Genomic DNA, 140,595 nt, shown 5'->3' with positions numbered 1-140,595 from the left:
GCAACTCTGGCCTGGTGTCCTCAGGCCTGCAAAGCCAGGCTTGGCCTCTGGAGGGCGCTGGTACTGCCTGGGGAAAGAACAGCGACGTCCGCTGATCCTACTGAAAGGGCAGGGGCTGGAAAGGAAGATTGATGGCCCAGAATTCCTTCTCTTCACATTAAGTTAGACAGGATCTGTTCCCCCTGAAGTCCTCCCCATCCCTCAAGGCCAGCCAACGCCCCCTCCTCCATGCAGCTTTTCTGGATTCCCTCTGCTGGCAGGACCCATCTGTCCTCTAATTCCTTGGAATTCCACTGGGCCATGGCATCGCCTCCCTGTCAGTCCCTAAGCCAGCTCTGGAGGGAAGTCATCTGTGTCACAGCTTCTCTTCACCTGCACCTTGGGGCAGCCAACATTTGTTGAGTTCATGACACTTGACCAGCTGCTCTTCATAGATCATCTCGTTTAATCCCCAGAGCAATGCCCCTTTAGCGGCTGTGGTGATGTTGTCACCCTTCAGCCCCGGCTTTGAAATTAGCCTTAGGTTAAACCTCAGGTCCGGGGCTCCTAGGGCACATGGCCTCGGGCTGGTCCTTGAGCCCCTTGGAGCCTGGGTCTCCTCAGCTGCGGCCGGGACATCACGCCTGACCCTCGTGGTAACTATTATTGTTACAGGAACTGGGCTCAGAAGAGGTGGTAATAAATGTGTGCTGAATGAGTGGACTTAGGAGCGTGCAACTGTACCTTGGCCTTGAGCAAAGTTTTCGCAACTGGAAGGAGGCGGGTGTCAGGGGAAACTTGATGATGCAAATTGGAATTCAGATGGTGCTAAGCTGCTAAACTGCGGGGAGGTGGCTGTGAACTCATCCTCCTTCTCATTTGAAAGTGAGTTATAATTCTCCAGGGAACAGGGGATAGGGCACTTCTCTCCAGCAAAGAAAATGAAACGGGTTGGCCAAGCAGGGCCAGCAGAGCACCCCAACCTCTTGTGCCCTGACTGTCCCCAGGGTTGTCAATACCACATGTTGTGGGTCAGCAGAAATTGCCCACTGGGAGAGGAAGCCTGGGGGTGCCCAGCTGTGAAATTCCTGCGAGCAGGCCCACCAGGCCAGGACAAATCACTGGGAGTCAGTGAGGGAGGGGGCATCTGTGATGGCCCCCCCATACTGGGAGACTGTGAGAAACCTCCGTTCCCAGTGTCTGGTCCAGACCCGCCCGCCAGAGTCGCAGGGGACCCAGGAGAGCTCCCAGGGCTTCTGAGGCCCCTGCCCAGGACACACCTGTCTAATTCCTTCTCCCCTTTTCTTCAGGAGCCTCTGAGAAGGTGATGCCCACAGGGCAGTGGAGAAGGGGCCTCTGTGGGCTGGTGACTAGGTTCAGGTCATAGCAGCATGTTTCGAGCACCTCCGGTGCGCCAGACCCTGGGAGAGGACAAGACTTTGCTGTGGTTGGAACTCAGAGGGGACCCTAATGTGGGTTGGTGGGGCGGGGGAATGTTGCGGGGAGGAGAGTCAGGATGGAGGCGGGACCTGAGCCGCAGGAGGGACCCAATCCAACCAGGCCCCAGCAGGTGCTGTTGCCAGGGCAGCTGAGAACGCTGGCCCCCTTCCCCTGGGTCACCGGTCCCCAGCACAGACTCAGCGGACGTTTGCTGCGCGAGTCCCTTCTGTAGAAGGAGCTGCCCTGTCTGTGCTTCCAGGGCGACTTGTTGGAATCGGGCAGCAGCCTCAGAACAACAGGACAGAGTCTTAGTGGAGTTTCCCCAAGTCTGGCCTTAAATAGTGGAATTAGATGTGCCCAACTCAAGCCTTTAAAATAAAAAAAAAGTGCGTCTCTACAATAGCCAAGACATGGAAATAACCTAAATGTCCATCGACAGATGACTGGATAAAGAAGCTGTATTTTATTTTGTCAACTGAAATAAACGCGCAGCCTAAAAGTTAAAAGCTGTGTTTTATTTGGCGGGAGGGCTCGACCCGGGATGACAGCCTCTCAGATGGCTCTGAGGGACTGCTCCGAAGAGGTAGGGGAGGAGCTAGGATATATAGGAGCTTTACAACAAAGACCAGGTAGTTGGAACAATAAAAGATTACTTGTTATCTAAAGAAAACCAGGCATCTCAAGTTAAAGAATTTAGTGCTTTTCTGTGTATGGGAGGAAGCAAACATTTGGACTCACTGAATTCATTCCTTTGACAAGCACCTAGCTATCTAGGGCCAGTGTCCTGTCCTTTCTTATTCTGAGTCCGCTCAGAGGGCACCATTGTGGGTGGCTGCAGAGGCTGGGCTGCAGCCCTGTCCCCACTCAGGGGTGGCGGCAGCCGCTGATGACTTGATTTCAGCATTCTTTGTTTACTGATATGTTTGCAGTATTTTCACTCACACTGCAGTATTTTTGTTCACAATTTATACAATGGAATACTACTCAGCTGTAAAAAGAATAAAATAATGCCATTTGCAGCAAAATGGATGGACCTGGAGATAGTCACTCTAAGTAAAGTAAGCCAGAAAGAGAAAGAAAAATACCATATAATATTGCTTATATGTGGAATAAAAAAAAAGACACAAATAAACTTATTTACAAAACAAACAGACTCACAGACATAGAAAACAAATTTATGGCTACCAGAGGGGAAAGGGGGTGGGAAAGGATAAACTGGGCGTTCATGATTTGCAGATACTGACTACTATGTATAAAATAGGTAAAGAACAAGGTCCTACTATATACCTCAGGGAACTAATATTCAATACCTTGTAGTCACCTATAATGAAAAAGAATATGAAAACAAACATTTGTATGTATATGTAGACCTGAAACATCACGCTGTCCACCAGAAATTGACACAACATTGTAAACTGACTATACTTCAATAAAAAAAAAAATTCAAAAAACAAAAAATCCTTCTGGGTCAGGGCATTTTTGCCTCTTCCAGGCCCCTCAGGGATTCATTTGCATTCTTAGAATAAAAATGTTGACTCTACTTCATGCTCAGCCGCACATTTAAATGCTTATTCGAGGTTTATTTTGGAGAAGTAACTCTCAGCCGGGCTGGCAGGGCTGGCGCCACCGCCTCCCCTGGGAGAGGCAATCAGCCCCTTGCCGAGGCTGGAGCTGACAAGGGGCTGAGCCTCTGGACCTGGGAGGGAGGTGCTGTCCAATGAGAGCCTCACCCTAGGGGCTGTCGCGAGGCTGTTGGGAAATGTCTCATTTTTATATGTAAATAAATCACTTCCAGAGATTGCTCTGATCGCAGCAGGCTGCTGCTAAAATGTTTTAAGTGGGTCTTTGCCACTGTAAACTTTGTTAAGCGTTATTATCAAGTTCAGTTGTTTTCCTCTGCTGATTTCACAGAAATCGCCCACTCCAGAGGCTCTGACCTGTTCTGTCTTTGGAGCCTAGTGTACACCTCTGGGGATGGGTAGCTCATCTCCAGACCATCCACTCCGTAGTAGGATACCCTTGACTGATGGAAAAGTGAGCTGGAATGGAAATGCCCTTTCTCTCACTGTCATTTCAGCACCCTGAGCCACGCCTTGCTCCGGCCTCTCAGAACCAACCTACCTCCCTGGTCCCCAGGGCTCTGACCTCCTTCCAAGGCCTGTACCATCCTCCATCACCTGGCCCTGGCCCCTTCCTCACCCTCGCCTGCTCCCCTCCTCACTTACTATGATCCAGAGACTTTGGCCATTGGTCCCCCAAGTACACAAACACCCACCTTGGGCTTTCGCACATGCTCTTCCCTCTGCCAGGATACTCTTTGCAGGTTTCCTTCTCAAGGATCCCAGCTCAAATGTCATCTCCTCAGGCCCTCCCTGGCCATCCTAGGTAAAGTGTCCCCTAGCCCCGTCCCTCTTTATCACCTTGTCCTATGTCATTTCCTTCAGGGCAGGTAGCATCATTACTAGGTCACGTGTTGCTGTCTGCCTAATTAGAATGTGAGCGCCCAGGGATGGGCCTTTATCTTGCTCCTGCTGTAATCCCAGGTTTGGCACACAATAGATGCCTAGTAAACGCTTGGTCTAGGAGTGTGGTGCTCATGTCCTCAGAGTTTCCTTGGCGCCAGTTCCTCAATGGCCACTTGCAAAAAGTGGGTTCAGGGCCCTCATGTCCACAAATCCCTCTCTGGACATGCTTCCCTTTGACCACATCACGAATGTCCAAACTCACTTAGCAGCAGCAGCTATTTCCCAAATCAAATCTTACAGGGACTCACCATGTAAAAGGGAAAAACAGGAAGGTAATCTGGCTGATGTGGGGGAGGAAAGTAGGGTTCCCATACCCCTTGGCCCCCCAGCTCCCAGTATTGCCCCTGGCAGCTGCGGAGATGCCCAGTTTCTGCCTTCCCATACTCTTTGGTAACAGCACCTGATTTTCCTCTGAGGACTCACCCTCACTCATTCTCAGGAAAGAATTCCACGCACCAGACCTGGCCAATCAGCCAGTGCCACACACTGGCTGCAGTGATTGGCTCGGGAAAGACACGTGACCTGGGTTCATCCTGACTCTAGCGCTGGAACTTTTCCTAGAAGGACTGAATAAGAAGTCTCCTCTTCGTGCTGGGGTTGCTGGGCTGGTTGAGTGGAAGCCAGGATCTGCGGGCATCCACAGGAGAGCGCTTTCCCAATAACAAAGCCATGTCAGAGGACAGCAGACTCAAGAGATGGAGAGAAAGTAAGCAAGTGCTAGTGACAGTGTTTGGACTCCTGGATCTGGCTGTACCTGCAACCCTGTATTTCAGTTACCAAAGCCTGTAGATTTCCTACTTTGCTTAAGCCTGTTTGAACTGGACTTTCACTTATAACTGAAAGAATCCTGACTACACTACGGTTCATGGAACACAGTTTAAAAACCACTGTTCTATCTTATCCTTCAAGTCTGGCAGAATGCATTGGATGCTTTAATATCTGCTAGCTTGTTTTCTTTCACAAATAATAATAACACCAATAATAACTCTCATTTCTTTAGTAGTTTTCAGCTTTCATCAAGGTTTCAAAGGAAAACCATGTGAAAAATAATTTCTGCCAGTAGATGAGGAAACTGAAGCTCAGTGAGGTTGAGGGAATTGCACAGTCACTTGACAAGTAAATGACTAATGCCCGGCAAGGATTTTTCAGGATTTATGACAAGACAGAAACAGATGAATATTTTAATTACATTAAGAGCTTACATAAGTTGGCAAACCAAACAAATTTAAAGAAAGCAATCCTCAGGAGATAAATGAGAAATAGAGAATTCACTAAAGAAGTGATTCAGGAAATAAATTTAAAAAATGAAAAAAATATTCAGGCTCACTAGTAAATAAGAAATTCAAATGGAAACAAAAGATACTATGTTTCTCATTTTTAAAGTATGCAAAGATTAAAACTAACAAAAAACACTGAATGCTGTCCTGGATGGCAAAAGATCGATGTTCTTCCATGACAGTCTTCTTGAAAAGAATTTGACAAAGCATGTTTAAAACAGGGATTGGTACTTTTTTTCTGAAAAAGGCCAGACAGTAAATATCTTCAGCTATTGGACCATATGATGTCTGTTGCAACTACTCAATCTGCCACTGTAGTGCAAAAGCAGTCATAGACTTGGGCAATGCTGTGTTCCAATAAAACTTTATTTATAAAAATAGGTGATAGACTGGATTTGTCCTGGGCCACGGTCTGCCAACCCCTAGTTTTAAACATTTATTATTGAATTGTTATTAAAATGATGATTATAAAAAACACGTACTTACATAGAAACCTACTTTGGATATAAAGTTAAGTAGAAATAGCAGGCTATCCAGTCATATATAATCATAACCATGCAAAGAAAACCCAAAGACAAATCTGAGACAAAGCAAATATACGTGAATTAGTTAGCTGTGGCTGCATAAAACCCCAAATTTTAGGAGCTTAAAACAACCATTATTATTTCTCCCAAGTCTGCTGGGCTATTTTGTTAGCTGCTTTCTGGAGAACTGGCTGGGACTGGCGGGTCTGAACTGGCCTCAGCAGGGTGGCTCATCTCTGCCGCATGTGGTCACCTGTCCTCCATCAGGCCAGCCCAGGTGCTCTCACCTGGGGGTGCTGGCAGTGGTCAGAGAGCAGAAGCACCCAAGGCTTATAGCTCATTGCTTTTTATTATTGAATAATATGTCATTTTTTGGATGTATTACAGTTTATCTATTTATTCACCTTTTGAAAGACATCTTGGTTGATTCCAGTTTTGATGAATTAGGAATGAAGTTACTGTAGACATCTGTGTGTGGGTTTTTGTGTGAACATACATTTTCAACTCTTTTGAGTAAATAACAAGGAGTGTGAAAGCTGAATCGTATGGTAAGAGTACTTTTAGTTTTGTAAGAAACCTCCACACTGTCTTCGAAAGTGGCTGCACCATTTTGCATTCCCACCAGCAAGGAACGAGAGTTCCTGTTGCTCCACATCCTCATCAACATTTGATGTCAGTGGTCTGGATTCTGATCATTCTAATAGGTGTGTAGCAGCATCTCATTGCTGTTTCAATTTGCATTTCCCTAATGACATATGATGTTGAACATCTTTTCATGTGTCTATTTGCTATTTGTTTATCTACTTTGGAGAGATGTCTGTTCAGATCCTTTGCCCATTTTAAAATTTCTGTTTTGGTTTTTAAAATTTGAGGGAGTAATTAGGTTTGTTTATTTATTCATTCATTCATTCATTTGTTTGTTTGCTTGTTTGGTTGGTTGTTTTTAATCGAGGTGCTGGGGATTGCACTCCGGATCTCCTGTATGCTAAGTATGCACTCTACCCTTGAGCCATACCCTCCCTGCATTTTGCCCATTTTTAAATTGGGTTGTTTTGTTTTCTTATTGTTAAGTTCTAAGGGTTCTTTGTGTATTGTATACATGAGCCCTTTATCAGATACATGTTTTGCAGATATTTTCTCCCAGTCTGTAGTTTGTCTTTTCACTCTCTTGACAGTGTTTTTTCACAAAGCGAAAGTTTTTAAATGAAGTCCAACTTACCAATTTTTTCTTTCATGGATTATACTTTTGGTAGTGTATCTAAAACCTCATCTCCAAACCCAAGATCACCTACGTCACTTTCTAGAAGTTTTATAGCTTTGTGTTTTACATTAAGCCTGTGATCCCATTTTTATGAAAAGTATAAGGTCCATATCTAGATCCTTTTCTGGTTTGTTTGTTTGTATTTCGCATTTGGATGTCTGGTCGTCCCAGCACCATCTGTTAAAGAGATGGTGTTTTCTCCATTGTATCACCTTTGCTTCTTGGTCCAAGATCAGCTGACTATACAGGTTTGGGTCTATTCCTGGGCTCTTTATTTTGTTCCTTTGATCTACTCGTCTATCTTTTCATCAATACGACACTGTCTTGATTGCTATAGGTTTATAGGAAGTCTGGAAGTTGGGCAGCGTCAGTCCTCTGACTTTGTCCCTCTTCTTCAGTGTTGTTTTGGCTGTTCTGGATCTTTTATCTTTGCAAATAAATGTTAGGATTAGTTTGCTGATATCCACAAAAATAACTTGCTGGGATTTTTGACTGAGGTTGCATTGAATCTATAGATCAAGCTGGCTAAATATACCTTCTTACAAATGAAACCATGAAGGCCCAGAAAGGCAAATTGTCTTGCCCAGCGTCAACATAATTATAACTCACATTTCATTGATTCTGACACACACATTTTACCATCTCTGAAAGGGGCATCTTATACTTGATACTGATGGGTGACCGTCAGAATACAGATACCATTGGCCACGAAAATTTGCAGAATGTGGGCAGTGGCTTGAACAAAAATCCTAGGGACAACAGTGGAGAACTCCTTTAAGAAATGCTGCCTCAGTGCCCATAATGGCCCAGAGCTGATTCCATGTGGACAGACATGGACATGATGACTCCGAGACAGAGGTAGGCTCTGAGGGTGGAGAAATTTTGGGAATACTTTAATTGACTTATTTTGCTTATATTTTCCTTTTAATGTGTGCACAAGGATGATACATGATTAAAAAAAAACACTCTAGGTTGAAACAAGTCTAAAGCAGTTATTTCAATAAATATGAAATAAAAAAATTTTAAGTGACAGTAAATGTCATCATTTATGGATCTCCTTAGTATCATTGTTATGATAAAGGTTTATTCTTTCTTAGTGGACATAGAAATAACAGTGCATCTTTATTTTCCTCCTTTGTCAGTTTTATTAGGGAGAATTACTGCAGTTTGACTGCACATACACATTATATTGCATGTAAATACATATACACAGTATACAGCACATTTTTTTAGTTTACGTATATGTACTAATTATTGTTTCTAAGAACAGATTAGATCTTTAGCTTTTTAAACTGACATAGTTATCGAAGGAATAAAGCCAACTACAAAATAGGAATCAACAGAATGCCGTAATCCAATCATAAAGGACAGTCAGATGTGCTCACACATATTCAAGAAATCAAAATAATAATTAGTTCATTTGTGTCCTTATTATTATTGTTATTATTTTTTAGATTCCTCATATAAATGATGTCATATGGTGCAGCTTAACATTGCTGTCCCTAGTTTCTATGACATACAGTAAACAGTCTTACCTGTCAGCATCCCGGGAGAAACCTGCGGCGTAAGTAAAAGCGGAGGCAGGTTTCACGGAGGGGATATGGACAAAGCTGTGGGCAGGGGCGGTGCCGCGTTCCAGGGCTGCCAACCCCTGGGAGCCTGCGGGGCAAGGGGAGGGAGCCGTCATCAAAACCCGGGGAGAAGCTGTAGGAAAAGCTGGCCTGCCTGACCTATGGGGGTCTTTGGGGGAAAGAACCAGGGGAAAAAATTACCCCAACCTCACTCTCTGGTACCCCCTGATCCTGTGCCAACCATTGTGGAGCCCCACTGAGAAGCTGAAGCAAAAGATTTTTTGAAGTGCACCCAGCGATCCCCCTGCTGGACACAGAACAGCGTGGAGAGTGCGTGTGGCTCTGGAGGCGCCGAGGGAACCAGCCTGCTGAGCGTGGGCCAGCGTCCTGTGGGCTGCTTCTGACTCCACCACTTGGCTCCCACCTTGGCGCCCTGTGCCGAGGCCCCGTGGGTAGACGGTTGACCAGATGCACAGGAGCCTTGAGCTCCACTGCTGTTGAGGAAGCCCACTAGTTCTCCTCCACCCTCCGTGGCTGAGCCGCCCCCACCCTGTGCCCAGCATGGCCAGTTCTGGCCATCGGCAGCCTCCTCTCCCCTCTCCCAGCCCAGCACCTGATTTACAATGTGGGACTCTGTGGGGAGAAATCAAACATCTGTTTCGGGGCTGGAACTTGGCTCAAGGCCGGCGGACGTCAGCTCACAGGGCCGGTGATGGACAGCTGGAACACAGATTGCGGGATGTTTATAGTTTATAAGGTGAGTTGTGCATATTTCAGTCTTGGCCGGAACACCTGCTTGCTTGGATTGGCTTGTCAGGCAGAGCCTGTTCTGATTTAGAGCTCTGGATCTGCCAACTTGGTCTTTAAAGCTAACTTTTTCACTTGCCAGATCTGCCGCAGATATGGGATCAAAGGATCTGTGTGCGTCAGAGCTGTGTCATCACTCCAGGGCTCCCTGTCACTGTACAGATGAGGAAACTGAGGCCCCAAAAGGAAGGTGCTGGCCCCAGGCCACAGCACCTGGGGTGGAACAGAGAACCAGGGGGTTGGAGTCTGCTGCCTGCATTCAAGTCTTAGCTTGGCTTTTAGCTGTGTGAGCTTAGATAAGTCACCTAATCTTCCTGCCCTCAGTTTCTTACTCTGCAAAATGGGGTGAGAATAATACCTATCTGATTGGTGTGAGACTCAAATGAGCTCTGAGCCAGGTGCCTGGAGCTAGTTCATGTCCATGCATGAGCTAGCCCAGAGTAGGCCCTCAGTGTTTGTCAAATGACTTAACGAGTGTAGAAAGGGCTTCATAGACTGTGAAGTGTGGAGGACATGCTACTTGGTATATTAGTTATTTCTCTGTAATGGGGCCAAGTTTCCACTATGCGGTGAATCTCACCAACCCTGTCTGTGGGCTGGAGGGTCCCCAAGAGGAACGTCCTGTTTGATATCCTTAGCAGTGAGTACAGATGCTTTGCTCATGGGATTTAAAGGAGATAGTGATGGTTTGAACAATAACCATCCAGCTGTCAGATGCTCCAGTGCGAGACTGCTCATCCTGGAAATTTAATGCTGGCCTGGCAGCCGAGGCAATTGTGAAGCTCTGGGTCACGGCCACAACCAGGAAGATGCGGCTGATGCAGGGACTGATTCCCTGGGAGCTCCTGAGAGCACGGAGGTTGGACTAAGGCCAGCAGAGGGTCTGCTCTGCAGCATGTAGACCCATGAAAAAGTGTCAGCTCCCAGGACTGGCAGGGAGGGGCCCGGAGAGGCCTCTCAATACTGGAGTCTGTCAAGGACCCTGGCAGTGGTCATGACCTCTGTATCAGCCATGTCGGGGCTGATGCAAGTTCCATGGAGAAAAGTGAATTCTGGCAATGAGAACACAGAAGCTGGACAAGGCCTCAGAAACCAGCTTGTCCCTGTAACTTTATGGAGAAAGGGACAGAGACCCAGAAAGGGGGAGGTCTTACCATGTAACCCAGCAGCCTCAACTCAGGTCCTCAGTTCCCTGATTCAGAGCTTTTCCTGTTTTCTCCAATCACATTAGGGAAGTTTCCAGACACCCAGAGGAGGCACTCCAGGGGCTCTGCATGGGGCATGTCCTTGGGACAGCCAGGATGCTCTCAGCAGGACAGCTGTATTGCATGTCTCCATCATACTCTAGTCCAAAGAGATGGCAGTGCCTGGAGTTGTATAGTGCGTAGCCTGTGCAACTGTACAAAGCAGCCCTGGATGGACTCACATGAAACTGACTTCCTGACAATGTCGAGGGTGTGTCCAGCAGTGGCCCATAACAATGTAGATGTCCCCATTATTCATGCCAGCTTGTGTTTTCCATACAGAATAGGGATATACCCTAGTTAGACAACTCTGGAAGGTCCACACCGTAAGGGCCTTTAAGGCCATCTCATCCACCCACTTTTTCACTACATAAATAAGGAAACTAAGGCTGAGAGGAGAGAAGGGACTTTTGTCCACAATCACAGAGTGAGTTGGCCCTAGTTACTCTTCACTGACTGCTCTGCGCACCCCTCATGGCCCTGGAAGTCCCCGTGAACCTGTCCTTGGTTTCACTCCCTTGAAGTCCACCTGTGTGCCCTGCATCCTGGCCGTGTGCCCACCTCCGCATCCTCTCCTCTTCCACCTGCTCTGTGCACCCCAGTGGGGGGACTCTTCGCTGAACGCTGACGTCCTATCATTTCTCCTGCTCCTCTCGTCAACCCTGCCTCCTCTCTGCCGCTCCAGGTGCATCTTCCTAAGGGGTGGTCGTGGAGCTGGGCTCACCAAGGCACAAGCCCTCAGGGCCTCTCACACCCGGAGGCCCTCAGCTGTCAGACACCCTGCCCCCTGCCTCCTCCTCCTCCCCTCTGGCCAATCTCGTTGCCCTCTGGTCTTTGGCCCATCTGTTCCTGCTGTGAACTCGTGTCCTGTAGACCAATAACCTAAATATCTCAGGCATCTGGCATTGCCTCCCATGTCTGCTGTCACTTCTGCTCTGGCCCCCAGCTGCTCCCACTATCTGGCCTCCTTGCCCCCCAGTCCCTGTCCTCAGGGAGGTGAAAAGCCTTCAGAGGTCCTTATGGGTTTCTGTGTAAAATCTGAACAGCCCAGCATGGCTTAGAGCCCTGTGGAACTCTCCCAGCCCATCACCCATTCTCTGTTCCCTTCTCTCCAGCCTTCTCCAAATCTTGGTGGTTCTCAGCAGGCTTTTGCAGGTCTCTGTCCCTTTTCACACACGCTTTCACTTCCTGGAGCATCCTCTCACCTCCTTGAAGACCCAGCTCAAGTGCCCCCTCCTCCAAGAGTCATTCCTTAACCCTCTTCTGTGTGATTTTAATGCCCAAAGCATAAACACTCTTAATCTTTTCCACTGCCTGGAGGCAGTCCCAGCAGGACACATGCCCGTGGGTTGGACCCAGTTCTCTGAAGGGTTGTGCTAAATCTACCCCAGAACATTCTGGAAAGCCTGTCATGTGCATAAAAGTTGATGTTTGAATCTGCTTTCATTGGTTAAGTCGGTCCTGGAGAAGCCATAGGTTTTTGACAGTGGTTGGTAACAGCTGCCTTGCCCAGCACCTCCCAGTGGCGCACAGCACCCCAAGTGTCATGGTAACTTTTCTTCTGCCCTTGGAGGAAGACAGGTCTGATGCAGCAGAGAGAGCTCTGGTTAGGACACCACCCTCAGGCGCATGTTTTCTGCGTTGAGACACACTCACCTCTGCCTGCTTGCCTGCGAGGAGGGAGGCGCCTCACTGAAGGTTTGCCTGCTCCAGGCCTTCTGCATCTGACTCGAGGAGTTGGTCCTGGGCTGTGCTTATTAACAAGCTCCCAGGGCATCTGACTCTGGTCTGGCATTTGAGAACTTCTGGGCTGCCATCCCCACACAGCTTCACATCCATTATTGCCATAATAGTCCTGTGAGGCAGGTGATTAGCACATCTGTTCCCAGGTGCATAAGGGAGACTCAGAGATAGGAGGCAATATACTCAGGATATATGCCCTTCCAGCCCCCGCGATTCTGGATCATCTGAAAATTTAAGATCTGAACTTTCAGTGCTCAGCTGATTGAATTTACAATAAGGGTAGAGAGTGGGGGACCAACACTGAGCACTCTGCCCTCTCTTACAGTCCCAGGGGGGTGGAAACTGAACCCTGAAGCGATGGTTGGCAATGCCTGGGGCCACCTGGTGGCAACTCTGGGAACTGCAAGTAGGTACTCAGGACAGAAGTGGGGGCACCAGACCCAGGACCCCCAGTCTGTGCACTACTGGGTGGCAAAAGCCCCTCCATTTATGATGGTGACAGGATGGCTCCACAGAGGCACCAACATCCATTCGAGGTGTTTGCGCCTTTCGATTCTGGTTTAGGAATCTAGTCTTTGAGTTAGGTCTGGCTCTCAGCAAGTCAGAGCTATTTGGGGTCTCAGTTTCCCCGCTTGTGAAAAGGCTGGATTGGATCCCTGGGGAATGATCATGGGTCTAAAACTTTTCTATGTCATGACTAAGGACAGAAGGACAGCCAATGGCACTTTGATAGGACTGAAATAGTTCTTTTCAAGTCTGAGGTTCAGGATTTGGGGAGAGGTCCGAGACTCCCATGCTGGCAACTGTGTTGGCCTGCTTCACGGGGAGGGGAAAGACGGGCTGAATTGCGTCCAGCTCTCCTCCTGGGCTCCTGTGTTCGCCAGGCGTTTTTCCAAAGATGTTCAAATTAAAGCATAATGGAAAAATGAGGCTGTAACTCCAGGATAAGGGGTGGCCGGGCCCAGGGCTGCTGACTTAATCAAGCGGCCTAATGGCATTAGAGCTGTATTAATAACAGAGCTCACCGGGGCTGGGACACTTCGCAGCTGACAGGGCTTCTCTTCTGCTGCTTTTCACTGCAAACAAATGCCACCTGGGCCCTTCCTTCATCCCAGAGAATTCCCTGGAGTGGGATGAACAGATGGGCGTAGATGGACTTCTATGTCGCTCTAAAAGCTTTAGCAGGAAAGCCACACAGTCTGTAACTTGGGAGGACAGGATGCTTTATTCTTAAGGAGACTCTTCTCAGGGGGCCCAAGCCCAGCCCTTCCGGCCCCAGTCCTGGAGAAGGGGCCGCACCTGTGGGGAGGCACCCGTTTCCCTTGCTCCCTCCTCTCTCCCACTCTCTGACTCTCTCTCATATACTCTCTGCCCACCTTTCCTTTTCCTTGACACTCCCTCTCTCTGTCCCCTCCCCTTTGCCAACATGCACAGCAGTGGCCCCATCAGGACCCAGACAAACAAAGGCTGGCGGCTGCTCTGGGCTCTGCCATGTCTCAAATGCTGGGGTCCTCTGGGCTGAGCCCTGGGCTCTGGGCCTCATTTTAATTTGGGGAAATTTGACAAGCAGAGAAAAGCCCTCACAGGAAAATGACATCACATGCCCCACCCTAGTCTGAATCAACCACTGTTAGTATGTGACAGTCTGGCATTTTTACCTATAGATTTTTTTTTTTTAAAGAAAAATCACTCTCTTCTTTTTTATTACACATGATACATGCTCGTTTAAGAGTAACGTTTAAGCAACCACCACCCCTACTCCCATCGCCCAGAATTGGCCATTGCTAATATTTTGGCATATTTGCTCTCAGTCTCTTTCCTCTGTGTATTAAAGAAGTGAAAGAAAGCAGCATACAAAGACATCATCTTTTAAAAGTCAAAACATTACAGATACAGTTAGAATCCCCCTTGTCCTCTGGCGACAACCCCTCCATGAAACCATGGTGGTCAGTTTGTGGTGTATCATTAGAGCCCATTTAAAATGCCTTTCCATGCAATTATGAATTAAGAGAAAAAGCACGGATCATTTTGCATTTTCTTTATATCATGCTGCACAAAAAGAAGATGTGATGGAGAACTACAAAGCCTAAAATATTTACCATCTGGCTCTTTGCAGAAAACGTTTGTAGATTCTTGCCCTGGATGACGGTGGAACCACAAGTTACAAAGAGTCAGAATTCTTGAACAACCGCATGGAACAAAGGCCAGGAATATCCACCATGGATAGTACACCAGAGTGAGATACAATTTAATAGTTTGAGCTTTTGTCACACAATTCTGGGGTCTACTTGTCAAATTTAGCTTTGTCTAACCAATACAGAGACACAGTAAGAGTCTCCCTTAGAATTCTGGGAAAGAGATTTTTATTCTTATCTCCTAGACCTAGAAACTGAGATGAGGTAGGGACAGCACTTGTGGCCATCCTGCTAACGGTGAATCCTGGGGCTTAAGCCTACAGAGGGGAGGCTGTGGAAGAGTTAGAGAACAACCTGGTCCTAATGACATACATTGCCTGAATCCTGGATCCAGCCATACCTGCAGCTGACACTCCTTTGAACTTCTGAGCTTAACGAGAGTAAATAAATTTTCCCTCTTATTTAAGATAGCTTGGGACTGTTTCTATTATATGCAACCAAAAGATTTCTAACCTATTTTGGTAATATTAGAGCAATAACTTGAAATCTGCTGTCATTCATTCAGAAAAAGAATTAAATCATTCACAAAACTTCCAGTGCTTTACGTACTAGTAGTTATAATTAATTGGCAACACACCTCCCAATAAACAGAATTTAACGGAGGTGTTTAAAGACCGCGGCTTGGAGCAGCTGCTTTGGAAACATAATTCTGGCTTCAGGAAGGGAAGACCAGACTCACACCAGTAAAGAGCCTGTCATTAGGCAGCTGTTAAAAAGAATGAACTCATTTACATACTGCTGTGGACTGATCACTAACATAGAAAAAGTTAGCACAGACCCGTGGTCGCCCGGAGCACGCTGCCGCTTGTGTATAAACGCACAGAGATGGAAGGAATCGGAGAGCATGTGTGTCTGTACTGGCCGCTTTGCGTTGCCTAGACCATCTCTGGAAAGCTACTCCAGGAACTGGAAACGGTGGCTGCCTCCAGGGAGGGACCCTGGGTGGCTGGGCCAGGGAAGGGAGTGAAAGTCACTTTTGACTCTCTGTCCTTCTGCATCTTGGGGGAGAATGCGTGTTTCACTCTCCTTGGCCATGGGTGCTGATGGGGGCTCCTGAGGCAGGGCAGGCTTAGGTCTGGGAACTGAGGCTCAGCCTTTGGACCACGTGCACCATGAATGATCCACCCAGAAGTGGACCTGCGCTGCCTTCCTTTCTCTTGCATCTTTGCTCGCGGTGACATCCTCCCTGCAGGGTTAGGCTTCTCACCAAATTAGAGACAACCCAAGAAGAACAAGGTCTTTGATGAAGAAGCTGAAAATCACTGCTGTGACTCCTAACCTAACGGACATGCCCTGCAGCCCCAGCGGGGGCTCTGCGATGTGTCCCCAGCTTACTAGTGACCCCTGCTCGGAAGACTGAGGAGCACCAGGAGGAGGCAGGCAGGCCAGGCCGTCCTCGGCTTTCGCCTCCTGCTCTGTCTCTGGCGGCATACCCTGCTCTGAAGCTGCTGTAAAACAGGTGTCTGCACACCAAAGCTGTTCACGTCTTCCCTGCCATTCAGCTTTCAAGGGTGTATGAGAAACCTACTGCAAAGCCTCCTGGGTCCACACCTCCAACTACCCTCCATAACTACCCTCCCACACCACACCAACACACACCATCCCGATACACTACCCGGCAATCAGAGGCCTCCCCTGGGCCCCAAGCCCCCCACCCCCCAGCCCGAATTACTCAAGCTGTTTAGTCCTAAACTGCTTCTGACGCTCGGCCTTGACTTTTCTACAGAAACACCAATAAAATCTGTGCCCTATGCTTATTTCTGCCTCTGATCGACCAGCCCTGGTGCTTCCCCTGTGGCCCTCCTGTGCCTCCCATTTCTAGGGGAGCTGTGAATATGTTAAACTTTCTTTCAATGGCATTGACCACTGTGGTGTCACACCGTCACTTTTACAAATACTGTAATTTATAAGATCTGGGCACAACTCAACAATCTCACACCATCCCCAAGGCTTAGACACCTGGCTACCATGGACTCCCACATTTGAGCTCTCCCCAAGGATCTAAACTCATTTTTCTAACTTCCCATATGACATTCCAAATCCACGTCTGATTGGCATTCAGATTTCCTGTGGCCAGACCTGAACTCTTGGCTTCCTCCCACGAACTCACTCCTCCCCCTGCCTCTCTTTTTTTCAGAAAAGAGCCCTCCCGCCTCGTTCACCTAGTTGCTCAGGTCAAAGGTCTAGGGGTCACTCTCCCTTTCTCCTGAAAGCCCCACACGCATTCCCGCCTCAGGGGTTCCCTCTGGGAGACTCCTACTCTCACTTTGACACATTCAAGTCCCAGCTTAGATGTCCCCTCCCCGGAAAGGCCTTTCCCAATGTCTTGTGGCCCTGTTTAATTCCTTGTGTGGAACCCATCACTGACTGAAGCTCTGGTGTGTTCAGGGTCTGCATCTCCCACACGATGGAAAGGGCTGGGGCCCTCCTGGTTCCTGCTATGTCCCAGTGTCCCGGGGGAGCCTGGGCACAGAGTGGCACTGCAGGTTGATCTGCTGGGTGTCAGGCGGAATGACCAGGCAGTGCTCAGGACCGGGAGCTCAGGCCCCTGGAGCGTGTACTTGGGAGGCGCTGAGAAGAAGCTTTGAGAGAATGGGGAAGGAGTGGTGGCCAAGGTGGCAGCAGAGCAGGCGAGAGAGGCAGCTGACGTCTGTGCTGACGCTGGCCCAGCCCTCGGAGCACCCCGTCTGCACCATTGGCTCGCAGACTTCCAAGCCCACTCTCCTTTTAAGATCAGACCCCCACATTTGGAAAGAAAAGCAACCAGCATCCGTGACATCACTGTGTGCTGGGCTGTCCTGTGCTGAGGGAGTCAGGGCTGGAGATGCCCCTGTACCATCTGGCTTGTGGCCTGGTGGCCCCTCTGGCACCTCTCCCCTACAGGCTGCTCCTTCATCATCTGTGTCAGGGTCCAACTCGCCCCACGACCCATGTCCTCCCACTAGCCTTCAGCACCCAGCGCAGGCCCTGAGAGCCCAGCTTCTGCGACCCCAGGCCAGCACAGGCCATCTGACCAGCTCCTCCAGCGGGAGTTAGGGGAAGTTCAAGTGCCCTCTGCTGGCCGCTGGCTAAGTCCCTGCTGGTCAGAGCAACAACTAGGAGTTGAAAGAAGCGCTCTGCCTCTGCCCTGGTCCCTGCCCTGTCTCCTGCCCCATCGCCCAAAACTACCCCCTGCCGTCCCTCAAACATGCAAGACATTCATACTTCCCTTCTTGGAATGCGTCTCCCACAGGACTCTTCCACTCCCACTGGTCCATCTGATACTCCTCCAGTCACCTCTAAGACTCTACTCACTTCTTCCAGGAAGCCTCCCTTGATTTCACCCAGGGGAACTGACCTCATGTACTTGCTGTCCCCGCTGTCTCTGAGAAAATATCTGTGACCGTTTCTGTCATGCTGTAAGGTTCTTGTCCGTTCACACAACTTTCCCTGCAAGGATCTTGTCCCTCGTGTCCTCAGCACCCAGCCCAGAGCTCACGTGGGCAGGGGCTCCTGCAGGAAATATTTGTTGAACGAATGATGTCAGTACCAATCTACTTCAGAGGTTCTGAGCAGGGCTACTCTGGGGTGGATGTCTTGGAGCAAAACCAAATGTATTAGATATGGGACAAAACATTATCTATAAATACATGCTCAGTGAGAAAAAATTCAAACGATATAAATGTTTATGCACCGAAGAGTGAAATCCACTTCAGGCCTTTTCCGTCTCTCATCCTGCATGATCTTTCATACATCAGCATCGTTATGTTAGTTTGGGGTATGCGCTTCCCAGACATTTCCCTAGCATTCGCTTTCACTTCAGTTTACTTTTTCTTTCTTTTTATTTTTTTTTGACACTAATGGGTTCATGCACATAATTCTGTCCTCTCTTTTTTTTTTCATGAAATGATCCACCTTGAGATCCTTCTCAGTCAGCACCTGTATGTTTCTGCCATTCTTTTCAGTGGCCACTGAACATTCCCTGCTCCCCCGCGACTGCATTGTATAAATTCCAAGGGTTTGGGTTATCTGTCTTTGTTTTCGTTGGTTTGTTCAGTTGCAAACATTTCCAGAAACATTCTCCTGCACTACTCTTTGTGACCATGTGCATGTACTTCTGTAGAGCTGACTGTTGGAAGTGGGATTGCTGAGTCCAAGGGCAACATCGCTTCATGTTTTAATAGACACTGCCAAAGGACCTTCCAAAGAGAGGATACCAAGTTCTACTCACAGCAACGATGCTTGAGTGTATCTCTTTTCTTGGCATCCTTGACAGCACTGGGTGTTATTAGACTTTTTAAAAGTTCTGACCTACCCGATCATCTCAATCTTCAAATCCAACTGAAGTCTGGTTAAAATGGTTATTTAGGGTGACTTCCACAGACAGAGGTTTGAAAAGGTGCATGGTAGGTGTATGAGTCTCTAGCCTCTCACAGCAGTAGCTGGCAGCCCCCCTCCTCCTTGGCCAGAGAGAGAAAGGCCGTCCCCATACCCTGCTGAGCCCTCTATCCTGGACCCAGAGCCCAGGACCCTCAGCAGGCTCCCCACCCAGGGGCAGAGGTGTTCCCAGGCCAACCAGAGCCCCCAGAGAGGCGATGTGGATTCTGGCAGTGCTTCCCCACCCTGCGTGGGATCCCAGGCGATTTTTAAGGACAGGGTTCCATTCTACTCTCTGGGAGGGAGAATGCATTTGTAGCAAGTGGAGAGTAACAGACTTGGTTGTGCACAGCTAGGCAGGAGAGAATCTGGAAGAACTACAGGCTTCAGAACGTAAATGTGCTTTCTGTGATGCTTAAAGCGGTCCACTGGGCCCGTGGCCGAGGCGGCTGCAGCATCTGGGGGCTCACCTCTGATTCCACCCCTACGCCAGACCCAGAGGACTCTGTTTAGAGAATGAAACTTGGAACTAGCCTGTCATTTGTGCTGTCTAAAAAGATGGAAAGGGGCGAGGGGGCAATGCCAACATTCAATCAGTGCTCCTCACCCCAGGCTGGGATGTCCCTGGCCAGCACCCTTGGAGTGCAGGGGGCAGGGTGCCCAGAGCCACCTGGGCTCCTTTCCACAGACTTTAATCTTCTAAGAGCTCCAGGATGGCCTCCAGGGTAGCCTGGCTTGACTTCCGTCCTGCTTTTATTCTAATAGACCTGATACAAGGACTTTAAAATGACTCAGGGGAAAGACAAGGTAGGGAAAGGGAAGGGTGGCCTTGAGAGGGTCAGCAGCAGGACCCCCGGGAACGGTCATTAGTGTCCCAGGAAATACATCCACAAGCAGGTCAAGGGAGGGAGAGTGTGTGCTGGAGACTGTGAGCTGGAGGCTGACGGGACAGAGTCCTGGGAAAGACGGACGTACTGGTGCTGAAATATACATCCCCCATGCTGGTGTGGGTTTTTAGAGTTTCCAACCTGCTTCCATTTTTAGTCACTGTATGTTCTTTCATCCTACAAGGAGGCAGAACTGGAATTAATTATTATTCCCATTTACAAATGGGGAGATGTGTCCAGAGCGGGTTCTCACTCAGAGGCATGGGTCTCCCCTCATGGCTTCTTTGGAACTGTAGGCCTTCTCTACGTGGCCAATTCCTTTGCTTCCTTTAGGACTCAAATAGGCAACGGCCTCCAGAAGCCCACCCCAGGGCTCCCCACCTCAGCCCCTCTGCTTGCTTCCCAGTAACACCCTGCAGGGCATCCTGTCATTAGTGTTGTAACTAAGTCTGCCTCCCCTCCTGGAATGCTCCCTCTGTGAGGCAGGGGCCCCATGTCCCATTGACTGACTCCCCTCGGCCCTCCTCCATCTCCCAGGTGCTGAGCAGATGTGGATGAGCAGAGGGATGGGGCGTAGGTGTAAACAACGACCAAACAACATCACTGAGATCCTGAACCCCCTGCTCGACAAAAACAGCACGCAGCTTCTGAGGACCCAAGCCTACCCAGGAGATGAATAGATCACCATGGGATGAGGGGTGTAGGGTGGAGGCAGGGGAGGAGAAAGATCAGGGGCTCTGGAATACCTTCAAGGTGCCGGGGTGGGGTGGGAGGTGGAGGGCTCCAGCAGAATCCTGACGGGGCAGGAGCGTGGGCTGCGGGCTGGGAGGCCTTGAACCCTGGGGCAGACGGCAAGGCGCCCACACCCCAAACTCAGGAGACCTGGAGCAATTCCAAGGGCGCCCTCTCGTGGCCATTTGAGGCCAAGGCCGAGCGCCTGGAGGAGAATCCTACCTTTGCAGAAAACGGGCTGCGAAGAGGAAGTGGACGCTGGTCTTGGGGTCAGGATGCTAGTCCTGACCATGCCACTAATTCACCAGGGTGCTTTGGGCAAGCCATTTTGCCTCTTAGCTTCAGTTTCCTCATCTGACTAATAAGGGGGTCGGATTAAATGAACAGCCCTCACCAAGGGAAATGCTGATCGTCGGCCAGCCCTGGGCTAAGCATGCACCTCTGTTACCAGGACCTCCATCAAGGGCAAGGCAGGTAGGTGACAGAGGAGGAAACTGAGGCTCAGATTAGGTGAGTAGGCTTTCCTTTGGTCACCCAGCTGGAAAGTTGCAGAAATGGGGCTGTGATTCCAAATCCCCCTCTCTCTGCCTCCATGGGGTTTCTCGTGGTCCCCAAGGTGCTTGCCATCTCTGCTGTGGTTCATGCTGTCTGCTGGGGAGAAGGAGATTCGCAGGAGCCCTCAGGGTCCCGGCAGGCAGCCACAACAGGAGACAAATGCCAGTCGACTGCGCTTCCAGGCAGAGAGTAACCTCTTATGCAAAATACATGGTCTGTGCAGAAGAAACTATGGCCACCACTCAACTAGGCATCAAATCTATGTTCTTGGGGCTAACTGCTTACCCAGGAGCAGAGCTGGCTGTCCCCAGAGCTCAGCTCTTATCATTCGTGCTGCCTCAGCTTACCTGGGACACCTACATTTCAAATGGGCTGGGTAGGACCCTTGCTGGGTGGTTTGGGCGCACCTGAGAAGTTCATAAACCACACTCTCTCACACGTGTTAGGGTTAGATGGCCCCAGTTCAGATCTCGGGTCTGCCAGTGCCTAGCTGCATGAACCTGGGCAGATCACTCTGTGCCTCAGTTTCCTCCTCTGTGAAATGGGCTTACTCTGGGGTATACTGTAGGGCAGTTGGAGGATTTGGTGAGTGAACTTGAGCTCCTGTGTGTCTCCTTACAGTGGATGTAAAGCTCTGGCCAGTGCTTACTGGTCCCAAAAAGCATCAGCTCCTGACAGGGGGAGTTTGATGGGCACTCACAGGTACCCAGGGGCAGGCGGGGGTGGGGGGAGGGGGGGAGTGGAGATGAAACCGATATGGGGGCAGAGGTTCTCCTGCTCTGCTCCAGGTGCTCTCAGTGGGAGTTAAAAGCTCCCTGGCATTGAGGTTTTTGACTTTTTTCTTCGGTCCAGACTTTGGACATTCCCTCTAATGAGATGACCATTTGGCGGAACTGAAGAAAAAATAGAGAGAGTGACTCCCTAGCATTCACCTGTGGCCTCGTGGGCACTGCTAAGTAATATTTAAGTTAACATTTATTTTACTTTTTCAAAATTAACTACTTTAGTTTATTTTAATTAGCAATTAATATTTTAACTGAACTTAATTAATTAAAATGGAAAATAACCCCTGTAACTACCTTGTGAATCACACCATTATATCGCAGGGCTTCTATGTGTTAGGAACATATTATTCTGACACATGTCAACATTTAAAAGACCATCATTTCTGCACCACCACCTCTTGCTGTAGAGTATCTTTAAAATTTTTTTTAATATGATGAGAACTTCATGCAATGAAAGTGGTGCAGGACCTTCCTGAACCCAGTCTGGGTGTTCCTGGGGACTGCGTCCATTCACGACAGGACTCCAGCCTCCCTGAGGAAAGACCCGGTAAGAGGAACTGAGGCAGAGATCCAGCGCTGTGGACCAGATCAACGCCCATGAGTGGGGGAAACATGCAATCATGGAGAACTTATTATTCGAGCACCCAGTATATATGAGATGCTGTTCTAGGCACTGGGACACAGCTGTGGGCTAGAATCCAAGTTCCTAACAACTCCACTGCTCCTCAAGAGGTGCAAATTTCGAACTCCCAATTTATCCCTTCCACCCTCTTTCCCCCCGATAACCGTAAGTTTGTTCTCTATGTCTATGAATCTGTTTCTATTTTGTAAATAAGTTCATTTGTGTCTTTTTTTTTTTTCGGATTCCACATATAAGTGATATTGTATGATATTTTTCTTTCTCTTTCTGGCTTACTCCACTTAGAATGACAATCTCCATCTTGATTGTGGTAGTGGATTCGTAGGTGTATACATCTATCAAAATTCATCAAATTGTAAGTCTGAAAATGTGTAGTTCACTGTACAGAAACTGTACCACATAAAGTTGTTTTTAAAAAATTAAGTGGAGATAATTAAAAAAAAAAAAAAGAATGCAAGTTCCTGCCTTCCATGCAACGGACATCTAGGGGCAGCAGAGAGACAATGAAGCAGGTAAGTGAGAAAATAGCCGGAGCGCTTCCTGGTGGTGAGTGTGATGGAGAAGGTTAAAGCAGAGGAGGAGGATAGGATGGAGGGTGAGGAGGACGCACCAGGAGGATAGTGGGGTAAAGACATAAGGAGGTGAAGGCGTGAGCCCTGCGAAGATCAAGCGCAGGGTTGGTGAACTTTTCTGTAAAGGACCAGAGAGTAAATACTTCAGGCTTTGCACGCCCTCTGCTGTCTGTTGCAGCCCTTCCATCCTGCCACTGTAGCGCAAAAGCAGCATAGATAACACGTCAATGGATGTGCATGGCTGTGTCCCAATAAAACTTTATTTACATGAACAGGTGGCGGGCTGTGGCTTACCAACCAGTGATCTAGGGGAAGAAAGCTCCAGGAAGAGGGAACAGCAAGTGCAAAGGCCGAGAGCCTGGTATTTGAGGAACAGCAAGGAGAACGGTGGGCCTGGAGCAGGTGATTGAGGAGACAGGGTGGGAGAAGTACCTGGGAGGGGTGCAGACCTCCTGGGATCTTGTGGTCACTGGGGGGCTTCTGCTCTGAGTAAGATGGGAGCCGATGGGAAGGGAGAGCAGAGGATCCCTCTGAACTGGATTATCTTTCTATAAGGAGCAGAAGCTTCTGTGTGGAGGGGGTTGGGCAGACCCAAGGGCCCAATTAGGACAGTGAAACAACCCAGGTGAGGTAAGAGATGGAGGGAGACTGGTCCAGGGTGGATACTGAGTTGCTTGGTTGGTCTTACAACCTGGACAGACCCAAACCATTCTTGAGATCCATCTTTCTCTATGGTCCCAGCAAGACAGCAGAGCGAATGGAATCACTCCCATCTTACAGATGAGAAAAGCAAGGCCCAGAGAGATGAAATCACCTGCCCAGATTAGCAGAATGTGCATTGTGTCTACCTCTAGGTGGCCAGCATGCTCTGAGGGGAGACTACCACATACCAAGCATGGGAACACCGTACACAATGCAAGGGGGTGATGTTTGCCCGGAAAGCGCAGGCTCGGCACTGGGATGGAGGTGAGGGGCTACTGAATTCACCAAGGTAACTCTTTCCCCTCCCCTTCTACTTGTTGAGGGCCTGCCAGGAACCCCAGGAAGGGTATGTACAAGGCAGGCTCAAATGGCCACTTGCTGATTCTGTAAATATTCCTCTCCTGTGGCAAGACAGTTCAGAGAATTTTTTAAAGGTGTATTTTGGATTGGATTTGGGCTACAGACAGAGTTGTAATCAGAGGTCAGGAAATGAAAGTTGGATGACAGAAATGAGCCCCCTGAGTATGACCAAAGGGGGACAGACTCTCTAGGTAAGAGGCAGAGGGCTTGGAATCCACAAGGCCGGAGACAGACAAGAGGGGACGGTGCCCCACCGCCTTCTCTGAGGGGGTCCTGTGGTGTAGATGCAGACCGAGGCCAAGCAGGGGAAAGTTCCTCTACCTCTTCAAGCCTCAGTTCCCTACCCTGTCGGATGGAAAGGACAATGCCCACCTCAGAAAGCTTCATTCATTCATTCAATCATTCATGGAGGCTGAAACAAGATGGCGGGTATAGAACTCTCGGCACACCGTGGTGTTCAAGGGGAGTCAGACCCCTGCCCCAGCATCTTTCTCTGGGAGGTCCCGTTACTGGGGGGCAGGGGCTCCTCTCTGATGATGAGAGTGTGCTGTTCGTGCAGAGCAGCCAAGAGGAAGAGCTGTTTACACTGAGGAGGCACCTGCTGTTCACAGGTTTTTATGTGACTGTCTGTTGGAGTTCTCAAGATGGCTCAAAAGCCAACGAATCATTTTGCTTCATGTTCAAGTTTGTTCATTCAATCATTCATTCCACAGCCTTTAGTATGTGACTACTGCATGCAAATATACACGGAGGACAACCTTCCTTTCTAGCCTTCTCCTTTCCCACTCCACGTGGCCAGCTCTCTTCTCCATCACGCTCAACTTCTCACTGTCTCCATCCTCCAACATGCATAACACCCTGGTCTCTGTTTGTTGAACTGAATCCATGAACTCTGGCTGGAGAAGTGGGAGCACCTGAGTCTTAAGGAGTCACTTCCCTTTTCTGGGGTCCTGCCCCTTGACTAAAACCCCAGAGGTTGAGTTACCAGAATGCCAAGCTTTGAACCCCTAGCTTTGCACTCGGTGATATTGAACTGGATTCAGGGATACCTAGCCTGTCTCCATCCACACCTATGGAAAGACATCACTAGTTGATCAGGGCATTCTCATTGCTGAGCCCTGAGGGGTCCTCAGAATCTTTCCAGGTGGCTCCTGCCAGCCATCACCAATCAAATCCGAGTTGTCAGTTGAGATTAAACGGACTTTTCATTTCTGACCGGTACCCTGGGTGAGGTGAAGAGACACATCAGAAAGGCACCAGAGGATACAGTCAAGGTGACGGGCATGTGGTGGGCGGCAGGGATCAGTACAGGGCAGTGGCGAGAAGGTGGGGAGTGGTCCATTGGGGACCCCCAACTGAGGGACAAAGGCACTACTTCTGTGTCATTCCTATTGCAGCATCTCCTCTTTATGGATGAGATGCGTCCAAGTTGGGCTTCACCTGGGCAACTTTTGGACCCAGCCCAGGGAAGAAGAGAAGGTGAGGGAAGGGCATTGACTATGAGCCAGGCACCGCGTTAGTCTTTTTCAAAGATGGTCTTTCTTAATTCTCTTTATCCACCCTGCCAGGGAACTACTATTAACTCCTGAGGAATCTGAGGCTCAGAGCTTATTGAGCATGATGATTAATCATAAAATCATAATAATCTGCTGGAGTTGGACCCTTCTGGCCATGGGGTCAGGGACAAGTTGCCTAGTCAGCCTGTGCCTCAGTCTCCTCATCTGTAGAGTGGGGATGATAGCAACAGCCAGCTCATTATGGAGTTAATACAGATGATGTTTTTGGAACATTATCTAGCACAGGGTAAAAGGTTGATAAGCTATCTGCTAAGCTGTTTGCATAGGTGTCTTATTCATTTAGATATCTCCAGCACCTCATAGAATGTCTTGCACATAGTAGGTGCTCATTAAATGCTTTGGAACCAAACCATTGAGCTTTGACTGTCCTTAGAAGAGTCCTGCATAGCTCTCTTTGCCCCCATTTCACAGAGAGAAAAACTGAAGCTCAGTGTGATTAGGTGACCTGCCCAAAGTTCCAAAGCTAGGAAGTGATGGAACCAGCTTCCACCCCAGGTGTGTCTGAGCCCAGAGTGCCTCCCTCAGCTGCTTCATCCTTCACATTTTCCTTACTGTCCCAAGGTCTCACCTGCTGCTCAGCCACGGAATAGAGGGTATGCAATCACATGACATGGGAGAATGCAAGAGGAGACAGTGATTTTGACCAGAAGGAATTAACTAACCAATAAAATGATAAAAGGCTGGTTCCTTGGGTGGGAACTGCCCTAGGCATGGTGGCAAAAGGATCCTGAGCCTTTCCCCAATCTCCTGATGCTCACTCAGTGACTTAGGTCTCAGCAGGTGTTTCGTGAATGGCTTGCTTCTAGAACAATCAGGAGCATTGACTTTGAAAGAAACCGGCCAAAAGCAGAGCCCTCCTGTGAGGTGGTCACTTCTGTCTCATTCTACCTAACTTCATTGGCAGGCTTGCTTTACTGTACTAAAGTGACTTCTAGTTTTGAAATTATAGTGAGGTTTCAGACCTGGACATGTTTCAAGGTTCTGGAAATCCACATCTGCCCAATTTATCTCTGCTAGGAGGAGTCTCAGATCATCCAGGCAGTGGACTTCCATCCTGGCTGTACATTAGAATCATCTTGGGGGCTTTTAAAAATATCAGGCCTGACTCACCTCCCCCCAAAACAAAACAAAAAAAGATTCTGAGTTTGTTAGTCTGGGGAGGGGCCTTGCATCATGTAGGGAAGCACTGGTCTAGGACAAGAGTAAATGATGGCAATATGTTGAAACTAATATACTGTGACAAGTTATGTATGTTTACTGAAATAAGTAGAACAGCCACTTACAAAAAACTGTACAAAGATATATGCTCAAAGAAATGGAAGACAGATGACCAAATGGCAGACTTCAGCCCTAACTTATCAACAGTTAGTCCAACCTAAATGGTACAAAAATTAAAAGAGACTGGCAGAGTGGATTAAAAAAATGACCCAACCGCATAATGTCTGCAAGACACTCACTTCAAATATACTATATAGGCAGGCTGAAGGGCAAAAGATAAATAAAGATATATCATACAAATATTAATTTTTAAAAAGCAGGAGTGGCCATCTTATTAGGTAAAGTACAAGTTAGAGCAAAGAAAATTGCCAGGGGTCTCAAGAAGCATTACATAATGTTAAAAGTGTCAATCAACCAAGAAAATATAGCAATCCTAAATGCTTGTGCATCAAACAATAGAGCTGCAAATATATGAAGCAAAACTGATAAAAATGAAAGAAGTAGACAAATCCACAATTATAGCTGAATACTTAAATGCCCCTCTCTCAGCAACTGATAGAACTACAAGACAAAATCAACAAAGATAGAGAACTGAACACCACCATCAGCCAGCAGGATCTAACTGACATCTATAGAACACTCAAGCCAAAAGCAGCAGCAGAATATAGATTCTTTTCAAGTGCTTCTGGAACTTTTGCCAAGACAGTATCCTGGGTGACTAAATAAATGTCAACAAATTTAAAAGAATTTAAAGTATACTGTGTAAGTTCTCTGACCATAATGAAATCAAACTAGAAATCAATAGCAGAAAGGTTACTCCCCCAGTTCTCTAGGCACTGGAAATTATACCACCTACTTCTATGCTTCTAAATAACCAGTATGTCTGTAATTATCTGTAATTAGAGTTCCCCAGAGAACTTTCTCATATATATACACATATGAGATTTATTATGAAGAATGGGCTCATGTGACTATGGGGCTAAGAAGCCCTACAATCTGCTGTATGCAAGCTAGGGACCTTGGAAAGCTGGTGGTGTACTCCCAATCTGAATCCAAAGGTCTGAGGACCAAGTGAGCTAAATATGTAAATCCCAGTTCCGTCCAAGGGCAGGAGAAAACCGAAGTCCCGGCTCAAGCAGGGAGGCAGAAAGAGAATAAATCCTCTCTTTCTCTGTTTGTTTGTTTGTTTTATTCAGGCCCTCAACAAATTGGATGGTGCCCACATGCACAGGGAAGGGCAATACCTTCTTCTCAGCCCACTAATTCAAATGCTCATCTCTTTCAGAAACACCCTCACAGACACATCCAGAACTAATGACTAACTAGACTTCTGGGCATCCCATGATCCAGTCAAGTTGACACATAAAATTAACCATCACAAGGTCAAAGAGGATGTCTCAGGGGAAATACCAAAAACACACTGAACTGACTGAAAATGAAAATACATGTCAAAAATTTGTGAAGTACAGCTAAAGCAGCAATGAGAGGAAATTTTATAGCACTAACTTCTTACATTAGAAAAGGAAATCCCAATAATCTAAGCTCAAGCAACTAGAAAAAGAGAAGTAAAACAAACCTAAAGAAGGAAGAAGAAAGGAAATAATAAAGAGTAGAAATCCATGAAATTGAAAACAGAAAAACAACAGAGAAAATAAATTAATTGCTTATTCTTTGAAAAGATCAATAAAATTGATAAATATGTAGCAAAGGTGACAAAAAAAAAAAAAAGTAGATACAAATCACCAGTATCAGGGAAGAAATGGGAGAGCAGTACAGATTCAACAGATATCAAAAGGATAATAAGAGAATATCATTTTTAAAAAAACCTCTATGCACATAAATTCAACAACTTAGATGAAATGGATCAATCCCTCTCAGATTACAAACTACCAAAGCTAATTCAATATGAAGTAGATAATTGGAGTAATTCTATAACTATTAAAGAACTCTAGTTTATAGCTTAAAAACCTCCCCCAAAAGAAAACCCCAGGTGCAGATGTTTTCATGGGAGAATCCTACCAAACATTTAAAGAATTAGCATCAACTTTACACTCTTCCAGGAAAAAAAAAGAAGCAGAGGAAACACTTCCTAATTCATTTTATGAGGCCACTATTGCCATGAAGACAAAATCAGACAAAAACAGTACCAAAAAACATAACTATACACTAATATACCTGATGAACATAGAGAACAGCAAAAAAATCCTCAACAAAATATTAGCAAGTTAAATCCAGCAACATATAAAAAGAATTATACACTAACTGAATGGGGTGTTTCTCCCAGGAATGCAAGGCTGGTTCGATATTTGAAAATCAATCAATGTAATCCACCGTATCAATAGACTAAACAAGGAAAACCACATGATCATATAAACTGATGAAAAAAACCATTTGACAGAATTCAACACTCATTCATGTTAAAAACTATTTTTAAAAAATCTCTCAGCAAATTAGGAATAAAGGAGAACTTCCTCAACTTGATAAAGGGCCTCTGCAAAAATCTGACAGCCAACATCATACTTAATGGTGAAAGGCTGAATGCTTTCCTCCTAAGACCAAGAACAAGGCACAGATACCTGCTCTCACCTCATTCAACTTAAAATATTTTGGTTGAAACCTGCCCCTCCTGAGACCCCATATAATGAATGAAAACCCAATGCTCTATCCTCTCTTCCTGGAGAGTTACATCCTCAGCCTCACCAGCTTATTCATATCACTTTCAAGAAAGCACAGGGAAATACAAGGGAGTTCATCTAACTTTGTGTTGAATCTGTTCTACTTCGTGTTAGGAAAAAGCACATTTGCTAAGTTTGAAACCTTTGTAAGTGACACTGACTTATGACACACCAAAGTCCATGTGTGCAACATGGAGACTGAGAACTGCTGATGTAATCCAACCAGAAAACTGAGGCCCAGAGAGGGTGAGTGACTGGTCCAAGGTCACATAGCCAGGTGTGGGCAGAGTTCAGAGATCTTATCTCCAAAGACAGTCTCCTTTCTGTGATACAATGATGTGGTGAAATCACTACCAGTATGGGACTTGATCACGCTGACATTTGTCTCTGTCACTGTGGTCAGGCTGTGGCCAGGAGCATAGGGACTGTCTGAGCTGGGCTGTGACTTCTCCAGGTCATCATGAGGTCTCTAGCTGCTCTGAGGGCACAGCCACACTGGTGTTCAGCCTCAGTTGTGAGGCAAGGTCACCAAAGCAGGAAGCCCTCGGCCCGGCAGCCAGATTTCAACCCGACATCTCCCATTACGAGGAAGCAGGAAGCCTGTCTGCTCTGATTACAGTTGACAGCAAACCCCGGGCTAGTCTTTGATAGAAATACTTCCATTACGTAAGGGGTTACATAAATCATCTTGTGATGTCTGCGTCATGCATCCACGGAGGCACTGGTCGGGCCGCTGTCCCCCCATCACCCTGCCCCCGTGTAGCCTATGTGTTTCCTGAGTTGGAGTCATTGAGTCTAACTCTCCAGAGAGGGGAGGGCTGGGGCATATCAGTGGCACTGAACTAGCAAAGCCCCTGGGAAGGAGTTAGGGCCTATTATGGTCAAGCCCAAGGGTCTGGATCTGCCTGCCAGCATCCTAATCCCTGCTCTGCCATCTATGGACCAAGGGACCTCAGGCAATTTCCTAGCTGATGTGGGCCTCAATTTGCTAAGCCGTTAAAGACAGTAATCATGGCACCTGGGAAAACAAGTGGTTTAATACATGCTACGTACTTCGACCAAGTGGTGTGTGCTGGGTAGAGCTGAGCTCAGAACTGTCCATCACTATGAACAGGTGCAGCACGAACACAGGGTGGCCCACAGCACGGAGCTGCCATCTTGGTCCCAAGAAGCTGCCCTCTACCTGGCTCTGCCCCCTCGGGTGGACCACATCCCTGTCTGGGCCTCATTTGCTTCATCTCTAAAATGAGAAGGTAGCCTATTTTTTGGAACTGAATTTTCTAAAGAGATGCAGAAACGTAAAATTTTCCTTTAAATTTTATTTTTGGCAGTTTGGGTTCTAAAAATCATAGCAACAAGGCGGGGGGTATAGCTCAGTGGTAGAGTGCATGCTTAGCATGCATGAGGTCCTGGGTTCAATCCCCAGTACTCCTGTTAAAAATAAACAAACAAACAAACAAACCTAATTACAACCCCCTCAAAATCATAGCAACAAACAAGAACACACTTGAATACTTTTTAACTCCCAAGTTGACACACTAGGCTGCCGACTGGTTAACTCCTCCAGGGAACAGATAATAAAGCTCCAGAGATTCTTTTGATGACTATCCTAGATTGCAAGATAGCCTTTGAAAAAAATACCATTTCAGTGGCTGATCTCTCTAAATCAGGATTTTCTAAATATTCTGCAACCAAAACAAAGTCTGGTTGATATCAGACTATAATGTATAAGCCTTTATTTCAACATTCCCTGTCATCAAAACAGCCTCCTTGTTCTAATCCACTGTTTGCAAAATAAGTAGTAAGTAAGCATTTGTGTGTGCAGAAGAAATCTGTGCTCATGGCAGCCTGCTGTCACTGTGTTCCATATTGAACTCCCACATCATATTTTTTAATGGGCTCTTCTGCATAAAAGCAGTTTGGAAAAGGCCCACTGCCCAGATCACCACCCCCCCCCAGAACCTGTCTGGCTTGGCTGGCACAAGACATGGCCAACTGCCTCCTTTAGTTTTCAGTTTCAGGCTATACCTGTGTCAGCTAAATTCTAGAAGGGGGCTACGTCATATGAGATATAGAGATTCTGGATGGGTGGCTCCTAGTAGCTTGGGAAATGAAGGAAACTTAGGGTGTTGTTTGTCTCACTGGTGAGTGGGCAGAAAATGGGTGTTTCGTCATCAAGACAGAGGTGGTCTCCCCTCCAGTAAGTTGCCTCCAGAACAGAGGAGCACGCCAAGCGAGCCCACCCTGCACCTCTGGTCCCTGGCACACAGTAGGTGCTGAATGGGGTCCCTGATGATGAATGTTGGCAGATAAACTTGAGGTGGAGTGAGCACAGCTGGAATGTCAAAGATCCACAGCAGTAAGAGCCGATGATTGGGAAGGGACCCTCAAGTTCAGGGCAGCACAGCTCACTTGCCTTCAACAGAGCTTTCCAGAGCCACTGCGAAACAGTGCTTCCTGCTTGCGAGGCGCACGGGGTCCCGCAGAAGCACAGGCAGTTCCTCATCATGTACCCACCACGGCAGCCGAAAGAGGTGCTTCTTGAAGGCCTGCTCTGTCCCAAGGCCATTTTCTAGGCACTGGAGATACAGAGATGAACCAGCAGAAAAGCTCCCTGCTCTCACAGACCTCACCCAGGTGAGGCTGGGTGGGCAGGGCAAGCAATAAACAAAAAAATCTAGACAGGAAGCAGTTGTTTCTAGTCCACAGGACTAATTCTATGCAATGGAATGGCCAAAGTATTTAATTCATGAAACAGTAAGTGAGAAGCTACTCTGTGCCAGGCCCCAGCAGGGGTCAGATTACAAAGGGCCTTCTGTGTTAAGCCAAGGAGGTTAGATTTCATCTTTGAATCTGTAAACATACGGATGGGAGACGGTGTCATATATAATGCTGGTAGTTAGTGGAGGTCTTCCTGGATGTTTGAGTTGGGCCTTGAAGAACACTGAGAGGACAGAGTTGCCTGAGTTGGGCCAAAAAGCAGAAGTTTGGGTCGTGTCTTTGGATGTGTCACCAATTATAAAGAGAACAATTCCCTCCCTGCCCAGACCCAGGACCGTAATGACAGAATGATGGTGGAAGGGCTCTCTAGAGTGAAGCGTGACTATTGTGAGCGATGTTTTTCCATCTATCTCTATGGCCCCGCCAGAAAAACGTGGAAAAACCTTCCCCAGCAAGGGTCACAGACAGCCCCAGAGGCCTGGCCTAAGGCCTGGGGTGTGGCCGGGTCAGTGCATGGCTGTGGGTGGCGTTCTCGGGTGACAGTTTTTCAAGCCACAGCGACCTCCTGTTCCCTTGCCTGCACCTCTAGCTGCAGCTCCCACGTTCCTGAGTCAGAAGTTGAGAGTCATGTTCTGATGCTATTATAGAAGAGCTAAACCCAGGACTTAACGTAGAAAATCTGGTCTGCAAGGTCCTCAAACCTGGCAGCTCAGGGAAGCAGTGTGGCCTAGTGGGACCAACAATGGGTATTATATGCAGACAGTCCTCACTCCAAGTTCAAGTTCTGCCAGTGAGTAGCTGTGAGGCCTTGGGAAAGTAGATGCGCCTCTCGCTCCTCATTTGTGATGACCACTCCCTGAGAGCGGCCTCAGGGCCACGTGAGATCATCCACATGAAATCGTCCCCGTGCGATCTTCAGCGGGACCAGGTGCCGAGCAAGCATCAGTTGCTTTCACTCCATTTTTCTCTCCCTACTTCCTCTCTTCTTCTTTTCTTCCTTCCCTCTTTCCTCAAAAAGTGTTTGGTAGAAGAACAGCCTGTGTTAAGAGCTATGGAGATTTTATAAGATGCAGAAGCTCAGAGATGTGTTGGGGGTGAGGGTCCATTGCTGGCTGAGAAGCGAGGGATGATGTCATAGGCAGGCAGCATGGTGGGCTAGAATGACTGCAGTGCCCTGGAGTCTCAGAGGGAGCTGAGATTGGAGCAGAGTAGTCCGAGAGTGTCTTGATGCTCTTCGAAGGGAAAAGGCGGTCCAGAGAGAGGGTCCGGCAGGAGCAGACACAGAGCGGGCAGGAGGCCAGGTGGGAATGGGGCTGGGTGGCTTGAGGCCAGTCTCCCAGCAGAGAATAATGGAGAACGTGGTTTGTGGGCTGGCACCAGGAACGCATGCCAGGCTGGGGACCCCTGCCCCTAGGCAGTAGGCAACAGGATGCCGTGTGATGAGAGCTGTTTGGGAGCCTGACCTGGTGACCCCAGGCATGTGTGCAGGGCAGTCAGGAGCAGAAAGGATGTTTCCTGCTTGTATCAGTCAGGGTGGGCTGGGTTATGCTGCAGAAACAAATAACCCCTGAATCTCAGGGGCATAAAATGACAGTGGTTTAGCCCTCAGCCAGGCAGGGGTCAATAGTCCAGGATGCTCTAGTCCAAGGTCACCTTCATCTCAGCAGCAGAGGAAGGTGGCATGGAGAACACTGCACCTGCTCCTAAATGCCTAAATTGAATTCTTGCTTGTCTGCGCCAGGTCATCTCCTCCAAACCCTTCACTCAGCCTGTAGGGACACTTAGGCCAGAGGGGAAGTGGCTTGGAGCCTGGCACTGTGGGCAGGCGCCTGGCGCTGGCAGCAGCTGCCTATTGGCCAGCAGGAGGGGGTGGGACCATCACTCCCTGGTGTCCTCCTGCCCTGCCAGAACTCCCATCTGAGCGGCGGGGACACTTCAGACAGGAGTCCATGGTGTTTAAGTTGTGCTGCAAAGGTGTGGGTTGGTGTTGGCTGGCTAGGGGACGGGAGGAGAAGGCCGCCGAGGAAAGGGGAAAAAGAAAGGAAGAAGAAGGAGAGGAGGAAGGGAAAGAAGAGGCAGAGCGTGAGGCCGAGGGCAGGAGGCAGAGGGGGCCCACCCTGCTGGCTGGCACGAAGGCCTCGCCCATCAGCATTTCCCAGGCAGCCAGCCTCTGCCTGCGGCCTCACCTTCCCTCTGGCCAGTGGGTGGGCAGGGCCAGCGGCTGGCCCTGGGCTCCCTTGCTCGTTCAGAGCGGCCCTGCTTGCAGCCCCGCCGGCGTTGGCACGGTGACAGTAGCCAAGTGTGCAAACTTGTGCCATTGTCCCCAGGCCAGGGGGAGCCATGGAGACTGGCTAATACGACACAGGAAAATGTTTGCTGATGGCAATTCTATGGGCTTTGTCCACCTCTTTCTCCATCATGACGACTCGATTTAAGTCCCTAACTGTTTGACTACAAATGCTAGGGGACCGTGCAACGCCAACCTTTTGTCCGGCCGCACTGAATGGGCAATTCAGGCTTTGTGCAGCTCAATTGAGGAAGCAAACATAAAGACAAGATTCCTGAGAGCTCCGGCTCCCTTCCCATGGATATCCCAGCACCTCGTTAGAGAGTCCGTCCCCGGCTACCTTTCCAACATCAGTGTGCCGCCCGCCCTCACAGGCCTGCCAGTGCCCGATGCCTTGAGAAGGGGGTGGGGAGAGAGGGGAGAGAAAGAGAGGGAGGGAGAGAGACAGAGAGACAGAGAGAGAGCCACTCAACACTCAAGGACAGCGGGGAAGGCAGCCCTCCCTGGCTTACCCCGTCTGATTGTCTGTCTGCACTGGAGCATGGCAGCTGTAGGCCTGGAGTCTTTGGGGGAGGTTTGCAAGCCCATCTCTTCTGGGCCCAGCCCCTCTTCAGTCCTGGACTTTTTAAACACACACACACACACACACACACACGCTCGCACGAGCACGCACACATGCACACACATGCACACACCCCGCCCCCTCGAGAAACCAGGGAACCGAGGTCAAGGGGAGGAGGGGCGTGGACGCCGAGGGGGAGAGTGGGCTGAGGGTAGAAATTTACCGGGAAATGATTGCATTTGGGAGCTGTCTTTTTTGTGATGGTCCCCATGGTGACAATTTGTGACGGCAAAGAATGTGGGAACGGGGCGCTGCCGCCTGATTGGGATGCTTTGTATCTGGAGAGGCGCTCCTGATTGGCCTGAGGGGCCCCCCAGCTCCGGGGACTCGTCCTCCATTCAGCCCACTCGAGGGCTGCACAACTGCCTGCAGCCGGACCATGGAGCTCGCCGGCCACGCGGGGCCTGGCCCAGGTCTGCGGCGGGGAACCGGCGGGGCCACCTTGGCGGGGCCCGGGGCCCCGCACCCTCGGTCAGTGTGGAGGCCCAGGCGGCTCAGGCCCGACTGGGTGGGGGCGTGGGGCAGGCTGCGGCCTGGGGGAGGGGCGAGGTGCCTTGGGTGGTGGCCGAGGAGGCATGAAATTGCTGCAGATGCTTCTACGGGGGAGTCCCTGCTGCCCACAGCCTGCGATCAGCCCGCCAGGCAGGCCTCGGCTTGAGTGCCAGACAGGGGTCCTGCCTGTCCTGCGTGAGAGCTGTGGGTGGAGCGTGGGGACTAAGGAGGGGGGTTGATGCTAGCAGGGCTGGGGGCGGGGGTGGGAGGAGGAGGGCACCTCCAGGGAGAAAGGGGGCTTGGCCTTGCCTTAAAGTGAAGCAGTCGCCTCGGCTCAGAAAATAAAAACCTTGCTGGCAAGTTGTGCACGCCGACAGCATGGTGTGTGGAAGACCCAGTGGGCTGGGGGCACGGAGACCTGGCCTCCAGCCGCAGCAATGCGACTTGTGGCTGGGTTTCCTTGGGCAAGTTGCCTGACCTCTCTGAGCCTCAGCTTCAAGCAAAGGGCAACAGTCCCAGGAAGACAGAATGCATTTGCACCTGTTCCATCACAGATGCTCTGGGAATGCTTAGGGGTTTGAACGGGTATCCCACAACCCATAGCTCTGTTCTAGGGTGCAGGGGTGCTGGGATGGGAGCCACAGTCTGCAGCCATGTGGCCTTTGTCAGGGGCTGAGTGTGGTTGCTCGAAGAGACTCCAACGGCTGGTGTGTCCCTCCAGGTCAGCTCTGTGCCTTTCCCTGGAGCTGCCAGCCACCTGCAGAACCCTCTCTCTTCATGGAAAGCTCTATGCAGTGTCCCCCTGGTGATGGCATCTGACAGTGACGTGAAGATGCTGCTGAACTTCGTGAACCTGGCATCTAGCGACATCAAGGCGGCCCTGGACAAGTCTGCGCCGTGCCGCCGCTCGGTGGACCACCGCAAGTACCTGCAGAAGCAGCTCAAACGTTTCTCCCAGAAGTATTCCCGGCTTCCGCGGGGACTCCCCAGCAGAGGGGCCGAGCCTCACTTGAAAAGGGTGCCCGAGGACCGGCCTGGGAGGCTGCCCCGTGATTCTGGCCACAATTCCAGCCCCAGTGGGGGTGGGGGCTACAAGGAGAAGGCCTTGGGGAACCCTTACAGGGAGGAATGTCTCCCTAAGGAGCAGACCCTACAGGGGCAGGATCCAGAAGCTGCCAGACCTGGCCAGGTGCCCATGAGGAAAAGACAGCTGCCCGCTTCCTTCTGGGAAGAGCCACGGCCCACCCACAGCTACCCCATGGGGCTGGAGGGGGGACTGGGCCCCAGGGAGGGCCTGCCCTATGAGGGTAAGAAACATTGCAAGGGTTTGGAGCCCCTGGGGCCTGAGACAGCCCCGCTGCCCACTGAAAAGGAGCCACTCAAGATGCCTGGGGTCTCTCTGGTGGGCCGTGTCAATGCCTGGAGCTGCTGCCCCTTCCAGTACCATGGACAGCCCATTTATCCGGGCCCTCCTGGAGCCTTGCCTCAGAGCCTGGTCCCTGGACTGGGCCTCTGGCGGAAAAGCTCAATTTCCCCTGGGGAGCTGGTCCACTTCTGCAAGGATGTGGAGGGCCCAGGGCAGAAAGTTTACAGACCCGTGGTTCTGAAGCCTATCCCCACCAAGCCAGCCGTGCCCCCACCCATCTTCAACGTCTTCGGCTACCTCTAGCTGGGCTGGAAGGGCCTCGGCCCCCACCTCTGGCCTGTGGGGGTGTTGGGGACCCCAGGAGCTCTCCTGGTTAAGAGTGGGCTGGACAGTGGTGTGGCCTCTTAAGAACCCTCCTTTTGTGTGTGTGTGTGGGAGGGGAGGGCAGGATTGGGGCAGGGGCTTCTCAGGCAGTCCCCGAGCCAGCCCTTGAAGGCTTGGGAGCTGTGGGGCTGGGCTCGGCCGGCCCCTCCCCAACCAGGCCAGAGCCCAACAGCTCATCTGTATCCTTGTGCAGACCTCAGGCGGTGGGGCAGTGCCCTGGCCCGCCAGCCACTCCAGAAGCCAGAGTTACAGGTCTGTTCATCTGCCATCCACTGTGTAAGCCAATCTCAGTTCTGTTCTTCTTGTTCTTTGTAAATATTAAGAAAGTTAAAGTAATAAAGATGTTTCTTTTGCAGTTTCCACATCTTGGGTTCATGAAGTTGAATGGTCCCCAGGCCTAGGAAATGCTGGCTATGCCCAGGTGGAGGGCGGCTTACAGAGGTGACTGGCTGTGGAGGAGGCCAGGAGTGGCCTAAAGAGCTCTATGATGTCTGGGAAAGGGTCCTGAGGGCCGACAGCTCAATCCAAAGGGAGGAGGGTGAGGAGGAGTCATGGGGAAGGATGCTCTGATTCCCTGTGTCAGATTTGTGTCAGAGAACAGAGGCTGGGCGTGGGGGCTGGGTCCCCAGAGGGTCCAAACTGCTCTGGAGAATAGGGAAGCTGGCATCTGTCATCCTGGCTCTGCTGTGGGATGTGGGGCTAGACCCTTCCTCTCAGGGCCAGTTTGCCCCACCTGCAGAATGAGGGGTGGGATGAGAATGGTCCCCTCTGTGGTACCTTCCACTCCAATCAGAGCTTCAGAGGAGAGGCTGTGCCTAGGCAGTTGTGCCGACCCTGGTCAGAGGGAGAAGTCACGCCAAACAAGAGCTGGGCCCCTTGTGGGCAAAATAACTGTTTGACCAAATTGTTCCTTTTTTAAACATAGGCTTTGGTTCTATGTCTTTGGGCAAAGTCATCATCATCATCATCTCCAGCTAATTCGGTTTCCTAGGTTACCTGCTGATGGCTCTCTTCCAGGGCCTGATGCAGCGCCTGGCACATACTAGGCGCCCTGTCGATGGAACCGATGGAACAGTGAGAGCCTCTGCTGTGACAATGCCCAGAGGGGGCACTGGTGGCAGGGAGTGGCCTCGGTTTTGCCCCAAAAGTGCCCAAACCGGCAGAGCTACTGGAGGGGCCTCCACCTGCACTGCACACTGGGCCAGGATCTGCGCTGCTGTGTGTGGCGTGGCCGCGTGGCTGAGAGCATGGTAGGGGGGCTGCCACTGGTGCTGAGCTGCTCTCGTCACCAAAGCACAGTCCTCACGACTGGGACGGGTGCAGGGGGCCAGCCACGTTGGGAACTGCTGCACCCAAGTCAGTAGCAGGATGTTGAACAAGTTAATCCCCTCTGTGCCTCAGCCTCCCCCGCCGTAAAGCAGGGAACTAGCTCAAGGGTAACGATCAGATGGACCTACCGCTTCTGAATCGAAGGCAAGTATCATCAGCTGGTCACAGACTCTCTCCTTTGGTGCCCGGAATCCTTCCTAACACAAGGCCCCAGAATTGTGGATGGCTAAGGGCCCTTGCTGCCCCTGCCTGTTTTGACTCCAGGATTCCCCTGGACTGGGGCACCTGCATGGAGGGTCAGCTTCGTCACTGGGAAGTGGGTAGGTTTCCTGTGGCTTTTATCTGATGGTCTCAGAGGACCATAGCGGCCACATGACGCAGGCAGGGTCGTTCTGAGTGATTATCTGGCGCATGAGTAGGGAGTCCTCAGCCAGGACCCTCACCATTGCCTCCGGCTGCTCTGGTCTTACAGAATAGAGAAGAGGCCTGGAAGAGGCATGGACCCTTCTCTCCCCACCTGCACATCATTACAAAGACCCTTCTGGATCCATTGTGATGAGGCTCAGCCCCTCCTGTACGGCAGGGTGTTAAAAGCTCTAACCCAGGCCCAGCCACCTATCAGCTGTGTGACCTTGGGCAAATTACTTAACCTCTCCATGTCAGAATGTTCTTGATTCAAAGTAGATCTGCTGTGTGGGTAGCTGTGGGGATGATGTGAGCACCTGGCTCTCCAGTACGACACCAACCTAAAGTCACCTCTCCTAGCTAGCTGGGCCCATCTGTAGGTCCTTCTGCACTGACATTTCAATGGTGTTTACAGGCTGGGCAGTCCACAGGGACGGGGGCCCAGGGCCATCTAACCACCCGCACTCCCTAGAGAAGGAGCCCAGCTCTGGGAGACATGTTTTCTCAGAGTGCTGCCCAAGGGCCTCGTGCCAGGCCCCCACAGCCCCTCTGTGGTTCAAGCTTTACCAGGGGATACGTGGCAGTGCCTTAATCCAAACTCTGGAGGGCTCGTCCAGAAGCAGAAACCTTTACTAAGGAACACCGGGCACCGTGATTCCCCACATGGAAGCAAGTTGGGGAAAAACACATCCAGGAAAACTTCAGTATTTAAAAAACAAAAACAAAAACAAAAACAGCAGCCACAGTAGCAGCTGCAGCAGGTGCTCCCAACCAGAAGGTGAACTGTGTTGGTTCAGAGAGAAATTCAGGAACTCACCTCCGACCCATGGATCCCCAAGCACTGGGTCAAACGTGCTCCTGCTCACGGAATGGAATCAGTTTCAGGACTTCTAGTGTTTGAGGGTGCTGTCTAGATCTCTCTGAGGCTGACATCCCCCCGGGGGCTGGGTAGGTGTGGGGGAAAGGGTCTCTGCAAAGGGTGATGGTGGTGAAGTCCTCTCAAGGGCAGAGTTAGTCAAAAGACGTAACAACTGGCACAGCCCGATCTCTGACCAATCAGAACCTACCCCCAGGAGAAGCGAGGCGTTAACCCTTCACCTGCTGGGTTATGTGGAGGTGCAGGCGGGGACTTGAGGAGGCCAAGACTGGGCAAGGCCCTGGAGGAGAGGGGCCCTGACCAGTGGCTGTGACCAACTGGTATGAAGGTACATCAGTAATCTAAGAACCCAAGGTGGCACCCATGCCTCCCAGGCCCGGGGCCCCACGTCCTACAAGTAAATGGAGCCCATGCTTAATGCAGTGTCTGAGATCTCCTTCCCCACCCCTCCCACCTCCCTCCTCAAGCCTCACCTCCTCCAGGGAGCCTTCCCTCAAACCACTGTCCCCCTCCTGCCCAGTGTGTGTGGCCACTGCCCGTTAAGACTCTCTAGGACATTAAGTGACCTGAAAACTGCTGTAGTTTTAGGAGTTTGCCTGATACTCTGCCCCACCTGAAATATCTTTCTGCTCTGTCCTACCATTGACTGCCACCCAGTCTGGCTCCTGAGTCCCAGGGTTTTCCCCTGACTGCGCTGAGCCCTCCTTGGCCACTTCCCCTGGGCCCTGGGCCTGAACATCCCCAGGCTGGGAGGATGCAGGATTCCTTCCAGATTTCTTCAGGATCTCTGCAGCAAGACAGCATGGGACCAAGGCCAGCTACCGCTGGGCTTGCTGGGCTGGCCCCAGGGGACTTGCTGTGTGTGCCCAAGTCCCTTCCCCTCTCTGGGGCTGGTTCTCCCTGTACCAGGAGGGAGTGGGCAAGACACAGCAGGGTCTCCTGACCCTCAGCTGGAAGCTCTGCTTGGCGGACTCATCCTCTGCAGGAAGACACTGGGACTCATTGGTTCCATGGAAAGCCAGTGTGTCAGAACCAGCAAGGCCACCAGGAGCCACAATGATGGGAACCCAAGGCCCTAAAGCCAAGGCAGAGCCAGGCCCCGGAACCAGTGCTCCCCCAACCCACCCATCTGCTCACTTCCCAAAGGCCAGAAGCTACATCTGACCCCGCTTAAGCCATTACCAGATCCTAGGGTAGGGCTGGAACAGGCTCTCTGCAAAGTTACCTGCTCTGGTGTCACGTGAGTGAGCCCGGGGCTCCAGTGGCTTTAATCACGCTTCCTAGAAACAGAGCAGTCTCAGCAGACGGGACTCAGACCACGAGAAAGTGCTCCAGTGGTGCCCAACCTCAGCTTTGCGCCCGCACCTCCCAAAGTGGGCTGGGAGCCCCTGCCTCCCTCCAGAGCCACGTGAAGCCAGAAGGACAGAACAAACAGCAGGCATAGGGCCTCCTGCCTCTCAAGTTTGGTGCAAAGACCATCCCCCCAGCATTTACTCACAGCAGCCAATATTGAGATGTTTTTCCCCTAGTATCTCAGCTTTTGTAGCAAAACAGGTGAGTAGGACGTGAAGACAATGCCAGGGAACACGTGTGTAACACAAACCCAGGTGTCAGGAGACTTGTAGGCTCCGAGACCCTGTTTGTGAAGAAGCACCTGTTTCCATGGTGACAGGAGAGGAAAACCAACCTTGGCTGCTCCATCCGCACGGCAGAAAGCTGCCCCCTCTCCTTGGGCTGTTGGGTTTCTTCTGGTGAATGAAGGACACACTCTCTTGGGCCTTTCAGAAGCCCAAACCAAAGTGACAGAATCAAGGGTTTGTGTGCCCTTGTCCAAGCCCCTGTCCCACCCCCACGCCCTCCAGGAGCAGGGCTGAGGACCTCAGGGCCTGCAGGGGTCTGGTGAAAGGGACTTCACTGGGCAGGGCATCATCTGTGGCATTTATTGCACCTAAGGAAGCCCTCTGGGACTGAGGGCTCCCCCCCACCCCCCCACCACACCTTTGGGGAGAAAGCTCAGAGGCAAGTGGAGTGTCACAGAGCAAAGGGGGAGGGGCACGGGGACAGCTGCATCCAGGCTGTCTGGGAAGGACAGACTCACCCGGAAAGCTCTCCAGCCACAGCCCAGGGTTGGGGCCAGGATTCCCTGCTGGCCTCTGCCTTCCCCACAGCACCCCAAGTTCTGCCCTGTCCCCGTCTCCGGGCCCCAGGAATGGAGCTTTCTGCCATTCCCGAAGGCAAGGAGGTCTGGGATCTCCTCATTAGTTTGAACACAAATACGGTTTTTCTCCCACTTGACAAGTCTGTCCTCTGCTCTGGGCAAAGCTCTGGCCCAGAGAACTGTGAGATCACGGCAGCTGCCCCAGCTGAGAGGGAGACAGCCCACAGCCTCGTCTGTCACCCGGTCCCCTTGGATTTGGGGACACCGCTGTCCTGAGATTGAGTGAGCCAGTCTGAGGAGCCGCTCCTTCTCCGCAGGCCCCGGTTACTGGGTGTTCTCGTATTTCAGGTACCTAATCAGCCTGCCTGGGAGGGGCAACGTGTCCAGGAGTTTGATGCGGTATTTCCCAATGGCCTTTCGAACTCGCAGCCGGCAAAGGTGAGCCAGAGGTCTTGGAGGTTCTAATAAAAGGAGAGAAAGCAAGATGCGGATCTGTTGTTTGCAACTGGCAGAAGGTTGCATCTGTGACCCCTGGCTTGTGGGAAGCACCCAACCCATGTGGCTGGCTGAGAGGGGGTGCCTGGACTCTCTCCATGCCTGGTGACACTGGTCCCTGCCAACCGAAAATGTGTCACCCCTCAATGGTCTGTGCAGCCCCAGGGAGTAGGTAGGGCAGGTACCAAACCCATTTCACAGGTGAGGACTTGGTGAGGATAAGCTTGCCTAGAGCTGGCATCGCCCTCATCTTGTGCTCTTTCCTTTACACTCAGCCTGGACCCCCCCCACCACCACAGCCTCAGCAAGGGGGTCAGAGGGTGTGACCTCTTAAGTGCCCCCATGCATGGAATTCAGCTCTGGGTGGTGCAGAGATGTCAGGGTCAAGGCGTAGGGACTGGGCAGCTCCCAGCAGGTCCCAGAATCCCACTGGACAGCCTCCTACAGGAGGCCCCCTGGGATACCCCATACAGTGGTTTCTCGGGTGGGGGAAGGAGGGGCCAGGAGAGATAAGAACAGGGCCTGATGCATCTAGTAGTGGGGTAACTTATTTTAGCCCTGGGAACGGGGTAGATGGTTGTTGAATCAAAGAATGCTGTCCATTCATTCATTCAACAAACACATGCTGACCCCTTCGCTGTGCCTGGCCCTGTGCTCGGGCCAGAGACGCAGGGGGGCCCACTCAGGGGCTTTCGAGAAAGGCTTCCACACCAAATGGCGCATCTGAGCAGGGTGGGTGGGTAGGAATTTTCCAGGTGAGGAAGGGAGGCAGGGGAAGTGGCGATGCCAAGCCTAGGAGGCCACCGCTGCCCAGGGAAGATCAGGAGGCAGAGGAAACGTGCGGGGAGGGCAGAGAGGCCAGGCGGCTGCAGGCTGCCTCACTAGGGGCCCCATCACTGCATTTCTGACATTTCCAATGGCCTCTGATCTCGCTTAGGACAGAGCCTGCCCTCTGGGAAGCTCAGCCCCTTTCTCAACTGAGTGAAGACTGAGCTTGTGGAGGGAAAGGCAAAAGGTGGGCAGAGGACACCTGGGCTGGCACTGGGCTGGCACCCTGGCTGGCTTCAGAGTCTCTGGGACAATGATGTCAACATCACAGCATTAAATGAAAGAGTATGTGGGAGTATGTTCTGCAGATGGAGGGTGGGCTTAAAGAAACCGGTATTAGTTAAGAACTATTTGTTCTTCCTGTTAATAAATGTTCGGAGCACACTAATGAGTTCTGCATTTTTTTCCCCTTGGGACACAGTTTAGTTGTAAGAAATTACCCCTCCCAGGTAGGGTGGGAGGAGGGGACAGTGAAAGGTGGGGCTGACATCTAAGCCTGGACAGCTCCACCCTCTAGTGGCCGAAGATCACGGTGACAGCAACAATTAATCCATTAATTCAATGAACGTTGATTAAGCATTTGCCCCCTGTGAGTGCGCAAGTCGGTGCCACCCTCCCCCTGTCCCTGGCCCAGTCACTTTATCAAAGGCCTCAATTCAAGTGCTCCTAGGCATTTGTGCAAATGAAAAATCCTGCAGCAGGCTTGGGTTCAAAGGAGCACAGGGAACAAGGAGGGACGTGGAGAGTCAGAGTCGGGGCACGGGCTCCAAGTGTGGCCTGTGAACTGGCAGTACTGGCGCCACCTGGGAGCGTGCTGAAATGCAGACTCTCAGGCCCTGCCCCAGGCCTGCTGAGTTAGACTCGCATTTTAAACAAAATGCTCAGGTACGCACTTTACAGTGTGAGACCGGCATTTCCTCCTCTACGCGCCACGCTGCTTCTCCGCGACCCACAGACGTGGGCAACTTACTCTAAAGGTCCTGATACCCCTCAGGGAGCCGGAACTGCTTGAAACCTCCTGGAAAGATTTAATGGAGGGATGTTGAGGTTGGTCAAATCTGGGTTTGAATCCCAGCTCTGCCACTAACTAGTGGTGAGACATTTGCCCAATTGACAGTCTCTCTGAGGGTGAGTCTCCTCATTTACAAAACCAGGAGTCACAGAGACACTGTATGTGACACACAGCAGGAACCGGGCATGTGTACCTACTCATCAATGTTAGTAACAGTCACATGCCCCAAGTTCTGGGCCTGAGTCAGGCAGGGTGACCTGCCAGCAGCGGCAGCAGTGACAGCCCCTACCTGCCTTCTCCTTGATGACGGCCCAGTCCTCGAAGCTGTCAATGTGCTCCTTCAGCCGTGAGCAGAGCTGCACGTTGCCCACATAGTCCAGGAGGACGTCGATGATGGGCCCTGCCCAGCGGCTCACCTCCGGGGTGGACAGGATCTCGCAGAACTGAAAGAGAACACACACCAGTGCTGGGACGCCCAGGACCCAGGGCACCACCTCAGCAAGCCCATCCTACAGGTGGGAACCAGAGGCAGGTGAGGGTAAGGGACAGGTCTGAGGACAGCTGTTGGGCATGCCCAGGGTAAAATCCAGTTCTCCAGATTCACACCCCTCTCTCATCAACATAGGCCTCTGCTGCCAAACGTGGGAGGTGGGCAACTTGCAAACTGCATCACCTCCCTAAGCCTCGACTTCCTTGTCTAGAAAGTGGGTATATGACACCAACTTCAAGGGTTTTTTTGTGAAAAGTAAGGTAATAATATCAACTTCTTTGCACACTGTAGATGGCCCATAAATGATGGCCATTAGCCATTATAAGTATCTCCAGAAGAAGGGTGTTTCTGACTTTCTTTTCATTTTAAGTTCAGACTCTTTGTCATCACCATGGACAGGCTCTGCCTCTGCGACACCAACTTTCTGCACCTCACCTGACCTTACACCAGCCTGCTCTCACTTCCACCCCGGTTCTGGTAAATCAACATCATATATCAGGTGTAGGTTTGCTGGGGGTGATGAACCCCCAGTTTTGCAGAGTTCCCCACCAATCTCCTGCTCCACTGTTCCTTTCTTGAATTCCTCAAAACAGCGGACCCAAAAAAGGATTTAACTGTTCGTGTGAACCACTAAGTTCTCCTGCTTCTAAAGCGCGCTCACCACTGGGGTCCACTGACTAAGCATCAGTTCACACTCCCTCCAAAGCGTATTAACCGCTGGTCCACATCGCCTCCGAATCCTGCTAACTGCCATCTTCTGCTACCTCCGAAACGTAATCCACGCTGCCCCGGAGCGAGCGAACCACCAGTCCCCCCAGCCTCCGGAGCGCGCTGGCCCCCGGCCGCACTCCCCCGGGCGTGTCCTCCTACCTGGACCACGCCGGGCGCCTTGTCAGAGGCGGGCACGTCGTTGAACCTGTTGGAGGGCGGCGGAGGGGGCGGGTGCGGGCCGTTGCCGTACAGGCAGGAGAAGCAGGGCTCGCCGTTGCAGCCGAGGTCCATGAGGAACTTGAGCAGGGACAGGTACTTCATGGCGAACATGATGGTGGCGGGGAAGGCGGTGGGGTGCGTGGCGATGTAGGCGTCGATGTTGGCGCCGTGGTCCAGCAGCAGCTGCATGGTGCGCAGGCAGCCGTGGCGGATGGCCACTAGCAGGGGGTTGATGACGTCGCGGTTGGGGTCGGCACCGGCGAGCAGCAGCAGCTCGGTGGCGTACACGTTGTTGTTGATCACGGCGAAGTAGAGCGCGGAGCTGCGCCGGTCCTCGTAGAGGCGCGCGCGCTCGGGTGCCAGCGGCGCGTTCACGTCGAAGCGAGCGCCCAGCAGAGCCTCCAGCACCTCGTCGTTGTTGCGCTCGGCCGCCAGGTGCAGCGGGCTGATGCCGCTACGGCGCACGCGCGTGCGGCTGGTCACCGGCAGCAGCATCTGGACGATCCTGCGGGTGGGGCGGGCACGCGCAGGTCACGGGGCGGTCCGCACGTCGAGGCCCGACCGGCCAGCAGGGGGCGCAGAGGGGCCCGGCTCGGTCACCACTCTTAACTACTGTGTGGAAAGGCGCGGGCCCACCAGCAGGGGGCGGGGCGGAGACAGCCCTTCTCAAAATTACCACTTAGGGAGCAAGTGGGTGCGTTTCACACAAGAGGAAACTGAGGCTCAGAGAGCTTCAACCACCTTCCCTAAATAACATAGTCAGTAATGGATGGAGCTACGCTTCAAACCCATAATCCTTAGCCTCCAAAGACCGAGTTCTTAAAAACCTTAGCCAGACTGGACTGCAGTTTCAGGAATGTCTTGCTGATTTATTTCAGACCAAGACATCCCCAGCTCAGTTCTCTGGAGGGATTGACTGGAAGACCCCCAAACCTGCAGTGGAGCCACACGGTGAAGTTTGGAGCTAGATCCTACCCTGCCTAGGTCGGATGGAGTTTGGGGGGGGGCAGGGATAGCCATATCCAATGGCTCGCTATATGCCAAGAGACATCTGAAGATTTTGCAAACACTATTTGGTTTAATCTTTACAACAACCCATGAAGTAAATCTCATCCTTCCCACTTTTTCAGATGAGAAAAATCAATGCTCAGAGAGGTTAAGGGACTTGCCCAGGCCATACATCGGGAGACACAAACCAGGAATTGCACCTTCCTCTGACTCCAGGGCTGAGCTGTCCTGCACCTCTGTCTTGCCACCCAGGGACCCTGGTGGAGCTATCAGGTCCTGGGACAGGAGGGGACAAAAGTGTCTGGTCCCAACCACTCCTGCCCGAGGCCCCACTCAGCCTTCAGTGACCATGTCACTGTCCTGTGAGTCTCAATACCTCTTCTCCTGAAGGTTGACTTTAGCCTCTCCCAGGCTTTCTGCCCCGCCCATGGCCTGGAGAGGGTCGATCAGCTGGGGCTGAAGCTGGAGATTCTTGCCTGCCCTGACTCTGCTCTCTCCTGCCAAATCAAGCACTGTTCTCAGCACTTAACCTACATTAATCTATTATATCCTCCCAATACCCTATAAGGTGGGTACTCATATAATCTTCATTTACATATGAGGAAACAGAAGCCCAGAGAGGGTATGTGACTTGCCCAAGGACACACAGCCAGTAGGTGATAGAGCCAGGATTTGAACCCAGGTAGTCTGATTTCCCCCTAGAAAGAGGGCCACACTCTTTACCACTCCCCTAACTTCTTATGTAGCAATTAGGTTATAGCTGGTATGTCGCAGGGTTTTGCATTCTTTACAAAGTGTTAACTTGCCTGCCCCATTTTACTTTCACTGTAGCCCTGTGGGGTAACCAAAGTGGGTCTGTAGCCTTCTTTTTAATGGAGGGGCCTCAGAGAGATGAAATGACTAATTAAAGGTCATAAAGCTGTTCTGGGGCTTGACCCCTCGTGTTTGCTCTTTTCCTCTAGACCCCTGCCACCTGCCAAGCTCTGGCCACTGACATGATTCCAGTGACGAATCCACCCAAGCTCTGCTGACCTCAAGGCCCCATGTGGGCTCCAAGGAGGTGGCTGTGGCAGGGCAAGCAGGTGCCACCAGGCCCGTTCCCACGCCTCTCTGCCTCCTGGCACTCGGGCTTCCTGGAAATCTGATGCCAGGGACCTCCCATTAGGACCTCAGTGGAAAGTATTATTATTGTTAGTGACGCTGTGTTTGCCCAAAATCTGCCTTTAAAAACCTCAAAAGGAAATTCACACACCCAGGGGGGCTAATTGCCTCCTAATTTTTATTTGTGCAGGCCCAGGGGGCCTGACCTTGCTCTGTAGAGGTGCTGGACAAAGGCAGGGTGGAGGCCTCCCCCTGGACCGTAGCCATCGCCAACAAATGCTCCCTAACAGCCGTAACATGCCCAAGCACGAGAAAAACAGCAAGAGAGACTGCCCGGGGCCGCTGGCCAGATGGGCTGGTATCTCTGGCAGGTCACAGCTGGTCTCCAGCAGTCCCCTGCCGAGCCAAGGGAAAGTGGCAGGAATGTGGGAACACGACTGGACGCTGCCTGGAGTCCCAAAAGCCTTGTCTTCATGACACAGTGAAATCATCTAACTGTTGTCCGCTTCTGTAGGGCTTTGCCAATCTGAAAGTAAATGTGTAATGCCAGACAGGGTCCGGAGATCAGTGTGTCCAGCCTCCCATTTTACAGAGGGTGAAACTGAGACCCAGATGTGGGGTGGGAGAGACAGTGAGGTTGGACTGGAGGTGGATGGCAAAACCAGGGCAGAATGCAGGGTCCAGACCACCCGGGGCCAGGGCTTTCTGTGCTCCCCAAGTCCCCCAGGCCTGGGGAGTGTTGGTGGCCCCACTGCATATCATCACTTTTCTCCCCCAGCCCATTTTGTGAGATGGAAGGAGGGAGGATGAGGGGAAGACCCCACAAGACAGGTTGGGACCTTCCCACTTCTCCCACAGGCAGGTCCTGGAACCACAGGTGCTTAAAGTGCACCTTAAGAAGAGAACAAAGGTGCCCGTTGCCTGGTAGAACATTTGGTGTCTGGGAGGCCCAGCGCCCTGTCCCTCTCTTCTCCTTTTCCTGGCACAGGGGTTGCACCCACCAGTTCAGGCTCTGGGACCAGAGCAGGTCCAGCTCAGAGCTATTCCAAGAAAGCCCAGGACAGCAGCTCAGCAGGTGACCTTAGAACTCAGTCCCAATAACTGAACCGTTGCCTTGTTCCTGGGACCCACCAGAACTGAATCCCACCCTCCCTGTCCCTGCCCAGGATTCCAGTTTCTCAAAGGCTGCCACCCTACCACGCTGCCTGTCCCTTGCTTGGGTACCCTGCCTGAACCCCAGCCCAGCAGCAGGGACTAGGGAAGAGAGCTTTGAGCCAAAGGAGGCTATCCTTAGCAGTGCGGGGTCCCACATGGGCAGCGGACCTGAGTTACACTACCAGCCCTGCCTGTCAGTGCTCGGCCATCTCAGGCAAGTCACTGAACCTTGCTGAACCACATCTACAACAGAGGGGCAATGACTCATAACAAGAGTGACACTGCTGCTGCTGACAGCTACCTATGCTTTACTGAGTCCCTGTGCATAACTGTGAGCACTTCACCCTCCTGGATAATCATTACCATAACATCTCTGAGCGCTTGCTATGTGCCAGGAATTGTTCAAAATGCTTTGCGTGTTTACTTCATTTAATCCTGGAAAGGATCCTATGAGCAAGCACTTTATCTCATTTACTCTCCATGATAACGCAACAAAGTGGGATTGCTATGCCCAGGTTACAAAACACAATTTAACACTATCTTTCACCGAAGCTGCTTCTCAGGATAATATGAGGTCTTACACATTAAGCTGCTCAGCACATAGTAGGCCCTCGATACGAGATGCTATTGGTATCTTGAGTGCCTCGGTGACTGCATTGCACTGCCCCTGCTGCACCAAACACGGAGGCCTTCTGGGTCACCGGGTCACGGTGGTGTGACCTTTGCCAGCGTTCAGCGTAGATTTGACTGTGGACTTGACTTTCACAAGGGAACCAGCCGCCCACAAATGGCTCGGTTCCCAATACCACTGGGCCGCACTGTGTCACCCTGGGCGTGTGTGTGTGTGTGTGTGTGTGTGTGTGTGTGTGTGTTGCGAGGATTACCTCTTCTCTGGGCCCAGGTGGAGTGAGAAAAGTCTCCACCAGTGGAGAATCTGCCTGAGGATCTTCCGAAGGGCACAGTGGGACTCCTGCCCGTGAGTAAAGTCTGCCGCTTTTCCCCGGGAGCTGGAGCAGGGGAGCAGTTCCTCCATGAAGGAGGAAGAAGAGCTCGGCCATGGCAGATCCGCACCACTTGCTGCGCCGAGCGTCTCTAGGGCTCTCTAGGGCTCCCTCTCCCCAGAGAGAGAGTGGAGCTTGCTGAGGATGCAAACTGCTGGCTCGAAATCCCTGTGCAACTCAGAATCCCTGAGAGAGTCCTAGAAATGCAGATTCCTGGGCTCTGCCACCCAGGGCTGATTCAGCAGATCTGGGGAGAGGCCCAGGAGTCTGCGGCAGGTAATCCGTGCTTCTTGTCTTGAGAAACTTTGATGCAAACCTTCATCATTTTCCTCCACAAGATACAAGCAATAGTCAGTTTCCTGGAGGGGATGAGGTTGGGTCAAGGGGCCTGTTCTCTTACTTTCTGGGAGGCCTTGAGCTCTGAGCCTCAGTTTCCCTTTTAATTAACAGGGATGCTAACTTGCTTGTGAATATGCTGCATAAAGTGCATTCTAATTTAACGTATTCAATGCTTTCTACTTTGCCTTTTCCTGGAAAGGGTTTTAAGTGACTTGCAAAGGTAATATAAATTAGAAGTAAAAGAGGAAGAATATTTAAAAACAAAGGGGTCAGAAGCAAGGCTCAAAATGCAAGTCTGTATCACAAGGTCAGCCACAAAATCGACTCTAAGATACTGGGTCTCTATTGGAATGCATGGTTAAACCATCTGGGCTGCTTCTAGAAATCCTGCGGCCCCAGCCTCAACCCAGTCTGCTTCCAGTGAAATCTCTGAGGGTGAGGCCCAAGGCTCAGGGTTGTGAGCTCCCCGGGAGTTCCCGTGTGTGGCCAAGGTTGAGGACCACTGGTTTCAGTGCTATTAGGAATTCAGTTTAAAGGAAACTTGGGGTAACTGCTCTTGTTATTACAAACTGTTTCTTAATAAATCTAACTTTGGTGTTGAGTTTTAATCTCAGAAGGTGTCTTTGCTAAACTGGAAATGAAAAATAAGAAAAAGTGTGCCTTGGAGGTGCCTAAGACTTTGAGATCTTGGGGGCTCCATTCTCAGCCACGCCCAAATGTCACGCCCTCCAGTTAAATGTGCAAAGAGAAGGTACCATCTGGCGAACACTGAGACCAGCTGCTGGAGCCACTTTCCGTGCTGCGGACGGGCAGGGTGTTCTGGCTGGTGGCTGAGTGTGGAAGGCCTACAGAATGTCACAGCAAATCCCCAAGCAGCGAAATGGAGACAGTGTGGAGAGGGCCACATGGCATGTGCCTTATGCCCAGGGAATGAGTGCAGCTCTGGGGGCTTGCCTGGCCACGGCTCTGCCAGGTGGCACAAACTGCTGGGAACCTGGCTTTAACCCTCTGTAAGGCAGCCCTCAAAGGTGGCCTGGCCCCTCTGTCTTGGGGCGCAGGGGGAAATGGGGTCTGGAAATGGAGTGAGTAACTGGGGAAATAGCTTTGGGAGTCAGCACAGTTCCAAAGGAGAAGACTTTAGGGGAACATAAATCATACACATAGGTGGTTCCAGAGAGAACCAGCCTTGTTCCCTGGCTGTCCTTAGGCACACCCAGTGCTCCTTCAAACTCCCCACCAGCTGGAGCCAGACTAACAACATCTGAGTCCACCTGAAGGCATCCGGCTGTGACTGAAGGATGCCAGCTGACAATCTCAGCTCAGCCACTCTCTGGCAAGCCACTTCCCATCTCTGGCCTCAGGTCCCTCCTCTGCAAAATCAGGCTTGGACTAAATCAGTGGTTCCCCTAAAGAATTGGCTGGGCTGTATCTGGTTGGCTCAGAGCTTTTCAAAGATAGAAGACTGAACTCCCCTCTCCTGGAGATTCTGGTTCCATGTGTCTGGGATGCGTCATTTAAAAAATAGCCCAAAGTTACTGTGTGGTCCAGCCAAGTGTGGGGAGCCGGTGGGCCAGGAGATTTCGAAGGACCAACCCTTCCCTCTCTTTCCCTCTGGAGGTCTCTGGAGTCAGGCTAAGGTAACCCATGTTTGTTGACTGATGCTGAATCTTTCTGGAGCTAAAGAGAAGGATGCCATTTTGCCCATCACCTCTGCCTGACCTGAGCTGCCTTTGTCCCTCCACTGGCTTAACTGAAAGATGATAGAATGGACCCTCCCTACGTAAGAGAACACAGACCCAGTGAGCACCTACTGTGTGCCAGGTGCTCTGCGGGGGGCTTTATTTCCATTCTAAAGCCACATGTATCCATTTCACCAGTCCACACAACAGCCCCCAAGGCAGGTACAACTACGTCACATTTTACAGAAGTAACTGAGGCTCAGAAAGGTCAAGCAGCTTCCCCAAGGCCTTAGCAAGAATTCAGACCCACATCTGTCTGCCTCACAGAGAGGTCCAGAGGAGGCGGGGTCTCTGTGCATGCATGTGGCAGGGGGGCATCCTTGGTTGGTCATTTGTGGGGCAGCCTGCCAAGCAGGGCCTGGGGCCCTGAAGACCAGCTCTGTCTCCTAGTGTGTCCATTCTCTGGTATGTCACTCCCACCCCGTTTTCCTCTGCCTTAGCGGAGACAACTCCCTCCCCCCAGCCTGCACAGCCTTCTCCCTGCTGAGGACAGGGCTGCCTTTCCCAAAGTGTGTCATCTGGGTTACCCAAGATGGGATTTTAGGTGAGAAGTTTTTTTTTTTTTTATTAGTTGTAAATGGGTACATTTAACGATTTAATTGTGTGATAAACACTTCCTTTTGAAAATAAATTCATTTTAAATTAAAAATGTCTTTAAAGGTAAATACTAAGAAATGAGGCTATAGAAATCTGAAATCAGGAAGAAAGTCTGGGAAAGCTCAAAGTTTGGGGAATGCTGGTCAAGTGGAAATTACTGGGCCTGTGCATCCATCAGGGGCAGCTGGAGTTCCGCCTGCTGGCCGGGTCTTCCCTGACCCTCCAGCTGGTGGTGGTGCTGGTGGAGGTTTAATAACTGGCTCTCTGGGGGGAAGGTGGCTCTGATTTCTAACAGCCACCAATGTCCATGGTGTAAATACTCTCCGCATGGGCAATTTCAGACCACCAGTGGATCAGTCGGCTCACGTGAGCTGTATAAGCCAGCTCCAGACACCCCTGCTCCAGCCCACGCTGGTCTCTCCCCTCTAGGACCATCATGGAGCTTAGCTCTTCATGCTCTTTCATTTGTCATGAATTCATGTGTATGTGTGTGTGGGGGGGGGCCATCTTGCCTCCCACCAGATTGCTCCCTGAGAACTTAAGCTTCTCTCATCTTGTTCAAAGAACCCAGCACGTAGTAAGTGCTCAATAAAAACTATTATCATTGATACTGTTTGTATTAGTGTAGGTATCCCCTGCATACTTGCTAACTGCCTGAGAGGTTATCGTTGCATCTTCAACAGAAATATCCACTAGTGCAGACTGATAGTTGACATCCTGCATGGAATCCACCAGATGTGACGCTTGGAACAGGTGAGTTCCTGTCATTTACAAGCTGAGTGACCTTGGGTAAGTCAGTCAACCTCTCTGTGTCTTAGCTTCCTCATTTAAAAAAAAATGAAGATAATACTAGCTGCCTCAGTCTATCTGTTAAAAGAATTATGAAAACTAGAGTTGTTAAAAGGATTAAACACGTTTATAATGTAAAGTGCTGGTAAGCACCACAAAGGTGTTTGCTATTATTATTGTTGCTGCTGCTGTTGTAAGCGTTCACTCTAGTTTGCTAACTGCTTAGTGGTTTTCCACTTTTCCACCTAAAATGTGCCCTCCACTCTGACCCTCTCTCGCGCCTTCCTAACCCTGTGGGCGGGGCATCCGGAGGAATGGGCGGGGCATCCGGAGGAATGGGCGGGGCGGGGAGGAGCCGCGGGCCGCGGGGGTGGGACCTGCGCTGACCTGTAGTTGCCCTTCTTGGAGGCGATGTGCAGCGGGAGCAAGCCGTCCTTGTTGGTCTTGTTGGCGTCGGCCCCCTGCGACAGCAGGAACTCCACCACCTCCTCGTGTTCGTTCTTGCAGGCCTCGTAGAGGGCGGACGCGCTGTCGCTGGCCTGTGTGTTGATGTCAGCGCCTGGCGGAGGAGAGGCAGATCAGTGAGTGATCCGCCGGGCACTGCCCTAGAGGTAACGCCCACCTCCGGCTGGGCACCGCTGGGCTAAGCACTGAGACACACTGGACCACCTAGAGGACCCCCGGCTCCTTCCTGCCACATCCAGCCCCCGGGCCCGCCAGCCTGAGCAGAGGCCTCTCAGAGCCTAAGAGCCGCGGTGATGATGCCGAGATTTACTGAACACTTACTGTGGCCTGGGCACCGGGCTCTGTGTGCGCTCTCTCTTTGAATCCACAACGTATCGTAACCTCATGCAGTCAGTAACTACTTTTATCTCCATGCCACAGACAAGGACACTGACGCACAGGGGACCTCTGCAACTTGCCCCAGTGCCCCCAGCTCTCAAGGGAAGAGCCAAAACTTGCACCCAGATGGTCTGACGGCAGAAGCTGCAGCAGATGGTCTGATGGCAGAGACCATGCTCTCAACACTCATTCCACCTAAAACGATTCAGATCCTGCCCGGAGGAGGGCCTTCCCAACTCCAGGAGGGCACAGAGCCTCCTCAGAAAGAAAACCCCCAGTCACGCTAATTTTTTATTAATTGGGATTTGCTCTTTTCCGTCTTCCATTTCAAGGAATGAGAGAGGAATTACTTCCTGTCTCCTCTGAAGCAAACACTACTCTGTGCTGACAGGAGGAGGAATCAAGCCTGGTGACAGTCTCCCTTCAGCCTCGAATTCTACATCTTCTCCAACTCCTGGTGATGAAGAGGACGCATGGGTTTCTCTGCACAGAGAGATGCAGCCTGTTCGCCAGTCCCTTTCTGTTCTGGAAGGAAATAGAACTGACACAGTAGTGAAGTGTCAGCAAGGGCTGAAATCAAGACCATCTGTTAACCACAGTTCCCCTCTCTCTGGGCATCTTGCTTGTCACAGGCTTTCTGGTAATTTTGAATATCTGATGACTGATTTCTGGTCTAGCGGAAAGAACACAGGCTTTTGTGATAGACAAGAACTAGTTGAAGTTTCTGTTTCATGTTTTACAAGCTCAGTGGCCTCAGGCAGCCTTGAAGAACTTCAGTTTTCTCATCTATTGACCAGGAATAATAGTACCTACCAACCAGGGTGACTGTGGGGAGTAAATAAGATAATGTAAGTAAGTATCTGCTAGAGTGAATGTTTGTGTCCTCTGAACATTCATATGGAACCTAATTCCTAGTCTGATGGTGTTAGGAGGTGGGGCCTTTGGGAGGTGATTAGGTCATAGGGGTGAAGCCCTCATGAATGGGATTAGTGCCCCAGTAAGAGTGCCCCCTCGTCCCTTCCACCGTGTGTGAGGACACAGGAAGGAGGTGGCTGTCCAGGAAGTAAGAACAGGCTCCCGTGCGACGCCAAGCCTGCTGGCTCCTTGATCTGGGACTTCCCGGCCTCTGGAACTGTGAGAATTAAACTCTGTTGTCTGTAATTCACCTGTCTGTGGTATTCTGTGATAGCAGCCCAAATGGGCTAAGACAATCTCCTTGCCCAGTGCCTGGCGCAGGGAGGGTGCTGGGGCACACGTCAGTTCTCCAGGATGGAGGGGCCAAGGCGCAGGGGCTGGTTCTGCCTCCCCTCTGGAGGGAGAGTCGGCGAGCGGCTCTGACATTGCCGAGCTCCGAAGTCAGGCTCCCTGGAAGCCTGGACCCCGCCAGCAAAGCCGCCTGCTCACACAAGAAAAATATTTGGATTTTAAAATGGACTCAGCCCACAATGGGAACAGACCCTGACTCAGAGCATCAGCAGGAGAGCTGGGCAGATGTTCAGGGCTCGCCGGTTCCCCTCGCCCGCTGAGCACCCTGCCCTTTGCCCAGCCTCCTCGCCTGGCTCCCGGGACCCTGCCTGTGCCCCTTTGTTCTCAGACTAGTCAGTGCAGATTTGTCCCCGGCGGCAAGGAACTGCCTTGGGTCTGTTTTCCCCAGGGCTCAGGCACGTGCTGAGTAAGTGGATGGTTCTCCGGGCCAAGTCCCACGATGGAAATTCTCGAGGTCTGGGGCCGCGTGGTGAAGTGCAAGGAGCATGCAGTTTGGAGTCAGATGGACGCGGTCGGAATCCAGGCTCTGACTGTGACCAATCATGTAAACTCTCTGAACCTCAGTCTCCTCATCTACAGAAAGGCACGAGGACACTACCTACTTCTTCAGGCTAGGGAGAAGACCCCATTGGCCTATTCTGTGTTCCTGCTTAGCGCAGGGTCTGGCACAGCACAGGTCCTCAACGAATTATTCCAACTCTCCACCAAGGTCTGGCTTACCTCTGGTTTCTCTGTTGCTTGAGTGGAAGAATCACATCCCACAGAGGGAGAAAAGAAACCAAAAGTGTTCTTGGGGGAGCTCAGAATATAATGCTTTTTAACCAAAAGAGCACCTGCCATTGTCTTGGTGTCTTCTGTTACTGGGACATCATAATGCAGGCAATATTATTTTATTTTGTCCCGTTAAGTGGACAGAGATTTTTTTCAGAGGCAAAGAGTGCAAAGACCAGCATTCACATCCCAGCTGTGCCACGAATTTGCTGTGTAACCTTGGCCAAATCACTTTCCTATTCTGGTCCTTGGTTTCATTGCCTATAAAATGATAAGGTGACCTAAATGTTGTCTGAGGTTCCTTCTGGCCCTAAAGTGTGACACAGTGGAAAGAGAAGTGGTTAGGTTGTCAGGAGGCTAGTTCTACTGCTAATTTGCTACGTGACTATAGATGGGCAAGTTGCCTCCCTTTTCTGGGCCTTAGATTCCTCATTTGTAAAATGGGGACATTGGGCTAGGTTAAAGATATGTGGCATGTGTTCCACTGCCCTCGAAGTTTGTGCCTAATTGCAGGCATCACTGGTGGATCTCAAAATGTTTCTGGCTGAGCCTAGACACAGCCTCGGAATCCTTCTCAACGCAGCGCTCTGAGGACACCATCACTCAGTCAGAGTATGTCCATAAGATGATACCTAAACTTGTCTTCCCTTAGAGTTCGTCTCTGGGTCCTTCCCACCTGTGCCCCTTGGGAACTCCATGACCTAGGGATCCTTAGCACTCACCGTGTTTGGCCAGGAACCTCAGTGCCTCCATCTGCCCACTCTGGGCAGCCACGAACAAGGGGGTTATGCCGTAGGCATTCTTGGATTCCACCTTGGCACCTCCGCTCACCAGGATCTCCATGACCTCCAGGTCATTGCGAGAAACAGACTCGTGCAGGGCTGTCCAGCCTCGGTTGCAGCGATGGTTGGTGTCCGCGTTGTACTGCACCAGAAGCCTCACTGCCTCCGCATTCTTGCGCTCACAGGCTGTGCGCAGAGAGAGGCGAGACAGTCATTGGGGCCCCTGGCAGGACCTGGCCAGCCAAGACTTCATTTATGTGTCCGTCCATTCACCCATTCACTCACCAGCCACTCACTCAACAAATGGCTAAGTCCCAGTCCCTGCATTAACCCTGGGATACACAACTAAGGGTCACAGTGATACTAATCAGGCATAATATTTGCAGTTATGTGCCAGGCACTCTGTTCTGAGCACTTTACATGATGAACTGATTTAACTGATTTAGTTCTCCCCACTACCCTTAATGGATGTCATGTTATCCCATTTCACAGATGAGGAAGGTGAGGTACAGACAAGTTAAGTGACTTGCCCAAGGTCACACAGATAATAAGTAGCAGAACTGGGATTCAAATCCAGGTACTTAGGTCTGGAGTCTCTGTCCCCTGGAAGATCCCAGAATGCCCCTAATTCATCTTCCTTTCCAGTGTTACCTGCTTCAGTCCTCCACATTGCCGAGGCCAGAAAAGGAGGCAAACAGGGTCACATTCCTGCTCAAAACAATTCGTCAAAGGCTACTCACTTAGTTTGGGCTAAAATTTATCTTATAAATAAATAAATAAATAAATAAATAAATAAATAAATAAATAAATAAATAAAAAAAATATATCTTCTGAGTACAGCTCAAGTCATTCTCAACCTGCTCAAACCACCGTTTTTTTTAAGCCTCATTGCTCTCTTGACCCTAAATGCAGCCTTGGCTCTGGTGGAGCTATCACAAGAAAGGCTGGGCGTTTGTCCAAATTAGCCATCCCTGGAAGCTTCTCCAAGTCAGTCAAGTGTGGTGAGAAGGAAGGGGGTGCCGCCTGTGTAGTGGTTCAAACAGGACCCCAGGTGAAGCTCCCCACATCTCTAAGCCTTGGCTTCCTTACCTGTGAAGCAGAGATAACAAAAACTGCCCGAGAGGATGTTGTGGGAGGCTAGTGAATGGAAGGTTCTAGTGTGGTGCTGGGCACACAGAGGAGCTCAGGTAGAACCAAGGCCCAGGCTTCAGCTGGGAGTCACCCAGCGTCCTGGGAGCTCCCTCTGGGACAGCTGAATCTTCAGGTTTTGGCTCTGGTGCCCAGTGGACCTGAGTTCTGGGGAAGACACGTCCACTGTGGGACTGCACTGGGCCAGGTTCCTGCTGCCTAGGAAATGTTCGAGGTGCTGGATGCCAGACACTTGGGAAACTGGGGATTTCTATAGTTTTTCAAAGTGTAAAGGCCCTATCATTTTTATAAGACCCAGGCTGTTTGCTTAAGCGTGGAGGTGTGAACCAGGCACTTGATCATGTAGTCACTGAGTGTGGTGCTGGCACCCAGCTCCTTGAGTTCAGATCCCAGGTCTGCCCCTTGCTGGCTGTGTGATCCTGGGGCCTCATTTTAGCACTCTGTGCCTTCGGGCCTCATCTGTAAAGTGGGGAGACTAGCTGCGCCTACCTCATATGTGGATGGTACGAGGGTTAGTAAGAACAGAGGCTGGCACATAGTAACCACTCAATAAATACCAGCTGTTATGATTATTCAGATTTTGTCTCTAGTCACTACTAGGGCAGCCAATGAGTGTCCTTGGATGATGAGTAAGCCAGGAGTTTTTCGTTTTCTCAATCATCCTGGAGGTACAAATTCTCTCTTATGCCTTTTTGCCTTTGCTTATGCTGTTCCCTCTTCTTGTCCAGCTGGAAAATCCCTCCTGTTCAGGTTCAGCTCTGGCATTCCCTCTGGTGGGAGCCCTCCCCCACATCAGGGCCGTTCTTCTATGCTCCCAGGCACCTCATGCAAAGCCCTTCAACGTCAGTAGCTGACTGTGGTGTTAGGTTGTCTGTGAGTCAATGCCTACCATCTTTTCATCTCTGAGCGCTCAGTGCTCCTTAGCGTGCCTGGTTCACGGGAGGACTTGGGAAATGCTGACTGAACACATGCAAGAATACATTCAATTATATAAGTTATACATCTGAAGTCATACAGTTGCTCCTTAAAGTAGACCCCCTACACTTTGCAATCAATCCTCCCAATTGCCCACTTCGTTTCTGGACCCTTCCTCGAGGAAGCTCACCCTGGTGGGCTCACCTTTGTAGAGTGGTGTCTCTCGGGACTTGTTGGAGATGTCAGGCTCCGCCCCGGCCTGGAGCAGGGACTGGAGGCAGTCTAGGTGTCCCCTGCACGTCGCCAGGTAAAGGGCCGTTTCCTCCTGCAGGGTGCGCTGGTCGATGACTGCCGGGTATGCTGAGGAGGACAGACCAGGAAATTCATGAATAGGAAGATACCCACCTCCACTCCAGCACAGAAGTGGTCCCGATTTCCTCCCATTTCCAAGGACAGACATGTGTGGCATTCACCTGAATTTACCAGCTAGACAGCCTTCATCCTCTTGGACCTGTGCTCAGTCACTTTCACAGGGCTGTTTCAGCTTCCCAGTCATATTAATCCAGCTCAGATGCCACTTCCTCTGGGAAGCCTTCCCTGGTTGACCCCCTTCCTTCTCTACATGATCCTGTCTTTCCCTTACACTGCCAGCAGCTGCCACTGGAACTCATGCAGCTGTTTCTGCCCTGGAGTATGATAGGCAGCCTGGGGTCCCTGCTGCTTGAGGGCAGAGGCAACTCCTGCCTGCAGGTGTTACCCACCCACATCTGGCCTGGGGGAAGCCAAGGCTCAGAGTGGAGACATGATTTGCCCAGGGTCTCACAGCTGTTTGAGACAGCCTAGGCGGGGCACAGGCACAGCTGCGGTATTTTCCATACCAAATCAGCCCCTGGAACATTCTGGAACAAGCTGGCAGTGGCTGTCCCCAAAGTCAGCCCTCCCTCATTCCTTTTCTAGGAATTAGGCTCTCCTGTCCTGGGAAGCCTGTAGAGGTGGCAGGAGGGGCAGGATGGGGACAAGTCACTTCCCTGCTCCCAACTCAGAGACTTTAACTCTGCAAGGGGGTGATAACTTTGCCCTGCCCCACCCCTCCATGGTTGTAGTGGGCAAAGCTCCAGAAAGGTGGCGGCCCTGCTCTTGAGTTCAGTTCCCACCTCTGGCTGCACCCAGAGCCCACCACCTCACCTCGATGCAGGGCCTTCAGGCAGCCCAGCTGGCCGTAGTAGGCTGCCTCGTGCAGCGGCAGCCAGCCGTCGTTGTTGGGCTCTGCGAGGTTCTTCCCCGCCTTGATCATAGCCCTCAAGGCCTCTTCATCACCTTCCTTGATGGCCTTTAGCACGGGGTCCACAGGCCTGTGAGAGCAAGGAGCGGGTCATTCCTCAGGACTGGGGAGGGGGTGAGGGGAGGGGGACAGGCAGGGCCAGGCGGCCTCTCGCCCAGAGGGAAAGCACTCACTCCGTCCTGCTTCTCCCCACTGCTCTGGGACAGGTGCTCAGCCCCTGCAGACGTGTCCTCTCAATGAAGAGAATAGTCCTTCCTAACCCACATGGGCGTGCCCTGGGAACCCCGCCCTGACCTCAGCCCTGACCTTGGATTCTCCCGCTCTCAGCCCCATCACGGCTTCCTCAGCTTGCCTGTCTGGCTCAGCCCCTCCCTGCCTCCGGTCATAAGCCCTCATCTAACCACTGGCCTTTCCGTGCCTTTGAATGATCATTTGCTCACTGTCTCTCCCACTGGACTGTGAGCTCCGAGAAGACAGGGCTCGTGTCTTTCTTTTATCCCTTTTGATTTGATTCCCAGAGCCTAGTTCAGTGGCTGGTCCATGATAGGTGTTCAATAGATATTTGCAGCATGAAAGAGAAAGAGAGAGAGAATATGGAAGGAAGGAGGGGAGGGAGGAAGAATTCAGAATCTAGGAACCCCCCTAAATTATTTCACTTCCTCATCCCTCCTATTTCCAAAAAGACAGCTTCTTCCCTGTTAGACTTTTGCTTGTTTCTTTGGGAATTTTACTTCTATCTCATTCAAAACAATTTTTCCAATAGCTGCCTTTGAGCATTTGGAGGACATACGGACCTATGGAGATACATGTGGAGGCTGTGGATTAGGCCTTGTCCATGTTCCATCCCCCATGAGCATCCCAGGACCTGGGGTGTTTCCACATCTTTACCTCCAAGTTGGGCACCATGTAGGGAAACTTTGCTAGAAACAAGGCAAGCTCATTCGCTTCCACAGATGGAAACCAAAGGTCCTTTTGAGCAGGGCTTCTTGGTGTCCAAAGAGCATTAGGGGACCCCTCTGTCCCTGTAGCTTTCAGTGGCTGCGTCTGTTACACCAAGACCATTTCTACCAAGAGGATTTGGGCTTACAGTACCAGCCTCCAAAGGGGTCGATAACTAACCCCATGGGAGGTTTTAGTGATGATTAAACTCCTTCCTTCAGCACAGTGCTCCAGAACGTACCAAGCACCTCCACCTTCACAGCCTGTTTGTGCTTCGAGCAGCTCTGGGATGAAGGCACAGACCCCTCACAGGGGGACTCTTTACCGTGAGCATCTCTTTGGGGTCTTCCCAACTCCCTCCTTGTTGCTCCTGACCCTTCTCACCCCCAGAACTTTTAGATGCTGAAAGTCTTAAACACTTGAAGGATTAATGAATTTGAAGCCCTCATAATTTAAAACTTCTGAATGTTTAAAAAGATTTCAGAGCTAATGTGAATGATAACTTCTTAGCTTGGTTCCTCAGAGCCCCTTTGTTCATTCATTTGTTCATTCATTCATTCACTGAGCTGCCTTCCCCTATCCTTGGAGGATCAGTGAAAATCATGACTGCTGCGACTGCAGGTCCACTCCTGGGGAACATTCTGCATACATGGTCCCATTTCCCAGATGGTGAAGGTAAGACCAGAGGCAGGCTGTGTCAGGGGCCAGGATAGGCCCTGAAGGTCTAGAGGGCCGGCCCCTTTACGCTCCCAGCTGCTTCCTCCAGCGCGAGCGGCACTTCCTCCTGACTCTCAGCCTCTCTGGTTATTAATAGCTTCAGAGCACAGATGCTGGTTAAGTTACAGACCCAGAAAGGATGATGGGTAACTGACCAGAGAAGCCCTGAAGTCCCCATCAACGCCATCACTGCCACCTTGATGAGTTCCTCTTACGAGCGACAGGAGCAGCCCCTGTTGGTGTCAGGAAAAGCCCCAGTGGGGTAGGTGTCCCGTCTCCCCTGGAAAGTCTCATGCAGGACCCAGCTGAAGTGGAAGGGAGGAGGGCTGGCTGTTCTTGTGGCCTTGGCGGGTGTGCGGTGTCCTGAGAACATTCTCAGGACCCGCCTCCCAGCTTGGGTCTCGTCCATCTGTGGTGCAAGGACCCTGGAGCGCTCAGGCACACACGCTGCTGGCCTCTCTATGAGCTCAGCCAGGGTGCCCGCCCCGAGGGAGGGGAGAGCTGCTGGGGCTGTCAGGCCATCAGAGACTGAGGAGCTGGACAGGACCCTGGAGGCCACTCTGTCCTCTCGAATCTTCTCTCTCAGAGGAAGGAAACTCAGAGAGGAACAGCGACTCACAGGCAGTCAGTCGCACAGGAAGTGGCAGCAGCACCTAGACCAGAACCTGGGTCTCCCCTTTCCAGACTCAAAATCCACCTGCCGCACCAAGAAAGAGGTGGGTGGCAGGGTTTGAAAAAGGCTGGGAAGGAGAAACAAAATATTGGCCAATTGCCTCCTCCCCTCTCTGCAATGCATCTGATCAAGGAAATAGGGGCTTCAGCCCAGGGACCCCCTCTTTTGCTTTCAGCTGCTTCTCGGGTTGATATAGGGGAGCAAAGGAGGAAAGAGCACAGAGCTGTTTTCCAAGGAAACGCTTAGCCCAGCACCCTGATGCCAGGCAAACAGAACCCCTCCTGCAGCTCGGATTATTTCTGAGGTTTAGCACCTGGCACTTAATGAGTAAAGGCAACAAAGCAGAACAAAACCTGTGGGTGTGGGCATTGCGAATGTGCTCGGGTGGACCCACAGGGACGGTGAGGGGGAAAGCGGGACAGACCGTGCGCCTGACTCATGAGCTTCGGCTCGGAGCCTCCGGCGTTCTAGGGCCATCTCCCCCATCTCCCTCTTGCTGGGTCCCTAGATTCAGAGCCCCAGGGGGCTCCTCAGCACACAGAGCCCATTCTGGGGACACTGAGGAGTTCATCACAAGCACAGCCTGGCTGGCAGTTCCTTGGGGATGGAGTCTGTGTCACCAAGCCTAGCTCGGCAGGAGCAGCTGGGTCTCAGGGGGACACACCTGGGAGGGGTGTACCTGGGGGGGTCCCTCTAGAGTGCCCCCCTTCCTGGGGGCTGTGGGCCTGTTTCCCACCCCCATCCCCAGTTGGGAGGAGAGTGAGCTTGAACGGTCTGGGGGCCGTGCCGGGGGTCACTTACGCCAGCTGTGAGTTCTTGCGGCGGTTGTATTTCTGCATAACCTCCTGGAACAGGCCCTTGGGGGCTGAGGTCGGATGGCTCTCAGGAGGCACCGTGGACCTGGAGGGTGCAGGGCAGGAGTGAAAGAGGGAAAAATACTCTGCATAGGAGAAGCGGGTCATGGCCGGAGGCAGGAACAAGGATGGAGGGAGAGCGAGGGGGAGAGACTGACAGACAGACACAGGGCTCTGAACCAAAGCAGATGGCCGGGTCCTCCCTGTGTGTTGGACACAGCTGCTGTGTCTCCAGATTATTTTTGGCCCTTGGAGGAAGCCCTGGGAGATTTAAATGACCATATAAGACAACAATGAGGTTAACCTCACCCCCACCCCCACCGCCCCCCTCCCCAGCCAACCACGCGGGAGGCAGATATGAAGGAAGGTGACATTCTTCACCCAGTGAGAAGTGGTCAGCAGCAGGTCCTAGGATAAAAGGGGTTCAGTCTTGGGGCGGGCCAGGCGGGGTCCCTACAGGGTGGGTAAGAGATTCACGGGGCTGGGGGGCCAGGGGAGTAAATCTGGAGAGACAAGCTAGGTCTGTGCCCCCACCCCCACCTCGCTGGCTCTTCATTAGAGGGTCCTGCCATCCCAGGGTTGGGAACAGACAGTACAAATGTTACAGCAAAAGGATGCACCAGAAAGGTCATCCGGGCCAGGGCATGGAGTCAGACCTACAGGGGTTCAAATCCAGGATCTGGCACTTTCTGCCGGTGTGAACATGAACAGGTGCAAGTCCTCTGGCCTTAGTCTGGGGAGGGCATGAATGGTGTAAGGTGCTTAGCAGGGGGCCAGGCACGTGTGTCCACCATTAATTTGCTCATTATTTTGTCTCACTGATTGTCAGTTTTCTCATCCCATTGGGCTGATGTGAGGACAGGAGGGGTGAAAGAATGTATGGTGGCCACTGCACCGATCTGGATAGATCAGGGTTGGTGTGGGAACGGAACATATGGCCTATGTTGGCCCCACTTCCCGCCCTGGGGTGTCTGGCACGGTGACACCCCAACTGGCCCAGCCTGATCTCCTTTGCCCCTCTGGGGCGTGGGTGTGCCCTGCGGGATTGGGGAGGACGATGCTGCAGGTGACCAGCACCCTGTGGGCCATGGAGGTGCTGGCACTGTGACCTTGAGGACCTACAGGTTCTGTGGACACCCTCAGCAAGTCCAGGAAAAGGGACAAGGGAAAGCGGGCAGAGAGGCATGGGAAGGACGCCAGCCCCCTTCGTCAGCTTCGCTTGATGGGTGTCGTCCCCTTCTACCTTCCTTAGCGCCCCCTGCTCCCGAGCGCCCACTAGGCCTAGCACAACGTCACGATGGGCCCTCGTGTGTCCTCGTTAGTCCCCGCTCATGAGCGCTAGGGTGGGTGCCAGTGCCACTGCCTTTTCTAGACGAGGGACTGAGCCCCCAAGAGGCAGGAAACTGCCCCAGGGTCACGTGCAGCTGCAGAGTCAGGCTTCTGTCTGTCTACGAGGCTCAGACATACCTCCTTCCTCCAGAGGCTTGGTCTCCTCTCCGGCTCTAAGGCCGCCACACGGACAGGCCCTGCAGCTGGGAACAAGCCCCTGCCCCTCTTGGTGCCTTAGTTTCCTCCTTTGCAAAGTGAAGAGGCAGAACCGGACCGCGGGGTTTCCTCAGGGTGGCGGTGGCTGTGCAGCCTTCACTGGGATGAACTCACATGGACACTTAGGATGTCGTATAGATCTAAGACCCCATCCCTGGGGCCCCTGCCAGGACCCCTCTCCCGCAGCCCTGAGAGCCCTGGTTCTGGGTCATTATCTGCACTTGCTCCTGGTCCTCAAAAGGGGAGCGTGCTGGGCAGGGTGGAAGGCAGCCTGAGGCCAGGCCCTCCTCGGGGGGTCCCTAGACCTTGGTTGTGGCAAAGCCCTGGGCTTCTGTCTCTACATGGTCCTGGGGTTCCAGCCACTCTCATCATTGGTCTGTGTATGGCCTCCCATCACATTCTGTTTTAGACTGCTCCTAGCCAGGTAATAAGCATTGATTAAAACCCACCCACCACCCTTAAACTAGGACCTATCTCTGATGGCATAAGAAACAGCAACAAAGGGACAGTGAGGTTGGTGGGGGTGGCAGCAACATGCAACGATGACACCCCCTCATGACGGTGCAGGGCATCGCCTCCTTGCCATCCTCCCCGCCACCTGGATGGAGGCCGAGGGGGTATTGCTCCCACGTGCAAAGGAGGAAACAGACAGACAGGGTTCTGTTTGACAAGAATTTCCCAGCTCCTGCTGGCCCCATGCCCTGCATGAGGGCCTGGGGATGCGAGTCAATGGGATGCTTCTTTTTGCTGATCCTCAAGATGTTTGGGGGGGGTGGGGACAAGGACACACACCATGATGGAGCCGCAGGGGAGGGGCAGAAGGACTCACTCCAGGCGCTCTGAAATCGGGTGTGTTAACTGGGCTTTAGGGACAGGCGGCGTGAGTGCTTAGAGCTGGAGCGGGGGCCAGGCCCCAGACTGGGTTCCGTACTGTTTCTGATCAAGGCTGCAGGCCCCACTTCCCCTCTGAGTCACCAGGGATGAGTCATTAGAGGTGAAAGGAACCTGGCAGGATGTGGGCGCAGGTCATGCTCTGGAAAGGGCCCCCATAGGGCCCCCGTCCTTTGTGTGGCCGGGCAGGTTGGGGGTCAGGAGTGGGTCCCCATCACCCAGCTCCCAACGGCCCTGTCCTGGAGTCCAGCTGGTGCCAGCTTCAGGCAGGGTGGGTGAGAGTGGGGAGCAGGGCTGTGATAACAATGCCCCTTAACTTCTCAGTCATCCCTGAGTTAACAAGAAGCCCAGGCCAGCCCCAGGAAGGGTGTTAAGTTGGCCTGGACCTGGCTGAACGCAGGTGGCAAGCAGGAATCTTAACAGGGGAAGGAGCTAACAAGAACAAGTCTTCCCCATGCCCGCCGCCGAGGCAGCACCCCTCCCCTGTTCTCTCCTCTGGTCCTCACACTAACCCTATGTCAGGCGCAGGTGTCATGAGCACAGTGCCTGGCACACAGTAAGCTCTTGATAAATTTAAAAGAATGAAACAAATCAAACAAAAGCCTTTGATGGAGTAGTATCCCATATGGTAACCTTGGTGTTGTGTGGTTGCATGCCAAGACCTCAAATTCCTAGAGAACTACTTCCCCCTCCCTTGCCCCACCCTGCCCTCTTGGCTGGAGACAGGAAGCCCTCACACGGATAGCCATCTCCCCGTCATGCCCATTCCCGCAGGTCGCTGGAATCAGCCTCCCACCCATGAGAGCTGTTTCCTCCTCACCCACCGGCCAATCCATCCTTTCTGGGCTGGCCAGAGAGGACTCACATGTAGAAGAGAACATGAATTCCACACTGCAGCAACTTCTGCCTTCCCATCCATGGCTGAGATTCTCTGAGAGCTTGCTGGTTACCAAGCCTTGTGATAGACACGTGGCACAAAGAATCTCATTTCATCTTCTAGTCCACTTTGTGAAGAAGATGCAATTGGCTCCCTTTTGCAGATGAGGAAACTGGGGCTCAAAGAAGTTTGCTTCCTTTAGCCTGTTTGGCAAACTCCTATTCATCCTACAAAGCCCACCTTCTTGATTAAGTAAACCAACCCTTTCTGTGTCCCTCTAACACTGAAGCAAGCCTCTTTGCTGCGTCCATCCTGTTGGGTCATTATGTACCTCTGGACCTTTGCCCTCATTACAGTGTGACCTTAGGGAGAACAGGGACGAGGCCTGAACAGGGAAGGCACCCGGCACATCGTAAGTGCACAGTAAGTGCAAGTGGCTTACTTGAATTGTTTGCAGCAATGCACACATCAGCCCAAGCAAGTTCCGGCTTCGTGCTTTCTCCTTTGTCTTCTTAGAAATGTAACTTTAAATAAAATGGGGAAGTTTAAAGACTGGAAGGCCCAGCTTCCTAAATCCACTCTCGCTGGTCCATCACAGTAACCTTGGGCTCTCTGTTTCATGAGTGAGTGAACCCTACTTCTCCATGGGACGAGAAGTTGATTTGCCTTTCAGGGAGCACTCTGGGGGCCAAAGCGTGGCCAACGATCCTCAGGCCTACTTCAAACTTCGTCCCTTACATTGTGGTGGGAAAAAAGCAAATTGGAAAATGGCTTCAAAAGGGAACATTATACTTTGTCTGGGATGCTGATCTGACTTTCATTGCTAGGATCCCAAAGACCCAGTTGACCTTCATGTTCACAGTTGCCATTTTGATCAAAAGATGATAAAAAAAATTATATTACTAGGGAATTTTATTGGATTCAAAGTGCACTTATTTGCCTAAAAACATTCCTTGGGCATCTACAATGATTAAGGCTCTTTGCCAGGTACTGAGGATACGAAAGTGAGCAGTAGCTGTTCCCTGTCCCCAAGGAGGTCACACAGTGTAGTTGGGGACACTCTTAGGAGGCCAGGTAATGCCTTCCTAGGGTGATACAAAAGCTTGTGCAGGAAACAGAGGCAGTCATGAGGTGGGCACTCAGGGTACCCCAGGAGGAAGCGCAGGCTGCAGGATGTGGGAGAGGTTCTAACAAACTCCAACCTCATCTTGTTTGCTTATGGTAAGAATACTGCCAGGTGGGCTAGGCAAGTTTTTGTTTATCACCATTTTAGGTATATGGCTGCTAGGGCTCAGAAAAGTCAAGCAACTTGCCTAAGGTCACACAGCCAGTAGATGACAGAGGAAAGAATCAAACCTCCAAACCTACTTCTCTTTCCACTCTAGTCTGCTGCCTTCTCATCCATTCCCTTATCCACCCACTCACTCGCTCACTGAGAGCCATTCGGTGTTGTGAGGGGTCTGACCCCATGTGCTAGACACGGAGACTCACAGGGAGGAAGATGGGTGAGTCCCCTGCCTTCAAGGGGTTCACAGGTTAATGGCAGAAATAAATACATAGGAACAGTAAGTCATAGTCAGGGCAGTGAAGGAAACAGGCAGAAAAGAGAGTGAGAGGGTGACCTGCTTGACCTGGGAGGGCAGGCAAGGATGACGGGGAGCCAGCCACGGGGGGCCTCTGAGGACATATGTGAGGGACCCTTTCTAAACAGGCTCTGGGTCTGTTTGGATGGATAGTGTGATATTCGGGGATAAAAGTGGACAAGGACGCTAACAAGCCTTGTACTCACTAATGTCGTGTCTGGGTGTGAGCACGAGACTGTCCCTGCCTTCGGCGGCCCTGCGTCTCTGTGGGTAGGAGGCAGAGGAAATGAGACCCAAACCCCACTCCATGGTGGAGGAGGGACAGGAAACTGAAAGGGTCCTCTGCAGAATCAGCAGAGCTGGGTAAGCGCCTGAACTTCAAGGTGGGACAGACTTGGTTCAGTTTCCGGTCCTGCTGTGCGCAGGTTTTGCCGTGTATAAAATGAGCACAGAAACATCCACCTGGCGTGGCTTCTGTCAGGATCAAGTGAACAGCTGTGGGCCAGGCACTTGGGGCAAGGGGAGGAGAGTTACATTAAAAATCACATTAAAGGGACTGGCTTCCCCAGCAGGGCCCAACCCAGCCTCCCTTCAGGTCACGTTGAGAGTGAAAAGACACAGGTTGAATCCTCTTCCCCTGCATGACTGTGCCTGGATCTTAGGTGAGGGCCACGTGGCCTTGGAGAAGTCATTTCACTGCTGTGTGAGAGCTCTTTGACCCAGGAGGCTAGTTCAGGGTTTGCACCCCACGGTGGGCCTGCAGTTCTTACCGCTAGAGGAAGCAGGATGCCAGGCCCAGCTCTAAGTCTTCAAGCGTCAGGCCTCCTGGGTGGAGCTCCCACGCTGGGGAGAAGCCTGAAGAGGCCCTGGGACATGTGGCTTATGCTGCAGGCCCGGTTGAAGGGAGGACACCCTTCTCTCTATCTGATCCCTGGAAAGAGGAACCTGTGGTCTGATTTAGGCTGAACTATCCGGAACAGGAACCAGGGCCTCTAGAGCACTGGCCACCATGAGTCCTTTTCACACTCCTTCCAGCTGCCCCAGGAGGCCGCCTGCCTTCCCCTTTAGAAAGGGCTCCTGAGTGACTGGCATCTCAGGCCTTCACCCAGCCTGCCTGGCAGAAGTGGTCCAACCTCGGAAGGGTCCAAAGTCACCTGGGGAACACTCTTGTAGATTTCATCAGGGAACAGGGTCTAGACGCACCATCACCCACCTTCATCCCTGTCACCTGGCTCTGGACATCAGAAACAGTCTGCATATTGTTGCTGCTATTATAACTATTATTGTTTGAGATTCAGAGATGTTAAGTGACTTGCCCAAGGTCACACAGGGAGTCAGCTGGCTGTGGAAACAATGAGTTTTGAGGCCCATGCCCCTAGGTAGCACCCCCACAGTTGTTAATGTCAGTTCTAACCCCCGCCGCCCAACCCTAAATACAGACTTGACTTGGACTCAGTGGTGAGCAAAAGCATTTTTTAAATTTCTATATTTCTTTCCTAAAAGCCTTTTAAGATCCAATGCCTAATTACCTCTCTGGGTCTCCATCTCCTACGAAAGAGGCGTCCTCTAGGGCTGCACTTGGGTCAGCATGGTAGCCACTGGCCACATAGGGACAGTGAGCCCTTGAGATGTGGCTAGTCTGAATTCAGATGTGCTGTGAGTGCAAAATACACACTGGATTCTAGAGACTTGATATGAAAAAAAGAATGTAAACATCTCAACCGTAAGTTCCATATGCATGACATGTGGAAAGGATGATATTTTAGACATGAGTTAATTTTACTTGTTTCTCTTTATTTTTTAATGTGGCTCTTAGGATATTCAAAACTCATCTGTGGAGTTGCAGTTGAGGCTGTGTCCTCTTTCTACGGGGACTACATGGTGGTGTTCTATACGGTCCTGCTAATGGGACGGTGAGGCCGTGCTGAGACAGGGGAGACGGACCAGGAGGAAGGATAGCTTTGCCGAGCAGATGTCATTTAATTCTCAGACATGTTTTGCCAGGGAGACTGTATAGATAGGGTTGGAAACCCTGGCCAGATTCAGAATGTCAGTTCGGCTGCATCCAAACATAAAGCCAGTGGTATAAGGCTAAGCCGTGGGCTTTGAAATCAGATAGATCCAACCTCTGCAACACCTTCCACTAGCTGTGTGACCTTGGACTAGTTACTCAGCTCTGAGCTTCAGTTTCCTCATCTGTAAAATGGGCATATAGCATACTGCCTCCAGGAAAAGCCTTAAGAGGATTAAATGAGGCAAAGTGTGCCCAGCACCCAAGGCAGTACTTGGCACTTTCAGAGCTCAGTTAAGTCTAGAGAACAAATGTAAGTCATTATGGTGTTAAAATGCATCTTAAAGACCAGGATAATTTGGTCTTGGATGAACAGTGTTTGGGGTCTGCACCTTATGGATGCCCCAGTTGGCCTGTCCTTGCTCACCTGGTCCATGGGTAGAAATGAGCAGGTTCGCGGTTGGCCCGGGTGGACGCAGCAGCCTCGGTGGTGGTTGGGCTCCAAGTCTTGTCAGCCAGGCTCTGCTCAATGGCCATCTGGACCAGCTCATCCTCGCTGAGGCTGCTGTACAGGTTGTACTCCTCTTGCCCGATGGCACTCTGTCTGCCCTGCGCACTGATCTTTGTGGCCATCCTCTTCCACCTCTCACCTCAACCTCCAGAAGACACTCAGTGGGGAGAAGCAAGCATCAACTCAGAAAACTCTGTGAAGAGATCAAAACCATCCTGATCATTAAGAGTTTTGCAAGGTAGCTATGTTTATGCATAGGGAAGGCTGTGCTTTCTTCTGGCAATCACACAGTCATTTCTCATCCATTCATTTTGATCCACCCAACCACCCATTCATCTACACATCTATCCATCTACTCATCTGTTCATCAGTCCACCAGCCTGTCTAACTACCCATCCATCCATCCACTCATCTGTCCAGTTGTTCATCTTCCCATGCATCCAGCTGTCCACCTAGCCATTCACTTATCCATTCATCCTTCCATTTGTTCACTTATCCACCCATTTGTCCAACTATCTAATAATCCATCCATGCTTCCATCCAACTGTCTATGGTCCTATCCATCCACTCATCTGTCTATCCAATCATCCATCCATCCACTTATCTCTCCATTATTCATCGTCTTATGTGTCTGTCTGTCTACCACATCCATTTATCCATCCATCCTCCTATATACATCTATATATTCAACCAACCGGCCACCATTTATTTCTCCATTCCAGACAGCCTACCTATACATGTATGCGTACATCATTAACGGAGAGATTATTTACTGAGCACCTCTTCTACGTCAAGTACTCTTCTAAGCACGACAGCAACCCCTGCAGACAAGATCCCTGCCCTTGGGGAGCTTACACACCACGCTTACACTCCTTCCTTCCAGTTACCCAGCAGCACCCTATCCCGCCACATCTCTGTTTCTCTGCACTGTGCTAGAGCTGAGACTACTAGACATGAGTCAGACATAACCCACTACTTAAAATCACACGATCTAGTTAAAACCAGTTGTTAAAATTACTTGCCATGTTAATTCCAGGGACTGTCTTCTTAAAAAAATACCTTAAGGAGAAATGGACTTTGGTTGAATCAACTGCTTTTAGGAAATGAAGTAAAATCAGCTAAGCCTGATTTTCATTTTGACTGGCTGACATGCAGTGTGTCTAGCTCAGTGGTTCTTAGCCCTGATTGAAGATGAGGATCATGAAGCCTTTAAAAAATTATCCAAAATACCTGGAGCACCGTGGAACACCATGTGCTATAATTTGGTTTGCTCAGCAAATATTCACCCTCCCCTTCGCCCAGGAGGCAGTGTCCCCCCTTCCCTTCCCCCATTGAGATTGGGGCCACATAGCTTGCTCTGGCCAGTGAATGTTGGTGGACATGGTAAAGCAACCACTTGGCACGCACTTGTGCAAGGGCGCTTCCTCCGCTGCCAGGACTACCCCCTCTGCAGCCACTGCCCTTTAGCTGGGCCCCAGAGTGAGCCCACCTGAGGCAGCCTTAGCCCAACCCGCACAGAGGAGCTCTGTCCAGTGGGCCTGCAGACCCAGGGCACGAGAATAAATGCTTACTGGGTGTGCTTGGTTACGCAGCATTCTTGTGGTTCTGGCTAACTGATTCCCAAAAGACTAGGCCATGCACTTCTCAAACAGGACATCCAAATGTAAGAGTGCTTCACTTCCTAAGTGTCTGGGGAGAATTCAAATTAAGACCCCAATACAAGGGGGTGGGAAGGGATAAATTGGGAGTTAGAGAGTTGCAGATACTAACTAATATATATAAAATAGGTAAACAAGTTCATACTGTATAGCACAGGGAACTATATTCAATATCTTATAGTAACATGGTGAAAAAAATATAAAAATGAGTATAGGTATGTTCATGTATTACTGAAGCATTATGCTATATACCAGAAGTTGACACATTGTAAACTGACTATACTTCAATTTAAAAAAATATACAAAAATATTAAAAAAAAAAGACCCCAATACAACATCACTCTACACCCACTAGAATGGCTCAAGTGAAAAAGATGGTAAATGGCAAGTGTTGGAGAGGATGTGGAGCAACTGGAATGCTCACCACTCTTGGCAGGAGTGTCAAAATGTGTGGTTTAGCTCTGTGCTAGAGAACCTAAGATCCCCTGTCCCTGAGGGTCACTGATGGCCACTTCAACAGGTCCACCATGTGTCTACAGCTTAGTGTTGGTCACAGGGCATAGAGAACCAAGGGGGAGTGGAAGAAGCTCACAGGTGAGTTTCAGGAACAATAGGTCTATTTTCAATTCTGCAACTTACTAGCTATATGACCTTGGTCAAGTCACTTCTTCTTCCTGGACCTCAGTTCCTTTACCAGTAGAAATGGGAAGAAGACAGCCCACTTCACCACGCTGTAGGAGCCATACATGCGGTGGGCAGGGTGGGCAGGGTGGGCAGCTTGGGAGGGGCAGGGCAAGCGCTTGATGGGGACCCCTCCAGCCCCTCACTCCGAGGCAGCCGTTGGCCCTGCAGCCTCACAGAGGCTGCACAGAGGTACAGGCACAGCCCTGGCTCCAGTGAGCACCCCTTCCCTGATCGGATTCCTAGGGAGGCGAGGGCAGCCAGGTGAGGGTCACCTGGAACTGCACATCTCCTGCAGCTAATTCCAGACTCCTCAGGCCCTCCCCCATGGGTCAGACAGCATCCAGAGACTTTTCCATTTGTCACTTATTTCATGGCATTGCCTTGAAAACGGCCCCAGAAGGTAAGAACATTTTGTTGTCAAATCAACTCATTAATTCTACATCCTCGCTCTTTCCAAAAGGACTCGATGCCCCTATGTGATGGAGCCCATTTGACAGACAAGGCAATTAAGGTTCAGAAAGGAGGAGGGAAAGGTTTGCATGAGGACAGGCAGCTGGAAAGAGGGATTTGGAGCCCAGGCTTCCTACCCCTCATCCAGTGCTCCATCTAGGAATTCCAGGAACACCGGTCCAAGGACCCAGCACACCCGAGGGTTCTGAGCAGGCAGGGGTAATAAAGCATCCTCATCCAGCCCAGCCCCTGTGCAGTGGGCACCACATCAGACTCTCGGCCCACTCAGGGGAAGGAACCCACAGATGTGGGCTGACCTTGAAGGGGCCTTGAGAGAGAGGATCTCAGCCTTTGAGAGGGCGAATGCCCCCACCCCACTGTGGGGCCAGACATCTCTTGCTTTTCCCAATGAGATCCTCAGCCTCTGAGGGACCTTGAGGAATTTCCCCATCTTTAGAATCCTCACGTAGAAAATGGAGACGCTGGTAAGTACTGTTATTAAGGAGGTGGAGTGGGACTCAGGAGGGCCCTGGCACAATGGGGCGTAGCACCGGGCCTGGCCGCTGGTGAGTCAGTGTGTGTGACGCTAGGCTGCTTCCCTGTCTTTGGGCCTGTGCACTTGCAGACTGGGGGTGCTGCCAGGGACACTGGGGGTGTCTCCCCAGAGTGGGGCTGCTCAGCCTTAACATCAGGGGACAGTTAGGAGCAGCCTATGGGGTCAGCTTGGCCAAGTTCAAATCACAGCTTTGCTGGTTATTAGCTGTATGACCTCTTAGAATCTCAGTTTCTCCACCTTTATAATGGATGTACAAAGAGTACCTATTTCAAGGCAGGGTGAGGGTAGGGCTAAGGGGTGGAGTTCCTGGGTGATGCCCGCCCCTCTTTTGTCCTGTTTGTCCTCATCTTCCTGCCGCCAGCTTGATTTCTGAGGCCTTTGCCTGGGGGCTGGGCTACCTTCTGGGCTTGAGTCCTGGAAAGAGGCCAGCGGTCCCCAGAGATGATTGTGATAAAAAAATAGCCCTTTCCCAGGGCAAGTGGAGTGCAGTGAGCCTTGCCAATCAAGACAGGGGCCTGCGGAGGAAGCACTGTTCAAGGGTGTCCAGTCCAAGGCCAGCTTGGAACAGGGGAGACCAGGGCTGCCCCTGAGGATTCCAGGGGCTCCTCTGTTGCCTCCTTTGCAGCTCCCCAAACACTGGTTCCAGGGGAGCCCCCACCTCACCCAGGTGGCATTTGTAAGTTGGGGATAACCGTGGCTGTGATAGGGTTCCTTGAGTTAACACAGTAAAGCACTCAGAACAGAGCCTGGTCCATCCACAGCTGGCACTCTTCTAAGCTGGGCCTCAGTTTCTACACCTGGGAAATAGGTATAGAAACATGGGCCCTTGCAGGGCTGTGGCGGAGATTAAATAATAGCATATGGAAAGTGGTCCTTCTTCCCCCCAGGTTCCTTCCCCACCCCACAAATCCACTCTCTCCAACCGCCAGGGTCTGCCTGGGAGCTGGCAGTGGGGCCGGGCTCCTATGGACAGGGTGAGGTCTCTGTGGCTGTTTGAGGGGCTGCAGCAGGAAGAGAGGATTCCAGGATGTCTAATCAGAAACTAGGGGTCGGGGGGGGGCATGGTGGGGAAGGTCAAGGCGAGAAGGGGACTAGCCGTCATCCTCCAGCGCACCAAGCTCCCCCTCAGCAGGGGAATTGAGTCAGGAGTGAGCGCCCAGACAAGCCGCTTCCTGTCCTCCACTCATCTGCCATCCCTTCCCTACCCGACCTGTCACCTGGCTAGCCATCCTTCCAGACGCAGTTCATGCAGCTCCTCCACCAGGAAGCCTCCCTGATCTGACGGCTGAGGTCTCCTGAGTTGCCTCCAAGGGCAGCCCTCACATTCTAATGCTTTGACTGCCTGCTGTGGCCTGTCTCCCTAGAGAGTCTAGAAACTTCCACAGAGCAGGACTGTGCCACATTTGTGCTATTACCCTAGGACCTAACCCAAGGCCCGGTACACAGTAGGTGGTTAACAAGTGTTGGATGGGCAGTTGATGAATGAGTGTGTCAAACCTTAGAAGCACAGCTATTATGAGAGGATACTGTGCGCGGTAGATGGTGTGACCGCAGGTGTCTGACTGCCCGGGCTCAAACCCACCTCTGCCACTGGCTGGCGGTGTGATGAGGAGCAGGTTACTCCCACCCCGGTGCCTCCCTTTGCCCCTCTGTGAAGTGGAGATCATAATAACATCTGGCCGACGGAAGTGCCGTCAGACGAAACAAGGTAACAAATATAAATGTGGCGAAGGGCACTCGACACACGGCCAGAGACCAGGGGAAATCTGCTAATGTTAGTCCACGGCTCCCAAGACCCCGCAATTCTCTGTTCTGACACATTCCTGCTGGGATGTTGACACCCAAAGCCAAGCCGTTCCCAGTTGGCAATTTCAAAGGAGGCTCAGCCTGAGGGATCTGGATTCCTCCACACTCTCCTCTATTTAAAAAGAGTGAGAGTGAGAGCCACAGGGAGCCACTTTCCCCTGACAGCTGTGGTCAGGCGGCCAAGCTACGGCTGTCAGCCCGCAGGCTGTCCTGGCCGCCCCACAGACCCTGTAGCGCCCCACTGGGCCGGCCCTGGGGTCAGTAACGAGGTCAGAGTCTGGGAAGGAGGTAGATCGCCTCGCCTTCCCCGAACCCAGCCTGGGTGCAGGATGGATTCTGCCCACCACTTCCAAATCCCCTGCTCCCCAGGGCCCCTCCTGTCACCTCCTCCCTTCCTGTTGACATGACCTCCTGTCCTAGGAACTTTGGAAGGACCCACAGCCTCAGCCTGAACCACTCCACTCCTAATCCTGGGTTGAATTCATGCACGAGGTGATCGCCTACAAATGACAATAGTGGATGTCTGTTCATTAACAGAGCCGGCACGTAGTAAGTGCTGTAGGAGTGTTTCCAGTAGGGACCACTTGGATGTTTTAGGTATGAGTGTGGACTGTTCATTTAGCTCTTACACAAAGCGCTATGGTTCAGAACTGCACCGAGTACCTGGAGAACCACAACCATGATGCCTCCCCTTGCGGTTAATTTCTGCTCTCACCTACATTGTTAGTTTGAGCCATGTGGTAGATCTGTGATGGGATCTGCAGATGTGGAAACTGAGGCACACCAGGGAGAAACTGAGAAGGAAGAGATTAGAGGCTACGTCTTCTGACTTCACATTTAATCTTCCTCCCACATAACCAATAGCCTCCAGTTGTTTTGAGTAAAGGCCCAAGTTAAACTGAAGGCTACATATATATTCCCCCAGATCCAGAGAGGTCCTAGGAAATCTGAGGGAACACTTCCAGCTGGAAGGCTCCTGACTGTAAAACATTCACCTGTTCTCTCCTCTTCCTGGGTACTAGGGCTTTAAAACCAAAACCGTAAAGATGGCTGGTGCTGTGTGTTCCTGTACCATTTCCTGGTCATGTTCATGCACTGCATGGTTTGACCTTCTCAGTATCCAAGGGGAGGAAGATTCTTCCCAATGCCCAGATGGGGAGACTGAGGCCCAGATTGTAAGCGGCAGAGGGGCTTGGGACCAGGACTGCCTGCCTCTCTTTTCATCAGACCCTCTGACACTGAATATTTAGGGCAGTGACCAGGGGTTAGTTACTCTGGAAGCCTCTGCACTGGCCTTGGGAGGAGGGAGAGTGGAATCCAGGCCACCTTGCTTGGCCCCCAGAGGGGCCCAGGTCAAAGCCCCAGGGCGGGCCTTTGCAACAGGCAGTGCTGACAAGCCTCTGGCTGCTGGTGTCCAGGGCCTCACAGCTGCTGGGGTTTGAGCCTTTTGTCTGGACTCTAAAGCTAAAAAGCCCCTCCAAGCTCTGCTAATCCCAGAAGCTTTGATGCTGGATACATGGTCCTGGCTTCCCGCGGGAGCTAGGACTTTAAGTTTCCGAGGTTGGGCCAGAGTTGCTGGAGGTTACCGAGGGGATCTGACCACTGCTGACCCCACAGCCCAGGAGGGGAAGCTGAGGCCCAGAGATGGGGCGAGATGGGCCCAAGGTCACCTGGGAAGGAGGTGACACCCAGGGATCCGAGCCTGTCTGAAGCTGGTTCTGCTCCCACGCCAGCATGCCCGCCGACCCTTTGTGGCCAGTGTATGTGCGGGAGACCAAGTCTCCATCCAAAGTCAGGTGAGCGCCCTTGCTAACCTGACTCTCTTGCAAGTGGGCTGGGACCCTGATGACAAGTTTTGGGAGATTATTTATTTATTGGGAAACACTGAGGAAGCTACCCCAAAACAGGAGGAAAGATAGAGGCTGAGAGGGGGAGAGAGAAGAAGAAGGAACAAGAGGAAAAAAAATCTCTTTCCTGTTTTTTGGTGGAAAATATTCCATCTTCCAAGGAGAAGCATAAATTCCTCCCAGGCCCAAAGGCCCACAGTCAGAGGCAGGGCCGTGAGCACCAGCTAAGGGAAGCATCCATGAATGCCAAGTTCCCATTTTACCTCTTTGGGCCCCACACTATTTGGTCTTCAGGCTCGTGGGTCACCTTCACCTCAGCCTCCCAAGCGGAGGGCTCATCTCTCACCTCCTGCCCCTGCAGGGGGCTGGTCCCCTCCCATAGCCCTGCCTTCTCCCTCTGCGGCCAGCCCATCAGCAGGGCCCCGCACATACAGGTCTGGACCCAGGACCCAGGCCCCCGTTTCTGCCCAGGGCTCAGCAGCCTGGGCTGGGGCTGAGGAGGGGTGAGGCTTGCTAGTCCAGGTTGGAGCCCCTGACAGCTGCTGCCCTGCCCCTCGGCAGCCCTGTTCTGGGCACCCCGGGGACATGAACCACATGTACCCACCCTCCTCTTAGCCCCTGGGTGGCAGAAGGTTCTGGAAGCTCTCGGTCCAGGCTTCAGAGTAGGAAGTCTCAGGCAGGGCAGGGGTGCCCTCCCAGAGCCCCTCCTCAGCCAGCCTAACCACACTCAGGGCTGCTGGAAATCTTACAACCGAGATCACACCAAAATCATCTAGGAATTTCCCCTGTTCTGTTTTTGTTTGTTTGTGTTGGCTCTCCTGCCTTTATTTAAATCTTTTTCTTCTCCTCTCTCTACTTTCCTCTCTTTTTTCATTCCCCTCTTTTGTGTCCTTTTCTATAAAAAAATTCAAGCAGATTGGAAATCACCTGACTCATGTCATCACCGCTTCCCCAAGACGTTTCCCTCAGCCACAAAGCTCTTAACGATTTCATTCACATTCACAGGCGTGAGCTAGTCCAGAAGCAGGTGCCGAGGATGGAAAGTCAAGATAAAAACAAGTCCTGTGACAGCCGCCTCCTCTGGGCAGCCTGACCCTCCAGAGCTCAGAAATGGAAGGACGTTGGGGGGGTCCAGAGATATTTTTGTGCCTCCTTTGGGGAGACTCTCTTGGCTCTAGCTTGTCCACAATATACAGCACCTTATGATGCCTCGGTGACGCCAGGACGGGTCTGTTTACTGCAGGGCCAGTCCCCTAGGAGGCCACGGAGACCTCGGCTTAGATTGTGGTCCCTGAAGGCGAATAAGCCAAGTGGCCAGGATTTGATTCCCAACTCCAACACCTCCGAGCTGTCTGGCTTTAGGCAAGACCCTTAACCTCTCGGGCCCTCAGTTTCCACATCTGGGAAATGGGAGTAATGATCACCTAACTTACGATGCCCATGAGGCGTCAGTGAGAGGAATCACCACCAGCACTGGGCCAGCACCTGGCTCATAGTAAATGCTCAGCAAACACTCCCAGATACTGATTTTGTTATTATTCATTGTAAGGTCACCAGGGGTTGATCACACAGGGTCCCCACCCTAAGAAGGAGGAGGAGGGCACCCCCTGCTCTGCCCATGAGGCACTCACAGCCTGGCCTGTTTGTGCAAGAATGGATGATGCAAACCAGAAGGGTGCCAGGTGGAGGTGGCCGCCAGCTCCTGGGGGAGGCTGTGCTGTAAACAATCTTACCACCAGCTGTCAGGACCTGACTGTTCTGGAAGTGACTGGAGTATCTGCCCCTGGCTGCCTCACTATGCTCTGCCCTGGGCCTCCGACGGCAGAGGTCAGGGGCTGTGGCTGGTGTGCTGACCCCGCCGGCTCTGCCCAGGCCCCTGTGAACTCCCTGCCTCACGCACAAGCTTTCCCCTCAGGGAGGCAAGCTCTTCTATCTTGGGCAGACTTAGCCTCTGCCCCGACTCACTTACCTGTCCTCTCTAAGGGTGGCTGCCTTCCTGCCTCCTCATTTCAGCCCATTCCCCCAGCTTCCTGAGGAGCTGCCTGAAGTCAGATTCTGGCCCCCTTCCTCTGCTCAAAAGCAATCAGAAAATAGTCTATCTTCTTGCCTGTCCTGGTGGGAGCTGCACCTCTCCCCGCCCCACCTTCCCCGCACCCCTCGCCTCATGACCCTTTGCTGTAACCACACTGCACTTCCTACCATCACCCTAGACCTGCCCTGGCTTTTCTGACTTTGCCGGAGCTGCCCCTGCATCTAGAGGTCCCTTTCCTCCATCCCCCTGCGCACCTGATGACATCCATCCATCCTTTCAAAAGCCATCACCTCCTTGAATTTGTTCTGATGCTTATACACACACACACACAAACACACACACACACACAGAGACGAAGTATCCTTGCACCTCTGCATTGCCACATGACAGTTCTTGTTCTTTCCATGGTATTGCAGTTTTTGTTTGCAGACTCTATTCCTCTCCTAAACCCCAAGCCATTGCAGGTGCAGCGCATGGCCTCCAAGGTTGCTGCTCCCCCCACAGTATTGTACACACACAGAGACACTCCGTAAATGGCACGTGAAACTGATGCCGCCCGCGCATACGAATCTATTCACTCAACCTAGAAGCATTGCTGAAAGTCGTCTGTCTGACACAGACATTGCCCGAGGCCTGTGGAACCAACAACAGTATTGTTGATAACTCCTCTTACATTTCCATTTTTAGAAGTGCACAGCCGAGTGATATTCTGAGCAAGAAGCCTCCAGAAGAGTGGATAAGTACGTGCAGCTGGCTGATTCTATGTCCCCCAAATCCAAAATGAAAGTCACCAGCACGCTTTATAACTCAGGAGCATAGGAGAGAGAGGAAGATGCAAGAATGTAGTTTGATTCTAAGAGGTTACGAACAGGCACCGCAGTGGTTAGTCCCAGCCAGCCAAGCCATCTTTCCCTGTAAGAAAGTCAGAAGCATGCATTACCTGTTAGGCTCTGAAACAAGTACAATTCAGGGGTAATAAAAGGATTTTCTTGGGAGTGTCTTAATTCAGAACATGCTTCCTGAAATTTCCTTCTGCCCTGGCCCTGGGCTTCTGGCTGCTCTGTCAGGCAGTTCTGAAACGCTCTCCTTTGAAGCAGGGAGTTTATTTCGGGCCCACCGCATGACCAGTGATGGCAAGCCAAACTATAAGATGTTATGAATCTCAGATTTCCTGTTTAAAGATCGCACTGAGGAAGCCGCCATCCTGCCTTTGGTTCCTGCAGGGCGCGTCAATTACAGACTTCACTTCGGAGAGCATCTCGGAGCTTTGGCCCTGACCTGACGTCATCGTTTGTGATCCTTGACATGGAGGCCATATATGGGTATGTTTCTGGAACTCCCTAGGAGGGAGAGAGAGAGGAGAGGGATGCAGAGGGTAAGAGACAGAGAGATAGGGGAAGAGAATGGAGGGACACGCAGCTGGGAGAGAAAGACACAAAAGCAAGGAAGAAAGAAAGTGTGGGAGAGACGGGAAAAGAATGGAGAGAAAAGAGGAAGAGTGGGAAGAGAGGCTGAAGGGAGGGGAAGAGGAAGGAGGGGAGACCGGGAGGCTGGGAGGCTGTGAATAAGGGGAGGAAGGAGGGAGACTGAAAGCAGGCAGGAGGGCAGGGAGGGAGATGAGCTGAACGAGAGGGGAGTGAGGATGAAAGGGTTCGGTGTAGGGGCCTTTGTAGAAATTGCTGATCATGTAGCAGGTGGCAGAGCCTGGTATTTGGAGGTACCACGATCCAGCTGCTGGATGCTGTGGGGATAGGGCTGGAGCTACAAAGGGCAGGGGAACAAACAAACAAACACATAAGCATGTGGGCAAGGCACACAGCAGAAGGAGCCCTTCCTCCAGGGCCAGGGAAGAAGACTCCTGTGTCTGGAATGGATGGAGTGGCACGAAATGTCAGCATCAGGTGGCAAAGACAACACACGTACAGCCACACGCACTGAGCATGCAGGATGCCAGGCAACTCCATGCCCACATCTGCGTTCAGATCTCAGGCTACAGAGTCTGGGGCTGGCAATGTCACTTGGTCTACTCCTCAAAAGGGAAAACAATTTCAATTTCAAAGGTTCATTCCCATGCAGGATATTGGATTTATGACCCGATAGCATGATTTCTTATCAGCTCAAACTCAGGAGAACCTCAGGATGCCTACAGGCTCACTTTGCATATTCCATCTGGAAATAAATCTCAGTGAGCTCTGGGTGTGCTGTGGTCAGGTCAGGATTCTGGAGGTCTGACCAGGGCTGAGGACAGGAGGATATGATAAGTCCTAGGCTGTCTCCCAGGTACCTGCATCACCCCCGCTCAGACACTCCCACCCAGGCCACTGTGGCTAGTGACCCTGCAAGGTCCGCTCACGCTCAGCCCCTCCCAGACCATGTGCCATGGTGGGGGTGCAGGGGAAGGGGTCCTTGAGCGGGTGGGGTCTGCTGTCTGAGCTCTTTATTGCTTGGGGATTTTTCTCAGTAGGAAGAAGTTCCAGCAGACCCCATGGAGGGCATCCACAGGGTCTTGCTGCTTCCTTGGGGTCCCTGCCAGACATGGGGCACAGATTCCTCTGCTCTCTGTGTGTCACAGACCCTAGATGGAGTAAGGTACCTTGGGAGGGGCAGGTCACAGACAGGTACAGGGCCCCTTCTCAGCTGGCCCCCTGCCTTGCCTCTCCCTCCCAGTCCAGACAAACCTCTCATAGTCGAGAAAGCTGGAGAAACTCACTCTCTGAATCCTGTTGCCTGTGCCTGCACTCAGCTTTTGAAAATTAAGAGCCCAAATTGTGGGTGAAGCATCACAGGGAACAGGAAGGGCACTGGGGATGGACAGCAGGAGGAGGGGGTTGGCCAGGCACACTTTGACTAATACAGGACATCTCCCTGCTGTCCTCACACCTTCCCAGCAAGTGCTAGCATTACTCCCATTTCACAGATGAGAAAGCTGAGGCTCAGAGAGGCTGGAAAGTTTGTCCATAATCCCACAACTTATAAGTGATGGTTTAGTGATCTGAAGCTAGATATGCCCAACGCAACAGCCAATGCTTTTAGACACAGCTCTCTCCCCCATGTAATGGGGACTCCGAATGTTGGGGCAGAACAAGGAGCCCCACGAGGCTATGAATAGAAATTGGTGACTATTTGCTGTTCCCCTGGTTCTTAACTCATCCCACCTGGGAGACTTGATGCTGTGGATAAAGGTCCAGAAAGCCCGAGACAAAGACAGATTGGACTGTCTGTTGACATCACAGGTCAGTCAACTCCAAAATGAACAGGTTGGGCTAAGTCGGTGGTTCCCAACCTTAGCTGCATATCAGAATCCTATTAAACTAAGCCTTGCCTGCCTCTACCCCAAAGATTCTGATTTAATTCATCCAAGGCAAAGCCTGAGCAGCATTGATTTTTACAAACTTTTCATTAAAGTGTAATACACCCATAGAAAAGTGCACGTATCGTAAGTGTACAGCTTAATCAACTTTCACAAGCAGACACACCCAGCATCTACATCACAGAGCAATATTACCGGCTCCCCAGAAGCCCCCTTTCCCACCCCCACACCCATCTCAATACCACCCCCCACCTCCTGCCACTCTCCTGACGGCTAGCAGCTCAGGTGGTTTTGAACTTCACGTGAGTGGAGTCTTACCTGTGTCTACGTCCACTGAGCGGTGTAGTGGGAGGTCTGTCCACGTTGTTTCATGTAGTTCCCTTGCTGTGTAGTTTCCCACGCTCTGAATAGATCACAGCTGATCCACTCTTCTGTGGATGGACCTTTGGGTAGTACCTAATTTTTGGCTATTATGAATAGTGTAGCTATGAACATTCTAGAACATGTCTTTTGGTGACTACCCATACCCATTTCTGTTGGGTAGACACCTAAAACAGGAATCTCTGGCTCAGAGAACAGGCATACGTTCAGCTCTAGGAACATGGCCAGTTTTCCAAAGCTGCTGTACCAGCTTACATTCCCATCGGCTGTAAGAGTTTCAGTTGCTCCATATCCTCACCAACACTTGGCAATTTCCATCTTTTTTCACATTTTGTGTTCTGATGGACAATGTGGCATCTCACTGCAGCTATAATTCATGTGTTCCTGTTCCCAATTACAAATTATACAAGCATCTGAGAAGCCCTGGCCCCAATAATCTCTGGAGCCTTTGTACACGGCCCCAGAGGTGGTCCTGTGGAACAGTCCTCCAGGGAGGGTTTTCATGGGGATACAAGGGGGTAAATGGGAGGCAGATACAGATAGAAACCAAACAACAGGTCAACATGCAGGGGAGCAGGAAGAAGGCTGTGACCACAAAGAGGAAGCCCTTGGGGCTCACACATGGCCCCAGGAGGGCTCTACTCACCCAGTCCCACATAGAAGCTCCCCTCCCTCACTCTCGAGCTCCTTATACCCTGCTTCACTTTTCTCCATAACACTTACACCCCCCTTACCTATTATGTATTTATTTATCATTTATTTATTTCCTATCTGTCTCATCTGGAAGAGTCTCTCTGTTCACTGCTGTGTGTCAGTGCCTACAACAATGCCAGGCACATAGTAGGTGCCCATTAAATGGCTGTTGCTTTATGTGCTCATGGTCAAGCCCCCTGGTTCCTGGGTCTAAACTGGGGAGGGCTGTGGTACGTCTGCCAGCCTCATCCTGGCCCTCAGCCACACACATACACACACACACACCAGACCTGTCCCTTCCAGGCTTCCCTCCATGTTTATTTTAACCTGAATTTGATGAATACAGTTGAGGGGAGGGCAGTGCATAGAGCCCCATTCCTAGTGGGGCCCAGGGAGGGAGCCAATACAAGCACCTTTTCCATATGATAAGGATACATCTTCCAGGAAGGAGAGAAAGAGAGGGAGCAGAGAGGAAGAGCCAGAGAAAGGGGAGAGGGGGTTGGGAGCTGGGATGTGGGTCAGTGCCAGCCCTGGGACGGCTCTGACCCAGCCATGGAACATCATTTGCTAAAATAAGCACCCCTGCTGTCTTGGCATCCCGGCCCCCAGCCCTGGCTGCCTCTTGTATCAGTTTATTTTGGTTTCAAGAGATAAAGAGGAACAGACAAGAGTTGGATCCTCACCCTGGGCAGAGCTCTAGGGTGGGGAGGACAGAGGGCAGACGGGGCGGGGAGGGCAGACAAAGGCCCCAAGTCCTAGGAGAGGCGATGCGTTGGTAGAAAGGAAGGAGGGGGCGAGGAGAAGGCAGAGACAGGCCCCCACCCCTCTTCATTTCTGTACAATGATCACTGTGCCCTCTGGGGGGTGGCCAACCAACAGTGCCTTTCCTCTGGAGCAGTCCGGACCCCTCAACCTCCCAGCTCAGGAGGCCAAGGCAAACTCCCAGGAGATGAGACAGCCTTCCAATTAATAGAGAGCAGAGTACGGGCATAACCCTCACCCAATGATGGGAGAGAGGGGCAGGTCAGCCTCACACCCTACCGGCACCCTAGATGTGGAGGTGACACCCACTAGGATGAGACGTCACCATCCAGCAGGGGCCCTGGGGACAGGCGAAGGGGCTGCCTGATCCTGGTCCTGCTCCCTCCAACAGCCCACATGTATGTAAAGGGAGCAGCAATGGGGTCTTATAATTGTTTCCATCGCAATTAGCAGATGTGAGGCACAAATGCCAACGTGGGACACTGGGCTCTTCGCAGCCGGCTAGGGCCTTCCTAAGCCATGGCTGTCCACGAGACAAGAGTGGCCGGGAAATACTTGGTCAGTCTTGTGCAGCCAGCATCTTCCTTACAGAGATGCCACCCAGGTGCAATTCCAGTTAGCGCCACCCTGCCCTATTTCCAGCATGGGCACTGGTGCTGGCTGATCCAGCCCATTCCTTTCTTGCTGTGGGACCTGGCTACAGCCCTGCACCTCTCTGAATCGTTTTCATCTTCTGAGAGCAGAAGAGTGATGACTCTTCTCTCCCATGACTGTTAGGGGATTAAATGAGATCGTAGGGCTCACACAGCACTCAGGAGATGCTCATCCATGGGGGCTTCCTCCCCACCTGCCACGTCAGTGGGGGAGGTAAGGTATAAGAGGGGAGAGCACCTCCCATGGGTCAGGCGGGCTCAGGTGACCAGTGGGCCTCGGACTGATCCATCCTGGAGGCTGCTGTCCCTTCTGGCTGACCAGGCCCCTGGCCCCCTGCAGGGCTTGATCTCACCATGCCTGAGTCACCCTGGGCAACGCAAGTTAGCTGTGTTAGCTGCTGAGAACAAGTTTTCCATGAGCATAAACATGATCAGAGCAGGGCTGGGGGCTCTCTGTTGCCCTTTGGCAAGAGGGAAAGGCATCTCCCACCACGCGGCAGGCCCGCCCTCCTGCCCCGGGATGGGCCAGGCTGTGTCAGACGCTGCATTTCCTGCTGGATGCTGCAGCTCCTGGCCCACCTATCGCGATGGGGACAGAGCTGAGGCCAGGCCATGGGGCCGTTCCCTCTATAAGTGCAGTGGAGCGGGGAGGGCAGATGCCACTCCAGTGCAGTCCCTGGTGGCCACTCCGGAGACAGAGCTCACAGGGAGCAAAGTGGCCTCTCCAGAAATGCAGCTGTCACTTGTTTGGCATCTTTGCAGGGCAGACAGCTGAAGGGCGGCTGACTGCCCTCACCTCGGCCTTGCTCCTTGGGGAGTCCGAAGTGGCCAGGGACACGACCCCGCAGAGGTGTCAGCCAGACCTGGCACTCCGAGGAAAGCCCTGGGCTTGCTGTGATGAGGGGGGTCTGGGTTCTTGGTGGGAGGTGGGGCTGAGGAGGAGGCAGGCGGTGAATCTGTTGTCACGACATCCTGGGGTGGGAAGGGATGCAGATGCCCCTGTTTAACAGCCCCTCCAAGGGTCGGGGCATTTACACAGCCATCCCTGGAGGGAGGCATTATCATCCTGCCAGAGGCACCGAGGCCCTCCGGGGGCTTGCCCGCACTCAGTGATGGTGCCACCTCCGCCCACACAGCCTCTACCCCACAGAGAACTGAAAGATCAGAAGAGTAGAAATGTCAGAACCAGAGGGTCCCTGGGGTTCATCTGCTCCAGGGTCCTTTTTCTGAGAAAAGGGAAACTGAGCCTGGAGAGTGAGAGGGGCTTGCCAAGGCTTTGCAGAAGCCACAGCTTCCAGAAATTCATTCTGTTTTTCCGCAGCTCCCTCCCCAGCTTACGGTGTGACTAGAGTGGTTGATAACCACATCGACCTTATCCTTAAAAAGCCCTAAAACCCATGTTGATTGGCAAATTGGCAGGAACCCCACCACATGAGAGGGGGGCAGACCTCCTCAGGGGCACATTTACAATGCCTGCTACCCCCTGGAGACTCCCAGAAATGCTTCAGATGGGGAAGTTGTGGTTTGCAGTGGGCTACACGCCTTAGTGCCCAGCTGGGGCTTCAACACAGGTAATTTGGGTGTCAACGTCATCATGCTTTCCTGTTCCCTCTCTAGGACATCAGGTGGGGACCACTCCCAGCACAGAATCACTTGTAAGGTAACTGCCCCAGATCCCCCTTGCAGATCCCAGTGACTAAGAACTAAGACTCTGGAGCTATCCGCCAGCTCCGCTGCTTGCCAGTTGTGTGACCTTGGACAACTCACTTAACCTCTCTGAGCCTTGGCTTCCTGATGTATAAAAGGGGGAAAAGAATAGAACCTATGCCTCATAAGAAGCTGAAGGATTAAATTTTATTCACAGTAGTCCCCTCCTTATATGTGGTTCTGCTTTCCGTGGTTTCATTTACCCCCAGTCAACTGCAGTCTGAAAATATTAAATGGAAAATTCCAGAAATAAACAATTCATAAGTTTTAAATCGCAAGCTGTTCCGAAGTAGCATGATGAAATCTCATGCTCTCCTGCTCCGTCCTGCCTGGGACATGAATCATCCCTTTGTCCAGCACATCCCGGCCAGTGGTCACCTAGTGGCCGTCCTGGTTATCAGATCAACTGTCATGGTATCACAGGGCTTGTGCCCAAGCAATCATTTTACTTAATAATGGCCCCAAAGTGGAAGAGCATTGATGCTGGCAATTTGGATCTGTCAAGGAGAAACCATAATGTGCTTCTTTTAAATGAAAAGGTGAAAGTTCACAAATTAATAAGGAAAGAAAAAAAATGTATGCTGAGGTTGCTAAGATCATGTAATCTTACAAAGTTGTAAGAATGAATCTTCTATCCGTGAAATTGTGAAGAAGGAAAAAGAAACCTGTGCTAGTTTTGCTGTCAAACTTCAAACTGCAAAAGTTACAACCGCAGTGTGCGATGAGTGCTTAGTTAGGATGAAAAAGGCATTAAATTTGTACAATAGACATTTTGAGAGAGAGACAGGGAGATAGACCACATTCACGCAACTTTTATTGCAATATATGGTTATTATAATTGTTCTATTTTATCATGGTTATGGTTGTTAATCTCTTACTGTTCCTAATTTATAAGTTAAACTTCATCATAGGCTATGTATGTAGAAGGAAAAACAGCATATATAGGGTTTGGTGCTATCCACGGTTTCAGGCATCCACTGAGGGCCTTGGAATGCACCCTCTGTGAATAAGGGAGAACTATTATATGTACATATCACCCTTAGAATAAAGATTTATAAATGTTAGATGTTGTCATTAGCTTAAACTTCCTGATAGAGACAGAGTGGACAGTGGCTGGTTGTAAACAGTGGTTCTTAACTAGGGACAATATCCCCAGGGGACATTTGTCAATTCCTGGAGACATTTTTAGTAGCCACAACTGAGGGAGGTGGGCGGTGCTACTGGCATCTAGTGAGTAGAGGCCAGGGATGCTTCTAAACATCCTACAATGCACAGGACAGCTTCCCCAACATAGAATTAACAGGCCAAACATCCTTGGTGCCATGGTGTAGAACGCCTGGCTGGAGGGGCACCGTGCAGTGTGAACAGGGGTTTGGGGTAGAATGACATCTGCTCTGAGCGACAGGGGGAGGGGGGCTCTCCTTCACTTCCTGAGGATTTCAGGAAAACCTGCCATCAAGAGGGTCAGGTGTTTGGATTTCAAATACCTTGTATTATAAGGATGGTTAGTTTTGAATGAGGTTCATAAACCGTGGTTCGAGCAAGGTAAAAGCAACAGCCTCAGTGATCACCATGAAACTTGGGGTTCTCCAGCAGGAAAGAGGGGCTCTGCCCTGCTAGGGCCAGGCCCCCTGCTGGTGGCTGGTGCATTTGCACAGTCAGACAGACACACGCACACACGTGATGCTTAGATCATATGCACACCATAAACACATAAGCTTAAATTCTTTAAATGAAGGAAAGAGGTGAATTTAATCCACCAGTTGGCAGGATAGTTGGCCAAAGAACTAGTCTTATAAAATGTATCTCTCTAAATAAATCTATCTTTACTCAAAAAAAATTAACTGTCAAATTCTCTTTTCCCTTTCTTCCTTGGTGCACCTGTGTGTGTGTGCACACTCATGCATGCTTGTGTGTGGGGTGAGGAGCACCTGGCATCTTGGAAGGAGCTCAGGCCTGACCACCAGGGTGCTGGTCCTGGAAAATCCTTCTGGAAAGTTCTGTGTGACCCTCTGCAACTCTTTCCCCTCCCTGGAGCCCTGAGAAAAGAAGGAGGGGGCCACCCTCTGAGCTGTTAAGAATAGAGGCCCCTCCAGACTCCAGAATGAGCAGCTATAAATTGCTCAGCAACGTATCTCTGCTCCAGGAGAATAAAAAGCCTAATTGTAAGTCAGCTGGGATTCAAACCAATATTTTTAAAACCAGAAATTTAAAAATGGGACAACAATGATTTTGGATGAGTCTCTGAATCCGGGGATTCAACCCCCCATGACACATAATTTCAATATAACAAGCCGTTGGGCAGAATTCAGTGCATGTGTATTGTCTGCACAGGACACGCCCACACCCGTGCACACACGGTCTTGTATGCGCCCCCATGAGGTGGACCCTCCAGGAGGCCCTGGGGGACCCCTGGGGTGAGCGGACACACAGTGAGGTGGGTGAGGGCTCAGGAGGCGTGGGCCTTGCGGTCTCATGCCGTGCTGGGGGGCATATGAGGCTGCCTCCATTTCACACATAAGGAGATGGAGGCTTTAAGATCTATTTGCAAGTTCACTCAGTTACTACAAGGTCCAGATTAAAAATTTTCTGTCTCTCTCCGTTTCTGTCTCTGTCTCCATGTATGTGTTAAGATTTTTGAAATTTCTTCCTCTCTCTCTCTCTCTCTCTTTGTTCTTTCCCTTCCAAACTGCACTGTCATCGTTCCTGGCCTGGTCCCCAAGAGCGTGTGACCTGGTGCACACCGGCATCTGCCCGCGGCCAGGGCCGCGCTCTCGGGGGCAGCCTGCCAGCCCCTGGGCTCCTGGGATGAGGGTGGACTCTTCTTGTTGATGCAGGCCTGTGGGTGGCCCCTCCTGGCTGGCCAGCTGGCCCCTCAGGCTCGCCCTTCTCTCAGGGCCTCTGGGCCTATATTTAGCTGCAACGCGGGGCCCAGCGGGATCAGGTTCTGTTGTGCCGCACGTCCCGGGAGAGGGACGGTGGGGGCCTGAAGATAATCTCCGGGCTGCGGTGCCCAGTGGCCTGGTTTCTGACCCAGGTAGTCTGGGGCCTGTCGGGTTGACGGCTGCTGCGTCCCCTGGGGGATGTGGATCCCAGGAGGATGAAGACGGGCTGTCTCTGACGCCTGCTGCCCGGGCATCTCGGCAGGACCTCCAAGGCCTCCGCGCTCAGGCCCCAGGCCTTCTGCAGCCCCTGTGCTCTCCGGGCCCCCGGCCTCGCTGCACCTGCCCACACGCCGCTGCCTTGGCCGCTCTTGGACCTGGGCTTCCTCTGCCCCCGCCCTCCGGCCAGGTTCTGTGGGGCGGCCGGGCGGGGTTAGGGTAGGTGCTGCACAGGTGGCCGCTGCGGTCTTGTCTCCCCTCCCGGCAGCTGCTGGGCGTTGACTCAGCCCTTCTCTTGGTCCCAAGTTCTCACCTGTAACTCGAGAGCCATGACTAGCCCTTTCCTCACCAGGCTGGTGTGAGGCTTAATGAGAAGGTCCAGGGCAGTGGGTGCTGGAGGCAAGTGCTCAGTAACTGTAACTATTGCCATGAGCCCTCCTAAGAGCCAGAAGCGGCATCAGCTGCTGGATGTGCGCCCCTACCTGTGGGAGCCAGGCCGAGAGGTGGGGGAGGGGAGGGGGAAGGAGGAGAGGGAGGAGGGGTGGGAGTTAGGGAGGAAGAGTGGTGGGGGACGGGGGGGGGGGTGAGTGGGGTGGGGAAGGCCTTCCAACAAAGGAGCAGGCTGCCCTGAGTCCCAGCAGATGGAGATTGTCTAGGTGCACCCGTGGGCGCAGGGCATCCCAGGCAGAGAGCACAGTGGGAGCCCAGGCCTGCAGTCTTGAAGCCTGTGGGGGTGGGCATGGCCAGAGTGTAGGGGAGGGGAAGGGCAGGCATGGGGCTGGAGGAGTCGGCAGGCCAGGCTGAGGGCGTGGACTGTGTAGGGGAGACCGTGCAGAGGTGGTTTGGGGCCTACCAGAGACAGACCTTTATCCTCTCACCTATCAGTGCAAGATCAGCATCCAAGGTGGGCGGGTAGCTCTGCTGCTCAGTCAGCGACCCCAGTTCCTACATTGCGGTGACATTCCTTAAAGCCTGTCGTCACCAGCATGTTTGAGGCAGGGAGCCAAGATGTCACGATCCTAGTATTGGAAGGCCCAGCCCCCATTGATAGACCCTGGGACCTCGGCCAGTGCCTCTGTCCTCCCTCCCAGGAGGGCCCAGACTCAGGAGAACTGCCTCAGAAATGGCCTTGGAGCGTCCCAGGCTCTGCTTGGTTGAGTCCTAGCTCTGCGATCTGGGACAGTCCCTGACACAGGGCAAGGACATGGGTTGGAGCCAGGCTGGGGGCCTCAGAGGAGGAGGGGCCACAGCTCAGCATCTTGGGCCCTGGGCTGCTCTGGTTTTTGCTGGAGTGGGAGGGAGAGGGTAGGGACAGACCTGAGAGTCATCTCAGTGGGGGTGGGGGAATCTAAGCAGTGCCAGGTCTTAGCAAAATTCCAGCAGAATCACTAAGGCCCTGCTGGTCTTCCTTGTCCCTACTCCAAGCCCCTCACCCCCCACAGGCTTCACATTCCCCTTAAAATAAGGTCCTAAAAGTTTATTCCTATCCCTCTTGACCTTCCTCTTTGTACATGCACGCACACGCTATTTTCAAAAAAATTGAGATGATGTTATGTGCTCTATGTGATTATTTCATTTAATCCCAGGTTGTATTAGCTCCACTTTGTGTTTCAGGAAAAGGAGGCTCAGTGAGGTTATGTACTTTTCCTAAGGTCACACAGCTGGTAGGCCTACCTGGTTCCAGAGCCTCACCCTCTGCATCCTGGGCATCACCTGTGGGTACAGAAGGCCGGCCTTGTCCCTGTTAGGGGAGCATTTGGGGCTGCAGAGCAGGCGGAGCTGGAATTCTGGGTGGAGGCCTGATCCAGCCTTCCCTTCTGCTGTGCTGTGAAACTCAAGCTCTGGGGTCAAATTCTAGCCCCAAGAGTCCTTGCTAAGGCTTTTTAAAAGGGGGTTCTATTGCCACTTAATTGTGGCTCTGCCCTTGAAGCGGGCCCCCAGCTGTCTGTATCAGAGAGCTTGGCCTTGGCTTTCTCTCTCCCAAAGCCCATGGGATAGAGGCTGCGCTGGGAGGTCTGAGACCTTGGCCCCTACCAGCTGGTCCTGCGTCTCTCGCCTTAGCCTTCTCTCGTCTAAAGTTTATTTCAGCCTCAAGGTACGCCCACAACTCCTCCCCGAATCACTGCAGCTTGCTGGAGAGGGGAGAGGAGGAAAAGGTTGAACCAGGGCAGTGAGGAGGGCTCTGGGGCAGGGTTTGGAAGGCAGTGGGTGGAGTTTCACAACAGGTTCTAGAATCCCTAGACCTGGGTTCAGATCCCAGCAGCACAGGACCTACGCAGCTGGGCAGGGCTCACGCTCAAGAGATTCCCTATTGGGTTTTATGTTCTGCCATCTCAGTCTTGGAATTCTGAATTTTCTGAGCAGGGTGCCCAGCATTTTCACGTGGCACTGGGTCTCACAAATTACACAGCCAGCCCTGTGAACAGCTATTAGCCGTGTGCATTTGACAAGCTACTTTGCCTCATCGATCCTCAGTGTTCTCATCTGCAGAATGGATCGAGGCTCCTCCCCTTGGAGGACTGTTCTGAGAATTCATTGAGAGACTCCAGGCAAAGAGCCAGGCAGCAGTAATCCCACACGGGTGCCAGTCTCTGGTAATGATGGCAGTCTTTCTGTAGGGCTCTTTAGGGCCTGATGGGGACAAGGATCTCCAGAACCTGTCTGTCCCCCAGCCTTGTCCATGTGCGAGATATTTCTGGCCAAAAATAAAATCATCCCTGGGAAGCGGACCATTCCACCATCCCCACAACCGCCACCCCCACCCCTGCTGTACCAGGTCAAGGAGTTTAGGGCTCTAAGCTGCCGGGAGATGAGGTACCAGGGGATTTGAGCCTGGGAAGACATGAGGGTCTGCTCGGCTGCTCCACCATCTGCTTTTACCTGGGGAGGGTCAGTCATGCGTCTTTCGTGAATGAAGGCCTGACGCCCAGAGCACTAACAGAAGCTCCCCACAAGCAGCCTCCCTCACCCTATGTCTTGGCTTATAGGACCCCTGTATCCCAGCAACTCAACTTCCCAGAGTTTCTGGAATCCTGATTCCTGAATTAATATCTCAGCTCAATAGTTTCCCAGCTGCGAGACCTTGGGCAAGTTACTTAACCTCTCTGGCCCTCAGTTTCTCCATCTGCGTGATACCAGGTTTGATCTCATGGACGTGTCATGTTAAATTCACCCCCACGTGGAAAATGCTGACAAGTGTGCTGGTGAACGTGAGCCCCTGCGGCAGCTGGCCTCCCTGCCTCCCCTCCACTCTGAGCCTGACGGGATAGCGTGCTCCAAAATGCCAGTCTGATCATGTTACTCCTTCAGCTGTCCGGTGCCTTCAGGATAAAGCCCAGACTACTTGGCCTGGCTTCTCCAAGCCTCCAGGCGGTGAGCACCTGCTCAGTGTCCATTTCCCCTTCTGGAGTTAAAAGCCCCAGGATTCCCTCTGGGAAACCTCCAGCCCTCAGTGCAGATCCTATGATGTGACTGTCAGTCAAGCCAAGGGGCAGGCACATGACCCAGGCTCAGCCAATTGGGCATGTTCTCTAAGGACCTTGATTCTTGAGGAGATGATGGAAAGGGGTTGGAAGGGTTCATCTTGGGGGTTATCCCCCTGAGTTCCTGCTGCCTGGATCTCCAGGGCTGCCCTGAGCCCCTGTCCTCTCTGAGCCTAGGTGGTTCTTCTTTTTCTTCTTCTTCTCCTTCTCTTCTCCTTCTCTTCTCCTTCTCCTTCTCCTTCTCCTTCTCCTTCTCCTTCTCCTTCTTCTTCTTCTTCTTCTTCTTCTTCTTCTTCTTCTTCTTCTTCTTCTTCTTCTTCTTCTTCTTCTTCTTCTTTTATTTTTTCTGGTGGGTGGTGGTATTTAGGTTTATTTAATTATTTTAATGGAATGAGATCAAACCTGGGACCTTACGCATGCTAAGCATGTACTCTACCACTGAGCTATACCCTCCCCACCAGCCTTTCCTCTGATTCTACGTAATCCCTCATGGCTTTCCACTGATGTCCTCTGCCCAGGGTAGCCCTGTCAGTTTCTGTTGCAGGCAACCGGAGATCCTGGCTGATATACCCTGGTCCCTGTTGGCAGCTTCTCCAGACACATCCCAAACCATTCCCATTCTGACCTTCACCTTCTGCTTTTAAGGATCTGCCTACGGTTCTCCCAGTCCATGCCTGTTACTTTGTGCCTCTGAACCTTCATCCCTGCCGTTCCTTCTGCCAGGAATGCCCTTCCCACCTTACTTCTTCTTGCTCATTCTTATCCTCAAGAACCACCTCAGACATTGTCACTCTGGAGGGACTTCCTCTAACCCTCCTCCCCACCCCATTCCACCCCCAGACTCTGACCCCCTGGGCAGATCCACACCCTGGGCTTCTCTCCCTCTGCGCCAGCTTTCCCTTTTCTGAACCCAAAGCCAGAACCAGGCCCTGCCCACCTTCATTTCTTGGTTGGTCTCAACAAATGTTTGATGGGCTCCAGGACCATAGAGGGGCAGACAGACCTTCTCAGGGACTCCCCGGCCAAGTAGGATCAAATCCATTGCCCACTGATGGGGTGAGGAGGGGAACTGCTAAGTGAGAGATGGGGGAATTGTCCAAGAATAACAGTGAGCCCAGTTTCTCTGGATTAGCCGTTGTCCCAGCCTTAGTCAGAGCCCCAGCCCCTGCCCCAGCTCCAGCCACAGACCTGACCTCACATCCCACCATCAGCCTCAACCCTGTTTCCGTCCCTGCATAGGCCCCAATCCCTGCCCCTGCCCCAGCCCCTGCCGCCACCTCTGCCCTCACTGCAGGCCCTCCCCACCCAGCATCCTTTCCCAACCCCCCTGAGGCTATGACTTCCCAGGCTGCCCTCTGCAGAGGCCCTGAGAAAGGCCTGGTCAGCTGGTTGGAGAGTGAATGGAGCGGGGATATCGGGGTGGGCCCCAGGCCCAGCTTCCCCCAGTGGCACAGGCCCAGCAGCTCCAACACCAGGTAACAGGGCCGAGCCACAGGCAGGAGCAGGGACAGGGCCCAGGGTTAGGTCCCGAAGGCTCCTTCAGTTTCCCCCTCCCCTGCCCTGGGCCAGGCTTTGTCCTGAGCCACGGGCAGGGCTGAGCCCTCCATGGTGGCTGAGTGTCCTAGCTGGGGAAGTGCCCGAGCTATAGCTACCCAAAATCAGATAAGAGGAGGTAAGAGGGGGAGTCCCAGGACAAGCCAGTGGGATTTGGGAAACTCACAAAATGGGAACATCAAGAAAGACCCCCACCTTGATCTTTGACCAAGATGACCAGCCTAGAAAGAAAGGCAAACATAGCCCACGTCTTCCCTGGGGTCACCAGTGCTTCTCCACCCCTTCTCCTTGGAACTGAACCAGGGGGCAGGGTGCGGAGGGCCACAGGACCGTGGGGAATCGAGCCCTGCACCCCCAGGTGGATCCTACAATGGACATGCTGTGAAGATAGGAGCCAGCATTGTGATGTCACAGGCTGGCTGTGACTTTGTGCTCCTGGAGCTGTCGGGTGAGTCAATGGTCCCCTTCCTCCTCCCCGTGCTCACATCCCCATGCCGGATGCTCAGAGCTGGAAAGGCTGACCGTGCAGCCCTCACTTTCTCTCCCTGGTCCTCTCACGTGCTGGGGCTGGCCCGGCGGATGGCCAATGAACAGCACTTAGCGAGACTTTCTTCTTTTGGCCACAATGAGCAACCAGGCTTAGGCGAGTGGCCCGGGAACTCTTTGCCACACTGTGTTGAAACTACCTGTTAACTAGGCCACCTTCCCAGCTTGACCATGAGCTTATTCAAAGTGTCTGTCTTGGCTCCCAATCTGGCTGGATAAGCTCTGTAGAAGCTCAGAGTATATGGTGTCAGTTAAATGCGTAACAGAGTGGAGGGGTGGGTAGGTAGAGGCAGATTGCTAAGTGCCTTCTCCCTGTGCAGGCCACTCTCTGAACCAGCCCCAGCTCTGACCTTAGGACTCTTTCCTGAATGCTCCTGGAAGCCAGCATAGGTTAGAAGTCCCAGGCATCTTGGTGTCCTTGAGACTTGATGCCACTGCAGAATGGCACATTTGATCCCTCCAGAGCTGGGGGCACAGCTCAGAGGTCCCATATTTTGGATTTAATGAAACCCAAGTCCAAATCCAGTCCCATTGTATGTCCTTGAGCTGGTCACAGGGGCCCCCTCTGAACCTCTGTTTCCTTTTCTATGAAGTTGGAATGTAACCTGGCTTCTGAGGACGGTCAGGAGGCTCAGAAGAGAAAACTGTGGCCTTGACTGTTGCTGCGGCCACTCGTCCTCTTCCTGCCTGGCCCATGTGGCCCTCATCGTCCAGTGCAGCCTGAGGTAGTGAGGGGCAATGCCGACGGCTGTGGACAGTGGCCAGAGGGCTGGCCCAAGCAATACCAGTGACAAGGACAGGGACCTGCAGGTGCTGTTCCAGGAACTCTGCCAGCTCCAGGCAAAGTATGAGTTGTCCTGGGCCCCACTGTGCCTTCTGCCTCAGCCCCAGTGCCACTGCAGTGGGCTAAGTGGCTGGGACTGAGCAAAACTGCCTGAAGAGACTGGGCCAGGAAATAGACAGGGAGGGGAGTGATGCCTGGGGGTAAATCAGGAGGGGCAGCTGATCTGCGAGTGGTGAGGAGGACAGGGCCTTAGCTCCCACCCTTTGACCTCAGACCTCGGGCCAGTCTCAGACCCTGCGCAAGCTTAGTCTCCCATCATGAAGGCAGGGCTGTGGGTGGCCTTCCCTGCACCTGTCAGCTCAGCCTCTCCAAAATTAACCTGCGGGGTTGCCACCCTGGTTCCGAGTGGAAACCCTGGGTCCTTGTCCTCTGGGAAGGCCTTCAATTTCAGGCTGCCCACAAAAGCCTGAATTAGACGCAGAAAGATGTGCCTATGAGCAATTTTATGGAGAAAACTTCCAACCCGTCCATCAGAGCCACACAGGGCTTCCCAATCCCAGTAAGGTTTAGCACCATGGTGTTTGCCGGGAAGGCATTTCCCCCTGCTTTTTCAGGACTGCATGGATGGGGAAATGGGGCCTGAGATGCAGAGTGGCTTGCCCTGGGACACTCAGCAGTCACTCAGATACCCACCACAGCCCTGTCCCACTCTGCCCTTTGCCCTTGACTGTTGACCTTGAATGGGCCCAGGGCAGGCAGCCTACTAGAGACTCATCTTGCTTAGTGATGCCGCTTGACAGTCAAGCATGGCTGGGCTGCAGCGCATGGCCATCCCCCTCTGGGAGCTGCTGCGGCCCCCACCTCAGACTGAGTGCTTATGATGTACAGGGCACCCCAGGCCCAGTCCCTGCCAGCCTTGAAGAAGGGTCTGGTTACCCCTGTCACAGATGGGCCACCCAGGCACAGAGAGGTGAAGCACCTGGCCGGGTCACCAGCTGCTGGGAGCTTAGGCCTTCTACCACCTGCTCAGCCTCCAGGAGAAGCTCTGTAGACCCCACACTAGAAAAACCTGGCCTTGCCCTCCCAGGGGCCCCTTCCTCGTGGCCTGACCACAGGCATCAGTTTGACCTGTCTGTGGCTCAGTTTACTCAGCAGTAGAATGGGGTGGAGACTCAAGTCAGTGGCCCACTGATGGGGAGAGTGGCTGGCCCAGTGTGGGTCCATTCATAGAGGGTGGTCCCCACAAGGGGTCACAACCCGGGAGCCTCCAAACCACGTTCTCATGCCTGGCTCTCACCAGCACCGAAATGTCTCTACAGGCAGAGGAGGCTGAAGAGGGAGGTGGAGAAGCACAAGCGTTTTGAAGATTATCTGATCAAGGTCCTTGAGAAAATCCCCAAGGGTACGTATGTAGCTTCCTCAGAAGGTCTGTCCTCTCTGCGGCTGCCTCCCAGCCTCGGCCCAGGGGCACATGTGACCTTACTGAGCCTCGAGCTCGCCTGCAGGGTGGGTGGTGGAGCCGGCCTCGCACCAGTGGCCAGGCCTGCGGCAAGTTCTCAGCACCTCGGTTTCCTTCTCTGCACGGTGGGAATAGCAACTGTTCCGGGGACGGGATGAACTCAGCTCGTGAGCAAGCAGCTCGGCGCCGACTGGCACCCAGTAAATGCCGGCTGTTACTGATTCCTCGTGTGTCTTCAGTTTTGCTGTTAGGAACTAAAATTACACAGACATCTGAAATGGGTTTTTGTGTTTTATCATAACTGGTACCAGAATCCATTGTTATCAGTGCTGAAAACTTGAGAGGAAAGGCAAGGGGAAACAAACATATGTGTTTTTATTTTTAGTATCATTATTATTATCTCAGCATCATCACTAATAAAAATTACTATTGCTGTTGATGAAATATTTACTCTGTGCTAGGCTCTTTAGTAAATCTTTCTTTCCTCTCCTTATGAGCTTCTGACAAGTGTGTTATCCAGGCTCAGAGACATTAAGGGACTTGCCCAAGGTTGCCCCGCCAGGAAGTGGTGGGGCTGGGTCTCAGACTCCGGTCTATCTGATTTCATAGCCACGGGGCTAAGTGCTCTGGAGCTGCAGGAGCCCCAGTGACTTTGCCCTGGAGATCAGGGAAGACTTCATGGAGGAGGTGGCCTCTCAGGTGGCCCAAATGAGTTCAGCAAAAGGGAACAGCATTGCAGACAGAGAGAACAACGCAAATGTAGGCTGGAGCCATGGCCCTGCGTGGTGGGTTTGGGAATGGTGAGTTCCAGTGTGCTGGGGCGCCAGAATCCGGCAGAGGATGCTGGGAGGTGAGATTGGAAGGTTGAGTAGCACCAAAGAGCCTTGATCACCAAGCCAAGGAAGGGGGTAGGGCCCCGGGTCACACACAGGGCTTGAAACAGACCCAGCACCCAAGGCTGCTTCTAGCAGCCTCCTAGTTTGGGGCCTTCCTAGTCCAGTGATTCCACCCTGTTCAACCCATCCAAAATGAATACCCACCAAAACTGGGGACCTCCTCACTCAGTTCAGCAGTGATCCCTGTCCTCTTCCTGCAGGCTCCCCCCTAACAGCAGTTTCTCTTGGGGGGCAGTCTCCTGCCTCACTGGGCAGCCTAGATCCAGAATCCCCATTCTCAGCCCTGAGGTGGCCTTTCAAGTGTTGATGCTTCTTTTGAAGAGATGGGTGTTGGGTGATGGGGCCAGGCATCTGCTGGACCAGTTCTGCTGTTTTGGAGTGAGCCTTGTGTGGACTGCCTGCGCCTCTCAACTTCAGGGTCCTGGAGCAACAGCAGAAGCCCCACCCGCCTTATTAGCATCACGGCAAGGGGCAGGTGAGGGCGGGGCATCCTGTGCCCGCCCATCCTGCCTCGACGCTGTCCCCATAGGCGACAACCAAGGGGAGGAGCCAGAGGGAGCCCTGGTGGAGGCCATGGTGGAGCACTACGGGAGGCTCTTCACAGTCAGCCAGGACGTCCAGAAGCATGTGCAGGCCTTCTCCAGGATGAGCCAGGCGGTCCACCAGAGCCTGGCGTCTCTAGAGGAGGGCCACAGGGCTCTTATCCCGGTAACAGCTGCCTGAAACCTGGCCCCTTCCCCTTGACCCAGGGAATCCCTTCCTCTGCACCCCGGTGGTGGGGGGGGGACAGAGGGGAAGCAGGGGTGGGCTGCGGGGGAGGGGCTGTCACTCCAGAGCCTTGTTGTGTACCCCTTTCCCTCCCCTTCTGCTGGCTGACTCGGGGTTTCTCCTGAGGGAGGCTCAACTTATGCTTAAGAGGTGTTCCTGGCAGAAAAGCCAGGAGATCTGGATTCGGACAGACTGGGGTTCAAATTCCAGCTCAGCTTCTGACTAGCTGACTGACCCTGGGCAAGTCTGTACCTTTTCTGAGCCTCCGTTTCTTCCTCTGTCAAGTGAGGGCAACGCAGCCTAGCTAGTAGGTGGTTGTGAGTAAGTGCCCCAAGAAGTTATCCTATTTGGTTCATCTTTTAATAAGTTGAATATTCGCCAGGAGGGATGGGCATTCTGTGCAGAAGAAACTGCCTTGGCAAAGTCATGGCAGGATGAATTTTTGTGCGGCAGCTGAGACCTGGAGACACGGAGGGGACGGGGACATAAGAGGAAGGGGACTTGGAGAGGAAGGCTGACAGGTGCGTTGATTCTTGCAAAGGACCATGGCATGGTGTTTGCAGCGAGTCTCTGCCCCCTAGTGGCACCACTGAAATTCTACACCATTTAGTGCCTTTTTTCCTTCATGGGCCGAGTGCCGGTGAGAAGCACTTAATAAGCTTGATCTCATTTAAATCTCACCCCAGCACCTGGAGGTAGGTGCTTCTATTCCTAGAGCTGAGACTAGAGGAGGTGAGTGAGGTGAGTGTGCAAAGTGCACGGTTGGATCCCAACTGCGTTTAAATTTTTTATATTTTGTTCATCATGGATTTTTTTTGCCTTAACTTTGATTTTTTTTAAACATTGCATTAAAATATTATTTCTATTAATTCTGAGTTAAACGTTAGTCCCAGGCGTGCTACTCCTCTCATTTTCTAAGTAAGGGAACTAGGGCTCAGAGACAGGAGGACATGTGTATATCCTGTGTCCTCCAAACACAGCCCATGGGGCCTGGCGGGGAGTGAGCCCCTCAGGCCTGGGCCGCAGGTCTTCACAGCCTTGCTCCCCCCAGGTCCTCCCAACAGCCCCTGTGACTGAAAGGGTCCAGACTGGTGGCTCTGGTTACAGTGAGGAAAATGGGGCTCTGGGGCTGAGCTGGGATTCAAACCCAGTCGGCTTGGACATGACCTTTCCTGCATCCCTGGTGCTTTGGATGCCCCTGACCACCTGGAACGTTCCCCTCCTCCATCTGCATCATTGCTCAGACCGCCCTGAGTGGTGAGCTCGTCGGGACCGGGACCAGTCCCAGGGCAGACGGTGCGGGAGGATTGGCTGCATCGAGGTGACCCAACCCCTCTCGCCACAGAGCCTCAAGATCCAGCTGTGCCAGCTGCAGAGGAGGTGTCACCGCAAGCAGGAGCAGTGGCAGCCGCTGGAACGTGGTGTCACCTACCAGAAGGACACGGGCAGCTGTAATGTGAGTCCAGTCTGCTGGCTGGGGGCTGCCATCTCCTCAATAATCATCGGCCCCCAACACACACCCACACCCACACACACCCACTTACCCCTCCCTGCTGGCTGCTAGCGTTCAAAGGGCTTCTCTCAAATGAGGCAGATGCTGTTACTTCGCAGGTGGGAGAACTGAGGCCACTGATAGTTAAGGACCGAGCTCTACCAAGAGAACCAGCTGGGATCCCCAGTCCAGTCCCAGAACCTAGCATGTGCACTTGTAAATACTGGTTGATTCTTACTCATACCTATTTCACAGATGAGAAGAGTGATGCTCAGAAGGAACAAGTCAGGGCTGAAGTCAGGGGCCAGGATTGCTGGGCTTAATCCATTGAGCTGCTTCATACTGGCCTTAGGATTGTGGACCAGTTACCCTTCAGACCCCCGGGTGCTTCCCATACCACAGCCTGGGCTCCTTCGGCCCCAGGGGCTGCTGGGAGGACACGGGGGAGCGAGGCCTGGCACACAAGGCTGCGCCTTTCACATGGGCAGGGTGCAGTCAGCAAATGTGGGACCTTCTTAGGCTCCGTGGGCTTCTAGTTTGAAAGTCATGAGGGTTGGGGTCTGTGGGCTGCTGAAGGTTGAGGGAGGGCGCTGGATTGGCCACAGTTTATAGAGCCCTTTCTGGGTCTTTCTCTTTAAGGTGGAAAGCAAGGCTGCTGCAGCTGATCACAGCCCTGAGGGCCTGCAGTCAAGCCCGCCCTCCTCCACGCCCTCTTCTGGCCCCTTCCCTGGGTGTAGACCACAGATGTCCCCAGCCGGGAGGACCCTCTGGAAAGTTAGTCGGTCCAGTGTCCTCCTTTGCAGGGAAGGATGCTCTGGCCCCGAGGAGGGTGGGGACTCATCCAAGCCCCTTTGGGTGTGGAGCACAGACCAGGATGAGAAGGGGGATCCTGGCTCCAGGAGGCTGCTCTGGCCTGAGGGAGCTGGGGACAGGGGGTGGGGGATTCTGGGAGAGGGCCTGAGCCTTCTCATCCTGCAGAACCAGCTGCTCAACCACATGCAAGTGGCCATCAACCACATGGCCCAGCAGTGCTGCTCCCCTGCCCGCGGCATGCCCAAGAGCATGGGCCTCTTCTCCAAGCTCAACCTGATCCAGGTGAGGGCTTCCGCTGCCCCAGGCTCGCCTCCCACCTGAGCCTGTCCTGCTTCGCTGCCCTATCAGCCCCTCCCTCCGCAGCTGCCTGGCCCCCGTGTGGGTGCAGTTGGGTGTCAGGGTCTCTTTTAGCTTCTGGACAAACCTGTAATGAGCATCAATTGGGTGCAGGGTCAGAGGGCTGTAAAGGAACTCACTCCTGCCCTGCCTGGTCTTAATGTGTAGCCCCATCCCGGCACATCACACATGCACACACACACACACACACACACACACACACACACACACACACACACACACTGGGTGTACACTCACGTGGGAGCTCAGCATACCCTACATGAAACATACACTGATACACCTGCAAACAAACACACCAAGATGCACACAGATGTGTTTCCACGTTTACACCAGAAGGGGCATTTCAGGGACTGAGGGAGCCTCTGTGTGGGGTCCTCATTTTTAACTTCAGACTCTCATCAAGTCCACTGAGCTTCCCCTTCTCACTGGGCAGGTCCCCACCAGGACAAAACCCCTAGCAGTCATAATTCTAGTGCTGCAGTAATGCAGGACATGGGATCAGATCAGCTTCCACCAACAACAGCATCTCTGGTTTATCTGTAATATTCGCTTTACTGAGACAAAATTCACATACCCTAACATGTACCCTTTTAAAGTGCACACTTCAGCGTTTTCGGTACAGTCAGAATTGCACAACCATCATTAGTGTCTAACCCCTGAATCTTTTCATCACCTCCCCAGAATACATTCTATATCTGGCCTCTTTCACTTTGCATAATGGCTTCCAGTTTCACTCATATGGTAGCATGACTCATACGTCCTTCCTTCTTATGACTGAATAATATTCCATTGTATGGATGGACCACATTTTGTTTATCCATTCATCAACTGATGGACATTTGGGTTGTTTTCCCTTTAAGGCTATCTGAATAATGCCACTATGAACAGTTGTGCCCATGTCTTTGTGTGGACATATCTTTTCAGTTATCCTGGGTACATACTTCGGAGTGGCATTTCTGAGTCATGCGGTAACTCTATGTTTAACATTTTGAGGAACTGCCAAACTGTTTTCCAAAGTGGCTGCGTAATTTTGCAATCCTATGGTCAAAGTATGAGGGTTCCAATTTCTCCACATCCTTGTCAACACTTGGTATTGTCTGTCATTTGTAATCTAGTCATCCTAGTGGTTGTGAAGTGGTCTCTCATTGTGATTTGCATTTCGCTGGTGATCCTTTCTTGTATTTATTGGCCATTTGTGTATCTTCATTGGAGATATGTCTATTCAGACCCTTTGCCCAATTTTTAATTGGATTGTTTGTCTCTTTATTGTAAAGTTCTAAATATCCTTTATATATTCTGGATACAAGTTTCTTATCAAATAAGTGATTTGAAAATATTTTCTCTCACTCTGTAGGTTGTCTTTTCACTTTGATGGTGTCTTTTTAAAACACAAAGATTTCAATTTTGATGAAACCTAATTTATAAATTTTTATTTTGGTTACTTGAGCTTTAGAAATCATTTCCAAGAAATTATTGCTTAATCCAGGATCATGAAGATTTACACCTAAGTCTTCTTAGAAAGTTTATAGTTTTTGTTCCAGTATGTCATTTTATAATCCATTTTAGTTTATGTATATGGTATAATACAGGGGGTCCAAATTCATTTTTGCATGAAGATACTCAGTTGTCTTTGATACCATTTGCTGAAAAACTACTCTTTCCTCATTGAATTATCTCCTCATCCTTGTCAAAAATCAACTGACTGTATATGTGAAGGTTTATTTCTGGACTCTCAGTACCGCACTATCTTGATTATTGCAGGTTTGTAGTAAGTTCTGTCATTGGGAAGTGAGTCTTCCAGCCTTGGTCTTCCTTTCTGAGGTTGTTTGACTGTTGTAACAGCATGTCTGGCATCGTGAGTGGAAGTTCAGTGCCCGGGTGGGTTTCAGGCCCGGCATGACCCAAGGCTCAGTAGCACCACGAGGACCCATCATTTCCACCTGCTCCTGTCTGCCGTCTTCAGCACTGGCTCCATCCTAAATCATAACTTGCTTCCTCATTGGAGGCAGGTTCAGTGGAGTTGTTCAAACTCAGGATTCTTAGCGCCTCTGGGACACCGCGGGGCAAGTCCCCAGTCCAGTGTTGTCCAGCAGAGACCGTCAGCCATGAGCAAGGCTGCATCTCATCCGAGAAGAACTTCTCACGAGAATCTCACAGGCAGTGTCAGGGGCACCCTGCTCCGCGGCTCAGCTCCGGGGGCCCCATTCACACTGAGCGCTGCGTAGTCAGCATCCCCTGGGGCATAGCTCCTTCATGTTGTGATACGAGTGATGAACGTATGAGTCTGGGCATATTTGTCTAAATAGTACATTCATTTCATCTTCTTCCCAAGAAAAAGAAAGAAATTACCCAGTGATGTCAGGGGGTCCCAAAGATCTCCCTCCACAATCACTCCGTCAAGACTTAGAGTCACCCTCATGGCTCAGCATTGTGCTGGGGAAAGAGTTGGAGGTGGGGGCAGGTAAAGGTCACCTGGCCCATAAGAAATGAATGCCCCTCAGAGAGGGAGCCTGGGGCAGACAGGGTGGGCTTCTTGGAAGAAGCAGTGAGAAGAGGCAGGCAACCACATTCAGAAAGCCACACAAGGACTGGACTCTGAATCATCCAGCTCTGCCACTGCTGGGCTGTGTTGCTTCAGGCAAGTCACCTAACCTCTCTGAGCCTCAGTATGCTCATTTGCCAATTGGCATTGATACAACATTCTTCGCAGGGCCCTTGTGAAAGCTAAAGGAGATGCAAGCCAACTTTTGATGGTGCTCTGGTCCCTAGGAAGTGGTGTTCAGGGGCCAGAGCACAGGCAGGTGAGAGAGATTTCTTTTTCCTCCCAGGAATTTATGTTGGACAAAATGGAGACTGTGAAGTTTATCTCACTGCTCAAGGGACCCAGAGCGTGCTGGTCAGGGGACAATCCCAAGGACCAGGGCCTCAGAAGGTACCCCAGACCCTTCAGGAAATATTCAAAGAGTCAAGATTCGATCCCCAGAACCCCCTTTCCCAGAACCCAGATTTCAGAATGCTCCAGCCTGTACTGACACAGCCCGCGACCATGCAACCCTGCCAGCATCACGACCATCTCCTTACCTGCGTGGCCCCCTTTATTCATCGCCAGCGCTCCAAAGTGGGTAGGAGCCAGCCTGCGGGCAGAGAGAGGGCAGCCAGGATCCTGGGGCCAGCTGGGGTTGTGGGGATGCTGTTTCCCGCGTTGGGGGATTGGCAGGGGTCAAGGTGAGGTCTGTCTGGTACTGTGGGGGAAAGAGAGAGGGAGGTTCCTGAGGCAGCAGCCGGGTGGGAAGTCCAAGGGGGAAGACCTGCACCCAGAAGCCGGGGCTGCAATTCTCACTGTCCCCAGTGGGATCGTCTGAGACCAAGGAGCTTTGGATACATGCCCGTCTATTGGGAATGCCCGAGTCACAGGAACTCTCACAAAGAGCCACCTGGAGCTATGGGAGGCATGGAGCTGGCCTTGCCCACACTAGACTGGGGGCACTCAGTTTGTAGAGGGGCATCTCACCACTGGCTCCCAGAAACTGAATACCAGTCAGTGCCTTCTGCCCACCTGAGGGTCCCAGAGCTGCCTGGAGTGCTACTGTCAGGGGGAGTTGGGTAAGGCAAAGTCCCTTTCTGGGCTGGTGTGAACTTGGTGCAAGGATGTCTAAGGGAGTCCCCTGTCCAGTCTGACACTGGAAATGTCTGCGTGGATGGCACTGGCCTGGTGTTACTGAGACGCTGGGGTAAGAATCATCCTAGCAACCCCCGCAGGCTGAGAAGGATTCACCTCTGGGAGTCTGCTGACGTTAACTGATTCAGGGACAAGTTGAAAGTTCAGAGCAGCTGGCTTTCAGGGCAACTGGTTTGTGGCGAACAGTGGCAAGTCAACAAATGAACTTTCAAAGAGAAGTTTCAGAAAGGATGCTGCTGTTCCTTCAACGGACACTGAAGGTCTGCCGTATTCCAGGTGCCGCTGGGAGAGGGGGTAGGAGGTTCGGAGGGAAGGAGGGTGGGGGATTGAATAGCACTTGGCCACTGACTTCATTAGGGAAGCCAAACATGATAAAGAAGGTTAGGTCAGGTCTTAAGAGCAGTTTAAAGAAAGTGGGATCTGAGAAGCATCATTTCTAGTTTCCAATTTCTCAGGTCTCTGGAGCAAAGAGGGTGCTTTGGAACCCAGGTAGGGCTTGAGTCACATTTCAGAAAGGAGAGGTTGGGGGAGGGCTAGAGAAAGTGAGGGAAACACCGGGGAGGGCTTCCAGCTTGGCTGGAGTACAAAGAACCCGAGGGGCAAGTCTGAGAAGGTGTGCTGGGGAGCCACCGGGCGTCCCCAAGGCCAGGCTCGGAAGTTTGGACTTTGGTCTAGGGGGTCACACACAGGGGTGGCTTAGTCCATGCTGGCTGCTGTAACAGAATACCATACACCGGGTGGCTTAGCAACAGCTCTTTATTTCTCATCATTCTGGAGGCTGAAGTCCAAGACCAAGGCACCAGCAGGTGTCTGGTAAAAGCCCACCTCCTGGCTCACATGGTGGAAGGGGCGAGGAAGCCCTCTGGGGTCTCTTTTATAGGGACGCTAATCCCATTTGTGAGGGCTCCGCCCTCATGACCTAATCACCTCTAAGAGGCTCCCCCACCTCTTAACAGCGTCACACTGCGGGTTAGAATTTCAACATGTGAATTTGGGGGAGACAGAACATTCAGTTCAGACCACAGTCATTCTTCTCTATTTGCATTCTCTCCCCACAACATCCATTTTACAAAGAGATCTGAAGTATCCCATTAATCTCCTTGGAGTGTGGGGGCACACGTTAGGCCAAGGATTCTTAGATCTGAACATTCCTCGGAAAGCTTGTTACAACAGAGTGAGGGCCCACCCTTATCTGATCCAGCGGGCCTGGGGTGGCCAGGCTTTAGAATCTGCATTTCCAACAAGTTCCCAGGTGATGCTGATGCTTCTAGTCCCACGGCCCCACTTTGAGAACTGCTGCTTTGGAGTCATGGCAAATTCCCAAATGCCTGAGCTGGGTTCTGTTCCACCTGGAGCACCGACTCCCCCTGCCTGGACTCCAGGCCCCATCAGCACTGTGGGAACCTGACATTCTGGGAGGGCTGCCTGTACCCCATCTGACCTGCTGAAGGTGCTGGATATAACACCTCCTTAGGGACCCAGAGCACCATTCTCTGGCTTTGTGGCTTTGCCCACTAGGGGTCTGTGAACAGCTGTTGTCATTCTGTCCCCTGCCATCTGCCTGTTGTGCATTTGTAGGTCTAGTTCAGATGTTTGATCACCCTCCTTGGGGAGGAGGAATATCAGAACAGATGCCTGGTGTGGCAGTGACCTGGCCATTAATCTAAGTTTGCAGTGAGCCTCCTAGTCTTTTAGGAGCTCCCAGTCTCCCCTGGGTGGGGCTTGGGTCATAAAATTGACAAATGGGCACTACGCTCAGGGGCGCTGCTCTCTCCGGCCGCTGGCATGTGCTGAACCCTGGGGGTCATCCTTGCTGGGCTTTTTTGTCACACAGCTCTCTCAGCCCTGCCCCTGTGCTTTAAAGCACTCCCCTCCTGGGTTCCATATGAGCTGGAGAAAGGCCTTTGAGTGTATTTGGAGGGGAAAAGCTGGAAATACCATTTCATCTGACTGCTCATCCAGACCCTGAGACCCCAAGACACTAGGAGGCCTAGGGCTTGGACACTTTCTGAGACTGAGAGCTCATTACCTGACATCTAATTCCAGCTTTAATTTTCTTCAAGTGTGAGAAAAGCCTTCCTACACATCATTTGGGAAGAGCTGGGTTATTAGCTAATGGCTGGTGCTGAGAAAATTGCCTGTTTGGCAGGAAAATCAAATTATGTCCTTTTTCCACACCGTATTCTGTGGTATATTCCAGTTCCTTTGAGTGGTGGTTTCCCAACTTTAATGTTTATTAAAATCGCCTGTGACACTTGCTAAACAGGGCTTATTCTCAAAAATTCTGATTCTGGCATGAGACCCCCAACCCCAATCTGGATTTTTAACAAGCATTCCAGATGGTTCCGATGCCGACTAGTCTCTGATTACAGCGTGTGAAACACTGGGTTTCTCAGTGTCAAAGAGAGGAAAACCTGCTCCTCATTTACTTGGTCTTGAATCGGGAAGAACTTTAGAAGCATGGACGCAATAGTGCATCTACCTCAGAGCACAGCAAAATATCTAAAGACAATAAATGGAGAGAAATGATGAGAAATTTGAAAATGAGCCAATGTTTTTGATACTCGAAAAACTCTTACGAAGTAAAAAAAATCGATGTCAATTGTTCATTTCAGCAAATCACAAAATAAAAATGGCCTATAAACATGAAAACTATTTCGCCTCACTAAAAATTTACATCATGTCATTTCTGCCCATCAGAAAATTTTTAGCAAATACACGAATGCGTGTAAGACAGGCCCTTCAACACTGAGACGTTTGCATAAACTCTCTGGAAAGCAATTTGATAAGAAGGAGGTCTCAAGAGGCTTAAATTTTTTTGTCTTTTGGCTCAGTGATTCTTAGATCAAGAAATTTATGTTAATAAAACCAGAGCTATTTGGTTCAAAATGACAGAAAGCCCAACTTGGCTTAAACTCAACTTGGCTTAAGCCCGAAAGAATGAATTAGCTTATAAAACAGAAAGACCAGGGATTCCAGAGCTTCAGGAACAGCTTGATCAGGAGCTCAATGTCAACAGAATCCAGAAATGCATGGGTGTATTTCTGTGCTCCTACATCTTGGCTTCAGTGTAAATAGGATGGCTGCCTACAAGCACAGTCCTGCATCCTTTAAAGTTGAGGTTAGAGGAAAAGGGAGAATGTCTCTTCCCAGTAAACCCTGGCAAGTCCCAGAGTTTACTCTGATTGGATCACCTTGGGTCAGGTGCCTCTCTCTAAACAAATTCCTGATTGGCCAGGCCTAAGCTCCCTGTTCTTCCTGAACGAATCTCTGCAACCGTGGGAGATTCCCTACTCTGATTCCCAGGCTTGGGTCAAATTTTTGTTTGAGTTTTAGTGAGGTGTCTTCCATGGCTAGAGACCAACCACATGAATTGAAAGAAGGGGACAGATGGTTCCCCCAAAGGGAAATCAGGCTACTGTCATCACAGGGAGGTGGGACCTGGCACTGGGCAAGCATGGGCCAGAAACGCCCATTACAATGCAGAAACTGTGTCTGTACAAAGATGCCCACCAATTGTCACTTACAGTTACCCAGTTGTAAACAACCTCAGTATCTCAGACGAAGAGTCCAATAAATGATGCAAAACTTCATGATCTTATGATTCTGCAGCTATTAAATTACGTTTTCAAAAATATTTGATGTAAGGAAAACTGTCTATAGGGTATAAAGTTAAGTGGAAAAAGCAAGGATTTTTTTAAAAAGTTGAATGTAAATCCAATTTAGTAAAAATTATATATGTAAAAAAAAGGGAATATATGTAAGGGACCAAAGCAGTGCTTCTAAAGTGGGAGGACGCTGACCCTGGGATCAGGGCGGCAGATTGAATTTCGGTCCCAAGTCTCCACCCGCCTGTGGTGGCATCTACAGAAGTTCAAGCTCTTGCCAGGGGCTCCTGGTGGGCAAAGTATTCATCTCCACCTCTTAACTTTGGGTTGGCTATGTGACTTGCTTTGGCCAATGGGATGTTAGTGGATTATGACACAAGCAAAGGCTTACAACTTATTGTGCAGTAGGATTTATGTGCCCCTGGGAGTCCCCTGGTTGCAGGGGGATGAGAGCCACTTGGAGCAGACACAGACCTTACCTGCAGCTTGGATCCACCAACATCATTCAATCCTCAGCCAACCCACAGACCCCTGAGTGCACAATAAATGCTTATAATTGTAAACCAGTGAAGTTGGAGGTTGTTTGTTATGCAGTATTACAGCAATAGCTGTCAGATACACCCACACATTTCTGCAGATTCCATATTCTCTCCAACCCAAGAATCACCATCGTGTGTGGATCTGATCCACCTGCTGGGCATGAATTGTGTTCCTGAAGAATGCTGAGATGTAGAAAAGGGATAAAGAACTCTGTTCTGCGTTAACAGTAGTGAGCCATGGATTGTAGGATTCTAATTTTTAATTTTCTTCTTTATATTTATATATATTTTCCAAAGTTTGTGGAATAAGCATGGTTAACTTTTATAACCAGAGGAGGGGGAAAAGCTATTCAAAAATTGGAAAACAAAATTGGAAACCAGCTCTTCATGGCATCTCATTGATCCTAACCTTTTACGTCTCCAAGAACAAAGCTAATTGTCAAGTCCTTCACCCACAGAATTGTCTTCAAGTCTCTGAAGACAGGGTCCTTGGCCCCTGCACATTGTCTTTTCTCCAAAGTTTGGCAACTCTGGTTTCTTGATTGTGGCTCTGCTTTTTGAATGGGTCCCACTGGTCTCTTGCCTTAAAATGTGGTGTGTCCCAATCTGAGTTGAGGTAAGGAAGCCGGCCAGACAGCGATAACGGAAAACACCTGGAAGAGGCTTCCCTGCCATGGCCCCAGCTGCAAAGGTGCTAGGCATTCCTGCCTTCACTCCCAGCCCCTCACCCTGGGGCGTCATGCTCTGCCCAGCCCTGCTCTCCACCCAGGAACAGCCGGGCTACTTCGAGGCTTGTGCTCAAGGCTGTAAATGCTGGCCAGTCCATGGGAACATCTCAACATCTTCAAACCCGAACCCACCTGGCACCAGCATGTTTCTCTTACTAGGTGTCTTCAGAAGATGCTGCACTGTTTCCATGCCCTGCAGTACAAAAGCTTGCTCGCTCGACCTGGCTGCAAGCTGCCAGGAAGCCCAGCCCTGGGTCTCCAGCTGCTCTCCAGCACTGTGGAAGGGGAGACGTGAAGCTAGAGCTGCATCTCCCTTACCCCTAACTCTCCGTACCTAGCCAGGACCTGGCACAGTGCAGGTGTTCAGTGTTGGACGAGCAGGGATGTGTGAGTAAATGGAGAGAGCTGGGCTCCTGATGGCTCTACCCAGGGTGAGAACTTCCAGATATGGTACCAGAATGCTGTTTACGGGGCATTGTTCCTCACTGGGTCCTCCCCACAACCCGGGAGCTAGAGAGTGGCAGTTTCCCAGCTCCATTCTACAGAGCGGGCAGCTACAACTCAGTGCGGTTATGTGGCTTGTCCAAAGTCACGCAGCTGCTTGGTGGTTGAGCTGGGATATTAACTCAAGTCCACTGGCGCTCCAAATGGAACAACTATCACTGTAACTGGAAGCGGTTTGGTAACAAAAAGACCTCTAAGAACAAGAGCTAACATGCATCGGACGCTTGCTGTGTGCCAGGCACTTTGCTAAGCCCGTCATCGCTCATGCAGCCTTCATACACACCCTGCGAGAGTGACTCTCCCCATTTTACAGATGAGGAAATGGAGGCTCAGAGAGGTTGAAGGCTTTCCCAACATCATTCAGCCCAGGGGGCAAGCCCCATGTCTGTCTCTTTTCAGAGTTGCTGTTAAAGACTGAAGGGGGTACAGGTGTGAATCATGATCTAGAGGCAGGGGTCATGGCTCAAATTCAAGTCTGGGTAACAATTCCCAGGTAGAATCAAGGGAGAATGTGCTACAGTAGATCCCTGCTACTCAGAGTGTGGTCCGGGGACCTGCATCATGGGTATCACCTGGGAGCTTGTGAGACAGGCAAAATCTACATTTTAACAAGATCCTCTGGGGATCCATGTGCACAGTAAAGCAGTGGTCTAATTTGCTCTGCAGTAAGGCCAGCATCAGCCTCAGGTGAAGGTGTGACTCCCGAGGACAGTGCCAGCCCTCATCGTCAGGGGTTCTGCTGGAGTCGGGGAGGGGCATCTGAGAACTGGGAGGAACAATGTCTCTAGCCAGCCAATCAGCCACCTGGGCTCCCACTGAGAGCTCCCCATGGTCCTGCGTGTACTTTGAGGGAGGTTCCCTCTGCCCTGACTTCCCTTCCCTGCCCCTCCGTTCCCCATCCACTTCCAGCCTCACTTCCTCCATGAAGCCTCCCCAGCTGCCCCTGCCCCAGGCAGAGAGTAGAGCTCACCTCTGGGCTGCCGTTTCTTTGTACAAGGCTCTTAGTGTACCTACTTCCTTACAGTTATCACTTAGTTGTTTATATCTCCCCCACTGGAAGAAGACGTTCTCAAGAAGAAAGGCTATGTCTCAATCACATATTCCAGCACCCAGCATGGAGCCTAGCACAGAATGGGCCCTCAGTTAGTTACTATGTTGGACGAATGAATGCTTATATCCTCGGAGTAAGTGCAGTATGAATGAATGAATGAAAGCCTTAAATAAAGGAGTGAATCTTTAAGTGAAAAAATTTTAAGGACCACATAGGAGCCCAAAGTGAGGGATATTTTGGGGACCAGAGGACTCTTGGCTACCACTCTTGGCCCTAAGGGTCATCCATGTTCCATGCACAGGGATACCTGCAGCCATGCCACCTCCCAGGATGAGCTGCCTCCCCAAAGGTCACCCAGGGTGAGCCTTAATAAACCAGGCAAGGGTTTATGAGTCCTCCAAGCTCCCTCTCTCCCCTCTCCACAACATCATAAGTCATAGGAATACTGTAGACAGTCACCTGGGCTGTTCCAAGGAATGAGAGAGGAGGGGGGCCTCAGGATTGCCAGTACCCCTGACTCAAGCTAGTGACTGTGTCCATCTCTTTGACATCAGCAGAGACTTGCTCTGGGGTGAGTGAAGTCACACAGGCCCACGGGGCCCTTTCAGTCCTCACTGGCCTTTAACACGTGGATGAGATGGGAAGGGAAAAGAAAAACATGATGGGGTGTGTGTGTGTGTGTGTGTGTGTGTACTTCCATCTGTTACTATTCTGGTGGGAGATTAAATATTCTGAGTAGGTTATCACCAGCTCGGGAGGATTAGGCAGTTCTGACTAAAAATAAAATCTCATAAGATATCATGAGATGTGGAGGTTGGGAGCCCTCAAATTTTCTTTTTTCTTTTTTTCCCCTTTCATGCAGAATAGTATAGTGCATCATTTTAAAATATTTCAAAAAGTTGATCTAAGACCTTTATATAGTTTGGATTTTACTAGCAAGTTCAAGGTGTGTGTGTTGGTGGGGTGAGGAGGTAGGGAATACCTACAGTTACTTATTCCTGTAGTGACTGACTTCACTTTTCTATTTCCTATGATCTCATATAAGAAATTATTCTAGGCAAAACGCTGCCACCTAGAAGATGAACAAATTTTAATTCTCCTACAGCAAGTGGTAAAAAGGTGAGAATTGTGAGAGTTAGAAAGCCAGTCTTAGCGGAACAACTGCTTGAAGTATGAGAGGGGCAGGGTCTTTCAAGGGAAACCAAAACTGATACCTGGGCTCAGAGAGGTGCAGTAACTCACTCAAGGTCACACAGCAAACAGGAGGCAGAGCCCAAATCTGGCTGACCTCAAAGTCTGAGCACTTTTTCTGATCAAAGCTCCTAGAACTTTCCTCCAGATACCTCCAGTAGCAGAGTAGAGTGAACTCGACTTTCAGGGGGCTGGTCTCGGACCTGAGGGGAACCAAATATCTTTGCACTCTAGCGTTTTCATCTGAAAATTTTTCTATTAGTGAATTTGCTTTCTGTTTCACAATACTGTGTTCTTGTACCAAAAACAATCATGTTTTCTCCCTGTAAAAATCTTTGCAGAAAACACACGATCCAGGAAGCTGCTCTGGGTTTACCCTGCACTTCAAGCTCTGCCTGGGGAGCTCCAGTTGTGGGTGGGGGGCACCCTGGGACCTGGGCAGAGGCGCCAGCTCTCACCCCACACAACCTCCATTGTCTGTAAACACAGGCTCGAGTTTCAAGAAGCTTTCACCAACCCCTCCAAGGCCAGGCTTTTCTGGGCTTTGCTCTTCAGAGACCTAGAGATTTTCCAGGGATCGCAGAGCCGTGGACACCTCCATTTTTCATATCCTGGGAGATGGCATTTGGGGGAGTCACTCAGGTGCAGAGCTCTGCTCAGTCCAATGGAGGCTGCACTGTCATGGCACCACCCTAACCCTCTCTCTCCTGCTACCCTACATCCTGCCACCGCCAGGTCCTTTCCGTGTCACCTCCTGCCCCTGGGTACTGTCCGCTCTCCCAGCTCTGTGCCCCACCCTAGAGCCTAGTCCCCTTGTCTCTGGCTTGGACGACTACAGTAACCTCCTTTGGGCCATCTGCTTCCACTCCTGCCCTCTCAAACCCATTCTCCCCGTAGGAGTCTCCCCAGCCTCTCAGAAAATCACATCTGACTGTGTCCACCCTCCCTCCTGCCCCCCACAAGGCTCCCCACTGTCCTGAAGACAAACCCCTTACCCCCTTCCTGAGGCCTCAAGGCCCGCATGAGCGGGTCCTGACCCCTCTCCAGGCTGACCTGAACCACTCTCCCCTCCTTGCCTCACTCCAGCCAGTCGGGCCCCTCCCAGCTCCTGAATTCACCAGCTTTGCTCCCAGGATCCAGGATGGTCACCTATGCGGTTCCCTCTGTCTCTAGTGCTTCGTCCCTGGGTCTTTGCTTGTGCCTACTCATTTATTCAGTGCAGTTTTCCTGAACACCTACTACGTGCCAGGTACTCAGTGTGCTGTGGTGACCTTGTCCCCGCCCTCTTGGAGCCAATCCAAGGCAGACATATGAATAGTCATGAACTGTGACAAATGCTAGGGCAGGAAATCAGAAAGAGCGAAGAAAGAGACTAACAGGCTGGGGTCAGGGAAGAGAAGGACGAATAAACCCTCCTCCAACTCAGCCTTCAGGCCTCTGTCAAAATTCACCTCCTCTGAGAAGACTTCCCTCTTCACCCCAGACAAGGCCAGGGCCTGGGTACTGCGCCCACAGCACCCTGTTCTCTTCTTTCCCAGCACTCGCATCGTGTGCAGTTAGACATTGATTTGTGTGACTAGAGCAGTGGTGAGGAACAGTGCTGGGGAACATGCACCCTGCCTCCAGCCGGGGCTTGAGGAGGCCACCCCAGAGCTGGGTTCACCCACACAATTGCTGAGAGATGAATCATTAACCCTCACTTCATCGAGCAGCAGGCTGAGGCTGAGGGCAAGAGAGGCCGTATTAGCCATCTAATGCCGCATAACAAATCTCTCCAAAGCTCAGCTTAAAACGATGACCACTTACTACCTGCTTATTATTCCTGTGGGTCAGGGATCTGGGCGTGGCTTAGCTGGGTCCTCTGGCTCAGCATCTCTCCACAAGGCTTCCACCAAGCTGTCACCCAGGGCTGTGGTTTCATCTAGAAGCTAGACCGGAGGACAGTCAGCTTCCAAGCTCACTCACGGGGCTGTTGGCTGGTGAATTTCCTCACAGCCTGTTGGATCGAGGCCTTCAGTTCTTCATTGGCTGTTGGCCAAGGGCCTCCCCCAGCTCCTTGCCCCATGGACCTCCCCAGGGGGCAGTTTACAGCATGGTAAGTGAAAAGAGAAGAGCGAGCAAGCAAGATCAAAGCCACGGTCTTTGAGTAACCTAGTCTCAGAGACGGCACTCCATCCCTCGTGTGCTCCGTTCCTCACAAGCAAGTCACCAGGGTCAGCCCCCACTCCAGGGGTGGGAATTACACAAAGGTGTGAACACAGGAGAGGGGGCTGTTGGGGGCCCTTAGAGGCTCCCCATCATGGAGGTCAAGTACCTGCCCCAGGTCTCGTAGCAGGGACATGTTCCAGTCCCCTTCAGGAGCCAGGCTCTCTGCTTGGCCTCAGGGAGGTGAGGCTGGGGCTGGGACAGTCAGCTCTTGCCAAGCCCAGGAACCCCTACTGGCCTCGGCTTTCTGTAAACCACACCCAGCGCTTTCTCCTCCCATGGAAGCTGGAGGCAGTTTCCAGGAGGCTTGGGGTACAAACACTTGCCATCCCAACTGAAGAAATGTTAGCTTTCAAAACCCATGCCTGGGAGGAAACCCATAAACGGGCAGTGGGCTGGAAAACTGGCCCATCGGTCAGCATCCTAGCACCGTGGGTCACGTTTAAACTGAAAAGTGAGCTCTGACGTGGTATAACTGAGCCTTGTAAAGTTCTCTCTCTTCCAGACTTTCTTCCCTCACATTTGAAAAGCTGGAGCAGCCTGGCCTGTGACTGGCTGTGGCAGGGAGTAGGGGGAGCCTCTCTGAGGTTATAAGAAATACCACTTTCCTTTTGTTTTTCCCACTAAAATCAACTCTTATTCTGTGTCCCGCTTCCCTGGGCTGGGGGGAAATTAAATTGCAGTCATCTGAGGGCGCCCTCCCATCCTCCCCTGACCTGTAGGGTTGTGTGGTCTGGGCAACAGATTCAGTGCAGAGTCCTGGAGGTTATGACCCCAGCAGAGCGGAAGCTGAGTGAGGCCAGCCGCTTCCGTCAGTTCTGTGCACAGATATGCGTAGTCAGTGCCCGGCACACAGTAGGTGCATGGTAAATCTTTATTGACTGTTAAGTAAACTGTCAGTCTTTGGTAAGGTGGCCACACTTTTTGCCCAAACATACACGGAGCCTCAAAGGGTGGGGCAAAAAAGGTCTTCTCTAGCCAGACCACGGCCCTGTGTTTCCTGGGGTGGTACAGGCCCCTCCACCCAGGGGGCAGCCTAGGAGTCCCCTTGTTCTGGGACACCTGCTTCCACCTCTCTCCCCATTCCAGAAAGTTCTTCCTATTCAGACAGGCCCAACTCCCCATTCCTTAATCCCCCAAGTTCCATTGTTCTTTCTGGAAAGATCTTTTCTCAAAAATAAAAGCCTCATTTTTTTTTTTTTTTGGCAGGGGGTGCCAGGGCAGCCCACTGACTCCAGGGCTGGCCCACAGCCCTGCTTCCTGGGGGTGGGGGAGTGGACGGGGGCTCTGATTCTTCCTGATCCTCCCCAGCAGTGACACAGCACACACGTTTTATCTCAACAAGTTTTCCAGCTCAAGGTTGCAGGCTCTGATGCAGGTGGCCACTCTCCCCTACATGGGGACAGCCAGGAAGATAGTGTTGACATCCTGCATGGATATGAGCGCTTTGCAACCCAGGGGTCCTGGGCCTCCTGTAGAGCACCCTGCCTGCAGCTCACCGAAGGAGAAGGTCAAGTGCATGAAATAGCACAAGGTAAAGAGCACCAGAAAGCGGGGTCTGCACCAAAACAGCTTCTGCCAACATGGCTATGGCTGTGTTGACTGGAAAAAAAATGTACAACCTAAAAGCTGAGAATGATGTTTTATTCTGTGGATGTTCTGAGGACTTCAAGCCCGAGAGAGAGCCTCTCAGATCTCTCTAAGGAACTGCTCCAAAGGGGTAGGGGAGGAGCCAGAAGAAGTTTTTGCAACAAAAACATCAAAAGATTACCGTTAATTAAAAAAAAAACAAAACACCACGTACCTCAAGTTAAGGATTTAGTGTTTTTCTAGGTGTGGGAAGATGCAAAAGTCTGGACTTGCTGAAATCATTCCATTGATGTGCCCCTTAGCTACCCAGGGCCAGTGTCCTGTTCTCTCCCATCCTGAGTTCCCTCAGCAGGCACCGTTACTGGTGGCTGCAGAGGCTGAGGACTTGGTAGCCTGCTGGTCTCCATCCTGAGTTCCTCCAGCTCACTGTCGGGGGTGGCAGTGGTGACCGATGGCTTGATGGCCATAGCATCCTTTGTTTACTGATACGGCAGGTGGCATTCTTATTCCGCAGCTGCCTGAGACCCCTCATAACTTCCTGTCATTGATCTGGGAGAGGGCAGATGACCCCCCTTTCCCACACACAGACACAAACCTCCTTGGGGCTCCTTCCTGCTGCAAGCAAACCCCTACCTGTCCCCTTTAGGCTTAGCCACACAAGGATGAACAAGACTCAGGCCCCAGTAAGTCCCATGCAAAACCCACATATATTGGACACTTACTGGTTACCAAGTACGGTGTCCAGTGCTTTTCATGACCATCTCATACAGTCTTCTCAACTGCCCTCTGAGATAGGTACGGACACCCCCACTTTACAGATGAGGAAACAGGCTCAGAGAGGTACGCCATGGCAATCACGACAAAAACCTGATGTGATTGCTCCTACTTGTAATTACCTGTCCTACTGCCTCCTCCTAATAAGTCCCAAAGGGTCAGCACCATAGAAGGACAGATACGATGCAGTGGATATTCAGAGGAATTCATGACCCGTCTGGGAAGGCTTCATGGAAAAGGAGCCAGAATTTGAAGGACGGCTGGGATGTGACAAGTGGAGCCTGTGAGAGGACATTCCAGGAGGAGAAGAGGCTTAGAGGTGGGGAAATGGGGAAGGTTCTGGGCACTTGAAGCCAGTCTCTTAAGTGCACATGCTGAGGAAGTGGGGAGGTGAGGGAGAGAGGGGACGAGACAGGTCGGTGGGGGCTGTACTGTAAAGAGTAAAGTAGGGTCAGCCTGGGCGAGAGCTCTGGTCTGACCAGCCTGAGAAAGGCAGGACCAGGAGTCACATGGGCCACAGAGCCCAGCCCCAAAGGCTGGGTGTGTCCAGCACCCAGTCATCCAGGTCCTTTGCTGGAGGACAAGCCATTCCTCTCCAAGCCTGTGAAGCCATGGCAGCCATCCGCTGACCCCTCCACCTAGACCCCTGGACGCCAGGTTGGAGCAGTCAGAAGAGGAGAGCCGATTCATTCCAGAAAGAACACATTTACAACCAGCCGTGGGGAGGCCCCTGAAAGGACTGTTCACATTTTCAATTCAAACCCAGCTTGAAAACCAGTGGAACTTTTTGTAAGCTTTTTTCTCTTCTAACCAGACTTTAGGGAGCTCAGGGAGGAGCTTGATTATAGACTAAAGAGATGATATTTACCCCTGCTCATTCAAGCCACAGTTGAGGAAAGTTTCCATTACACAGACACTGAGATTCTGGGTAAGGTTGTCTTTGTTTTCATTTAAAAGCTTCACTACTGAAAATATTAAAAAAAAAAAAAAAAAAAAAAAAGAGTGATGGCCTACGTGGTCCAACCCCTTCACTGAGTGAGGAATCAGTGGCCTAGAGAGGGCCTGGTTGTCACCTGAGGCCACACAGCAGTGAGTGGCAGAGTCTACAGCCAGCCTGGGCCCAGCGTTTCCTGTGAAGTCCAGCCCAGTGCTGCTTCCACACACCAGTGCCAGCTTGATCTGGAGCTGCTGGGGCCTGGGGAGAGAAGGAGTTTGGCCAGAGGCTCAGGGCTTAGTGTGGCCTCACATAAGGGCTCTTAGAAGCCCTCCTTTTGGAAGCCCCAGATGCTTCCAATTTGGCTTGACCAGGGTTAAGCCTGAGACCTGGCCCCAGGCAATGCACCGCCAGACCCTCCCCTCCTCTCCTCAGCAGAGACTGCTCACCCACACCCCACAGGGCCATCCCTAGCTCAGTCATTCCTCCACCAACTGATGCCTAGCGCTGTCTGGACCAAGCACTGGATAAGGAGTCAGAAATCTGGGAACCATCCCAGCTGAACCCTTTCCTAGCTGAGCAGGACTTGTCACTTCTGGTTTCTTTGCCTGTAAAAAACAAAACAAAACAAAACAAAAACCAAAAAAAGCCAAAACACACACACACACACACACAAAAACAGAGCAGAAACTCTCCAAGTGCAAAAAGAGGCCTGGGGAGCACACAGCCCCTGCAGTCTGAATTCAAACTTGGCTCTGGAGTCAAGCTGCCTGGGTTGAATCCCTCTGTGTGCTCTGTGAATTTGGGCAAGTAGCTTTATTTCCCTCAGTTTCCTCAACTGTAAAACAGGGATAATAAGATCTACCGCCATAAACCAGTTGTGAGAAAACTGAGTAAGATCATGTAGACTGAGAATTTAGGATGGTGCTTGATACACAGTAAGTGCTCAGTAAAAATTAGCTTTTATTGTTATTGCTCCTTGAGCCTTGACTGACCCCAAACTCCCCACCTAATAAATGATATGCACTTGGAAGATGCAGATGTTTGTCTATCCAAGAGCCTAGCCTGGTGCCTGGGGCAGGGGAGTGAGAATGGGGTGGGAATTACTTAATACATGTTCCTGGAAGTATTCATACTTATAAAATGGGCACATACAATTCACTGGAGCCCCCACCCCCACCCAAAGCACCATCCTCCAGAGGTCAAGGACTGATGAATGAATCTCTGAGTGATATGTATTCCTCTGTTTGATGTTCAGCAATAATGAGCTTGTATGCGGGGTGAGTCACCAAGCGGTGTTCGAGGTCTGTGTCTCAAATATAGCCACACAGTTTCAGGAGCACAGAATCAACGATCTTGGAAATTCATTCCTTCGATAAACATTAATTGGGTGCCTGGCAACCTACTGATTCATGAGTTAGAAAGGGGTAAAATATTATTTAGAAGCTATGCATGCATGTAATTAGACACGTGTTCCCTAAGTGCCTGTCCTCTGATCTTGAGCAAACATACTTATATACCTTGTTTATGAATTAATGATGGCCAGCTAATCTTTCAGAAGACTTCAATTTGCAGTTTTGGTCAAAAACTCTTCAGCCTTCACAAATGAAGACCTGTCTTTCTGGGTCGGGTTAACTCCTTTGCTAGTTAAAAGGCTTCTGTGTCTTTAAAAGGAGGCGGTACCCTGTCAAATGGACCCTAAACCATAGGCTGAAGGTGCATGAAGTCCCACCCACTTTCTGTGACGTCCTGTGGCCCGGCTTCTGATTGCCCGCTTCAGACGTCAATCGCGGGGCGTGTGTCTTGCTGGGACACAGTGGAGGTCTAACCCCTGGTTCCCGGAGCGGTCGGGTGTATTCTCCGCTCGCCCCCACGCCCTCGAGGCCCCCGCCGCCCGACCCAACGGCGGAGCCAGCCAGTAGCTCCCGCGGCGCCCTCCCGCACCGGATCGCTCCTCGCTGGGGCGAGACCTGGCCCGACAGCTCCGGTCACTATGGTCAGTGGTCGTGGGGGGAGCGGGGAAGGAGGGGTGAGAAGGGGGGCGCGGTAGGAGGGTTCGTCGCCGGGGCGCATGTGCACTCGCGGGAGCAGGGTCCCGCGCAAGGCTCAGACCCCAGCGTCAGACCCTCGCATTTGGACCCCCCGGGGGTACTGAGTCCGGACGGATGCTGGGGGGGTCCTGTCCTTGGAAGGCCCCAGTGGACGGCCAGCGACGAGGAGCCAGCGCGGCTCCCAGCCCCGCGCCCTCCGTGTTCGTCCGGCATGTCCCTGAGAGTGCCAGGGACAGAGAGGCTCCAGAGCTTAAGCCCCCTTAAGGGTCGCCTTCTTTTTGGGTAGCCCCCAGTCGGCAGCTCACGGCCTCACCCAGCCGACGGCTCAGCCATGAGAGACCTCCCCACTCTCAAGCCCCTGGAGTGGATCTGGCCGGGCGGGTGCAGGGGTGGCTGGACATACTCTCCATCCTGCACATCAACAGAAGGTCTTTGGAGTTAGGACCCACTTGGAGAGGCTGTCTCAGGTTGTGAGGCACGTGAATTAGGGGTCGAGGGAAAGCAAAGACAAGGGGAACCCCTGAGTTAGAATCCTGTCTGAGCAGAAAGGGCCCCAGAGACCCTCTGAGCCAGGCCAAATCTGGGGCTTAGCCAGGTGGGGACATTGAGGCCCAGACAGGGAAGGGGCTGGGACTTGAACTTAAGTTTCTGGACTCCTAGTCCAGTGCTCTTTGTGTTACATCAGTCCATCTTGGGGGTGGGAGGAGGCAGGGGGACAGGCAATCTGCAGAGGACTGTGTGTGATGACTGCCTAAAACTCTTTGACCCTGAGCCCCCTGCTCCAGGGAGCCTGTAGAATATAAGGGCTGGTGGTCACACAGCCCTGAGTTCAAATCTCACTTCCACCCCTTGGAAAGCCACGAAGCTTTGGTTGGTCCCTTCCCCTCCCCCACACTATTTTGCACATCTGTATAATGGGCTGTGAGGACTACGTGAGGTGATGTACATGGAGAGCTTGGCTCAGGTAATTGGCTATGGCTTTCGCTGTGACAACAAAGTCCTGGAAATGGGTGTGCACGGGTGCACATGCTCCAACTCCTCCCTCCCATGTATAGGCAGGGCCATGGGTCACCCCTGTGGGCTGCCGCTGGTTTGGCCCACAGGTCAAAGCCTGGTCATGATCCTGGCACGTTCCGAGTGTGGCGTGGGCAGCCAGGTTCGTCTGGGCTGGCCTGTCCTGGACAAACCAACCTGCTTCTGGGCGTGGCTGAGGGCTTCTAGAGCATCTGGAAGCACCAGCTTCCTGCTCTACCCAGTGCCTGAGGGTTTACCTGGCTCTGCTGCTGCTGGAAGGGGGCCCAGGTGTTTTTTGCATCACCCACTAGGGAGTGGCTGGAGCTGGGGTAATAATGGGTTTAGCCACGCTGGAGCCGAGGCTGACATACCTTCCCGCCACCACTGGGTAGCCGAGAGCATGGTGGGCGTGGGGGCTGGGACCTGCACTTCTGGCTTTTGTGCTGCACAGTGAGGCCTCTGACTCCATCCTCTGTCTGTCCTGGACTCACGAGACTGGAAGTTAGAGGACAGATGGAGTCACAGCATCAAGCCCTAACCCACTAAATATGGCATCTGCCTTGGAATTATGGGGATGGGGGGGCAGAGGCAGTGCAGGGTGTGTCCTCTTCTGTTCACCCAGCATTTACTGAGTGCCAGTTTGCGAGGCACTGTGCTGGGCCCCAGGCCCTGTAGTGGATTTTTTATGTTGTCTGCGTGGTATAGATGGTGGTGAGTGTGTGTGTGAGAGAGGAGAATGTCTTTGGAAAATTTAGCACCTCTTTTCCTTTCCGATTTTGCAGTCACTGGGCTAACCTTGAGGAGGAATCCTAGACAGAAGACACAGAACCCCTTGGGAAGGCAGGGGCCAGGGTGAGGACAAGGCCCAGGGCTGCCCCTGGCGAGGGTATAGGTATGAGGGGTCTTGTGCCCCCCTCAGAGAACATTTAACATTCAGTGAATGAATGAGTGTCATATGTGAATAGCAAAACCACAGGGTCACTCTGGGCTTTGTTCTCTGGTTTGTCAAACAAGCCCCAGTAGGCACCCTGGACAGGCTCTGTTCTGGGCACTGATGAGAAAACAAGAGCCCTGCCCTCTCTTAGGAGCTCTCTGCCTGTTGGACAAGACAGAGCTGGATACAAGCAATCCTGAGCTACTGTCGTGACTCAAGAGGCCTGACCAAGGGCTCTGGGAGCACAGCAGGAAGCTGTGCACTCTGATCCAACCGAGAGTGTCAAGGAAGACTTCACAAAGGGGTCTTTTGAATGAGGTGTTGAAGGATGTATAGGAGTTTTTGGGAAGGATTTGGGGAAGAGTATATTTCAATCAGGGTGGGACTGAGTGCTTACAGTTTTGGAAACGTGACAAGTGGGATATTCTGGGAAAGGCGAGTGGTCTGTGTGGATGCAGGGATCTCAGGGAGGGAGGAGAGATGAGTCTAGAAAAGCAGGTAGGGTCAGAATGTGCTGTGAATGGCTTTGCATGCTGCACTGTGGGGTCTGGGTTTTATTCTGCAAATGTAGTGAGAGATGGGACCATAACATATTTTTGTCAAGTAAGAGATGGTTTATTTGAATAATCTCTCTGGCAATAGACTAGGCAAAGGGTTGGAAGTGATCAGGCTGGAGTCCAAGACCAGCTCATCCCTGTGTTCACTCATCTACTCATTATGCATTTGGGGGCATTACTGTGTGCCGGACACTGGGGATCTGGTCATGATAGGCAGGCCAAGTCCCTGCCCTCATGGAGTTGACATTCTAGTTGGGGGAGACAGACAGAATGCAAGTAAATGAGTGAATGAGTGTCACAGAGAGTTCTGAAGAAATAAAACAAGTCAAAGTGGTCGGGGTGGGGGAGGGTGACTTTAGACAGGGGTGGTCAGGGAAGGAAGTTCTAGCACCTGAGTCATGTGAAGAGTCAGTCAGAGAAGCATTCCATGCACAGGAATCGCATGTGCAAAGGTCCTGAGGTAGAAATGGGTGTGTCTTGCTGGAGGAACACAAAGAATGTCACTGTGGCTGGAGCTCAGGAGAGTGAGGGGAGCAAGGCCGGATGGCCTAGGACCTGGGCAGTTGTCATCCAAAGGCTGAGTCTTGTCCTCAGTGAAGGAAGCCAGTGGAGGGAACTGAGGAAGAACTGGACCTCGCCTGGGTCACATGGTCAGAGACTGTGCTGGCTGCTGTGGAGGGTGGTGGGGGTGGGGAGCGAGAGTGGAAGCCAGGAGGTCAGTTGGGCAGACACAGTTTCAGCTTCCCTGAGCAGATCTGCTGGGGGGAAGACAGGAGTGGAAGAGGACTGCCATCTTTGGCATGAGCTCTGTCCAGATGGAAGGGCTTTTGAAGGTCTGGTGACGCCTGGAAAGGATGCAGGGGTGGAGAGAGAAGGCAGTTAGGGGCACAGTAATTCAGGGATGCTGGTCAGATTTCCTGGTGGCTGGTGGTGTTTGAGGCGGGAGCTCCAGGGAGAAGTCAGGGTAGGTCATTAAGATCTGAGGATCCATTAGGAGGATAGTGTGAGTCCAGTCGTCAAGTGAGAGAGGGCCAGCATCCGAATTCAGGGTCTCTGCGAGGCCAGCCCATAACTGTGACTCAAGGCAGGTAGGGGCCCGGATGCAGGGTCCTACCCGTTTCCTGAGCTGGACAGCAGAGATGGGCTTGTGGAGGGGAGGCTGAGGAACAGCCTCCAACGACATCTGTATCCTAATCCCCAGACCCTGTGAAAAGGGTCCATCACATGGCAACAGGGACTTGGCCGGTGTAATGAAGTTAAGGCCGGAAGTGGGGAGAGGACCCTGGGTTACGCAGGTGGGCCCGAGGATGTCATCGCAAGGGTCCTTTCAAGGAGCCAGCAAGAGGTTCAGAGTGAGAAGACACAACAGTGGAAGGAAGGGATCATGAGTCAAGGAATGCAGGTAGCTTCTAGAAGCTGAGAAGGTAAGGAGGTGGGTTCTGCCCTCGAGCCTCCAGCCACGTCAGATAATCTTGTTTACATCATGGGATTTGTGCTGATTATAGCAGCAATAGGAAGTCAGTTCAGGGCGTTAGGTCTCCCCCAAGTCTTTGGCCTCCAAAGATTTTTGAGCATCCATCAATAAAAAATGTTTGATCATTCCACATATTGGTATATTATACGTCATATCCTAAAGTAGACATTTAAAAAGGGCATTTCCTTCCAGCCCTTGCAGACAGTCCACTGTGGAGGAAGACCCCCACCCCAGGCCGGCACGGCCAGGGCTAGAGGCCCGGGGAGCCTCTGGAAGTGACTGGACCTTCTGAGGGAGTGGTTGGCTGAGTTCTGGGCCCTGTCCCACTGGTGGGTGAGGCTGCAGGTCCCGGTTCTGCCATGAAGGAGTTGGCTTGAGGTCAGGCCACGCGGTGAGTTGTGGCTTCTAGGGGGCTGGGCCCGGTTAATGAGGCTGACTCCCAGCCTGGGGTCAGCACCGCCAACGGAGCAACCTCAGAGGGAGGTCGGGCAGGCCAAGGGCTGGCATTGCCCGCCGGGGCCCAGGGCGGGCCCGGGAAAGGCCCCCTGGCACCCCAGAGCCTTAGCTGGGGGCTTCGAACTAATGCACCTAAGGGTGCGTTAGTGGAGGGTGGGGGGCTTGTAGGCAGAGGCATGAGCCCGAGGCCAGGCTGTGAGGACACATCAGGAAGTGCTGGCAGGGCACATGTGAGGGCCAGGTGGGTTCTCTTCGTGGAGAGTGAGGGGAGCAGAAAGGCATCCTGGTCTGTTGAATACCTTTGATGTGCTGCTTGACCAAGGTCCAAGTTTCTCCCTGGATCACCTCACTGTGTGACCTCAGGCAAATGGCTTGACCTCTCTGGGCTTCAGTTTCCATTTGTAAAACAGAGCTACTACAAGGCTTAAATGAGATTATTCTGCAGCACCCAGTGTGACCTCCCGGTGAAGGTCACTTAACTCATTCAACAAGTGGTACTGAGCGCCTGCTGGGTGCCAGCTGCTGTTCCCGCCACCTGGGGACCACATGACACAGGACCCCAAGCTGTACCTGTTCCAAGAGGGGCCCACAGAGAACTCACGAGAAGGACAGGGAACTTACTTGAGCCACACGTCGTGTTACCATGTTATGGGACAGATTTTTAAGGCCTGCGGGATGGAGCTACCAGAGGCCAGTCCTTTCAGCTTGACCTCTCCCCACCTGGCAGCTCCTTGTCACCCCGTCATCTCCTGGGGATACCTGGAGATCTTCACCCAGTGCTGGGCACAGGGGTTCACATGGGTGGGGGGCCCAGCAGCTGCAGGATGGGAACTCCTGCATCACCCTGGCAATGGGACATCTCTCTGGCTCTGCTTGGTGACATCCTTACCAGAAGCTTCCAGGGCTTCAAATGCCACACTAGTGTGGCAGGACCCATGGACTGGGATATAGGTAGGGGGCTGGGGTGAACGTGGCTTTTTGCTGGTCTCAGGCTGGTTGAGGAATTCTTGGGGCTATGTGTGGACAGGTTCTAGATTGTTGAGAGGCTTTGGAGAGAAAACAAAAGTGGAGGAACCTGGGTCTCCCCACACTTGGAGGTGGGGGCATATGGATGAGGGACGGGGATCAGATGCAGGGTCAGCGTGCGCACTGGTTCTGTAGTCTCCGAGGCTGTAGGAGGAGCGAGGCCTCCCACAAGGACTCAGTCCTCCTCCAAACACCAAGCCCACATTCCGGTGCATCAGGCTAGTTCCCAGGGTTGCCGGGGAGGAGCCAGTGATGGAGAAACATCCTTCTCCCGCTTTGAAAAATATTCCTTGACTCAACAGCTCAAAGCTGTTTCCAAGCAGAGGTGCTATCTGCCTGACTCAATTAATTAGCATCTATTTGCAAACCAGCATTTAAAGACTAAAATCCTTTTAGGTGGCCCAATTAAGTCTGACAGGACGTTGTCAGATGAGGCTTGTCCTTTTCCCATAACATCCTGGAAATTTTCAGCCATGATTTTAAAAAACAAACCACCAATCAAGGTGGCACAAAACCACTATCACCAGTCTAAATAAGAATATGATATGCATGTATATGCATGGTGGGGACATTGTGCTGTACACCAGAGGCTGACACATTGTAACTGACTGTACTTCAATTAAAATAAATAAATAAAAATAAAGAATATGATTTTAAAAAACAAACCACCAATTAAGGTGGCACTTCCAGGGGTGTAACCTGGCTGTGCTGGTGGGAAGGGTGGAGGGGACTACCTTGGGCTGACATGGGTCACTCTGGAGGTGCCAGGCAGGGACATGAAGGTGCCAAAGTAGAAACCCACTCACCCTTCCCAGTGGCCCCAGTAAACATACCTGGGACCACAAGGGGGCGCTGGAGCGAACTCAAGGCTCCATCACAAGGCAGGGCCACCAACCCAGGAGCCATCTGTCAGGAGGGATAGAGCTTAAATAGTACTGGGTGAAGGAAAAAAAGCCACGATATCTATAGAATGATTTGTATGCACATTTAAAAAAACACACATACATAGCACAACTCTATTTTTAAAAAGACATACATTCCACTTACACGAGGCCCCTAGGCTAGGCAAGTTCACAGAGACAGAGTAGAATGCTGGTTGCTGGGGGCTGGGTGGTGGGGGAATGAGGAGTTAATGTTTAATGAGTAGAGTGTTGGGGATGATAAAATCGTTCTGGGAAGGATGGTGGTGATGGTTGCACAACCATGTGAATGTACTGAATGCCACTGAACTGCACACTTAAACATGGTTATGGAGATATATTTTATGTTACATATGTTTTACCACAGTTAACAAAAAGACAGATACACATCGGAAGACATAACATAGGGAATACCTCTGGGCAGGGCGGGGCGGGGGGATGGTGGGGATGGCAGTGTGGGAACAGGGATCAGGGATGAAGTGGAAAAACTTGACAAGGTACCTGGCAGAGGCCAGTGCTGACAGTGGGTCTCTTGAACCCTGAGTGTGATAAGCTTGGTTCTCAGCAGCCGAAAGGCACCCCCTCCCGAAACCGCTGTTTAATATTTTTCCTTTAAATTGACTGTTTTAAATAGCTTACGGAGATTCAACACAAAGTCGATACTCCTATGGGAAGTGGGAAACCTCAGTAGGCTTCCCTGGCGTAAGGCACATTCCTCCTCCCTGGTCCACCTTTAATATTCTTTATTTTTCTTTATTTATTTTTTTAATTGAAATACAGTCAGTTACAAACTGTCAGTCTCTGGTGTGCAGCACAATGTCCCAGTCATGCATGTACATGCATAAAATATTCTCATTTTGACTGGTGATAGTGGTTTTGTGCCACCTTAAATACTAATCTCTACATATTTAAGATTAATTCCTTACACTCCTTTCCACACACCCCGCCCCAGCGCGATCTTCTCAGAAACTGCTCATCGAATAGAACTGCTTTTATGCCCTCCTCCCGACCATTTTGTTGGTTTTTGTTTAGGGCCGTCCGAGCACAAGCCGCATTCAGTACAGTTGCACTACTTTTTAATCAGCCCATTGTTTAAGACCCAAGCCATCATTTTAAATCAGCTGTGTGTGAAAACCAGACTTTCTGTTCATGAGGAAGATGCCTAGATACCCTCCCCCTCCCCCCACACGCCAAATCCAGGGGTGGGCATGACTGGGGCCACCAGAAAGGGAGAAAACCTGCCCTGCTCTGTTCCGGGCCCTGTGATGGGTCCTGGGGAATCAGGTGAATGGAAGGTCTCAAATGGTTTGACACGCTGCCCTGTGGCAAGGGAGGTCTGCATGGCTTTGGAGTCTGATGGGCGGGAGCTTCCAGGCCCCCCAGGAATGCCCCTTCCCAGTGGCAGAGCCTCTGCTCTGTCCTGGGTGCTGAGCACAGGAACCAGAGCTGAAGAAGCTCATTGTCAGACAGAAGTTTAGAGTCTGTCCAATGTGGAGACCAGGTAACCCTAGAAGTAAGTCACGTATGCCTCATTTTATGATCTCGTGGCCCAGCTGTCTGCTTCCAGTGGTGAGCTCTGGAATCTAATCATCAAAAATCTAGACACATTTCTCCAGATGGAAAGGACCAAAGGCTCCTCTGTGAGCACTGTGGTGTTAGGTTGAGGTGTTAGTCCGTGCAGAGGCTGAGTGGCTGCCTAGCGACAGCTGTCAAAAATGATGGCAATACATTGATGGAAAACTGGATTTCCATTTACAGAAATCCCAGTTACCATCAGCCTGTCAGCTATTGCATAGGAACTGTCTCCCTGGTTGTGTGCAGGTACCAGGGCCACTTACCTTAAACTATAAACTACCAATGGCTTTCACACCAGTTTCTCTTACATTATTTTCATGCTGAAATCAGAGCCATTCCTGGGGCAGGTTGGAGGCCCAGGTGCATCTCCCACTTCTGTGAGCCCTTGTCTGGGCAGGAAAAGCGTAAGGCAGAGAGGAGCCTGCAGGGCGTGGGCTTATAGAACAGAGATGTCTTCTGCCCTCTCCCTGGCCCCTGGGCTTCCTCCTACCATTCCCGCTCCCGCTCCCTGCCGGATGACTTCTCAGCCCTCAAGAGGCCCTGGGCCAGTTCTCCGGGTTGGACTTGACCTCAACTCAGAGCTGGGCTGCAATGTGAACTTTCGCCGGTAGGTGGTGCCTCTGGCCAGATGTTCTAATCTCTATTGCTAGCCTGTAACATGGTGCTTGGTGCAGGCTGGATGTTCAGGAATTGAACCAATAAAAGAAGGAAGGAATGAGTGAGGCAGGAAAGTCAGAAGGAGACAAAGGGACATGTACTCCAGCATGAAGATTCACTAGTTTTGATGTATTATATTCTTTTCTTCCAGTTTTACTGAGAGAGAATTGACATTCAGCACTGTGTAAGTTCAAGGTGTACAGCATAGTGATTTGACTTACGTACATCATGAAATGATGACCACAAGTTTAGTGAGCATCAATCATCTCATATAGATACAAAATTAAAGAAATAGAAACAATATTTTTTCTTGTAATGAGAACTCAGGATTTATTCTCTTAACAACTTTCATGTATAACTGTTAATTATATTTGTTACATTGTAAATTACACCCCTAGTACTTATTTGTCTTATAACTGGTAGTTTGTATCTTTTGACCTCTTTCTTCCAGTTCCCCTTCCCTCAACCCTCTGACTCTGGTGACCACAAATCTGATCTCCTTTTCTATGAGTTTGTTTTTGAAGTATAACTGACCTTCGACACTATGTTAGTTCCTGTTAAACAACATGGTGATTCAGTATTTCTATATATTTCAAAATTATCTCCACGAGAAGTTTGTCTGTCACCAAAGATATTACATAATTATTGACTATATTCCCCACCTAGTATGTTTCATATCCGTGACTCATTTATTTTGTAACCAGAAGTTTGTACCTCTTAATCTCCCTCACCTATTTCTCCCTTCCCCCAACCCCCTCCCCTCTGGCAAACACCTGTTTGTTCTCTGTGTCTATGACTCTATTTCAGTCTTGTTATATTTGTTCATTTGCTTTTTTTAGATTTCACAAATAAGTGATATCATATTTGTCTTTGACCTACTTCACTCAGTATGATAATCTCTAGGCCCATGCACGTTACTTCAAATGGCATTATTTCATTCTTTTTTATGGCTGAATAGTATTTCATGGTATGTATATACCACATCTTTATCCATTTATCCATTGATGGGCACTTAGATTGCTTCGTATCTTTGCTATTATAAATAATGCTGCAATAATTATTTGTTATAAATAAATAATTATTTATAATGCTTTGCTATTATAAATAATGCTGCAATGAACAGAGGGGTGCTTGTATCTTTTCTAGTTAGTGCTTTTATTTCCTTTGGGTTAAATACCCAGAAGTGGGATTGCTGGATCATATGGTAGTTCTATTTTTAATTTTTTGAGGAATCTCCATACTGTTTTCCACAGTGGTTGCACCAATTTACATTCCCACTAACAGTGCACAAATGTTCCCTTTTCTCCACATCTTCATCAACTCTTGTTATTTGTTGTCTTTTCAATAATAGACATTCTAACAGGTGTGAGGTGATATCTCACTGTGGCTTTGATTTGCATTTCCCTGATGATTAGTGATGTTGAGCATCTTTTCAGGTACCTGTTGGCCATCTTTGGGAAGATGCCTATTCAGATCCTATTCCCATTTTTTAATCAGGTTGTTTGTATGAGTTGTGTGAGCTCTTTGTATAGTTTGGGCATTAATATCTGATAAATCATTTACAAATATCTCCTCCCATTCAGTAGGCAGACTTTCATTTTGTTGATAGTTTCCTTTGCTGTGCAAAAGCTTTTCAGTTTGATGTAGCCCCATCTGTTTATTTTTGCTTTTGTTTCCCTTGCCTGAGGAGACATATCCTAAAAAACATTACTAAGACCAATGTCAAACTGTGAACTGCCTATATTTTCTTCTAGAAGTTTAATGGTTTAAGACTTACATTTAAGTCCTTAAACCATTTTGAATTTATTTCTGTGCACTGAGGTATTACAGTCTATAAAAGGAATTGGTTTGAAAGTTACAAAATGATACCTCTAACGTGGTGGGGCCAACCCTGACTCCCGGTCCAGGGACCATGGCGTCCAGGACACTAGTCGTGACCCGGCGCGTGCTTCTGTGGGAGGGGAACATCCACTGCGTCCTGTAACCAGCAGTTCAGAGGCTCTCTGCCGGGTGCAAGCCCAGCAGCTGCTTTTGAAGTTGTCACAGCTTCGCTTCTTTTCCTGCCTTTCAGAGTGAGACATCTTTCAACCTAATATCAGAAAAATGTGACATTCTATCAATTCTCCGGGATCATCCTGAAAACAGGATTTACCAGAGGAAAATCCAGGTAAGGCAGAGGGTGAGGAGGAGGGGAGCCAGGATGAAATGGGCTGGAGTGGGGAGCAGACAAGAAGGTGCCACACTGAATGCAAAAAGCCTTTGCATTTGGACCAGGTTCCTGGGCAAACTAAAGGGCTTCCAGAATATCATGATGTTGGGCATTTGCCACAGTGAGAAATCCCTCAGCTGCAAAAACTAGTGAATTTTTTTTTTTAAAGCTAGGGACTCTCCTAGTGCTCTCTTTACTCACTGAGGCCTCATTGCAACCTTGCATGGTCAGTACTTTCATAACCCACGTTTTACAGCTGAGGGAACTGAGGCATAGAAATTAAATGGCAGGCACACAGTCCTGGCATTTGGACCAGGAAGCCTGAGCTCATAAAAGTTGCCTTCGAAACCATCCTGGGGGGGCATCTCTCAGGAGGGGAAGCTCACTCCATCTGAGCTACAAAAGAAGGGCGTTTGCTGGAAGGACTCAGGGACAGCTCACAGACCAAGGGTGGCAGGAAGAGGCTGGATGCTCCCCAGCTCTGGGGGCGGCACGCTCCCCTCTCTGCACTTTGGCAGGCCTGTCTCCTGTGGCCGCAGAGAGCACTTCCTGGGGCGGGAGCACGGGCTGGGCTGCACCCTGACTCTAATGTACCCTGGAGCCCCTTTGGGAGATGAGATGGAGTTTCCAGGGAGCAAGTCCTTCCCTCCCGTCCTGCCTTCAGTGGGGCCCATCAGCTCCAAGCCTGCTCATCCCTATGGTGGGAGCAGGAACTCCCTGACCCGTTGAAACCCATGCTCTGCTGTCAGAACCCTGAATGTAGGCAGGGCCATGAGGCAGCCAAGGGGGCTCTGGGCCATTTCAGAGGGATGCTGGCAGCTCAGCACAGAGCTGGAGGTGGGGATGGGGAGGCCACACCTCTTGAGAAACACTTGAAGGACTAGCCAAACTGCTCAGTGATGCGGGGGAGGCCCTCCCTACTGACTGCAGACTCCTAGCCCACCTGGCAGCCATGCCCTCCCCTCACAGCCTCTGCTTATGCGTGCGGCCTCCACCACACACACCACTTCTGCTCCTCCCCGTGCCATTCCTCCAGGAAGCCTTCCCAGACTTCTGAAATCTGGTGTAGATGCCACTGCTCCATGGCACCCTGGCGCTTCCCCTGTCCTGTCCTCCTGTAACGATCATCTAACTGTCCATCCTCCCCCCAAGACTGTAGGCTGCCTGAGGGTGGGCCGTGGCCCAGTTACACTCAGTGCCTGACACAGGATGCACTTGGCATTTTTTACTTTCGTGGGGTGCATGAGAGTTGGGACAGCCAGCCTGAGAGATGGGAGCAGGCGTTCCGTTGGGGAGGCTGGGGCCCTGGCCCTGACAGGGCCCTGCAGGGGAATGCTGTTGGTGCAGACGCCCACATCTTCTGTCTCCTGCAGGAACTCAGCAAAAGGTTCACCGCGATCCGCAAGACCAAGGGGGACGGGAACTGCTTCTACCGGGCCTTGGGCTACTCGTACCTGGAGTCTCTGCTGGGGAAGAGCAGGGAGATCCTCAAGTGAGTGGGGCATGAGGGACGCGGGGTGGGCTCCCTGGCTCTGAGTCTGTTTTCTCTGCGACATCGGCCCTGAATCTCCCTGAGGGGTTTTCTTCGGCACAGTCTGCTCAGCCCACAGAGTGAGCTGGAGGTCCCAGCTGGGGCCACGCCAGTAGCCGGCCTGCAGTGGGAGCGTGGACAAAGCAGGGTCACTGGACCAGGTCTGGAGGGATGGTCAGTGCTGGCAAAGGTGTGATAGCTGTTTGGCGGGGAGGCCTCATTTGTGGTGTTAGTTAATTTCTGTGGTATGAATACTCCTGTCATGATTTTTTTTTCAAATTTCCATCATGGGGCTACTAAGCAGGAAGTTGGGAAGAGATACACAACACACACTATAGTCAGAATCGTATGTCCACCATCCACGTACAACAGACAAAGATTACCTCAAGAGCATAGATGGTAATTTATTTTTAAAACTTATTTAAGCTTACATAACTTGATTTTTAAATAATGGCTGTTTAACACCTGGTTAGCAAAATGCTTAAATTGAACTGTTCATCAGCTCTTGTGAGCAGGTACAAAATGGCACTAGCACACCTCTGAGATGAGCTTCCCTGGCCAAGGGCGCAGTGAAAATGCTAAGGGGTGAGAATGCGAATGGGCAGTGGCTATGGGGTGCGAGGGAGGCTGTGAGCCTGGACTAGAGCTGAGAAGGTTGGTGAGTTTCGCAGGAGCCCTCCCTGGACATCTGTGCTGAGCAGCTGTGGCCTAAGGGAGAAGGCTGTGGCCTAAGGGAGAAGGCTGTGGCAGGTCACTCTAAGGCCCCTGTGGAGAGGGAACTAGGAATGAGGGAAGGCTGGCCATGGTCCAGGTCAGGAACCATGGGGACAGGAAGGAGGGACAGAGTCAAGAGACCTCTGAAAGGTAGAATCAACACATCTGGGAGCAGATGTGATTACCTGTTTCCTTATCTGTGAAACGGGTGTACTACCCACCTCCTGTGATTGTACAGGGGAGGCCAGAACAAATCAGTGTGTGGTCCACATTGAAGTGCTCTCAAGGGTAGAAAAGCCCTTCACCTGTCTGTGACATACACTCTGCTGTGTGTGGGGGGCCGTGGGTGAGAGTGGGGTGACAGTTGACCATCACAACAGCACTCCCTGCATTTCTTGTAAGCATAAGTCTTCCCCCTTCAGGTTCAAAGAACGTGTCCTGCAGACCCCAAATGACCTTCTGGCTGCTGGCTTTGAGGAGCACAAGTTCCGAAACTTCTTTAACGCTGTGAGTTAACCTGGGCACGACGGCTGAGGGACCAGGTCCTTCCACACTGGCAGAGCAGACAGAACGGGCACTGGCCAGAGTCCCCTCCCGGCCCATGGCTGTGTGATTGTGCCCCTCTGACTCCTCCCAGCAAGGTTCCTTCCTGCTTGTGGAGACATAGAGGGGACAGGGACCCCCAGGGCCCTGCCCTCCCTCTGGGAGGGGGCACCTCCTTTGGGGCAGTAGCTCATGGGCTGGAAACTTCCACCAGCCTCCATCACCCATTCCCTCTCCACCCCATCCCCCTGAGCCCACCTGTGGAGCGGGGTGGGGCTGGAGGACTCTCAGTTCTGAATCTGTAAACAGGAACCACAACCACAGCAGTGAGGAGACTCCAACGGCTGCTCCTGAGACTTGACTCAGGACTAAGGAACTCCTTACAAAGTATCTCTAACCCTGTTACTTAGCTTTAGTGGGATCTCTGATTTTGGTGCCTCAACTTGAGGATTTAAAGATGGAAATGCACGTGCACGTGGATGGGGCCCCGTGGAGGGGTGGGGCTGACGGCGGCGGGGTGCAGTTTTACAGCGTGGTAGAGCTGGTGGAGAAGGACGGCTCCGTGTCTAGCCTGCTGAAGGTGTTCAATGACCAGAGCTCCTCGGACCAAATCGTGCAGTTCCTGCGCCTGCTCACCTCAGCCTTCATCAGGAACCGAGCAGACTTCTTCCGACACTTCATCGATGAGGAGATGGACATCAAAGACTTCTGCACTCATGTAGGTCCTCGGGCCCAGGCTTTGGGGACTCAGCCCCCAGCCCTGGGCTCTGCTCTCATCCCTCTCTCCTTAGGAGACTTTAGCACCAACATCCCTAACCAGGGGCTTGAGTGTCAAGTCTGCACTGCAACTCAAAGAGCACTAGGTTAGCCAGCTAGAGCAGATCCTACTTGAGCTGCCTGAACTGTGTGGCTTTGGGCAAGTCACTTTCCCTCTCTGGGCTTCCGATTTGCCGTCTGAGAAATAAGGGCTTTGGACTGAACTGTTTACAAAATTGCAGAGTAGCAACCCCAGAGTCACATTTGCCCCGAGATGTGTTGTATATTATGATGTATTTGCCTGAAAGAGTGGCCAACATTTAAACATTGGGCAATTTTCACATGAATGTCTGGATTTCTCTGGAAAAATCAGAAAACCCACCTTCCCAGGCCTTATTCTTGCACAGCAACAATCAGCAGGAGCTAGGTCGCAGCTGCCCTAGCTACTGGGACACACTCACCAGCTTGCCGCCACCTCTGCCTCTCCGCACTGATGCTCTACTAGCCTAGCTCCTCTGTAAGCGGGTACGCTTGAAATCAGTTTATGACCAAGTGCCTTTCTGCTCTGAGATTCTTTGTGCATTATGAAGCCCAAGCTGAAAAACTCCTGCCCCCTTTCCAGATTCCTCAAAGTAGTGTCCTCACGTACAACTAGGGGGTTTGGAATCAAAAAGATGTAGATTCAAGCCTTGCAATTCTGGCGATTTCTATCTGTTCCCTCCTCACCTAGACTGAGTTTCCTCCTCTGGAAAACTCGGTGTCAACATCTGCCTCCTGGGTTGTGGAGATAACTTCCCAGTGCAGAGGCTGACTCAGGACAAGAGCCAGGAGTGGACTTCTCACTTGTCCTCTGCCAGGTCTCCCTCCTCAGCTGGGTTGTGTCTCACTTTGGCCTTTGCAGGAGGTGGAGCCCATGGCCATGGAATGTGACCACATCCAGATCACGGCCCTGTCCCAGGCACTGAACATTGCCCTGCAAGTGGAGTATGTGGACGAGATGGACACGGCCCTGAACCACCATGTGTTTCCTGAGGCTGCCATCCCTTCTGTTTACCTGCTCTATAAAACATCCCACTACAACATCCTGTATGCAGCTGATAAACACTGATTAATTTTAGGCCATGCAGTGGAGCCTGTCACCTAACGGGACTGCATCCTGAATGGAACATTTATGGGTTTTCAATTTTTTAAGCGATTCAGACTGTTGTTAGGAAATGTGCAGCCTTTTGGGCAAAGTCACTGGCAATGAGGCCTACTCACTACGGACTGTTGGTAACTTGGCGGTATTTTTTAGTATTTATTTTCATGGAGGATCAAATGCTTTCTAACTCTGGGCTGGGAAGCCAGAACCTCAGGCTCTACTCCCAGTTCCCTGAGACCTTGGGTAGGTCACCTCCCCTCTCTGGGCCCACTTCTTCACCTGGAGGAGGTTCCTGCCGTGTTGACTTTCTATTGTATAAAAATGGGCTCCTCTGGTTTCTCTTCACCAGGGGTAGTGCCTCTCTATAGGGGAGGAAAAGCTCAAGGTCAGCTGTCCTAAGTGACTTGTCAGCTCTGTAACAAATCAAGTCCAGTCAGCTGTTGGACTGGATTTTGGTGGATGGCCAATTGAGGCCAACTTGAAAAGCGAGAGCTTCAGTGCACTTCCAGACATTCATGATGGAGTGTTTTCTTACCCCAAAGTTAAGGAAAAAGACTTATGCCAAAGTCTATAAAGGGGCCTGCAACCTCCAGCATGAAGCCCCCGTTGCTGGGCCCCCTCTACTTCCCTCAGGGCCAGGACTGCCTGCTTTCTGGAGGGCAGCCCTGCAGGGTTCTGCTGCCACCCCATCTGGACAGAGGCTCAAGAAAGACTAGGGTCTGAGACCAAGAAGCTGTCTCACCATCCCCAGCACATTCTGGAAGTAGAATCCAGATGGCCAGGTGGAAACTGGCAGGTGCAGCCATCAACTCCAGCTAAGAAGAGCAGGCACATTTTTTTGCGGGTGTCTTTGGCCTTTTTCCCCTTTCCCCCTTGTGTTTGGTTTATGGACTGGCGAGAGGTTAGGCGGGAAAAGAACAGACGAGCCGAGGAGACTGGCAGTGAGAGCGCCCACTGTGGAAACTGCCTGGTAGCTAGGAGTCCTGGCTGGCAGCCTCCTGGTTCATCCACATGGACATGCCCCTTAGTAACTTCCTCACCTTGCTGCCTCAGGAGCCCTGGTTGAACTGGGGCACCACTAGCAAGCTCTCTTTCTCTGTGGGAGGATACGGTGAACAGAACACCGGGGTGTGGAACTGCCCTTTGAGATGGGAACTTCCTTAATCAAAGGCCTTCTCACGGGTTCCGTTCTGCAGGGATCTGTTAGAATCTATTGGTGTGGCAGTGCCAGACTGTGCACCAGGAGGCCTGGTAACAGACTGCTCCCAGCCCTTGTACACCAATGTCCGATTTGTATCACTCTTCTGCCTTCGTGATGACCGATGTCAGGGTGCTTACTCCCAGGCAGTGACCCAGATTCCCATACCACCCTTGGCTGGAATTTGGACCCAAGAGTTCAAGCTAAGTGACTCACTTTTCCATAGAAATGTAAACCTGACCCTGATCTCTGAATTGGTTCAGTGTCCCACCCTGCTCTGGCAGGAGTGCTGTGACAAGTGCACTGGAAGAGCTGGGGGCGAACATGTTACGTGATTTGTATCATGATCCCCGTTTCCAAGCTGAAGGGCACTGGGCTGAATGCCCTCGGCTGCTCTGAGGGGTTGTGAGGTGAGTCCTGAGCCTCCGGCCGTGCTCTCAAGCACAGCATCATCAAGCACTGGCTGCCACTTAATTGCATTTGTGGTTTGTGTCATGTTCACAAAAGCAGAGCTTCCTCTTTGGCAGACAGGCTGGAGGAATTCCCTCTGTGACTTGTTTGTGCTGTGTTCCCAGGCCTGAGAACCCGCCAGTGCTCAGAGGGGACCCTCTTCCCACAAGAGATCCTGTTTAGAATCAGAACGCCCAACAGGCAGGAGGTTTTCATGACCTTGCCCTCTGCTCTCCTGTTTTTTCACAAAACCAACCAACTACTGGCCAAATCCAAACCACTGCTCTCTTCCCTTCACATTTGCCCCCCTGGATCTTGTCTTTGAAGGGAAAGCACTACGGAGGAAAGGAGTGGTAGGATTCAGAGAAACTTAAAGTTAAAAGCCAGTCACCCGTAGACATTACCCTGCTTGTCTGGGGCAGCCTGTCATGCCAGCAATCACACTTCCTGGGTAATTCTCCCTCCACCCAACCCATGAAGCCATCTCTTTCCAGACCAAAAGTTGGAAGGAAAGTTGCTTTGAGAGTGTCTTTATAATTGTACATGTATTTCCTTCCACAGGAAACTTTATAAATCAATGAATATTTAGCAACAAAAAGAACAAACCGTCTTTGCCTTTGGTTCCTACTTTAAGCACAAAGGGGCTCTAGAGCCAGACTGGGTTCAAATCTCAACTTTGTCATTAACAAGCTGTGTGACCTTGGCCGAGTTACTTCACCTCCCTGAGTTCCAATTCCCACATTAATGAAATGGAGACAATTACACATCACAGGATTTGGGGGTAAAGTATTATTGGAACAAGATTATGTGTCAAAACAACTGCAAGACCTGACACATAGTGAGTGCCCTGCAAATGGGCTGCGTCCCCATTGGCCCTTCCCAACAGGAAGCAGCAGAATACTGCAAGATGGGGAAACACACCACCCTGGCTGTGGCACTGTCGCTTCCCAAACAGTGGGAGGAAGTTTAAGGACCAAACACATTCCCATGCTGAGCAGAAACGGAAGTAGGGGCTGTGGGTCAGCTAGTGGGCTCCCCAGGTCCTGACTCCGTGTCCTTGGGCAGTTGGTGAAAACACTTTCCTAGCATTAAGGAGGTTTCCATAACTTTTGTTCTGGCTTTTTAGTAGGTGGTACCTGGCATGCACCAAAGATCAACACTACTGTCCCGTGGGGCTTGTGTCAGTGGATTAGCAGGGGTAGGAGTGTCCTTGTTTAGTGAAAGGTCCAGACACTCAGGAAATTCTGCCCTTGAGCTGTGCTGGAGGTGTCAAAGGAGCCACAGGCCTCACCAAAGCCTCCCCTCATCAAGTCAGAGAGCAGAACTGCCCGGAAAGCTGACCCTACCTTTTAAAACCTAATCTCTTAGCATGTTACCATGCCAAAAAAGAACCTGCTGTTAGAGGGCAAGGACAAGATACCAAAGGACATCAGTGG

The 140,595-nt window shown here is 51.5% G+C and overlaps 4 protein-coding genes and 1 long non-coding RNA gene across 6 annotated transcripts; 4 read left to right on the top strand and 1 right to left on the bottom strand.

Annotated features, from left to right (window-relative positions):
- The first annotated feature begins 36,471 nt into the window (after nucleotides 1–36,471).
- Nucleotides 36,472–37,416, top strand: FAM181A (family with sequence similarity 181 member A). The gene has a single exon (XM_010968722.3). The coding sequence runs from the start codon at nucleotides 36,556–36,558 to the stop codon at nucleotides 37,414–37,416; it is 861 nt and encodes a 286-aa protein (XP_010967024.2). The 5' UTR covers nucleotides 36,472–36,555.
- Nucleotides 37,417–39,843: 2,427 nt separating this feature from the next.
- On the bottom strand, nucleotides 39,844–81,603 carry ASB2 (ankyrin repeat and SOCS box containing 2). Of its 2 annotated transcripts, XM_074365095.1 has the most exons (10): nucleotides 81,333–81,603; nucleotides 71,276–71,552; nucleotides 63,889–63,987; nucleotides 60,662–60,828; nucleotides 59,681–59,836; nucleotides 57,353–57,598; nucleotides 54,138–54,309; nucleotides 45,962–46,526; nucleotides 44,891–45,044; nucleotides 39,844–42,727 (listed from the first exon to the last, which is right to left on the bottom strand). In XM_074365095.1, the coding sequence occupies exons 2-10, from the start codon at nucleotides 71,479–71,481 to the stop codon at nucleotides 42,591–42,593; spliced, it is 1,902 nt and encodes a 633-aa protein (XP_074221196.1). In that variant the 5' UTR covers nucleotides 71,482–71,552; nucleotides 81,333–81,603; the 3' UTR covers nucleotides 39,844–42,590. The 2 variants fall into 2 exon arrangements, with proteins under 2 accessions (XP_074221196.1, XP_074221197.1); XM_074365096.1 differs by lacking the exons at nucleotides 63,889–63,987; nucleotides 71,276–71,552; nucleotides 81,333–81,603 and adding an exon at nucleotides 62,570–62,647.
- On the top strand, nucleotides 81,582–89,750 carry LOC141577877 (uncharacterized). Its single transcript, XR_012507410.1, has 2 exons — nucleotides 81,582–81,714; nucleotides 87,809–89,750. It is a non-coding gene; the product is annotated as an uncharacterized LOC141577877 (long non-coding RNA).
- A 1,858-nt stretch (nucleotides 89,751–91,608) lies between these two features.
- Nucleotides 91,609–111,228, top strand: CCDC197 (coiled-coil domain containing 197). Its single transcript, XM_074364833.1, has 7 exons — nucleotides 91,609–97,426; nucleotides 98,685–98,964; nucleotides 100,138–100,195; nucleotides 100,250–100,428; nucleotides 101,834–101,944; nucleotides 102,959–103,075; nucleotides 105,979–111,228. Exons 1-7 carry the CDS (start codon nucleotides 97,320–97,322, stop codon nucleotides 106,180–106,182), a joined length of 1,056 nt encoding a protein of 351 aa, XP_074220934.1. The 5' UTR covers nucleotides 91,609–97,319; the 3' UTR covers nucleotides 106,183–111,228.
- A 10,493-nt stretch (nucleotides 111,229–121,721) lies between these two features.
- Nucleotides 121,722–139,510, top strand: OTUB2 (OTU deubiquitinase, ubiquitin aldehyde binding 2). The gene is made up of 6 exons (XM_010968724.3): nucleotides 121,722–121,949; nucleotides 132,689–132,784; nucleotides 134,200–134,318; nucleotides 135,494–135,578; nucleotides 136,138–136,332; nucleotides 137,272–139,510. The coding sequence occupies exons 1-6, from the start codon at nucleotides 121,947–121,949 to the stop codon at nucleotides 137,476–137,478; spliced, it is 705 nt and encodes a 234-aa protein (XP_010967026.2). The 5' UTR covers nucleotides 121,722–121,946; the 3' UTR covers nucleotides 137,479–139,510.
- The last annotated feature ends 1,085 nt before the right edge of the window (nucleotides 139,511–140,595 follow it).

This window comes from Camelus bactrianus, chromosome 6 (genome assembly GCF_048773025.1).
Source record: "Camelus bactrianus isolate YW-2024 breed Bactrian camel chromosome 6, ASM4877302v1, whole genome shotgun sequence".
NCBI classification, from domain to species: domain Eukaryota; kingdom Metazoa; phylum Chordata; class Mammalia; order Artiodactyla; family Camelidae; genus Camelus; species Camelus bactrianus.
Note: the sequence above shows the minus strand (reverse complement) of the source record. Positions and strands in the feature narration are given on the sequence as shown.

Excerpts from the sequence above, each read along its gene's own strand:
- OTUB2 (XM_010968724.3), top strand. Across the intron at positions 132,785-134,199 it reads TTTACCAGAGGAAAATCCAG|GAACTCAGCAAAAGGTTCAC; the intron begins GTAAGGCAGAGG and ends TGTCTCCTGCAG. Across the intron at positions 134,319-135,493 it reads AAGAGCAGGGAGATCCTCAA|GTTCAAAGAACGTGTCCTGC; the intron begins GTGAGTGGGGCA and ends TTCCCCCTTCAG.
- FAM181A (XM_010968722.3), top strand. The coding sequence starts at position 36,556 with ATGGCATCTGACAGTGACGTGAAGATGCTGCTGAACTTCGTGAACCTG.
- CCDC197 (XM_074364833.1), top strand. The coding sequence starts at position 97,320 with ATGCCGACGGCTGTGGACAGTGGCCAGAGGGCTGGCCCAAGCAATACC. Across the intron at positions 97,427-98,684 it reads CTCTGCCAGCTCCAGGCAAA|GCAGAGGAGGCTGAAGAGGG; the intron begins GTATGAGTTGTC and ends ATGTCTCTACAG. Across the intron at positions 101,945-102,958 it reads AGGACACGGGCAGCTGTAAT|AACCAGCTGCTCAACCACAT; the intron begins GTGAGTCCAGTC and ends CTCATCCTGCAG.
- ASB2 (XM_074365095.1), bottom strand. The coding sequence starts at position 71,481 with ATGGCCACAAAGATCAGTGCGCAGGGCAGACAGAGTGCCATCGGGCAA. Across the intron at positions 60,829-63,888 it reads CGCAAGAACTCACAGCTGGC|GCCTGTGGACCCCGTGCTAA; the intron begins GTAAGTGACCCC and ends TTGCTCTCACAG. Across the intron at positions 59,837-60,661 it reads CCTGAAGGCCCTGCATCGAG|CATACCCGGCAGTCATCGAC; the intron begins GTGAGGTGGTGG and ends TGTCCTCCTCAG.